The following is a 144179-nucleotide window of genomic DNA, read 5'->3' as shown; positions in this document are numbered from 1 at the left end:
AGCTATGAAGGAGTGCACAAGTGCGAAATCTATATTTAAAGAGAGGGGGCGAGAACGGTGTTGTTGCGCGCAGTGGCGGAGCCACGAAAAAAGAATGAGCTAGGGGGCCAAGCATTGCTAATCCTTTACGAGGAGGGCCAATTCATCAACTTAAACCATTTTACCATCAATTGATCTACTGATCGCATTCATATTAGCCTCAATATATAGTGATGTTAGGGGGGGCAGGGCCCTTGCTGCCCCCTGTCTTAGCCACTGTGCGCACGTCTGAGAGATTAAGAAGAAGGCATGGATGATGAGAGAGGGCAATGGATATATAATTAATGTGGGTGTACTAGCTATCTAATCCTATATATAGAGGTAAAGATTGATCGATGTGTACGTGGGAAAGAGGGTGATACCTCACTAGATATATAGATTGATCGGTTTGTGTGGAAAACTGGGAAAGGCCTAGCTATATACACACATAGAGGAATATCGATCGTTGCGCATGCATGTGAGAGATAAATAATGTCTGAGATGATGAAGAGGGTGAGGTGTGTGTGTGTGTGCATGCATGGGAGACCGACCTAAAGAAAAAGATTGCACGTGTGCGATGGATAATGCCGATTGGTAGTGTGTGTGCACGCATGCACGAGAGGAAGTTAGTGGTACAATTATAAAGAGAAGACAACTTTGTGGGTGTAAAAGAGTACGTGAGGTCATAATCAATGTAAAGTTGAATTCAAATAGTTGAATAAGAGATCATGATGTTTGAAACCCATGGATGCATGAATATAACTGAGATATGCGCGGTGTGGTTTGGAAACAAGCATGATATACTGTATACACATTGGACAAGGTCAGACTGATTTGAATTTGAGATACCGATGGCAGACATTGTTTGGCCACATTGCATCTGTGCATGGACACACTATTCTAATTGGATATGATGGGTGGATTTTGCATCACATATCTATATCTATACCCCTATATATATTATATTATATATTTTTTATATAGTATGCGAGTTACTTCAACTTTGAAAGATGGTCGTCGGATGAAGCCAACCCGACAGTGCAGAGATGTCAAATTCGAGCGCTACTGGCCGTTGGATATCATCTACATTCCACCAGATTTTGACACATGCACAATCTAGAAGACTCCATGGTTGAACTTAAGCATAATGCATAAACCTCAAAACACAAGCACTTCTTCTTTGTTATAGAATCTTCCATATCATAATTGCCCAAATGTTTTTCTTCATGATTTTTCATTATTATTTTTTACATTATGCTTTACAATGCACAATCCATGAATCTAAAAATAGATTAGCTTTCTTATAACTAGACAATTTTGAATGAGATGAACTATAAGAATTAAACTAACATCTACATAATGCATATATGACTCAAAGCTTACATGCTATAATCTGGTATTTATTCATAATTTGGCTGCCAAACCTCATGCATGCAATGCAGGTGTACCTTACTAGTTTAGATGGTGTTTGTGTGTGTATTGTGTGTGTTAAACATATTGTACGTAGTATCATACATGGTTTAGATTCCGAACATCTAGCTAGAGTACATGTACTATGATTTGAATTCAACATAAAATGGATATATATATATATATATATTTGAATTTGAGATCATATGTACATGTAGTTCGTATTTATATAGGAATTTAATACTGCTATATTCATGTCATGTGTTGTGAAGATAATTTTTAGATGGTTGTATAACTAACCGAGTACAATCTCATTCAAATAGGGAAAATGCACGCAAATATTGTCCATATGCTAGACAACACGAATTGTTTTTTTATTGTTGAGGGAAGTGGAAATTGATTTGGTACTGTACACGTTATGTTTGTTGTGCCAATTTTTTTAGTTTTGTTGTTGTTGTATTTGAATGCATTTCTAGTAATATAGTAAAACGGGACATGGCTCTCTCTAGTGATGAGGTGCGAATTGTCTTTTTTTACATGTTAAGTTTGTTCTCCCGAAATTTCAAACCGCGCCTTGTTATGCCGAAATTTCAAGCTAGCACCTCTGTCTATCATGCTGCGAAACTCCTGCCTCTTCATTCCGCGCCTTGTTACCCTGAAATATTTAAGATATATCTTTGTCTCATTGTGCTCCGAAAACTCCCTCCATCTCAACCCGCTCCTTGCTATCCCAAAATTACAACGCTCCCGAAAACTCCCACCTCCTGTGAAATGCCGACACGCAAAATGTCCGTGATACCCCTGAACCGAAAGAACCGCCTAGATCAAATCGGTGGGGGTACTTTTGTAACTTACTCCACATTTCTGACAAGTGCGTCCCTAAGCCATGGTTCCCTCCTCCGATCCCATCCGTCAAACCATTCGTACACCGAGGCCGCGAAAACCCCGCGAAGCCCCACACCTTCCTCTGTCCGCCACCCAGCCGGAGCCTCTTCCCCGACGATGTCGTCCACAGAAACACCTTGACATCCCTCATCCACCGCACCGGATGAGGATCCGTCGTCGATCTCGTTGTCCCGCTGGTTTTGCCACCCCGTCCTCCACCGCCAAGGAGCTGACCTGATGTTCTCCTCGTCTTTCGCACCACCTCCATTCCCACACCACCGTCTTCACCTGCAGCACCGGAAGAGCAGCATCGTCACTAATTCCTCGGATGAAGTTGAGGCCTAATCGGCGTCACCAAAGAGGTTCTACACTAATCGCCGCATTTTCTTCTTGATTCGATCTCGTGGTGCTGCGAGCACTCGGTCCCGAGCCGACATGGCGCGGCTCCATCCATGACGGCATCGCTAGTCGCTCCCTCGGCGGCGACGTCCACATCAGTAGGAGTTGATGCTACTTTGGCTCTCGCTCGCACTGCTGCTCTGCTCTTGATCTTGGTCCACTGCCTGGTCTGCTCTTGCTCTTGCTCGCGCTGTTGCTCCCACTCTTGCTCTTGCTTGCGTTGCTGCTCTCGCTCTTACTCTTGCTTGCGCTGCTGCTCTGATTTAGCTACACTTCAATCGACTGAGCCAACTTTTGGGTGTGTCGATTTTCAGGGGTGGGGGGGTCACCGGAGTTAAGGAAGAACTAGCCGCAGCGGGGAGGGGCTCGCTAGAGAGTTACCCCACTATCTATCTTAGAGTTCAGGGAGGCAGCGGTGGTCGTCGACGGTGGTGGGGCGGTGGCGTGGGGATCGCCGGAGCAAAAGCTCGACGCGGGGGGGGGGGGGGGCAAGAGGGATGGCCGAGGTGGTGGCTGACCGGCGGTGGGGAGTGGTTTCGGGCTGGGTGGGGCGGCGAGGCAGTGCGGAAGCGCTGCTGGCTGGCAGTTTGGCCGGTGGTGGCTAGCCGCTCAGGGGGTGGAGGTTGAACATGAACTGCATGCCCTTGATTTTGTATCCAACGGCTAGAAAATCGACTAACTAGAGATGAAGAAGTTAGTCAACTCTGCCTGCTGCTCTAATCTTGCACGCGCTGCTGCTCCACTAGCAGCAGATACTACTATCATGCGAGCCCCTGCTGCTGCTACCCGAGATGCTATTACACGACCAGCTGCCCCGGCTCTCGCATGCGCAGCTACTCCTAGCGCTGCTGCTGCTACTACTGCTTTTCTGCTACTAGTGCGTTCAGTTTCGATAGCAAAATTCTGTTTCGACAGTAAAATTCAGTTTCGACAGTTAAATTCAGTTTCGACAGTTAAGTTCAGAGATGAGCGGCTGATCTATTTTACATCTAGCACTTTGTGGTTATGTGTTTTACGTCATATATTGGAGATGCTATTAGAATTCCACTCAGGTTAATCTTGTCTCTCTTGACCTGCGTCAGCCTCGCCGTCGTACAACTCATCGGAGCTGCTCCAACGATGAAACCTTGCATCATAGCAGAGCAGTACCCCAGGCTCCATCTCCAGACGCCTAAGATCTTCTTCCCCTCCTCCGACAGACAAATCAGCAGGAGCATCCTCACCGACCAACCCAATCACGCTGAGATCGACATGGCTTCACTAAAGAGGTTGTACACTTGTTGCATCTCTTTTTTACTCTACATGTTATATATATTGTCCACTAAGCACACGTAGTAATGTGAAATATGATTAGTTTCTCCTACTATATGACAAGCGGTGATGTACAAGGCAACTTAGCTATCTGTGATGGACTCTCTTGAACGCCATCATTATTTATCGCTGCGCGTTTGAGCTATGCATTTGTAGATGGGCCTGGGAATTGAGCTAGTAGGGAAGTGTCCTGGGTCCAAAGTAGTAGAAGTAGCACAAAAACATTTTTTGAGTGTAGGCTTTTCCCTGCTCAAGCCTGCCTACTAGAATCGCAAGTGCTTGAAAGGAAAAGTAAAGGAAAAACATAGGAATTTCAAAGTTTCCTATGGTATTACGGTTCATGCATTTGGTTCAAAGGAATGGAGAAAAGGAAAACTATAGGACTTGTTCCTTTAGTGTCTCCCTAAAAGAAAAACCATAGGAATTTTAATATCCACTTGTCCTCCTTTGCAAATTCCTATTCCTGAAGCATAAGACTAAGAGATAGTAGCATAATAGCATTATAACCGTACATTTTCTTGTGGTTTGACTTAATCTCCCCATGCTTCTTTGCATCATGTGATCTTCCAATTCTTGTGAACCATACATCCAAATTGGCAGAAATCCCGTGTTTTTAAATTCTCTATTTTGCACGTGCATTCCTATCCTATTCATGTGTATTTCCTATCCCTGCATTGTTAGAATCCTCAAATTCAAACAATCCCTTACACAATTACTTCTATTATAGATATGTGTCAAAGAAAATCTTGTGTGATTTGTTCCGCTCCAGCTGCGTTGTGTTCCACCCCAACTCAGCTACTCCAACAATGAAAGGGTTCACCACAACAAGGATCCGCTCTCCAGACTGTCTTTCACCGCCTCAGATCTTCTTCCCCACCATAGGCAGCCATGACAACATCATTACCATCATCAACTGAGCAGGTGACCTTGAGGACTAGACGGGTCCGCAAGAGGGGTCGCACTCTTCCGTGTCTGCTTACGTTATGCATCGCTTAATATGATGACATGCTACTTTACTGTCCTGTTCACCTATTAGACTCCGAGTCAGGTCTAAACTAATGCTGAAACTTGACGTTTTAAATGGTTGTGGGGTACATATTGGGGCAACAGTCAGTACTATCTATCTACTATTTGGTTAATCTCGGGTGTCTACTATGAGTTTCATGTTGGGTGCAAACAAACAATAAAGGAGCCATTATATGTATTTTTTAACTAAAGCTATTATCTGCCTGCTATCATTGGTTTTGGGTCTATCCACAGTTTGCTACCATCACTCTAGATTTGTGCATGCACTCCTTACATCATCTCACTATGTTTTATTTCTATGCATGTCAGTTATAGTACACAATGGAACTAAACATGTAGAGCAAAATAGACGAGCCTAGCGTGGCAATAAAATTTCATGCAGACGTCACTCCATGGTGGGCGTAAAGGCAGCCCCGTCCACCCATTTCAGATTGTAATCAAGAGGAAGATAAATGTTATGACGGGGATTCAGAAGGAGAAGACCACTCCTATTTACCCCGTGAGGTCTTCGCTCGAACATGGCATGCTGATGTTGGTAATATCATGCATATGGTGCCTTGCATTGCTTACTTTATACATCAAATATAACATCTACTTAGTTTAGACATGCTTTGTGTGAATGCCATTGATACTTCTCCAACACATCTATAATTTTTGATTGTTCCATGCTATTATATTACCTGTTTTGGATGTTTATGGGCTTTACTTTACACTTTTATATCATTTTTGGGACTAACCTACTAACTGGAGGCCCAACCCGTATTGCTGTTTTTTTGCCTATTTCAGTGTTTCGAAAAAAAGGAATATAAAACAGAGTCCAAATGGAATGAAACCTTCGGGAGCATGATTTTTGGAACAAACGTGATCCAGAGGACTTGGAGTGCAAGTCAAGAAACAATCGAGGAAGCCACGAGGGTGGAGGGCACCCCACCTACTAGGTGCGCCCCCTATCTCGTGGGCCCCTCGGGCGCCCACTGACTTACTTCTTCCTCCTATATATACCCATGTACCCCGAAACCATCAGGGGAGCCACCGAAAAACTATTTCCGCCAACGTAACCTTCTATATCCGCAAGATCCCATCTTGGAGCCGTCGCCGGCACTCTGCCGGAGGGGAAATCCACCACGGAGGGCCTCTACATCAACTCCAAGGCCTCTCCGATGAGTTGTGAGTAGTTTAGCACAGACCTTCGGGTCCATAGTTATTAGCTAGATGGCTTATGTTCTCTCTTTGAATCTCAATACCATGTTCTCCTTCCTCTTCTTGGAGATCTATTCGATGTAACTCTTTTTGTAGTGTGCTTGCTGAGATCCGATGAATTATGGGTTTACGATCAAGTTTATCTGTGAGAAATATTTGAATCACCTCTGAATTCTTTTATGTATGATTGAGTTATCATTGCAAGTCTCTTCGAATTATCGGTTTGGTTTGGCCTACTAGATTGATCTTTCTTGCCATGGGAGAAGTGCTTCGCTTTGGGTTCAATCTTGCGGCATCCTTTCCTAGTGATAGCAGGGGCAGCAAGGCACGTATTGTATTGTTGCCATCGAGGATAATAAGATGGGGTTTATATCATATTGCATGAGTTTATCCCTCTTAAAGCGTTACTCTATTCTTATGAACTTAATACTCTAGATGCATGCTGGATAGCGGCCGATGTGTGAAGTAATAGTAGTAGATGCAGGCAGGGGTCGGTCTACTTGTCACGGACGTGATTCCTATATACATGATCATGCCTAGATAATCTCATAATTATTCGCTTTTCTATCTATTGCTCGACAGTAATTTGTTCACCCACCGTAATACTTATGCTATGTTGAGAGAAGCCTCTAGTGAAACCTATGGCCCCCGGGTCTATCTTTTATCATATAAGCTTTCAATCTACTTTTATTTGCATCTTTACTTTTCCAATCTATATCATAAAATACCAAAAATATATTTATCTTATCATATTATCTCTATCAGATCTCACTTTCGCAAGTGGCCGCGAAGGGATTGACAACCCCTTTATCGCGTTGGTTGTGAGTTCTTTGTTTGTTTGTGTAGGTGTGTGGGACTTGTGAGGAGCCTCCTACTGGATTGATACCTTGGTTCTCAAAACCTCAGGGAAATACTTACCCTACTGTGCTGCATCACCCTTTCCTCTTCAAGGAAAACCAACGCAAGCTCAAGACGTAGCAAGAAGGATTTCTAGCACCGTTGTCGGGGAGGTCTTCTCTCAAGTCAAGACATACCAAGTACCCATCACAAACTCATCTCCCTCGCATTTATATTATTTGCCATTTGCCTCTCGTTTTCCTCTCCCCCACTTCACCATTGTCGTTTTATTCGCCCTCTCTTTCCCAATCTCCTCTCTTTTCTGCTTGCCTTCTTCTTCCTCTCTCTTTCGCTTGCCTTTTTCTGTTTGCTTGTGTGTTGGATTACTTGTCGTCATGGCGCAAGATAATACCAAATTGTGTGATTTCTCCAATACCAATAATAATGATTTCCTTAGTAGTCCGATTTCTCCTCTTAATGATGTTGAGTCTTGTGAAATCAATGATGCTTTTCTGAATCTTGTTATGAAAGGTGATTTCTCCGGCCTTCCTAGTGAAGATGCCGCTACCCATCTAAACAACTTTGTTGATTTGTGTGAGATGCAAAAGAAAAAATATACGGATAATCATTTTGTTAAATTGAAGTTATTTCCGTTTTCACTTAGAGATCGTGCTAAAGTTTGGTTTCGTCTTTGCCTAAAAATAGTATTGATTCTTGGAACAAGTGGATGGCACTACTTAGATCTATCTTCGCTTTTATGCCTAGCTAGGGCGTTAAACGATAGCGCTAGTTGGGAGGCAACCCAATTTTATTTGTGTTCTTTGTTTTGTTCCTGTTTAGTAATAAATTTTGCATCTACTTTCTGTTTAGATGTGTTTTCATGTTTTATTTAGTGTTTGTGCCAAGTAGAACCTATAGGATAACCTATGCTATGAGTTAATTTGATTCTGCTGAAAAACTGAAACTTTGTGCTCACGAGAAAAAATTCAATAAATCACAGAAACGTGATTTTGCATTGATTGTTTTTGCTGTAGATCAATAGAAAAATTTCCTAGGAGATCCTATTTTTTTAAGATATTTGGAGTTCCAGAAGTAACCGAAACTTACAGATTGCTACAGACTGTTCTGTTTTTGACAGATTCTGCCTTTCGTGTGTTGTTTGCTTATTTTGATGCATCTATGGCTATTATGTAAGGGTATTAACCATAGAGAACCTGGAATACAGTAGGCTTAAAACCAATATAAACAAATAATGAGTTCATTATAGTACCTTATGTGGTGGTTTTTCTTTCTTGCACTAACGGAGCTTATGAGATTTCCTGTTGAGTTTTGTGTTGTGAAGTTTTCAAGTTTTGGGTAAAGATTTGATGGACTATGGAATAAGGAGTGGCAAGAGCCTACTTGGGGATGCCCATGGCACCCCAAGATATTCAATAATAGCCAAAAGCCTAAGCTTGGGATGCCCCGGGAAGGCATCCCCTCTTTCGTCTTCGTTTCAATGGTAACATTACTTGGAGTTATATTTTCATTCGCCACATGATATGTGTTTTTCATGGAGCGTCGTGTATGATATTAGTCTTGCTTTTTAGTTTACCACAATCATCCTTGTTGTACACATCTTTTGGGAGAAGCCCACTTGATTGGAATTTATTAGAATACTCTATGTGCTTCACTTATATCTTTTGAGCTAGATAATTTTTGCTGTAGTGCTTCACTTATATCTTTTAAAGCACGGCGGTGGATTAATTTTGAAGAAATTGTTAATCTGTCATGCTTCACTTATATTATTTTGAGAGTCTCTTAGAACAACATTGTATTTGCTATGGTTATAAAATTGGTCCTAGAATGATGGGCATCCAAGTTGGGTATAAACAAAACTATCATAGAAAGTAAATTGGATACTATGATCAATTTGATACTTGATAATTGTTTTGAGATATAAAGATGGTGATATCAGAGTCCTGCTAGTTGGGTAATTTTGAATTTAATGAATACTTGTGTTGAAGTTTGTGATTCCCGTAGCATGCACGTATGGTGAACCGCTTTGTGATGAAGTTGGAGCACAATTTTATTTATTGATTGTCTTCCTTATGAGTGGCGGTCGGGGACGAGCGATGGTCTTTTCCTACAAATCTATCGCCCTAGGAGCATCCGTGTAGTACATTGTTTTCAATGGCTTGTAGATTTTTGCAATAAGTATATGAGTTATTTATGACTACTAATGAGTCCATGGATTATACGCACTCTCACCCTTCCACTATTGCTAGCCTCTCTTGTGCCACACAACTTTCGCCGGTACCATACACCCACCATAATCCACCCTCAAAGCAGCCACCATACCTACCTATTATGGCATTTCCATAGCCATTTCGAGATATATTGACATGCAACTTTCCACCATTCCGTTTATTATGACACGCATCATCATTGTCATATTGCTCTTTGCATGATCATGTAGTTGACATCGTATTTGTGGCAAGGCCACCTCATAATTTTTCATACATGTCACTCTTGAATCGTTGCATTTCCCGGTACACCGCCGGAGGCATCTATATAGAGTCATATCTTGTTCTAAGTATCGAGTTGTAATCTTGAGTTGTAAATAAATAGAAGTGTGATGATCTTCATTATTAGAGCATTGTCCCAGCGAGGAAAGGATGATGAAGACTATGATTCCCCCACAAGTCGGGATGAGGCTTCGGACTTTATAAAAATAAAAGAGGCCAAATAAGCCCATGAAAAAAGAGTCCAAAGAAGCCCAACAAAAAGAAAAAAAGAAAAAAAAGAAAGAAAGAAAAAAAAGAGAAAGAAAAAACAATGAGAGAAAGAGAGAGAAGGGACAATGCTACTATCTCTTTTTCCACACTTGTGCTTCAAAATAGCACCATGGTCTTCATGATAGAGAGTCTCTTATGTTGTCACTTTCATATACTATTGGGAATTTTTCATTATAGAACTTGGCTTGTATATTCCAATGATGGGCTTCCTCAAAATGCCCTAGGTCTTCGTGAACAAGCAAGTTGGATGCACACCCGCTTAGTTTCTTTTGTTGAGCTTTCATACATTTATAGCTCTGGTGCATCTGTTAAATGGCAATCCCTACTCACTCACATTGATATCTATTAATGGGCATCTCCATAGCCCGTTGATACGCCTAGTTGATGTGAGACTATCTTCTCCTTTTTTGTCTTCTCCACAACCACCCTTCTATTCCACATATAGTTCTATGTCCATGGCTCACGCTCATGTATTGCGTGAAAAATTGAAAAACTTTGAGATTACTAAAGTATGAAACAATTGCTTGGCTTGTCATCGGGGTTGTGCATGATTAAATACTTTGTGTGATGAAGATAGAGCAAAAGCCAGACTATATGATTTTGTAGGGATAACTTTCTTTAGCCATGTTATTTTGAGAAGACATGATTGCTTTATTAGTATGCTTGAAGTATTACTATTTCTTATGTCAATATGAACTTTTATTTTGAATTATTTGGATCTGAACATTCATGCCACAATAAAGAGAAATACATTGAGAATTATGTTAGGTAGCATTCCACATCAAAAATTCTGTTTTTATCAGTTACCTACTCGAGGACGATAATGAATTAAGCTTGGGGATGCTTGATACGTCTCCAACGTATCTATAATTTTTGATTGTTCCATGCTATTATATTACTTGTTTTGGATGTTTATGGGCTTTACTTTACACTTTTATATCATTTTTGGGACTAACCTACTAACCGGAGGCCCAGCCCGTATTGCTGTTTTTTTGCCTATTTCAGTGTGTCCAAGAAAAGGAATATCAAATGGAGTCCAAATGGAATGAAACCTTCGGGAGCATGATTTTTGGAACAAACGTGATCCAGAGGACTTGGAGTGCAAGTCAAGAAACAATCGAGGAAGCCACGAGGGTGGAGGGCACACGCCCCACCTACTGGGCACGCCCCTATCTCATGGGCCCCTCGGGCTTCCACCGACGTACTTCTTCCTCCTATATATACCCATGTACCCCGAAACCATCAGGGGAGCCACCGAAAAACTATTTCCGCCATCGTAACCTTCTGTATCCGCGAGATCCCATCTTGGAGCCGTCGTCGGCACTCTGCCGGAGGGGGAATCCACCGCGGAGGGCCTCTACATCAACTCCAAGGCCTCTCCGATGAGTTGTGAGCAGTTTACCACAGACCTTTGGGTCCATAGTTATTAGCTAGATGCCTTCTTCTCTCTCTTTGAATCTCAATACAATGTTCTCCTTCCTCTTCTTGGAGATCTATTCGATGTAACTCTTTTTGCGATGTGTTTGTCTAGATCCGATTAATTGTTGGTTTATGATCCAGTTTATCTATGAGAAATATTTGATTCTCCTCTAAATTCTTTTATGTATGATTGAGTTATCTTTGCAAGTCTCTTCGAATTATCGGTTTGGTTTGGCCTACTAGATTGATGTTCCTTGCCATGGGAGAGTTGCTTAGCTTTGGGTTCAATCTTGCGGTGTCCTTTCCTATTGGTAGCAGGGACAGCAAGGCACGTATTATATTGTTGCCATCGAGGATAAAAAGATGGGGTTTATATCATATTGCATGATTTTATCCCTCTACATCATGTCATCTTTCTTAAAGCGTTACTCTGTTCTTATGAACTTAATAATCTAGATGCATGCTGGATAGCGGTCGATGTGTGGAGTAATAGTAGTAGATGCAGGCAGGAGTCGGTCTACTTGTCACGGACGTGATGCCTATATACATGATCATGCCTAGATAATCTCATAATTATTCGATTTTCTATCAATTGCTCGACAGTAATTTGTTCACCCATCGTAATACTTATGCTATCCTGAGAGAAGCCTCTAGTGAAACCTATGGCCCCCGAGTCTATCTTTTATCATATAAGCTTTCAATATACTTTTATTTGCATCTTTACTTTTCCAATCTATATCATAAAATACCAAAAATATATTTATCTTATCATATTATCTCTATCAGATCTCACTTTCACAAGTGGCCGTGAAGGGATTGACAACCCCTTTATCGCGTTGGTTGCGAGTTCTTTGTTTGTTTGTGTAGGTGCGTGGGACTTGTGAGGAGCCTCCTAATGGATTGATGCCTTGGTTCTCAAAACTGAGGGAAATACTTACGCTACTGTGCTACATCACCCTTTCCTCTTCAAGGAAAACCAACGCAAGCTCAACACGTAGCAGCCATCTGTTTAGTTTCTTTATTGTATATGTGAATCATGCAGTGTCATCTTGTTTAGCCAGGCATCATGTATGTGAATTTTGCAATGCCACGCTGGTTAGCCTGTCATCTTATATGTGAATTATATCATGCCATAATTTTTTTATTACGTATTAGATTTGTCAACAATTTTAGTACATTCAATTACTCTTCCTATGCATCAGCCATTCGACACGGTCATGGAAAAATCTGGAGTGGAAACAAGGTATTCAAAGCAGACAATGCTATCTGACGAAGCGCATGTCTTACTGTTTATGGATAGCTCCTCAAAGGAAGATTCAAAGACAGATGATCAGTCCTATCCCCCCCCCCCCGAGGTGCATGCTCTAACTTGGCAGTGTTATGTTGCTCATATCGTTCATATGGTGTCTTGCATTGCTATGTCATTTCCTTAGTTTAGACATGCTTTTTGTGAATGCCACCTGTTTAGTGTCTAATTACCATATATGTTAATTATGCAATGACATCTTGTTGCAAGACATTATATACGTGAATTATGCAATGCTATCTTGTTGCAAGGCATTATATATGTGAATTATGCAATGCCATGTTGCTTAGCCAAGCGTCATATATGTGAATTATACCATGCCGTCTTTTTTGTATTTCTCGTTGAATTTGTCAACAATGTTTGTATATTCAACTACTCTTCCTGTGCATCAGCCATTTGAATTGGTGATGGAGAAATCTGGAGTGAAAACAAGGTCTTTAGAGCAGACTATGCTACCCGCTGAAGCAGATATCTTGCTAGTTACAGATAGCTCCCCATAGGAGGATTCAGAGGCAAATGACCAGTCCTATATTACCCCCCTAAGGTGTATGCTCAAACTTGGCAGGGTTATATTACTCATATCATGCATATGTTGTATTGCAATGCTTAGTTTTTACATCATATACACAATATTGAATGCCATCTCCTTAGTTGACACATCATATATGTGATTGCCCTCTGCTCACTTGCTTAGTATATAAATCATATATTTGAATTATATCATGCCATGATGTTTACATAGACAGCATATATCTAAATTATGGCATGCCAACCCATTTTCTAAAGACATAATATAATTATATCATCTCATCATGTTTACATAGTCATCATGTTTTGAATTATGTCATTCCATCCGTGAATTATATCATGCCATCATGTTTCCATCAACGGCATGTTTGTGAATTACGATATGCCAACCACTTTAATAGACACATTGTATAGTTATACCATGTCATCCTATTTACATAGTCATCATATTTTGAAGTATGCCATTCTATCATTTTTAGTTAGCTAGCATACGTGTGAAATTGTTTCATGCTATCCTGTTTAATTAGCCATCATATATGTGAAATTAGGTCATGCTATTCTGTTTGGTTAGACAACACAAATGTGAATTATTCCATGCCATGTTTTCTTCCCTACTATCCATTGCACCTGTCTATCTTACAATGTCTGTACATTCAATTACTTTTCTTGTTTATCAACCATTTGAATTGGAGGGGTGATGGCATTATCTGTGGGAGTAAAAACATGGTCATCGGAAAAGATCGTGCTACTAGTTGATGCAGATGGAACCATGGTTGTACTTGCCCAAGAACCAGCCCCACCACACATAACCCAGACTCAAGCAGATTGTACCCCTACCAAGTTGGCCAGAGAACTAGCTACACCCCTTCTAACCCCAACCCCAGCAGATAGTAACCCAGTTCTAGTTGACACAACATAGTCTCCACCATAGAGCACCCTAACACGAGCAGTTAGTAAGGCAACTTGAGTGCCGAAAGCACAAGGACCACCACTCCAAACTCCAAGTCAACGCTTAAAGCAAAATAAGAATTGTTCTCAGGTCAGGTTCCGTAGCTATGGTTCATACTCCTTTGCTCTTGCATCACCGTATTAACTCATACCAACTAATTTCAAATTTGAAGGATGCAATTGAAACTCCAATGGCGCAACAGGTATGTTTTAAATCTATTTCAATAACGTGTTTGCTGTTGTAATTTGCTCTATGTTGATTTCAGTTTCAATTGAATAAACAGTTATGTTCTCATGCCATGCACATTACAAGTGTTGTTATTGTTGTGTAGTTTCCCACACTTATATTCTGTCTATGCTGCTTTGTCTTAAATAGATATGATTTGAACTATCTCTATCTTGATTTGGGAACATAAACTAGAATGATATAGTTCATACAGTCACCATACTACATAAACATATGTTTGTTTCATGTTGTTATCCTGTACACCTTACACTGAACTAGTTTACCAAAATGAGTTTCATATACAACATGGTAGACCTGTGATGTGCCTGTTTGTTTCTCTTTAGAATGCGGATAAAATGTTGAAGAAGAGTACCCCATTATGCAATGGTAAAGGAAGTAATCAGATAAGGTTCAAGATAGTGAGACATCCTTGTTGGTCTCTAAGAAAGCTGATAAAAATATATTGAAGATAAAGACTATATTGAAGACACTGAGACAACCCCAAAGTCCTTTATTGATGTAGTGTTCGAGTTACTGGCTACTACTGTTGGCACTAGATCTTCGAACTCGCTGCCTAAATCAGTTTGGCTTCTTGACTCTCAACTTCAAGTTGAAAGACATCGATCATATGTTATGCGATAGGAAGTCGAAGGACTGAATTTAGATGCATACTTTCTGGTGCAACAGCAAGTGCTGGAGGATTTAAGAGCCAAACAAGAGAAAGTTAATAAGCTTGCTAAGCATCTTGCCAGCATTATAGGTACCCAGGATATTGTTCCTTGAGCTCTTCTGAACTTGTTTCAGTTCTGGACTAGTTTTGCTGCGACGTTTATTTGCACTGGTCGCCAACTTTGACAACCAGTGTATGTGATATGCTGCTTTGTTCCCTATATTTGCATTTGTGACTAACTTTGATGCCCAGTGGATGTAATATGTGTAATAGTCGTGATAGCATAGCGTGAGTTGCTTGCTTATTTATTTCCTTGTTGTCTTGTTTATTTGTTTGCTTGTAGTCAGTGCAGTTCTTTTTTCGTGGTTTGCTAGTGGCGCAATAACCTATTTTTAAAAATTAAGCGACAATAACCATGGGCTACATATTTACTGTAGTGACCCTGGGCCACCTACGGGATGTACAAAGAATGGGCCTTCTACAGGTCGCATCATCAATGGGCCTTCTATGGGTTGTATGACTGATTGGCCAAACATGGGTCAATACTAGACTGCATTATGGGCTGTAAATGGGCTAGAGTTGGAATCGTCCGTTCATGGTCCGGCCATAATGGGCCGTCATTAATCGGCCATATTTGATGATGCTATGAAAACGACCCAATGGATTAATGGGCCACAAACGGGCCGACTGTAACCACGGGCTGAATTTGACCCACAAGCAGCAAGGCACAGTAATGGGTCGTAAGTAACCGAATGCTAGAAATGAGCCCAAGAATAACTGGGTGCTGAGAAGGCCGAAAAGTAACATGGGTTGGAAATGGCCCAATGGAATAATGGGCCGTTAATGGGTATAAAGTGATACAATGTTCATTACGGTCCAGTTTCACCATGGGCCATTAATGGGCCAAGAGTTACAAAGGGTCTCATATGAGCTGAAACACGTCATGGGCCATACATGGGCCGGAATTTAAAATGGGCTGAAATCATATTGGATGGCCCATATGACGCTACTGGGCCTAATTCAGATAGTTCGTAATGGGCCCTTGGTTAGCGGGTTGTAAATGGGATATATGCGAACAGGCCATTAACAGGCTTTCCGTGGGCCGACCCGCTACCTTTTTACCAAGTCAAACGGGCCGGCCTTTTCACAGGAATGGGCCTCTGTTGGGCCGTGCCACATGTCGACGAATCATAGGCACCTTCGGTCCAATGAGTGGATGAAATTTGTCCCAACGGTGAGTCGACACGTGGTTCCTCCGGCCAATGAGAAATTTACATGTGGAAAATCCCCATTGGTTGTGGCTGTTAGCGGGTTATCGGATCCAAAACCGAACCTGATAGCTTAACGGCGACCTGTTATGGTGGATGCCACGTGTTAGTCACCCTTGACGAAAGCACTTCCATGACACGTGATTTATCGTCCTGGAAGTGGACACTTCCGTGATGATAATTTTTGTAACTAATTGACACCCCGCGCGTTGCTGCAGGACTCTTAGCTAACTTTTGAAGGTTTGGTAACAAATAGAATTGTCAGGACCCCGACTCAATGCCACACCGATCTAGCATGTAACACATCATATCACTTTGCGGCCTCATGCACGGTATTCCCACGGGTGCCACCTTACCTTTGCCCGGGACCGTTTGTGCCTTTTGGCTCACGTATATGATAGTGCCGCTAGCATCCATATGACAAAGAACCCGGGCTGACATGGCTAGTCGTGAACCCAAAGTGGCACTAACTTACAGGGACAGACATACATGACCCAACAACGAACGTGTCGGTTATCAGCGAGTGAATCCAGGCTGTAGCACTGGGCTAGCAGGACTCCGGAATTCATCGCGTGACATTTCCCCGAGGGGACAGACACAGGAACAAAGAAGGAAACATGCCGGCCAGCCTAAGTGTTCCAGAGCAGTAGCAAGCTACCAAGGCTCAGTGGAAACACTAGGAGACATTTCCCGGTAAGAGAGGCTACTAAGGATAAACAACTAGATAGTCAGATCCCACACATACCAAGCATTTCAATAACATACACACAATATGCTCGATATGTGCAAATACAACATGGCATCACAACATGACTCTACAACTCAAGCATTTTATTCAATAGGCTCCGAGGAGCGAGATATTACAATCATGGGTCTCATGACCAGACATTCAGAGCAAACAAGTCAAAGCACAAGCGGAAGCTAACATGTCTGAGTACAGACATCTATAAATGAAAAAGGCTGAGAAGCCTGACTATCTACCAGATCCTGCCGAAGGCACAAGATCGTAGCTGAGGTAACAAGCTAAACGTTGAAGTCCACGCGGAACTACTAGCGAGACCGAAGTCTCTTTGCAAAAACATAAAATAGGCAAACGTGAGTACAAATGTACCCAGCAAGACTTACATCAGAACTAACTACATATGCATCATTATCAACAAAGGGGATGGTGGGGTTTAACTGCAGCAAGCCAGCTTTGACTCGGTGGCTATCCTAAACTACGACTGCAAGCAACTCTTTTGAGGTGGCGCACACGAGTCCACATATTCACCATATCAATACACCACTATGGATCCACTCCCATCTCCTTACGAGAACGCCATCCATAGCACTCACGCTTATCTTGCGTATTTTAGAGTATCCACTTTCACTTGTCTATGAACTGTACAGGCAACCCAGAAGTCCATTTCCGCGGACACGGCTATTCGAATAGATGATGTTAACCCTGCAGGGGTGTACTTCTTCACACACGCTCTCACCACTTACCGCCGTTTACACGACATGTACACGGCAACCTTCAAGCGGAAGCCCAACGTGGGTGTCGGCCATGGCCTACCTAAACACTCAAGTCTCTAGTCCAGGTTTATCGCCTATTCGGGTTCCATCCGTGAGGAGATCCGGCCGGGGTTTCGCTCACAGCCCCAAACGATGTGAACAGGGTTCCCGAGATGCCTAACGGGCATTCGGTACACCATGCCACGTACCTACCGCATCACAGCCCACCCCTACGGTCAGCGCTGTCCACGGCCTCCAGTAGGCTACAAACACCATAAACTACTTCCAACTCCTGGACAGAGGACTAGGGTGAATAAGAAGCCGAGAGGGTCCATTGGTTTCGGGCCCAATGCGTGGTAGTAGTTGAATCATGGATCACAAACACAGAACTCAGTTCTTGAGGACGGCTGCAATGAGACAACCCACCATGTACTCCTACATGGCCTCTCACCGCTACCTTTACCAAATCATATTCACACACTTAGCTCACACACAGTAGGACATGTTCACACACCTCTGATTCATTCCCGATGAATTAGGCCTGACTCAACTCTAAGCAATAGCAGGCATGACAAACAAACATGAATGAGTAGGCACAACAGGGCTCAAACAACTCCTACTCATGCTAGTGGGTTTCATCTATTTACTGTGGCAATGACAGGTCATGCAGAGGATAAAGGGGTTCAGCTACCGCAGCAAGTAACAGTTGAATCATTGTTGTCCTAATGCAATAAAAGAGAGCAGGAGCAAGAGAGTAGGATTGTATCGGAATGAACAAGGGGGTTTTGCTTGCCTGTCACTTCTGAAGATAACATTCAGTCTTCATCAGTGTCAACGATCACATCATAGGTACAGCGTCTACCGAGGGGGAACAACACCAGCAAACACAGAAGAAACACGATCAATGCAACGCATAGTATGATGCATGCTATGACATGGCAATATGAATGTGTTTTGGGCTAATGCACCTAGCTATGATTTAAATGAAGTTGGTTTGAATACACGATTCAAATTCCAACTCCATATATGATTATTTAAATGCCCTTTATTTGTTTTGTCCAAACAGAGGACAAACATTGTTCAAACATGCATGAAAATGGTACAGATGGATTCCTTGAATTTTTTTGATAATTTTTTATATATAATTTATTTCATTCTGAGCTACGGTTGATTTTATATGAATTTTAGATGTTTTTGCTATTTTCTGGAATTTCCTGAATTATTAATAATTCCAGTAATTCATTATTGCGTCAGCCTGACGTTAGTGTGACGTCAGCAGGTCAACCGGTCACTGTCCAGTCAAACCTGACAGTGGGTCCCGCATGTCAGTGTAACTAGCTTAACTAAATAAATTAATATTAGATTAACTCCTAATCTAGGTTTGACCAGGGGCGGGGCCCACATGGTCAAATGGGTCAACCCCACCGGCGACATGACGCCGGCGAGGCCCGAGACGGCTGCGCGGTCCGGAAACGCAGCACGGGCCACGGTTCGGGGCGCGGATGGCACCGTTGGGACCCTGGGCCTCGTCCGCGTCGGCTGGTGCTAGAGGGGTCGCTGGAGACGACCTAAATCGACGGCGGTGTCCGCTTCCGCGGCGGCCGGAGTTCGGGCGCCGACCGATTCGACGCTATGGTGCACTACGGGAGGAACTGGTGGGTGCTGCGGGCTCCTGAGGTTGCGGTGAGCACGACGGTGGGCTCGGGAACTAGCTGCGGTGGCTGTGGCCACGACCACGCCATGGCCGGCGGCGAGAAGCTCTCGGCCGCGGTGGCGCTAGTCCTAGAGGGCAAGTTAGACTACGGGGAGAGAGGGGAAAGGCGTAGGAGCTCACAAGGGGTCGGGAGTAGAGCTCGGTGGGTTCGGGGAGGCTTCGGAGGTGGCGAGCGGGCACCGGCGATCTCGGGCGGCCGGAGATGGGGAGGATGGCGTGGGCGGCGATGCAGGGCATCCGGCGGGGCATGGGTTGGTGGAGAGGAAGAGGGGGTCGAGGCGGAGCCTCTGGGCGCAACGACGAGGCGAGGCAGTGGCTGTGGCCACGGCGACGCTCGTCGGCGGCGACGGACGCGTTCGGTGGCGGAAAGAACAGAGGAGGGAGAGCGTTTGGGGGAGAGAGCGATGGGGTCCAGGGGGTCGGGGTGGCGCCGAGGAGATGACGCGCGGCGTCGCGGTGGCCAGGCGACGTAGGCATGCAGCCTGGTGGTGTGGCAAGCTCGGGCGCATGCGCCGTGTCCCTCCTCTGGCTACTGGCACAAGGAGGAAGGCGACAGGGAGGAGGAGGTTGGCTGGGCTGCTGGAGGAGCTAGGCCAGGTAAGTGGCCCAGGTGGGCTTCCTCTCTCTCTCTCTCTTTTCTTGTTTCAGTTTTCTATTTTTTTCTGTTTTGTTTTGATTTAGTAAAAATACTAAACCATTTGAATAAATGCTGAAAATAATTGTGGGCACTTATGAAATTATTTCTAACAGCCCTCAACCATTATCAATATTGTTTGGGCAATTAAAATATTTATAGGAATTAAATGCCCAAATGCAAATACTTAATGGATTAATTGAAAAATCCAGAGTGACCTAGAAAATGTGCACCATTTTTGGCAGAGGTTCTGGACCAAAACAAAAATGATGAACATTTATGAAGGGCATTTTGGGTTCATTGAAAAAGATTTTAGTAAACCCTAGTTGCTAAGGAGGGGGGTGCTGGGGGTTCTGTCATCCCCAATTCAACTTAAATAAAATTTAAACATGATGCAACAAAATGCAAACACTAGACAACTCCAGAAGCTAGGGATGTGACAACTCACCCCCACTAAACAAGAATCTCGACCCGAGATTCAAGCGTAGGGTAAGACGAAGGGAAAATGCCAACTAACATAATCTTCACGATCCAGGGTGCACTCCATAAGAGTGTTGATTTGATCACCATCATTGTCTCGAAGTCTTGCTCTGAGAACTCCAACTATCATGACAACGAGAGGAAGGAAAGACCCCAAAGGAATCGTTCTTCTCGAAGGTCGAACAACTCAGGATTAACTCACGGAATGAGACATAGCAACATCTCTTGAGCTGAGAGACAAAGCACACCTCTAGCGGAAAGGAGTGGAACAAATGACGGAGGTTTACCAGGTAGACTACAATTCCACACTTAAAAAGGTGGTAAACGATTGTCAACGTAGTGAGGAGTTGAGTTGCCATGATACCACAACGAGGCACCTTAGGGATGGTGACTCGTAGATATATCCCCTTAAGTGGCAAAAAGAATTACCTTTGATTCAGAGATCATTGAAACTCTTTAAACCAGCCTAAGGCAATTCTCGAGCGATCGTTTGGAGGGGGTCGGTAGAATGGCATACTCGGACTTGGACGATGTGGATTACCTTGTTGAAGACAACGTAATGGATGAATTTGCTTACCACCGGAAATGGAAGAGACCCATGGTAGAATGGCACATTGGCGGTGCAAGCTGGGAACAAAATGCAAATGCTGGGAATGATTCTGGTAACTGGGGAAGAACCCAACAATAGAGAGTGAATTCACTGTTTGAAAGGTCATAGCATTGCCGAGGAAACTAAGAGCAATCCCAATTAGTGCCGATGATCAAACCTAGCACTTGCGCGTGCTCTCAAGAACTTGGGCATTTCCATAATCATCAAGATTTTACCAATATCCGTGTCAAGGATCCTGGCAACACAACTTGCTACCATGATGAATGATGATGGATGATGCAGATGCAAAGGAAGATAACACTTTCTCAGATTTCACCCTTGGCGGGGCCAAGGAAATAAAATCTGGATGATCGACCGAGAGACATTTAGCACTCCGCTTCTAATGCTCTCCTTAATGTGCTAGCGCAACCCATTTATCAAACTGGGTTGATATCTAGGACATCAAGTAAAGGTCGGACTTCGCGAACACAAAAATCATAAGGAACAACTAGGGAGTAGATCCTACGAAATCCTTATGGGGAGGTGGCCAACTTCCTCAATCAGGATATTATAATAACAGGTCTTCCGGCTGGGTGTGTTGGCCACGACATCCACTTTACCGGTTTCCGAGGGACCGATATTATAGTTCTTGGGAAATGTTCCAAACCATCATATCTGCCTGAGATTCAGATCTGGTTGGTGTCAGGATATTCCAGACTCATCGAGTCTAGGAAGAAAAACGAAAGTTTGCAACACAAATCGACGAGATGACCTTGCGAGATTCTCGGGGAATGAACTACAATAGTAAGCTCCAAAACATGAGCTGGTTCTGCTACAAACATGTGAACACGTTGTCCCAGACAAGCATGACCACAAAGTAGTCTTATAATAAAACACTACCGAGTTCAGGAGGGGGAACCATCTGCGAGGATATCGAAGTTTTGTACAAATCCGTCTGGTACCTTTGGGACTAGCACTTAGAACATATTAACCTTGAACAAATCAATCAGTGGCTTGGTGTGCTAGGGACACATATAGAATGGAGGTTGCAAGTCTCCGAACCACAGAATACTTCGCACGTATGCATGACTGATTTGGGATGATTCCAAAGGAAACAACATTGACTTTCTCGAATCCACGGCGGCAACTTGCATCAAATGCACATGAACTGGAGGAAGTCACTTCTTACATCCGAACATATGCTTCATGAGCGGAACACGAAGATAATGCTTACACAAGTTTCCAACACTAGCCTGATGTTCATCATGAATTATGGAGGAGATAAAATGTTGCTGATGGGCTCAACAACAACTCATCAGAATTTCCATATCACTGGAATTCCGCCATTATGTGAACAAGGTGATAGTATTGGTCAGACCAAAAGATGGAATGGTGTATGCTCGAGGGATCAACCACGAGTAAGACAACATTACGAACATCGTTGGTTTCTGATTTGATTTGAGGATAGCCCACACCCAAATCAAAGGTTGGACAAGATGATAGGTCCATTAACTGATCACGAGGGTCAGTCGATGAAGATATCATCCTTCTTCAACACACACACACACAAGAAGATATCCCTTAACATGAACTAAGTCAGACAAGCTTTTATCTCCCAACTCTCCAAGTTGTTGTCTAGCTCAACCAACTAGCTCAGGAATATCCAACACAGATTCTTGGAGAAGGAGTGATTTATAAGAAAACCAACTTGGTCACGAACTCAACATAGCGGTCAGGTGACAACGTGGTGATACTTTCGAGAAGATATTCGGAAAATCACGAACCACCGATATGTTACTAAGATCGAGAACAATCTTGCTTTTCAGGGCAAGACGATATGATCAAATGAGCGTGGACTTGACAAAATCCTAACTCATCAATCGAAATGTGCACCAGGAAGATGGACAAGGTAGCACGATCAATCTTAGAATGATGATTCAAGAACCAACACGTTAAGAATGAGGTTATTGTCCATTTAACTACCAAGAAACGGAGTTGCTAGCAGTATTGATTTCACACACCACGATTCACTTGTCGGCATTCCGGTTACAATAACACAGGAACCGAGGAATGAACAATGATGGCAAGAAGTATCACTGTACCAAGAGTTCATAGGATGGTGTGCAATTCCTACAATAGTCCCGATATAAAAGATGGTAATACTCCAAGGTAGAACAGAGCAAAAGCTGGATTGGCATTTTGATCCGCGGAGTACAATTGTTTTGACCCAATCCTAGATATGGATGAGGTACTGGAGTTTGTTTCTCCTAGTCATTCCGGAATAGAATGGCTTGACGGACCACAAGAGTAATAGGTATCGATGAACGAATGCACGCATACTCTTGACTATCAAATGATAGACAGGGGTCAGAATACAACTAAGAGGGACAACTCAAAGAACATATAATTTTCTGAGTTATGTATGCATAGATTAGTATGTCGAACCAAGTTCAACATGTTTCTTCCGGATAAGCCATGCAGAGAGGTAGGACTGGCAGAGTCACGATTTATGAATGGAGAACTCCTCAAGAGTACTCTAATTGTGATCTATTGATCCAACAAACTACTGCCATAAGTGGTTCATAGTATTTGGAAGAAGGAAAATACCACGGACCTCGAGGACTATCGCAAAGTTACTAATATCCTAAAGGAACTAGCAAACACTATCAACATGAAGTAAGTAGAGTGAATCTCGGGTTCAAGAACCCAGGAATAGAATACCTACTACTAAGTAGCATCACGGGATGCTTTCGAGAATAAAGGCCAGAAGCATCACAGTGGGACGCAAATCATGGCTAGATTACTAGATGATCTCCTAGGACACCTATGGTCATAATAACAATTCCAACATATATGTCGAGGCAATAAATTACCTCAACGCACCGGTTAGTGTGCTTATTCTGACCATAAAGGACATCAGGAACGGAAAGAAAGGATTTGCAAATGGATCAGACTATTTAGAAACCTGGGATGACTCGGACGGCATAACGGCTGTAAATGCTCAGAAAAGATTTGAGACATTCACAAAAATGGTGGCATAACCACTTGGAAGCACAATATCAAGGTTTTGAGATCAACAGTTAACGTACGGGAGTAGTAGAAACTGAACAGAGGCTTAAGTCCAACAATTCTATAAGTCTACGGATTAGTAACACGTGATCCTGATAGAAAGAAGAGAAAGCCTAGTTTCTTAACCCCGTAGGAAAGATAAGATGACTCAGATCAGAAGGCCATGAGGTATAAGGAGTAAAAAGAGCCTTACGTTCCATCCCACAATCAATTCCCTTACATAACTAAAGCATTTCTAGACTCGACTTTGACCAGTTTGGCTTGGTAATCCTATAGGCAGGCAAGCTCTGATACCAACGCTGTCAGTACCCCGACTCAATGCCACACCGGTCTAGCATGTAACACATCATATCACTTTGCAGCCTCACGCACGGTATTCCCACGGGTGCCACCTTATGTTTGCCCGGGACCGTTTGCGCCTTTTGGCTCACGTATATGATAGTGCCGCTAGCATCCATATGACAAAGAACCCGGGCTGACATGGCTAGTCGTGAACCCAAAGTGGCACTAACTTACAGGGACAGACATACATGACCCAACAACGAACGTGTCGGTCATCAGCGAGTGAATCCAGGCTGTAGCACTGGGCTAGCAGGACTCCGGAATTCATCGCGTGACATTTCCCCGAGGGGACAGACACAGGAACGAAGAAGGAAACATGCCGGCCAGCCTAAGTGTTCCAGAGCAGTAGCAAGCTACCAAGGCTCAGTGGAAACACTAGGAGACATTTCCCGGTAAGAGAGGCTACTAAGGATAAACAACTAGATAGTCAGATCCCACACATACCAAGCATTTCAATAACATACACACAATATGCTCGATATGTGCAAATACAACATGGCATCACAACATGACTCTACAACTCAAGCATTTTATTCAATAGGCTCCGAGGAGCGAGATATTACAATCATGGGTCTCATGACCCAACATTCAGAGCAAACAAGTCAAAGCACAAGCGGAAGCTAACATGTCTGAGTACAGACATCTATAAATGAAAAAGGCTGAGAAGCCTGACTATCTACCAGATCCTGCCGAAGGCACAAGATCGTAGCTGAGGTAACAAGCTAAACGTTGAAGTCCATGCGGAACTACTAGTGAGACCGAAGTCTCTTTGCAAAAACATAAAATAGGCAAACGTGAGTACAAATGTACCCAGCAAGACTTACATCATAACTAACTACATGTGCATCATTATCAACAAAGGGGATGGTGGGGTTTAACTGCAGCAAGCCAGCTTTGACTCGGTGGCTATCCTAAACTACGACTGCAAGCAACTCTTTTGAGGTGGCGCACATGAGTCCACATATTCACCATATCAATACACCACTATGGATCCACTCCCGTCTCCCTACGAGAACGCCATCCATAGCACTCACGCTTATCTTGTGTATTTTAGAGTATCCACTTTCACTTGTCTATGAACTGTACAGGCAACCCAGAAGTCCTTTTCCGCGGACACGGCTATTCGAATAGATGATGTTAACCCTGCAGGGGTGTACTTCTTCACACACGCTCTCACCACTTACCGCCGTTTACACGACATGTACTCGGCAACCTTCAAGCGGAAGCCCAACGTGGGTGTCGGCCACGGCCTACCTAAACACTCAAGTCTCTAGTCCAGGTTTATCGCCTATTCGGGTTCCATCCGTGAGGAGATCCGGCCGGGGTTTCGCTCACAGCCCCAAACGATGTGAACAGGGTTCCCGAGATGCCTAACGGGCATTCGGTACACCGTGCCACGTACCTACCGCGTCACAGCCCACCCCTACGGTCAGCGCTGTCCATGGCCTCCAGTAGGCTACAAACATCAGAAACTACTTGCAACTCCTGGACAGAGGACTAGGGTGAATAAGAAGCCGAGAGGGTCCATTGGTTTCGGGCCCAATGCGTGGTAGTAGCTGAATCATGGATCACAAACACAGAACTCAGTTCCTGAGGACGGCTGCAATGAGACAACCCACCATGTACTCCTACGTGGCCTCTCACTGCTACCTTTACCAAATCATATTCACACACTTAGCTCACACATAGTAGGACATGTTCACACACCTCTGATTCATTCCCGATGAATCAGACCTGACTCAACTCTAAGCAATAGCAGGCATGACAAACAAACATGAACGAGTAGGCACAACAGGGCTCAAACAACTCCTACTCATGCTAGTGGGTTTCATCTATTTACTGTGGCAATGACAGGTCATGAAGAGGATAAAGGGGTTCAGCTACCGCAGCAAGTAACAGTTGAATCATTGTTGTCCTAATGCAATAAAAGAGAGCAGGAGCGAGAGAGTAGGATTGTATCGGAATGAACAAGGGGGTTTTGCTTGCCTGGCACTTCTGAAGATAACATTCAGTCTTCATCAGTGTCAACGATCACATCATAGGTACAACGTCTACCGAGGGGGAACAACACCGGCAAACACAGAAGAAACACGATCAATGCAATGCACAGTATGATGCATGCTATGACATGGCAATATGAATGTGTTTTGGGCTAATGCACCTAGCTATGATTTAAATGAAGTTGGTTTGAATACACGATTCAAATTCCAACTCCATATATGATTATTTAAATGCCCTTTATTTGTTTTGTCCAAACAGAGGACAAACATTGTTCAAACATGCATGAAAATGGTACAGATGGATTCCTTGAATTTTTCTGATAATTTTTTATATATAATTTATTTCATTCTGAGCTACGGTTGATTTTATATGAATTTTAGAAGTTTTTGCTATTTTCTGGAATTTCCTGAATTATTAATAATTCCAGTAATTCATTATTGCGTCAGCCTGACGTCAGTGTGACGTCAGCAGGTCAACAGGCCACTGTCCAGTCAAACCTGACAGTGGGCCCCGCATGTTAGTGTAATTAGCTTAACTAAATAAATTAATATTAGATTAACTCCTAATCTAGGTTTGACCAGGGGCGGGGCCCACATGGTCAAATGGGTCAACCCCACCGGCGACATGACGCCGGCGAGGCCCAAGAGGGCGGCGCGGTCCGGAAACGCAGCACGGGCCACGGCTCGGGGCGCGGATGGCACCGTTGGGACCCTGGGCCTCGTCCGCGTCGGCTGGTGCTAGAGGGGTCGCCGGGGATGACCTAAATCAACGGCGGTGTCCGCTTCCGCGGCGGCCGGAGTACGGGCGCCGACCGATTCGACGCTATGGTGCACTACGGGAGGAACTGGTGGGTGCTGCGGGCTCCTGAGGTTGCGGTGAGCATGACGGTGGGCTCTGCGGTGGCTGTGGCCACGGCCACGCCATGGCCGGCGGCGAGAAGCTCTCGGCCGCGCTGGCGCTAGTGCTAGGGGGCAAGTTAGACTGCGGGGAGAGAGGGGAAAGGCGTAGGAGCTCACAAGGGGTCGGGAGTAGAGCTCGGTGGGCTCGGGGAGGCTTCGGAGGTGGCGAGCAGGCACCGGCGATCTCGGGCGGCCAGAGATGGGGAAGATGGCGTGGGCGGCGATGCAGGGCATCTGGCGGGGCATGGGTTGGTGGAGAGGAAGAGGGGGTCGAGGCGGAGCCTCTGGGCGCAACGACGAGGCGAGGCAGTGGCTGTGGCCACGGCGATGCTCGTCATCGGCGACGGACGCGTTCGGTGGCGGAAAGAACAGAGGAGGGGAGAGTGTTTGGGGGAGAGAGCGAGGGGGTCCAGGGGGTCGGGGCGGCGCCGAGGAGATGACGCGCGGCATCGCGGTGGCCAGGCGATGCAGGCAGGCAGCCTGGTGGCGTGGCGAGCTCGGGCGCGTGCGCCGTGTCCCTCCTCTGCCTACTGGCACGAGGAGGAAGGCGACAGGGAGGAGGAGGTGGGCTGGGCTGCTGGAGGAGCTGGGCCAGGTAAGTGGCCCAGGTGGGCTTCCTCTCTCTCTCTCTTTTCTTGTTTCAGTTTTCTATTTTTTCTGTTTTGTTTTGATTTAGTAAAAATACTAAACCATTTGAATAAATGCTGAAAATAATTGTGGGCACTTATGAATTTATTTCTAACAGCCCTCAACCATTATCAATATTGTTTGGGCAATTAAAATATTTATAGGAATTAAATGCCCAAATGCAAATACTTAATTGATTAATTCAAAAATCCAGAGTGACCTAGAAAATGTGCACCATTTTTGGCAGAGGTTCTGGACCAAAACAAAATGATGAACATTTATGAAGGGCATTTTGGGTTCATTGAAAAAGATTTTAGTAAACCCTAGTTGCTAAGGAGGGGGGTGCTGGGGGTTCTGTCATCGCCAATTCAACTTAAATAAAATTTAAACATGATGCAACAAAATGCAAACACTAGACAGCACCAGAAGCTAGGGATGTGACAAGAATAGAGTGCTAAATTAGCACGGACAATTCTAAGAACAACAATTGATAATAGAGAGTATTTAACCCACTGGTTGTACAGTAGGTTTTGTATATTGTTAATGTTCAATCCTATTGTACTACCAATGGTTGACTACCCAGGTTAGCTTGATTATCTAAGAGTAGAATTTTATTTCCTGACGGTGCACTGTGTAGATTTATGTTAGAGGGTAAAAAGGGGGAGAGATAGTGCCATTTATAAAGGCACGGATTTGATGAACATCGGTGTGCACACACCCTTTATGAATAGTAAATTCAAAAAAATGCTAGAAAAAATAAAAAAAATCTGAATTTATTTTTTAAATATACATAGTCGACCCGTATACTCGCATATGAAGTTTCAAGAAATCACATCCATGGTAACCTGGGCAAAATTTACAAAATCAAGGCTATATTAAAAACATTGTTTAATGAATAGTATGATCGCATTTGTATTTTCATCACTAAGAATACCATGGGTGTTAATACATCATGAAACTTCATACGTGAGTAGAATGATCGAGTAATATTCATACTGCGAAATTTCAGAAAATTTTAAATTTTTATATTATTTTTTTATGAATTTACTATTCACATGGGTGCGCGCACACCCATTTTCACCTTTATATTTTTGCATTTATAAGGCATAAACTAAGAAAGATGTACTCTACCATATTTCCATTCAAAAGGCTATGAGAGCCAGGCTTGCTATTTTCATTGATAAAAGAAAAAAGGTTAGCTTGTTAATATCATACATTTTCATAGTACCAATTCAAGAAAAGCAGTTTAACTTTTTCTCTAAATTCATCCACAAAACATTGAACCAAGGAATAACGATGAAAATATATAGCAATTTTTCGTTTATTATGTTTGCACACTTAGAAATATATTCAGATAAAAAGTGCACTAGTAGAAAACGGAGCTTTAAAACCGGTTTGTAAGGGACTTTAGTGCCGGTTATGGAACCGGCACTAAAGTGTGGGCACTAAAGACCCCCCCCCCTAGTACCGGTTCGGCACGAACCGGCGCTAAAGTGCCACCACGTGGCGTGAGCTCGCGCCCTAGTATTGGGGACCTTTAGTACCGGTTGGTGTTACCAACCGGTACTAAAGGGTTTTTTTTATTTTTTTTCCATTTTTAATTTTTTCTGAATTATTTGATGATTTAGTCTCTAATCACCTCTCTTAACTGCTCAAGGGTGGATCACTCATTTCAAATCATCTAACTTCCCGACCGGTCACCCATCCCTCTCACTACTCCAGCCCGAGCACGCTTAACTTTCGGGTACTATTCTCCTTCGTTTTCGAGTATGCACTTATTGTTTTCCTGACAATAGTAATATGTCAATCCTATTAACCCTCAGGAGTTTAGCTTGAGCATGAAGACACACATTTCACCGTTTGAGTTTGAAACTATTATTCTAAAAAAACAGCAATTATTTAGTAACGCTAATATTTCTTGAATAAGTTTGACCATAGTTTGACCATAGTTTGACCATAGTTTGACCATAGTTTGACCAAAATTCAAAAAATTGAAATAATTATTTAGTAACACTAATATTCTTGAATAATTATGTAGTAACATTAATACTTCTTGAATAAGTAGTTTGACCAAATTTAACCATTTTTTTTTTAAAAACTGAAATTTGACCATATCTTTTTTTCCTTTTCGAATTTGAGGATTCTAAAAAATTCCAAACAGGTCGTAGGTTGTCTCCATCGGATGCGGATTTTCGTGCTGAATTTTTTGATATATTATACGTTTTTTTCCGACATCGTATGCACAAGTTATAGCCGTTTTACATTTTCCCTACACTTTTTGCAAAACATGTCCAAATTTAAGTTTTCAAATTTTCCTAACTAGTAGATATAGTAATATAACTACATCTCGAAGGATTTTATTTTTTGAAGTTTTTATCATTTTCTTTTGATTTTTTCAAAACTGAAATGGCGATACACTGGGGGTGGGGGTAGAGTTTGAAAATTGGCCCCTTTAGTACCGGTTCGTGGCACGAACCGGTACTAAAGGCTTGTCCCCTTTAGTACCGGTTCGTGGCACGAACCGGTACTATAGGTTAGACCTTTAGTACCGGTTGGTAACACAAACGGGTACTAAAGGGGCTCGTGGGGACCCGGCCTGACGCCAGCCTGCCACTACCCCTTTAGTACCGGTTCGTGGCACGAACCGGTACTAAAGGCCCAACACGAACCGGTACTATAGATCGCAGCCACGAACCAGCACTATTGATCACATTAGTGCCGGTTTTTTTACAAACCGGCACTAATGTGCTTCACATTTGACCCTTTTTCTACTGGTGGTGGTTAATTAAGGTCAGTCACATAGCAGTTTCAAATTTAATAATCCTAGCTGACACAGACCTATATGGAGATTAAAAAGTGTTAATAAAGCGAGTCACTAAAATTCTAAAGACATTTGAAAAAAAACTAAAAAATGGTGTCACACCTACTAGATGTCAGACTGCATCCATGTTTTGTCCATCAAACACAATGGTCACTTTTTAGGGTAAAACAGAACAATTCTCTGAATGAGGAAAGTAAAATGTTGCATTGGTTCAGAACAGAACTAAGACCAACAATTAAATATTTTACATCTTTGCAAAAATAAGGAAGAAACTCTTACCGGACAATCAAATATAGTTATTATCTATTTCTTCAATTGGGTTGCACGACTTGTACAACACATCCTGCACCATGATATTAATTTGGGAAAACCCAGTATCAGCTAGCTCCAGCTAGCCCATAAGACATAATCCATGAAAGAAATACCATCCCCATCTTCCTAGAAGTGGATTGTGTTGAGGCAAACTGCTTGAGGCCAACTTTGAGGATAGGTTTAGGCATATGCATCTCATTCGACAGTTGAAGTTGACAAATCTGCAAGAAAGGGAAACTCGTAATGTAAACATTAGTCGTAATTAATTCTTTGATGGCTGAGTAGTATATCCCTATTTTTTCCACAAAAACAGTAGCACATAAGTACGTTTGTACAATTTATATCTGCAAGTGAAGCATGTGTACAAACTATTTGCGAGAGAGAGAAAAAGATGCCTGTCTGCAAATAACCCAATCTCATTGTAAGCATATATATGATCGAACAGATGAAAATAAATTGTATGCTCCGGAACCATATGGCATCAGACCATTAGACGAAGATGTACGAGAACATACATGGCAATTTAACTCGTCTGCATCTGTAGTGATTGCCTTCCGATCCTGGAAACAAAATTGAGATGGCAGATCAACATGGGCTAGAGGATTGGCTCAAGCATCATTTTATCGTTCAGTTTCAAGGAGAAAACAGTAGTACATCCTGCAACTTGTAGTTTGTTGCAAAAGGAAAATCAAGTATTCTTCGATCGATATTCCAAGATGATAACAGTGGATGAGAAAACGCTGACCGCTTCCTGTAATGAAAGAAAGGAATAGATCTAAGAAAACATGGGAGATTTAAAACAAAAATTACAGTATGTTGGCGAGGAATCATTGTTTGTGGACAGATCACTTGACGGGCGTTACATCTGGGGGGAACTGACTGTTGGAGACAAATCAACATTTGTGAACAAATCACCGCAAGTACATACGGGGATCATACTGTTGGAGACAATTCATCATTTGTGGACAGATCACCCGACAAACATGGCAGGAGGAGTGCTACAGCCGGTGAAAACACTGGTAGAAAAAGAGGCTTCCGTCCAGCCCCATTAGTCGCGAAACTGTAGGAACCGCGACTAATGAAGTCTTTATTCGCGGTTCGGCAGATGAACCGCGACCAAAGGCCTGGGCCCAGGGCGCTCGGTGGCCAGCTGGTGCACGTGAGGGGCTTTAGTCGCGGTTGGCCAGGCCAACCGCGACTAAAGGTGCGCAAAGGCCTTTAGTCGCGGTTGGCCAGGCCAACCGCGACTAAAGCTCCTCCCCTATATATACCAGTTCAGCACGCTCACTTAGCCATTTGGTGCCACTTCTCTTCACAAGCTTCACAAGGGGGTGTAGGTTTGCTTTTGGTTCCTCTTATGCACACAAGGTGTTTGATGAAATGCCCTAAGAGGGTGAAACAAACATGATATGAAGTGTTGGAGCCACACTTGAGGTTCCTCATTTATTTTTTCCTCCTCGATCGCGGTTAGCAACTTGAACCTTTCATGCATGTGTGTCATTGATAAAATATGCATGTGTGCAGTTCATTGTTTAATTTATATTGTTTGTAGCTAGTTAGTTTAACAAATGCATGATGGTTAATTATATATTTTATATTATAATAATGCAGATGAATCGGCAATGGATGTACGGTAACCGACTCTCCGACGAGTTCACTACGGGTTTGAAAGATTTCCTCGTAGTGGCTAATGCGAACAAGCAGGGGGGTTTTGTTATCTGTCCATGTGTTATCTGTAAGAATCAGAAGGGTTACTCTTCCTCAAGAGATGTTCACATGCATCTGCTTCGGCACGGTTTCATGCCAAGCTATAATTGTTGGACCAAGCATGGAGAAAGAGGGGTTATAATGGAAGAAGATGAAGAAGGGGATGATTTCATCGATGAAAGCTATCTTGCTCATTTCGGTGATACTTTCATGGAGGATGCTGAAGGTGAAGGGGAAGGTGAAGAAGAGGCACGTGATGATCCCGTTGATGATCTTGGTCGGACCATTGCTGATGCACGGAGACGCTGCGAAACTGAAAAGGAGAGGGAGAATTTGGATCGCATGTTAGAGGATCACAGAAAGGCGCTGTACCCCGGATGCGATGATGGTCTGAAAAAGCTGGGCTGCACACTGGATTTGCTGAAATGGAAGGTAGAGGCAGGTGTAGCTGACTCGGCATTTGAAAACTTGCTGAAAATGCTGAAGAATATGTTTCCAAAGGATAACGAGTTGCCCGCCAGTACGTATGAAGCAAAGAAGGTTGTCTGCCCTCTAGGTTTAGAGGTTCTGAAGATACATGCATGCATCAACGACTGCATCCTCTACCGCGGTGAATACGAGAATTTGAATGAATTTGAATTTGAATTTGAATGAATGCCGGGTATGCACTGAATTTAAATGAATTAGTTTTATTTTTCTGATTTTAAAAGGAAAAAGGAAGAAGAAGAAAGAAGGAAAAAGGAAGAAAAAAACAGAAGAAAAAAACAGAAGAAAAAAGGAAAAACAGAAGAAAAAAACAAACAGAAGAAAAACATAAGAAAAAAACAGAAGAAAAAAACAGAAGAAAAAAGGAAAAAGGAAAAAAGGAAGAAAAAAAGAAAATATGCCACCTACTGGGCCACCACGGCCTGAATACGACTAGAAACCCATTAAAGGGCCAGGATTCAGGCCCGCAGAAGGCCGAGTAGGCCCACAGGCACATAGTGACAGAATAGGCCCGTAAGCCTGCATTTGAGAGGGGCTCGAAGTGGTGAGCGCAGCCGCGCTTATAAACCACTGTCGAAGCCTCTCGGCTAGCGAGGTGGGACTAAACATCCCACCGCACCGCGCCAGTTCTAGCACAGACCTTTAGTCCCGGTTGGACTTCAAGAGGAGCCGCGCTTAGTCCAGAAGCTCGCTTCCGACCACTTCAAGAGGAACTAGCTGGATGGTTCAGCAGGGAAGTCCTCCATCCTAAAGGAGAACACTATTACGAGGACGTAGAACTTTATATGCATTAAATCATGTATGGAAACTTGTTCAAAATTGTATATGGTCATCCGATGATATTGAATATATATTGTATATTCCTCTTGAATTCTTTTTGGTTCTAATTTCAAATTTATTTGAAATTGTACATTCATATGCATGTATGTAGTACCGTAGAATATATGAAACTCCTTCAAAATTAAAATAAAGCACAAAAGAAATAAAACAATACAAATTAAACAGAAAACAGGTTTAAGGGGGGGGGGCGTAAAACCCTAAACCTGCGGCGGCCTTTAGTCGCGGTTGGCCAGAAGAACCGCGACTAAAGGTCCTCCGCCCCGACGGCCACCTGGCGCCCACGTGGACGGGCCTTTAGTCGCGGTTCTTAAGCAACCGCGACTAAAGGGGGGGGGCCTTTAGTCGCGCCCGTTCGATCGCGGTTGCGCAACCGCGACTAATGGCAGTTGCGAACCGCGACCAAAGGCCCTTTTTCCACCAGTGAGATGGCCAGAGTGTATCTAGCACATCGACCTGCTTCACCATCACTCCATAGATCCGTGCTTCAGACGCCCATCATACTTGTATTCCCGCCCACCACAACCCCATAGAGAAGGGAGGCCTCACCTGCGAGGCAACGATTGATGGCATGCTAATGGAAAACCTTTGTTTTGTTGGAGAAGTAAGCAAAGGCCGGCCGGATGAACAAAAGTACAAACGGGGGATGACTTGTTCACCACGCACATGGGGAACGACCTGGTAAGATGCAAGGAAGTGGAACGACACTTACCCGCGAGCAGGCGAGACCCAAACATGCTGGCTCGAAACAACAGCAAGTCTTCGATTTGGTGCAAGAAGAGGAGAGGGGCGAGAGGAGGAGGAAGAAGGCCCCTCTGCTGCGGTCCCTCCTCGGTCCTGCACCATGACGGCACCGTACGGGAGGCAATTGTTGCGGCCGTCCTCTGTGAGTACTACCCAGCCAAGGACGTGAGATTCATCAACTTCCATGTTTTGTAATTTCTTCCTTTTGTTCTTGGCGGAGTGCAGGTGGGTGGTGGGGATGAAAAACTGCACATGACATCCATCTTCTCCTTCCTGGATTTGGCCAGGAACCTAGGAGTGGATTGGCCATTGAAGGGGCTCACAGGAGGGGATGAAAGTTGTGGAAACTGACGGAGAGGCCGAGAAGAAAGAGCCGAAATAATTGATTATTCTCCTTAGAATGAGCCAGTTGGGCTTTTTTCTGTTAATTACGTATAGAGACCATTGGGCTTGGGTAGTATTTCAAGTCTGCATGCTGAGCAACGACATGCACATCATATGCCAATAAAAATTAGTTAAATATGGAAATAATTGATGATGTGTAGCACTTTGCTGATTGGCTATTTTTGCAAACTGAATGATGATGTGGCACAAAGCTGATGTGGACAGTGTGCATGATGAGAGAATAGGTAGAAGTGAGGAGCAACTTCTTAAGAATGTTAGATGTCATGGAACACTTCTAAGACAACACATGTATGACTATCTTGATTCTGTCATAAAATCTTCATGGATGTACATGCATGAAAAAAAGCGTGACCTACTGTGACAAACACGTATCATCACGAAAGTGTATTTTTTTGATAGTGAACTAACCGAGAGGTCATCCCCGCTTCCATAGACACGAATGGGTTTAACTGCGTTGTCGAAGAGCCGCTAATTGAGCTGCCAGTTTTGGCTCTTGGTGTGCCCTTGCCTAACCTGTTTGGACCTGAACATTGTTATCACCAGGCGGTGGGTTACGACGTGTTTCACTGCTAGAAGCCGCCAGAGACTTATACGCCGGTTATAGCTTTGGTTATTGCGTGGAGTTGAGTGAATGCGATCACACCTATATGAGTAAGTCGCCTGCTAGGCCATTGCTGTTTGAAGAAGCTCCACTGCCTTCCAAGCCTCGACCGCCATAGGAGACTCGCCTTCTACTGGAAGAGCCACCAGCCATGAGGCCACAACAATCATGTTGTCCAACGTGTTAGAGAAATGACCCAGAGGTGTTGACACTCGCTGAGGCGGGATTAAATCTACACGGGGCGGGTCAGCTACACGGGGCTGAGCTGCCACTGCAGTCATTGGCATCTAAGGGGCCCGGGTCATGCCGGGTGGGTTACTTGGTCCTGCGCCAGGCGTAATGAAGATGTTCCTCCCTTTAAATTGCGGAGGAAAATACCTCTGGTGCCTCCTACGTAAGACGGTGTTTGATGCGTTCTGGTCCAGACTTAGATAAAAAGGCTCGGCACGCACACACACTGTGACTCGGCCTCCAAAGCAGTCTGCTCTGTTGCCATTCTAGCATTCTCAGCATTAAGCTCCTCCTTATCTTGAGCTATCTCATCCTGCAATTTAGCAACTTCCACCTTTATGTTGTGCCCGAGTCGCCGGGGTTACTTTTGCAGTGAACAAAGTTGCCAAAGGCTCCAAGAGCTCGGATAAAACCTGAGCCAACGAGCGCACAGGGCCACTTTCCCCGACCGTCATTGCGGCTGTTGAACTAGAGGTCATAGCAGCGGCAGTTGATGAATTCAGCACCTGTTGCGTACCAGCCATGAAGATAGCTACCCTGCTTGGCGGCTCATATAGGAGTTTGGAATACCATCACCATCGGAACAGCAAGCCCGCCGTGTTGCAGTCAGTAGATTGATTTGGTCTCGCCAGTTGAGGACTCATCACCTGAATAGATGGCCGTCTCTCCACCAGATACAAAGTCCTCCTGAAGATCCGCCCCATGGATGAAACCAATGAAGCTACGCTTCCGGGCGAGTTGAATTTTGGCGGGTCTCGCGCGCCGAGTCATTTCAATGGTGTTGGAGCAAACAACTGGCTCAGGATCTGATTCGCTGATCTTGCCGATGAAGACTTGAATTCTGCCAAAGGGGACCCAATACCCATATTCGATTGAATTAGCCTCAGGACCCCAGCCAGAGTCGTCGATGTAGATCTTGCTACGGCGGCTCTTGGCCATCCGGCCCACAACGTATCCCTTGATCCCTGAGAAGCTGCCTTTCAAGAACTCGAAACCACCATGCTCTGGCCCCACGATGGGCGCCAACTGTCGTGGTTTTGTCACGACAAATGTCCTAGTGAAAGGACTTAGGTGTGGAGCCATCGCAACTAGGTTAGCTTGACGGGGTTGAATGGGACAAATGACACAAACAGTTTACCCAGGTTCGGCCCCTCACGGTGGAGGAAAAAGCCTACTCCTGCTTCTAGTTGTTATTGCTTGGGATTCTATTACAAGGGGTGAATACGCTTGACCTAGTTCTCGATTTGCTTGTTTCTCGAGTTAACCTGCCGTCGGGTCTTATCTTTATATACACAAGTTGAGACCTAGCGGCTTACAGAGTCCCCGCCGCATCACACACCGTGACTGGCTCGGTTTGTAACTAATCATTGCCTTACCAGACAAGTTATCATACGGCGGTTCATAGGCCCCAGTTTTGGGCCTTCTCCAGGCCTGCCTCCATGAGCAGCCATCTTCATGCCTTGGGCCTCCTTGGACTTCTTCATACTTAACCGCCAATGGTATAACCCGACCCCTCCTAGACGGGTCATACCTTGGAGTTATTTCCCCAACAGTTTATTTGGTGGAAGATTATATGTTTAGATACATTTTTCTATTTAATACCCCTTTGATCTTGAGCATGATTATAATTTGTGCATAGTTACTTTTGTTCTTGAGGTCAAGGGAGAAATCCTGTTGCAAGTAATCGTGTGAACTTGATATGTGTTCGATATTTTGATGATATGTATCTTGTGATTCCCTTAGTGGTGTCATGTGAACGTCGACTACATGGCACTTCACCATATTTTGGCATAAGGGAATGCATTGCGGAGTAGTTGTTAGATGATGGGTTGCTAGAGTGATAGAAGCTTAAACACTAGTTTATGCGCTACTTCCTAATTAAGGGACCAATTTGGATCCAAATGTTTAATGCTATGGTTAGATTTTATATTAATACATTTCTCGTAGTTGCGGATGCTTGTGAGGGGGTTAATCATAAGTGGGAGGTTTGTTCAAGTAAGAATAGCACCCAAGCACCAGTCCACCCACATGTCAAATTATCAAAGTAGCAAACACAAACCAAACCAACATGATGAAAGTGGCTAGATGAAATTCCCGTGTACCCTCAAGAATGCTTTGCCTATTATAAGAATCTATTTTGGCATGTCCTTTGCCACAAAAGTATTGGGCTACCTTGCTGCATTTTATTTACCGTTACCGTTACTTTCTTGTTATGAATTATCTTGCTATCATACTAGCCGTTACCAACAATTTTAGTGCTTGCAGAAATTACCTTGCTGAAAACCACTTGTCATTTCTTTCTGCTCCTCGCTTCTTTTGACACTCTTACTTATCGAAAGGACTATGATTGATCCCCTATAATTGTTGGAAATATGCCCTAGAGGCAATAATAAATTGGTTATAATCATATTTCCATTTTCATGGTAATCTTTTATTATCCATGCTATAATTGTATTGACCGGAAACTCAAATGCATGTGTGGATACATAGACAAAAACATGTCCCTAGTAAGCCTCTACCGGACTAGCTCGTTGATCAAAGATGGCTATGGTTTCCTAGTCATAGACATGAGTTATCATTTTATAACGGGATCACATCATTAGGAGAGTCATGTGATGGAGAAGACCCAAACTATGAACGTAGCATATGATCGTATCAAGTTTATTGCTATCATTTTCTGCATGTCGAGTATATGTAGCTATGACCATGAGATCATGCAAATCACTAGCACCGGAGGAATACCTTGTGTGTGCCAAACGTTGCAACGTAACTTGGTGACTATAAAGGTGCCCTACAACTATCTCCGAGGGTTTCTGTTGAGTATGCATGGATCAAGACTGGGATATGTCACTCCATGTTACGGAGAGGTATCTTAGGGCCCACTCGGTAATACATCATCACAATGAGCTGGCAAGCAATGTGACTAATGGGTTAGCCACGGGATCTTGTATTATGGAATGAGAAACGAGACTTGCCGATAACGAGATTGAACTAGGTATGGAGATATCCATGATTGAATCTCGGGCAAGTAACATACCGATGGACAAAGGGAACTACATACGGGATTAGCTGAATCCTTGACATCAAGGTTCGACCGATAAGACCTTCGTAGAATATGTTGGAACTAATATGGGCATCCATGTCCCGCTATTGGTTATTGACCGTAGAGGTGTCCCGGTCATGTTTGCATAGTTCTAGAACCCGCAGGGTCTACACACTTAATGTTTGGTGACAATATAAGTATATTTGAGTCATTATGGTTGTTACCGAAGGTTGTTCGGAGTCCCGGATGATATCCCGGACATGACGAGGAACTCTGGAATGGTCTAGTGGTGAAGATTGATATATTGGACAAAGGGTATTGGAGTTCGGAATTGTTCGACGTGTATCGGGTGATGACCAGCATGACAGAAAGGGGTTTCGGGGAGGGCGGGCAAGTATTGGGGGGCCTCATGGGCCAAGGGGAGGGGCACACCAGCCCACTAAGAAGTTGTGCACCCCCTCACCCCATCCCATGTTGCCAAAAGACATGGGGGTGCCTCCCTAGGGTTTGCCTCTACCTGGCTTGGGGGCCAAGTCTCCTAAGGGGGAGAACCCATCTAGGGTTTCCCTCTTGTGGCTGCTGGCCCTAGATGGGATCCCCTAGGGGCGGCCCCTCTCCCCTTCCCCCTATATATAGAGAGTCGGAGAGAGAGCCGCCACACCCTTTAGCACATCTCCATGCTACAGCGCTGCCCTTCCTCTCCCTCGTAGTCCATCTTGTTCTACGCATAGCTTGGCGAAGCCCTGCTAAGGTTCCACCACCATTGCCAACATCACACTATCGTGCTGCCAGAGGACTCGAGCTACTACTTCACCATTGCTCGCTTGATCAAGGAGGTGAAGGCATCATCAAGCCGTACGTGTGTTGAACGCGGAGGTGCCGTCCGTTCGGCACTTGGAATGGGAGTTCGCGGGACAGATCATGATTGGATCGCGAAGATGTCCGACTACATCAACCGCGTTTCCTAACGCTTCTGCTTAGCGATCTACAAGGGTATGTATATCCAATTGCTCCTCTTGTAGATGGTCATGTCCTAGATTGATCTTGGTGAGCGTAGGAAAATTTGTGTTCCCCATGCAACGTTCCCCAATAGTGGCATCATGAGCTTGGTCTATGCGTAGATGATATCACCAGTAGAACAGAAAGGAGTTTGTGGGCGTTGATATTAAGATTGCTTCCTTCCTTGTTCTTTTCTTGATTCAGCAGTATTGTGGGATGAGGCGGCCCGGGCCAACCTTACATGTCCACGTACATGAGATCGATTCCATCGACAGACATGCAACTTATTCCATAAAGATGACTGGCGGATGTCTGTCTCTCCCACCTTAGTTGAATCAGATTCGACAAAGGCGGTCTTTGTAGAAGGTTAAATAGAAACTTGCATATCACTGTTGTGGCTTTGCGTAGGTAAGAATCGTTCTTACTAGATACTCATAGCAGCCACATAAAACAGGCAACAATAGTTAGAGGACGTCTAACTTGTTTTTGCATGGTATGTTGTGATATGATATGGCCAAAGACATGATGAGATATATTTGATGTATGAGATGATCATGTTTTGTAATAGTTTATCATGCCTTGCATGTCGATGAATACAGCAACTCGCAAGAGCCATAGGGTTGTCTTTAATTATTGTAGGACCTGTGTGTCAATCATTAAACACTATGTAATGCTTTACTTTATCACTAAGAGGTAGGAATAGCACTAGAAGCATGGTTCGCGTGACAACCCCGATGGCGACACGATGATGGAGATCAGGATGATGGAGATCATGGTGTTATGACGGTGACGATGAAGATCATGTCGGTGCTTTGTAGATGGAGATCAAAAGCACATGATGATGGCCATATCATGTCACTTATGATTTGCATGTGATGTTAATCATTTTATGCATCTTGTTTTTCTTAGGACGACGGTAGCATTATAACGTGATCCCTCACTAAAATTTCAAGATTAAATTGTCTTCTCCCCAAGTGTGCTCCGTTGCGAAAGTTCGTCGCTTTGAAGCACCACGTGATGATCGGGTGTGATAGCCTCTACGTTCGCATACAACGGGTGCAAGCCAACTTTGGACATGCGGAACACTTGGGTTAAACTTGATGAGCCTAACATATATAGACATGGCCATGGAACACAAGAGACTGAAAGGTCAAACACGAGTCATATAGTAGATATGATCAACATGGAGATCTTCACCATTGAAACCACCTCATCTCACGTAATGATGGGACTTGGGTTGGTGAATTTGGATCATGTTACACTCAGACAACCGGAGGGATGTTGATTTGAGTGGGAGTTCTTAGGTAATATGATTAACTGAACTCATTTATCATGAACAATAGTCTAAACTATCTTTGCAAATTATGTTGTAGATCAATAGCTCGTGCTATAGCTCCATGTTTTAATACGCTCCTAGAGAAGGATTAAGTTGAAATATATTCTAAGAAATTATGCGTACTAGGGCCGTAGTCTGAGGATTGTCCTCACTGCTACACAGAAGGCTCATGTCCTCGATGCACCGCTCGTTGTACCAACCCCTCTAGCATTGTATGTGGATGTTATGAACAACTGGCAGACACGTTCTGATGAGTACTTGACAGTTCAGTGGGCCATGCTTTATGGCTTAGAATAGAGGCTCCAAAGGCGTTTTGAACGCCATGGAACATATGAGATGTTCTGAGGCCTGAAATTGGTATTTCAGGCTCATACCCATGTTGAGAGGTATGAGACCTATGACAAGTTCTTTGCCTACAAGATGGAGGAAAATAGATTAGCTAGTGAGCATGTGCTCAGAATGTTTGGGTGCTACAATCGCTTGAATCAAGTGGGTGTTAATCTTCCAGATAAGATAGTGATTGACAGAGTTCTCCAGTCACTATTACGAAGCCACTAGAGCTTCGTGATGAACTATAACATGCAAGGTATGGACATGATCCGGAGCTACTCGCGGTGCTTAAGGCCGCGAAGGTAGAAATCAAGAAGGAGCATCAAGGGTTGACTGTTAACAAGACCACTGGTTTCAATAAGGGCAAGGGGAAGAAGTGAAACTTCATGAATGGCAAGCCAGTTGCCGCTCCAGTGAATAAACTGAAGGAAATATGCCCTAGAGGCAATAATAAAGTTGTTATTTTATATTTCCTTATTCATGATAAATGTTTATTATTCATGCTAGAATTGTATTAACCGGAAACTTGATACATGTGTGGATACATAGACAAAACAACATGTCCCTACAATACTAGGGAAAATCCTATACACAGAATCTTAGCAGCAGCGCGGCTCAAAAAGGAGCGCTGCTGCTAATTAGCAGTAGAGCGGGTGTGTAAAACCCCCCACTGACAAGAGTTTAGAAGTAGCACGCTTGGTGTTACCCGCGCTGCTACAAATATCGACCGACAGTGCCCCCCAAACTCCATTTAGTACCAGCGCGGTTCCGTGAGCCGCGCTACTCCTATGGATGTAGTAGTAGCGCGCTTTTTCTGAGGTCGTTGCTGCTAATTTTCAAATGGGACACACTTTTCGTCCTGGTTAGTAGTAGCGCTTCTGCCGAAAGCACGCTGCTGCTACTTTCTTATCAGCAGCGTGTTTTACGTCTCGCGCTACCGCTAATCCGCACCAACCCACCCCATTTTCCCCACCCGTCCCCTCCCCTCCCCCTCCTCTCTTCCCTTTCCCCTACCTCCCACTCTCACTCTTCTTCTTCCTCTACACTTCTCGCCCATTACTCTCCCTCTTCTACCTACCTTTCTCTCTCTTCATTACTCCTACCTAACTACACCATCTCCATTAATGCATCTCCTTTCTCTTTTTACTTCCCCCTCCACTAGTTGAAGTTGTCTCCTCCCAAATTAGGTAGCTAGGTAGATGTAGCATTTAGTTAAGTGACCTATTTGCCCCCTAACTAGATCTATCTTTGTCAAGAAGAGCTTTGGGCACTTTTGATCTCCCTACATCATCATCTCATCACCGTGTGCTCGATCTCGAGATAGAGGTGATGAAAATTTCATGCTTTTGCAAAATGGAAATATGTTTATGTGTGTGTGATATGTTTGTGGAAATTGTGTGTCTGGCATGAGTTGACGCCAAATTGTGCTTTTGAGTTGCCTATGTTTTGCCGAAATGTCGATTTATTTCTGTTTCGGCGAATTCCGGGCAAAGTCTAGATCCATATATGTCCTATTTTTAGGGAAGGTCATGCCGAATTTTTATATGACTTTGATGCATGCACGCATTTTTATAATCAATTTGTTTTATTATAACCGTGCAGACGTTCATGATGGTCAGTGGAACGATGGTGGACAGGTGGTTGCGGTCGGCGGTGCAGGACATGAAAGAAAATAACCTGACAAAGGTTTTATGTCTGTGTTGAAAATGCAAAGGAATAGTTTGGCTCGATCCCTATGACGATGGTCGTGTCGAAGCGCACCTGCTCATGACTGGTTTTATGGATGGCTATACTCGGTGGATAACTGAAGATGAGGATGACGATGTTGAGGATGCCGATGGGGCAGGCAATGATGACACGGGGCAAGACGAAGAGATGATTGATAATGGCGGCAGGGAAGAGGCCGGACATGGCGGCGGAGAAGGGGCCTGACATGGCGGAGGAGAAGAGGTCGGACATGGCGGCGGAGAGAACGACATGGACTCCACGCAGCAGAGTTCGTCAGTACTAAGTTCAATCGTGCGCGACTCTCATGTTCAAGCATTGCTTCGCAAGGATACGAGTACTGAGAGAGATGCTTCTAGAGAGGAGGCTAAGCTGGAGCAACTGGTGGTAGACTCTAACACTCCATTGTATGATGGTTGCAATCCTGAGGTGACCCGCTTGAGTTTCACGCTCCAACTCCTGAAGACGAAGGCTAAAAACAAATGGACCGACACAAGCCTCGATGAGCATCTCAAGTACCTAAAGGATGTTCTTCCCGCGGGTAATCTTTGTCCTACTAGTGTTGATGAGGCCAAGAAGATCGTGTGCCCTCTTGATGTGCCACACGTTAGATACCATGCATGAATCAACGATTGCATAATTTATCAGAAGGAGCACGAGGAAAAAACAAGCTGTCCGGTGTGCAATGCTTCTCGATACAAGAAGGTCGGGAAGAAATGTCCCCAGAAAGTTGTATGGTACTTACCGATCACTCCCCGTCTCCAGAGGTATTTTGTAGATCCCAAGGAAGCAAAGCTAATGCGCTGGCATGCGGAGAGGAAGAAGCTCGACGATGGAGATGATCCGAAGCTGAGACACATGAAGGATGGAAGCCAGTGGAGAGCGTTGAACAGCTTCTATCGGTATTTTGAATGTGATGCAAGGAACATCGTGCTCGGCGCGTGTACCCATGGCATGAATCCGTTTGGCAACCAGAACACCAACCATAGCACATGGCCTGTGTTTGTATGGATGTACAACCTCCCCCTGGTTGTGCATGAAATCAAAGTACATTCACATGAGCATGCTTATTCAAGGGCCGAAACAACCAGGAAATAATATTAATTTGTATCTGGGGCTACTTCAAGAGGAGTTAGACACGTCATGGAAAACACCGGCCAAGACATGGGACGCCAGCAAAGGCGAGTATTTCAACATGAGAGCCGCGCTGATCACGGCAGTGCAGGACTATCTCGGTTACGGATATGTGGCAGGCCAGGTGTGCCATGGATATTGCGGATGCATGCAGTGCATGGATGATATGACGTCTCAGCAGCTAACGTCAAGGAAAGATGGCGGGTCTGGGAAAATCGTGTGCATGGGGCATCGAAGATGGCTTGAATAGGACGACCCATGGAGAAACCGTGGAGATCTATTCAATGGTCACGCTGAGCAACAGGACCTCCACGTAAGCGGAGCGGTGCCGAAATCAATGAGCTGTTGAAAAACTGGAAGGAGTGCCCCACGCCGAGAAAGACGATGAGAATGGCGCCGAAGCCGCTGCTGAAGGTATGGAAGACGAGGTCTGTGTTTTGGGACTTGGAGTACTGGCACAAACTCGATACACCTCATTGCCTTGATCAAATGCATATCTGTAAGAATGTCCTTGAGAGCTTGCTCGCAACACTGATGAACATGTCGGATAAGACCAAGGATGGGCTGAAGGCAAGAAAAGACTTGCAAGATTTGAAAATCAGGGAAGATCTGCACATGCCGCCCCATAAAATGTCAGACGAGACAAAGACGGAGACAGAGGCACGGGAGAAGAAGGGCAAGAAAATAAAGAAAGAGGATTATTGCCCCCCTTCTTGCTTCACCTTAAGTCAGGATGAGATCAATCAATTCTTTAAGTGCCTTACCGGAGTCAAAGTTAGTTCCGGTTACTGTGGCAAGATAAGCAGATATCTAGACACGGACAAGAAAAGGTTCAGCGGGATGAAGTCTCATGACTGTCATGTGATGATGACGCAGATACTACCTATTGCCCTTAGAGGGATAATGAACAAGCACGTCCATGACACGCTTATTGGTCTCTGCAACTTTTTCGATGTCATCTCTCGAAAGTTGATCAGTGTGAAGCAGCTCCGAAGGATACAGGAAGAGATCGTTGTGATACTGAATGAGCTTGAGATGTACTTCCCGCCCGCGTTCTTTGACGTGATGGTGCATCTGTGTGTCCATATTGTGGATGACATAATAGACCTTGGGCCGTCATTCCTGCACAACATGATGCCGTTTGAGAGGATGAATGGGATCATCAAAGGATTCGTTCGTAACATGTCCCGTCCGGATGGAAGCATCGTCCAGGGCTATTTGACACAAGAGTGCATCTCTTTCTGTGAGAATTTTCTATATGGCGCAGACCAGCAGCCTGGTGTTAGTGTGTGTTTCCCCGTTAACAAGCACGATGGGAGGCTCGAAGGAGATGGTCACTGCAACGGTCGCAGGGAACTACACGTGGCATACTCTGATCGACGCAACGACTTTGACAGAGCAAACTTGGTAGTGCTACAACACCTAGACGAGGTAGATCCTTTCGTGGCACTGCACAAAGAAATTATCACAAAGAAGTATCGTGACCGGGGGTATGCAGGACGGACGCCGAAGTTACTAGAGAGCACAACTCCACTTTCCTGCATTGGTTCAAAGAGCATATTATTGCTAATCCCCTGGAGGAGGGATCTAAGGATAGATTTCTCATATCCGCCTTAGCACATGGCCCCTCGCCCAACCTCGTAATCTATCAGGCATATGATATCAACAGATACACGTTCTACACAGAGGCCAAAGATATGGACAGTGATGATCAGAACTCAGGGGTGACGATGGAATGCATGACCGGCAGCGACAACGGCGCAACTGAACGATTTTATTGAAGGGTCGAGGAGATCTGGGAGCTTGACTACTCTGGACTGCACAACACGATGATGTTCCGTGTCAGATGGGCTAAGAATGTCGAAAGAGAAAGCCGGATTTTCACTACCATGACTATACCCAACGCCAAGAGCGCTGCCGTGAACGCTATCACAAAAAATGAGCCATGGGTACACGCTAAGCACGTGACACAATGCTTCTACATAACCGACCCGCGCAATCCCAGCCGTGTTGTTGTGAGGAGAGGCAAAAGGAACATCATTGGAATGGATGGAGTCACCAACGAGGAAGACTATGATCAGTACGGCAACCCAATGAGGGAAGATGACGACGATGATGAAGTATACGTCAAAATAAGAATCAATACTACATTACCTCAGAAAAATCGTACTCCATGGAAAAGGCAAAATCACAATGAGGGGCTCAATTATTCTTCGACGAACAAGAAGGGAAAGAAGCTGACTCAAAAACAAAAACATCAGCGCTGAGGAACCGTATGTTATCAGTCAAATGATGTAATATATATATATATATATATATATATATATATATATATATATATATATATATATATATATATATATATATATATGTTCCTATTTTGTATACACACTTAGCCATTATTATGCATGGGTCCAATGATGTAATATATATGTTCCTATTTTGCATACATATTTAACCGTCAAATGATGCAATATATATCGCCCTCCCTTCGTTCACTGCTCTCGAGAAATAAAAGTGGGAGAAAATAAAGGAAAAGAAAAGGGAAAACTGGCAGTAGTAGTAGCGCATTTCGTATAAACCGCTACAGCTACTGAAGTAGTAGTAGCGCATTTCGTATAAACCGCTACAGCTTCTGAAGGTAGTAGCAGCGTGTTTTGTCCAAACGCGTTGGTGCTACGTCCACTTAACCCAAAATTCTCACTATGCCTGCTTCATCCCGCCTTTTGCCCCCAAATCCCCACTCTCTCTTCCCCCGTCGCTCGCCCCCGACCCCGGCGCCGGCGCTCGCCCCTGACCCTGATGCTCGCCCCCGACCCCGACCCCGGCTCTCGCCCCCGACCCGGCCGTCGCCCCCGACCCCGGTGCCGGCGCTCGCCCCCGACCCAGGCGCTCACCCCCGACCCCGGCGCGCTCTCCCCCGACCCGTCGCCCCTCGCCTTCCTCCTCTGCTTCCTCCCCTCCCAACCTCGGCCGTCATCGGGCCTGCCTCCTCGCCCCTGCACCCTCTGTAAACCCCCCTCTCTCTGCTAGGGTTCTTTGGTTAATTTACTTAGGTTTTAGTTAGGGCAGTATGTTAATTAGGTTATCTATTTAGTTATGAATTTAGCTAGGTTTCAAAATTAGCTGAATTTATATGCAAATTTGAACTGGACATGTGATATGTGGATATGTCATGTTTTGGACTTGTCATGTTTGGAAAATGAACCGAGTGGCCTATGTTAAGCCGGAATGTTGATTCATTTCCGTTCCGGTGATTTTCAGGCGCTCGATATGTCCATTTTTTAGCAAAGGTCACGCTGAAATTTCCCGTGAATAAAGCCATGATTTGTGCTACATAGTTTGCATATCGAGTGCTGGCACATAGATTTCTTTTTATGTCATTTATCATTTATTCATACTTTTAGAAATAAACGAGGATACTTAATCATAGGAAACATGTCGAACAATGAATAATTTGGGCCTTCTGACCATGATGCAGACGAGATGGATTATGAGGGTGAACAAGAGCACCTTGACTATTTGACTGCTAAGAAAGGTTTGCAGGTCGGCCTCGATGATGGTACTGACGCCGACATCGACACCGACGGCGCCGGCACCGATGGCGGTGCCGAGACCGGTGGGGAAGGTATCGGCGGGGAAGATACCGGCGGGGAAGGTACCGCCCCCGATGCCGCTACCGAAAAGAGGAAGCATAAGAAGAAGAGCATACGAAAACATAAGAAACTAGGGATTGGACGACTTGTGATCACAAAGATGGCACCTGGCAAGTTTGAGCCGTTAGAGCCGGAAGAACCTCGCAAGTGCTATGGGAACCAAGTAGGATGCATCCTACGGGAATGCGCGAGCATCAACGACGATGACTTAAGGAGTAAAGAACATTTGACGTAGTTGCTCCTAATGAAGTTGCACAAGAGATTCAAGTTCCCCGACCAGGATGATAACATAGAACAACCGTGGGATAATCCAAGATGAAAAAGATTAACAATCACTCCATGGGCATGTTCAGCAATGTTTTGGCCTCCTGGAAAGGGAGGGTGAAACGAGCTATTGAGGCTGATGAACCCCTGTCCAAGATTCTGGAGGAAAATTCGACACTTATGGAAGAGGAGTTCAAAAAGTTCAAGGACACATGCGCTACCGTGGCAGCCAAGGCTAAGGCTGCGAAATTCAAGAGCCTTCAGCAAAGGAACACGGGGAAGCATCGCCTCGGAAGCCGTGGCTACCTCGGTAAAAGGCCCATATGGGATAAGGAGGAGGCGGAACGTGAAGCTGCGGGTCTCCCAAACCCCTTCGCGAAGTTCACCAACCACTTGGAGCATGACTTCATCAAGCCCCGCTACAAGTGGGACAAGGAGAAAAAGGTTTTTTACATGGACAAGATCACAAGGAAATTGATTAGACTACTGGAGAAGCAACACCAGCTTGCAGCCGAAAGCCCTACTTCTCCGATGAGGCCCAAGTGGGACACCCCTCTCAACCGGGCCTTGAACGAACTTAAGGGACTCCCTTTGGGCCAGCGGCCGCAATATGGTCGTGTGCACGGCGCTGGAGACGGTGCCACATGGAAGGTGTTTTACAAATAGGGCCCGGAGGCCAAGAAGCAGAAAAAGAAGTTTAGTCAGGCGGACATCGACGCGAAGGTGAAGCTTGCGGTCGAGAAAAAAGCAACTGAGGACGCGGAAAAAATAGCCGAGGAGAAAAATGAGTTGCTACAGCAGGCAGTCAATGCAACTATAACTGCCTGCAGAAATAATTTTGCTACTAACTTGGTTCCAGCTATCATCAACTGGACGAAGGAAAATCCAGACAAGACGGTACATGATTTCCCGATGCCCAGTTTCGTCGGGAGCAACTCCATGAACAACAACACCATCGCACCATCACTTGCTCACGCAACCGGGCCTCCTCTCGCAGCCGCTCCCGCTCATAGCAGCCCGTCCTCAGTCTCAGGCGCGCTAGGTGGGCCTTTGTCTTTGGCTGAGCTCGACGCCGTCACGGTAATTACATGTCGCACCAACATATATATATATATAATATTCCATTTTTGTTGCCTTTCGGTTGTTTTATGCCACAGACATATGTGTTTGCAGGCGAAAGAAACCTCGTGCACCATACTCTACTTGATCAATGTCCAGAAGGTGGACGTGGGAAAGGGGATGATAATGGACCTCCTCGCAACCCACGTTCCACAACCATCCAATCCCTGCTGGGCACTTCAGGGTTAGCTTGAGCAGTGTGAAATCGGGGCACAAGGATTTGCCTCCTCTAGTAAAGCATGCGGGAGCGAACGATGAGACCCCGCCGTGGATTGGAAGCTGCAAGGGTTGGGTGCTGCTATGGCCGAAGAATCTTATTCGTTTGGAGCCGGCCGAGAGCACACCAATAACCACATATCAACAAGCATGTGCGGAGACCACCACCCCGCCTACGCAATTACTAGCTCCTGTAGTGCCGGGTGAGAGCGGCTTACGACATGATGAAGGGGGTGCAATAGTACTGGCTGATGTAATTTCTCCTGTAGAACAGAGAACGGATGATGAGACGGAGGTCAACCCTATGGATTTCCTCAATACAAACGCGTATGACTGTGACATAGATATGATGAGTCAACCATATGACGAATCGGGCTATCAGCTTGTTAATGAGGATATGGATGATATGCCCGGGCAGGGTCGTAGCACGAATTGCAAAAAGTCTCTCTTCATGAAATCCTCACAGGACACACCTGAAGATGTTGCCTCAACACAAGCTCAACTAGCCGGGCGCGAGGGTCGTACAGTACTTATCCTGGGAACACTTGGGCAGGGGTTAAGGAAGGGTCTGTAAGGTGTGCCCAAGAAAAAGGAGAGGAAGAGATCGGGGAAGATAACTGCCTCCAAACAAGCCAGAGCACATAGCAGCCAGACGATGCATTCTAAAGAACGTGTACCCGTGAAAGGTCCGGTCATGTTCCATCTCACAGGAGAGCCGATGCTACCACCGAAATCGCTGGAGGCACTATCAGGGGATCTCAGGAGACTGCACGACCATGTGCTCTCGACTGAGAAAAGCCTACTAGCCTCAAAGGATCTAGGATATCTGACATGCGCGGCTCGTGTGCCTGAGGGGAAGTGCTACATCGAGACACGGCCCGCGGAGGTGTTCTTCCTGTGGTTTGACCATATCTTTGAGATGTTTCTAACAAGGCGGCTCGATTTTACAATCGTCCGCCTTTTTGCGCTACATATGAGCTCCATCGTGAAGAGTGAAGAAGTCTCGCAAATCTATGTGGCGGATCCGTACTACATGCACGAGTCTTTCTTGAGTCTTGGTGACTTTGAGCGTGAAACTGCTAGGGAGTACCTCCAAAACTTCATGGTATAGAATAAGGACCGAGAAATTGTCCTCGTGCCTTATCATCCAAAGTACGTCAGTTCCGGACAACCCTTTCGTACATTTTAATCATTCCTTCTCTCTCATATGGGGAATAATTTGAGGTGTCTTTTCCCCGCATTAACGGGCGCGCCGTCCTTATTGTTCTTTACCCACAAGCCTCCCACGCCGTGTATTTTGACCCTTCCAGAGACTACGAGAAAAAAGACTACACCCACATAATGAATATTCTGGATGATGCTCTCCAAGGCTTCAGGTTTAGAGGTGGCCACGTGCAGATCAGGAAACGAAGGAACAAGAAGATGGGTTTCGCGCATAAAACTAACTTCTCCTGCATCCATGTCCCAAAACCAAGCAAGAAGGATGGAATCCACATCGTCCATCTCATGATTCAGTTCAACACGGATCACCAAAAGCTTCGCATGAGAAGCAAAAATGATGATCGTATCCACAAGTGGCTAGAATCTCATGGAGAAGCGGATTATAAACATAGAGATGACTTCTTTCACATCCAAAGGGACATTGCGACGATCATCATGAAAGAAGTCATCGATGAGAAGTGGATGTTCCACCACGGCCCTATATCGTGAGATGACGTTCGAACTCGCATAGACATGCAACGTCTAGACCTCACGCCGTTCAAGAAGCTAGGGTTCATCCTCGATGATATGGAAGGATGGAACTTCTAGTGATTTATGATGCCGATGATGAATATATGTGTCAGTTGAACTTGTATACTTTTTGTAGCGATGAAACTTTGTGATGTCCACGGTCCCTGCCGAACTTGCGTAATGCTACTTTGTTACTTTGCGTACGATGACCTGCGTACCTCTAGTTAATTAATTTGCGTACTGTATGTTGCATCTAGTTGCTAACCCTTTCTTTTTCAGTGTTGCTCTAGTATATTTTGTTCCATCTATATGATTGTACATCCTCTTCATGAACATGCATCTCTAACAGGTACCTAGTTTATTGATGGCGAGATGGAATTGCTATGTTGTGTACAAAGGGAAGGTTCCGGGGGTGTACAACGAGTGGCATAAGTGTCAGGCACAAGTGAATGGGTTCACGGGCGCCAGCCATAAAGGCTTCAAAAGCAGACAAGAAGGAGAAGCTAGTTACTTGAGGTTCACGCTAGCACGAGAGAGGACTCGTAACCACCACCTCATGTACTGCTTAGTTCCGCTCTCACTCATAGTGATAGCTCTTCTTGCGGATACCTTTGTTTAGATGGATGACCTTGTTGTAGTTGCAAGTATTCGAGACTTGCATGTATCGCTATTTTCAAGATGATGACAAGATACCACTTTGTGTTGGATGATGATTATGATGTGACTATTTGTATGTATATGCTGTTATTACATTTGTGGTCTCGCAGGCATTTGTATGTTTATCATGATGACATTTCTATGTGCTAAAGATTCTTCTATAAAGCCTGTTCAAATACAAAACCAATATGCCGAACAAAAAAAACAAAAAACTACTTAAATTAGCAGTAGCGAGTGTATAAAAGTTAGCAGCAGCGCCGCGATAGCAGTAGCCCATCCAGGCAAAGCGCGCTAGAGCTACTAGCAGTAGCGAGCTTCCACTAACCGCTGGTGCTACACTTGTGTAGCATTAGCGGCGGTGAGCACGCGCTACTGCTATGTGTTAGCTGTAGGGCCTTATTAGTAGCGCCTCCCCCCGCGCTACTGATACACGTAAAACCCGCGCTGCTGCTAGCCTTTCTCTAGTAGTGCTAGTATGCCTCTACTAGACTAGCTCGTTGATCAAAAGATTATTAACTTTCCTAGCCATGGACATGAGTTGTCATTTGATAACGAGATCACATCATTAGTAGAATGATGTGTTGGACAAGACCGATCTGTTAGCTTAGCATAATGATTGTTAAGTTTTATTGCTACTGCTTTCTTTGTGTCAAATATATATTCCTCCGACTATGATATTATGCAACACCCGGGCACTAGAGGAATGCCTTGTGTGCTATCAAATGTCACAACATAACTGGGTGATTATAAAAATGCTCCACAGGTATCTCCGAAGGTGTTTGTTGGGTTGGCATAGATCGGGATTAGGATTTGTCCTCGGAGAAGTATCTCTGGGCCCTCTCGGTAATGCACATAATGAGATTGAACTACGTATGAAGATACCGACAATCGAATCTCGGGCAAGTAACCTACCAATGACAAAGGGAATAACTATATTGACATTGCGGTTCGATGATAAAGATCTCCGTAAAATATGTGGGAACCAATATGAGCATCCAGGTTCCGGTATTGGTTATTGACCGGAAAGGTGTCTCGGTCATGTCTACATAGTTCTCGAACCTGTAGGGTACGCATGTTTAACATTCTATGACAATTGGTATTATATGAGTTATGTGTTTTGGGGACCGAATGTTTTTCGGAGTCCGGGATGACATCACAGACATGACGAGGAGTCTCGAAATGGTCGAGAGGTAAAGATTGATATATTGGAAGGTTACATATGGACACCAGAATGGTTTCGTGAAGTTTCGGATGTTTTTGGAGTACCACGAGGTTATCGGAGCCCCCCCGAGAAATAATGGGCCAACATGGGCCATAGGAGAGAGGGGAGCCAGCCCACATGGGGTGGCCGCTCCCCCCTCCCATAGAGAGTCCGAATTGGACTAGGGGAGGGGGCGCGCCGCCCTTTTCTTCTCTGATTCCCTCTCCCTTCCCCTTTCCCCCTCCGGGAAGAAGGAAAAAGGGGGAGGCGAATCCTACTAGAAATGGAGTCCTAGTAGGACTTCCCCCCATGGCGTGCGCCCCTGGTGGCCGGCCTCCTCCCCCTCCTTTATATATAGGGGAAGGGGGGCACCCCAAAGGCACATCTTAGCCGTGTGCGGTGCCCCCCTCCAATGTTTACTACTCCAATAGTATCATCGTAGTGCTTAGGCGAAGCCCTGCGCGGATCACATCACTTATATGTCTCCAACGTATCTATAATTTTTGTTTGTTCCATGCTAATATATTACCTATTTTGGATGATTATGGGCTTTACTATACACTTTTGTATCATTTTTGGGACTAACCTACTAACCGGGGGCCCAACCGAAATTGCTATTTTTTGCCTATTTCAGTGCTTCGCAGAAAAGGAATATCAAGCGGAGTCCAAACGGAATGAAACCTTCAAGAGCGACCTTTTTGGAACAAACGCAATCCAGGAGACTTGGAGTGGACGTCAAGAAGCAGCCGAGGCGGCCACGAGGGTGCTTGGCACACCCTAGGGGGGCGCCCCCTGCCTCATGGGCCCCTCGTGGCTCCCCTGACCTACCTCCTTCGCCTATATATTTATCTACGTACCCCGAAACCATCCGAGAGCACCACAAAAAATTATTTCCACCACCGCAATGTTCTGTATGTGAGAGATCCCATCTTGGAGCCTTTGCTGGTGCTCCTCCGGAGGGGGAATTGACCATGGAGGGCCTCTCCATCATAACCATAGACCTTCGGGTCCATAGTTATTAGCTAGATGGCTTCTTCTCTCTCTTTGAATCTCAACACAAAGTTCTCCTTGATCTTCATGGAGATCTATTCGATGTAACTCTTTTTGTGGTGTGTTTGTCGAGATCCGATCAATTGGGGGTTTATGATCAAGTTTATCTATGAGAAATATTTGAATCTTCTCTGAATTCTTTTATGTATGATTGGTTATCTTTGCAAGTCTCTTCGAATTATCAGTTCGGTTTGGCCTACTAGATTGATCTTTTTTACAATGCTAGAAGTGCGTAGCATTGGGTTTAATCTTGTATTGTTGCCATCGAGGACAAAAATATGGGGTTTATATCAAGGAACATATTGTTTCTTAGCTCTCCGAGTGACTGCAGGGGCAACAAGGCACGTATTGTATTGTTGCCAACGATGATAAAAAGATGGGGTTTATATCATATTTCCTGAGTTTATCCCTCTACATCATGTCATCTTGCTTAATGTGTTACTCTATTCTTATGAACTTAATACTCTAGATGCATGCTGGATAGCGGTCGATGTGTGGAGTAATAGTAGTAGATGCAGGCAGGAGTCGATCTACTTGTTGCAGACGTGATGCCTATATACATGATCATGCCTAGATATTCTCATAACTATGCACATTTCTATCAATTTCTCGACAGTAATTTGTTCACCCACCGTAATAATTATGCTATCTTGAGTGAAGCCACTAGTGAAACCTATGGCCCCTGGGTCTATTCTCTATCATATAAGTTTCCAATTTACTTTATTTTGCAATCTTTAATTTTCAATCTATATCATAAAAATACCAAAAATATTTATCTTATCATATTATCTCTATCAGATCTCACTTTTGCAAGTGGCCGTGAAGGGATTGACAACCCTGCGAGGTTCTCGTTTGTTTGTGTAGGCACGTGGGACTTGTGAGGAGCCTCCTAATGGATTGATACCTTGGTTCTCAAAAACTGAGGGAAATACTTACGCTACTTTGCTGCATCACCCTTTCCTCTTCAAGGTAAAAACCAATGCATGCTCAAGAGGTAGCAAGAAGGATTTATGGCGCCGTTACCGGGGAGGTTTTCACTCAAGTCAAGACATACCAAGTACCCATCACAAACTCATCTCCCTCGCATTACATTATTTGCCATTTGCCCATCGTTTTCCTCTCCCCCACTTCACCCTTGCCGTTTTATTCGCCCTTCTTCTGTTCATCTTTTCGTTTGCTTTGATGTCTTACTTGGCTCATTTGCTTGTTCGGTTGGAATAGTTGTTTATTTATTGCTAAATAGAGAAGCTAAGATCTATGGATCCTCATCCGCTTGCTAATCTTTTTAAGATATCCAATTATGATGAACCAATTGCTATTGAGTTCTGTGCACTAGATTATGTTTATGAAGCTTTGCTTGAAATTCGTGAATCTAAAAATTGTGATGAAGAAATTTATGAAGAGATTCACGATAACTCCTTGAATAATAAGCATGATTGCAACGATTTTACTATAAATTCTCTTGATGTCAATTGTGCTAAAAATATGCAAGACCCTAAGCTTGGGGATGTTAGTTTTGATATGTCTACTACTTGTTGCAATGATCATGATTGGGGTGATTCTTCATTTGATCTTGAAAATTTATTTAACCCCCATGATGAATATGGGATTGATAATAGTGTTTGCAATATTAATGAAAGTGGGTTTGGAAGAGTAACTTTATATCCCACATATTTGGATTTCGATCAACCTCATGAAACTTTTGATAAAAGTGCGTTTGGAGAGGTCATGACTTTAGTTAATGTTAGTCCCACTATTTTGGAAGAGTGTCAACTTCGCATGCATGAGGACCGTGTTGAAAATATTTTATGTGGTAGCTATTCTTTTGAATTTGCGTATGATCCTACATGTAATTATTATGAGAGAGGAAAATATGGTTGTAGAAATTTTCGTGTTACTAAATTACCTCTCTTCATGTTGAGATTGCTATTGTCTTCTTCCTTGCATATTCTAGTTTTTGCTTGCCTTGATAATTTGTTTATTTATAAAAAAACCTATGCATAGGAAGTATGTTAGACATAAGTGTGTTTGTCACATGTTTTATGATGATCTCTTTATGCTTCAATTCTTGTCTTTCATGTTAGCATCATTGAAATCTCAATGCCTAGCTAAAAAGGCTTTAAAGAAAAGCGCTTGTTGGGAGACAACCCAATATTTTTCCTTGCTTTATTAAATAAATAATTCATCTAGCCTCTGTGTTCGCATACGAACACGTCACCGTGTACCTCCAACACTGAGGGTGACGCACCGTAGCTCACGTCGAAGGAGACACGTCCGGAAGCGCAGTACGCAAGCAATCTTGCGGGTGCTTTTCAGGACCCGAAACCCCAAGCGCCCCGGATGGAGCCCGTCTGGACGCGCGGTGGCTATGGGCTGCCCTAGGTCGATTCGCTCACCCCTAGAGCCTTGAGGATCGCTTCCCTTCAACCCGAAGAACGAACGAAGAACGAGAGAGAAAGAACAAGGGAGAGATGTAAAAACTAGGATAAAAAGTAGTATATTGATTTGTCGATTGTGTGTTGTTCAATCGGCCGTCACCTCTCATCTATTTATGAGGCGGCTGGACTTCCGGTACAAGAAAAGGACTAAAAAGTCTATCCCAAACGTCAAAAACCCTAACCTAACTCGGATAGGAATCTTTGGCAATTTTCCGGATCAACTCGGTCTCACTGATTGATTTGCTTCGGTCCCACCGAGTGAACGTGGCCAACTCTCTGTAAATTTCAGTAATTTCCTGGATCAACCCGGTCTCACCGATTAGTTTGCTTCGGTCCCACCGAGTGAGTGCTGCCAACTTTCTATAATTTATCGGATCTACTCAGTCTCACCGAGTCAACCAACTCGGTCCGTCCGAAATGACTCTGCAGCTTCTGTTTCTATCCTTGTTTTGCCTCCACAAGTTGCATACGACCTCTGATTAAGATGACTTTTATATCAAAATCGACCGTTTCGACGAGACGAAGACAACTTATGTATAAATTTTTTCCATTTGAGGTCATCTTGGGGGCTTAATCCGCCAAACTGTACTCTGAATATAAGACCTTAGTACTTTGAGCATAGTTTCGGCCTTCGAGATGAAATTGGACGGCGATGGCCCAAACTTCAAAGATGTTCATATCAACAATACGGAACTCTCTCATGTAGATATTCTCCATTTGATGTCATTTTAAATAAGGTCTTGACCGTGCCAAAATCTGGTGTCAACACATGTCCCCCTGTTTTTCGGCAAACTTGTGAGCCGACAAATAACTTGCACAATGCTTTTACTAAGGACGATGTCAACACTCTATTGGCCATTTATTTTTCTCAAGATGATAATTATGTATCGGCTATGTTTATGCTTAGGGCGATAATTTTATATCGGCCATTGATTTTAACTTCTGGTTCACATCATACCTTGTAACCGACTACCACCAATCGGCTTTAAAGAGATGGCAATGAAGCCGTTCCTTGTAACACTAAGGAAATCAAACTCCGAGAGGTCACGCCCTGTTAAGCAAGTAACATCGGGATGATCCCAATCCACCGAGGCATCGGCCAAAGCAACACAAGGAGAATTATCCGTGTGAATGATTTCTACCTCATCATCGATCCATTGTATTAAAAATTGATGCATGGTAGATGGCACACATTGGTTAGCATGAACCCAATCGCGACCTAATATAACATTATAGTTACCTTGCACCTCGGCGATGAATAATGTGGTGGCCAAAGTTTTGCTTCCCGCGGTGAGTTCCATGCACATCACACCTTTGGCCTCTGTCTTTTCTTTACCCACGAATCCATTAAGTACCATATTGGTCTTCATCAACGCATCATCATCTAACGCCAACTTTTTGAAGACCGAGTAGGGCATAAGATTTACCACAGCACCACCATCAACGAGCATCCTAGCAACCAGCGATCCTTTAATATGACCTTTGAGGTACAATGACTTCAAGTGTTTCACCGGTTCTCTTGGCTTCTCTAAGATAGCATTCTTAGGACCAAAATCCAGCTTGGCTACCTCCCCTTCTTCACTTGTAGCACGACACTCGGCAGGTAAGTAATATACCATATTAATATCGATACCTTCCTGAACCGGCGTAGATTCATAATGCACCATCTCATCTTCATCTCACAATGTGTATATTGGGCTTAAAGTTTCCTGAATTGAAGGGGATGTTTCAGGTGGTGTGGATAATGTAATAGGGGTCGCATCATCCTCTTTCAGTGGTGAAGGTATTGCTGTAGCTAATGTAGAAGCATTAGTGTTTTGTTTTTGTTTAGGCCTCCACACTTGTTTTGTGAGTGCCATTGACCGAATTTTACTGAAAAATTTGTCCCTTTGCCTCTCCTCGTTATGCTCTACCTTCTCGTGGTTCCTCATGCGTTCTAATCTCCTTTTCATGGTCTTAGTTAAACCGGGAGGACACCACTTAGGTTGACTATATTTGGGATCCCTTGGTTTGGTCTTGCTTGTGCTCGCCTCACGATCATTAACCATGGAACCCTGCTGAACAATAACAATATCACCATTAGAAGTAACCAGATTACCAACAACCGGCTTTCCGATCTCCATTTTCTTGTCACATTCTGCAATTTCCGCATTAGGTGACTTAACACGCCACACTTTTTTGTTGGCCTTACTTGGAGAAATTTTTGTTGACCGATTAGCACCATAGCTCAAACGGCCTTGTGTGGGATAATAAAGCCTCTCGCAAGCAGGCCTTCTAGGTGCTGCCCGCCGCATATGAAAAGCATAAGGAGCCATTGGGGTCTGCCCCCATCCTCCACTGAAGCCTCTCATGTAATATGGCGCATAGCAGGGTTGTGACATCCATGGTGTCGGTGCCCATGACCCATATAGCCTTGCATAGTGTCGAAACGCTTGCTCTAGAGGCAATCTTGAACCCTTCCAAGTCCATGGTGTGTATCGGGAAGGGTTGTTTATCAACTTGCATCTCAGCAAAATTCAATCGTCCGTCATTAATGGCCGATTGTATCTGTCGTCGAAAAACATTGCAATCATTAGTAGCATGAGAAAATGAATTATGGTACTTGCACTAAGCACTCCGTTTTAGCTCCTCAAACGGCGTTATGATGTGTGATATTCTAATCATCTTGTCTTGCAAGAGAGCATCAAATATTTTATCACACTTTGATATATCAAAAGTAAACCTCATATCCTCATCACGATTCTTGCGAATCGGCTCAAGAACATTGCACATATAGGGTTTGGCCTTTGAGGACCAAACAAATTCAGTAGTATAGACATCAACCTCATCGTCCGAATTATCATCATTGTGTTCAATCATATGCATTATAGGATGATCGGTTGTAGACCTATGAACCTCTTTACTTCGACTCTTTTGAGCCAACGCCTTTTGCAAGACTTGGTTAATATTCAAAAACTCATAACTTTCTAACCTATCTTTAATGTGAGTTTTTAAACCATTAAGAACAAGATCCGCCAAGTCTCTCTCAGTTATCACTAAGGTATAACATCGGTTCGTTATATCTCTAAATCTCTTGACGTAATCGGTGACCGATTCATCATGTTTCTGCCTAACCGATGTAAGATGTGACAACTTTAGCTCATTATCGCCGCTATAAAAGTGATCATGAAACTTTTGCTCTAATTGCGACCATAAGAGAATTGAGCCATGTGGTAAAGCAGCAAACCATGAAAATGCGGTGCTAGTTAAAGACAAGGGAAATAAACGCACTTTCAACTCTTCTATGGAACCTGCTTCACCCAACTATGCTAGATACTGACTCACATGCTCCCAAGTTGTTTTCATACCCTCACCACTAAATTTAACAAAATCAGGAACCTTATAACCTTGAGGGTAAGAAATTGCATCGAAGTGTTCAGGATAAGGCTTGTGATCCACACGACTCTTTACTTTCGGCTCGTTTCTGAAAGTTTCTAGAAACATCTTATGCAAATCCTTCCTTAATTTAGCTAATATTGGATCCGGGGTAGATAAAGAAGTTTGTGGCAATGACATAGGAGCAGCCTGAATACTAGCTATTGGTGCAACTTGTGGGATGGGCGCCGAACCATAATTCAGCGGAAGACCAAACATACTTGCGCCTATGGGTGGTGTGACAAAATGATTCGGCGTTGACGCCGAATTGGGCACACTCATAATAGCATTAGGGTATGTAGGTGTAGTCACAAGCTGGTTGGTTTGACTAGGGTAAAAATTCAACGGCATACAATGTTGTTGTTGTATAGGAGGTGCCGATGAAATAGGTAAAGTTGGACTAGCGTTTTCAGATACACCAACAGTACCACTAGATGACGGAGGCATATTTTTTTGAGCATTAGCACAAGCCACAAAAGAATTATATGTCATCACATTACCCTTACTAACAAGACTTTCAATCACAGCCACTTGCTCTAGAGAAAAAACTTTACTCATAGTGATGACATCTTGTTCGTCGATGAGGGAAGGAAAATTGACGTTTCCAACCGGAGTGATGTTGCCCTGACGGTCCTTCTTGAAACTTGAAAGAAACGCTTTCCAATCCTCCTCCTCGCGCTTCTTCTTGAGCGCCTCAAAAGCATCTTCACGCCGCTTCTTGCGCACTTCATAGGCTTGGCGATGTTCATCCGATAGCTCATCAAGGATGGGCTTAATGATGTTATCAGCGTCAACTTTTGAGGGCTTGGGGAGATTAGACATGGTTGATGATGATTCTTGATCTTTCTTCCCCAGCGGAGTCGCCAAAAAGTGCGTTCGCACACGAACACGTCACCGTGTACCTCCAACGCCGAGGGTGATGCACCGCAGCTCACGTCGAGGAGACCCGTCCGGAAGCGCGGTACGCAAGCAATCCGGCGGGTGCTTTCCAGGACCCGAAACCCCAAGCGCCCGGGAGGGACCCCGTCTGGACGCGCGGCAGCTATGGGCTGCCCTAGGTCGGTTCGCTCGCCCCTAGAGCCTCGAGGATCGCTTCCCTTCAACATGGAGAACTAGAGAGAAAGAACAAGCGAGAGATGTGAAAACTAGGATAAAAAGTAGTATATTGATTTGTCAATTGTGTGTTGTTCAATCGGCCGTCACCTCTCATCTATTTATGAGGCGACTGGACTTCCCGTACAAGAAAAGGACTAAAAAGTCCATCCAAAACGTCAAAAACCCTAACCTAACTCGGATAGGAATCTTTGGCAATTTTTTGGATCAACTCGGTCTCACCGATTGGATTGCTTCGGTCCCACCGAGTGAACGTGGCCAACTCTCTGTAAATTTCTGTAATTTCTCGGATCAACTCGGTCTCACCGAGTCAACCAACTCGGTCCATCTGAAATGACTCTGCAGCTTGTGTTTCTGTCCTTGTTTTGCCTCCACATGTTGCATACGACCTCTGATTAGGACGATTTTTATATCAAAATCAACCGTTTCGACGAGAAGAAGACAACTTATGTAGAGAGTTTTTCCATTTGAGGTCGTCTTGGGGGCTTATTCCGCCAAACTGTAGTCTGAATATAAGATCTTAGTACTTGGAGCATAGTTTCGGCCTTCGAGATGAAATTGGACGGCGATGGCCCAAACTTCAAAGACGTTCATATCAACAATACGTAACTCTCTCATGTAGATCTTCTCCATTTGATGTCATTTTAAATAAGGTCTTGATCATGCCAAAATCTGGTGTCAACACTCTGTTTAGATGTGGTTTAATTTTTAATTAGTGTTTGTGCCAAGTAGAACCTATAGGATCATCTTGGGTGAAAGTTAATTTGATCTTGCTGAAAAACAGAAATTTTGCGCTCACGAGAACATATCTAATAAATCACAGAAACGTGATTTTGAGTTGATTCTCTTTGCAGTAGATAAATAAAGAAATTGCTAATGACTTACTATTTTTATAGGATTTTAAGGGCTCCAGAAGTATTCAAAAGTTACAGATTGCTACAAACTGTTCTGTTTTTGACAGATTTTGTTTTTCGTGTGTTGTTCGCTTATTTTGATGAATCTATGGCGAGTATCGGGGGGTATGAACCATAGAGAAGTTAGAATACAGTAGGTTTAACACCAATTTAAATAAAGAATGAGTTCATTACAGTACCTTAAGTGGTGGTTTTTTTGCACTAACAGAGCTCATGAGATTTCCTGTTGAGTTTTGTGTTGTGAAGTTTTCAAGTTTTGGGTAAAGATTTGATGGACAATGGAATAAGGAGTGGCAAGAGCCTAAGCTTGGGGATGCCCATGGAACCCCAATATAACTCAAGGACAACCAAAATCCTAAGCTTGGGGATGCCCCGGAAGGCATCCCCTCTTTCGTCTTCGTCTATCGGTAACTTTACTTGGAGCTATATTTTTATTTACCACATGATATGTGTTTTGCTTGGAGCATATTGTATGATATTAGTCTTTGATTTTTAGTTTACCATAATCATCCTTGCTGTACACACCTTCTGGGAGAGACACACATGATTCGGAATTTATTAGAATACTCTATGTGCTTCACTTATATCCTTTGAGTTATACAGTTTTGCTCTAGTGCTTCACTTGTATCTTTTTAGAGCACGGTGGTGGTTTTGTTTTGTAGAAGTTATTGATCTCTCATGCTTCACTTATATTATTTTGAGAGACTCTTAGAACAGCATGGTATTTGCTATGGTTATAAAATTGGTCCTAGAATGGTGGGCATCCAAGTTGGGTATAATAAAAACTACCATAAGAAGTGAATTGAATACTATGATCAACTTGATGCTTAATAATTGTTTTGAGATATGAAGGTGGTAATATTAGAGTCATGCTAGTTGATGTAATTGTGAATTTAAGAAATACTTGTGTTGAGGTTTGCAAGTCCCAAAGCATGCACATATGGTAACCGTTGTGTGACAAATTTGAAGCATGAGGTGTTCTTTGATTGTCATCCTTATGAGTGGCGGTCGGGGACGAGCGATGGTATTTTCCTACCAATCTATCCCCTAGGAGCAAGCGCGTAGTGTTTGGTTTTTCATGACTTGTAGATTTTCTCAATAAGTATGTGAGTTCTTTATGACTAATGTTGAGTTCATGGATTATACGCACTTTTACCTTACCATCATTGCTAGCCTCTACGGTACCGTGCATTGCCCTTTCTCACCTTGAGAGTTGGTCCAAACTTCGGTGGTGCATCCAAACCCCGTGATACGATACTATCTATCACACATATACCTCCTTATATCTTCCTCAAAACAGCCACCATACCTACCTATTATGGCATTTCCATAGCCATTCCAAGATATATTTCCATGCAAATTTCCACCGTTCCGTTTATTATGACACGCTTCATCATTGTCATATTGCTTTTGCATGATCATGTAGTTGACATCGTACTTGTGGCAAAGCCACCATGTATAATTTTTTATACATGTCGATCTTGAGTCATCGCATATCCCGGTACACCACTGGAGGCATTCATATAGATTCTTATTTTGTTCTAGTATCAAGTTGTAATTCATGAGTTGTAAATAAATAGAACTGTGATGATAATCATTTTTAGAGCATTGTCCCTAATAAAAAAAGAAAGGCCAAATAAAAAAATAAAAAAAAGAAAGGCTAAATAAAAAAAGGGCCCAAAAAAAGAAGGGGGGACAATGCTACTATCTTTTTCCACACTTGTGCTGATAGTAGCACCATAGTCTTCATGATAGAGAGTCTTCTATGTTGTCACTTTTATTTACTAAGTGGGAATCTTTCATTATTGAACATGGCTTGTATATTCCAACGATGGGGCTTCCTTAAAATACCTTAGGTCTTCATGAGCAAGAAAGTTGGATGCACACCTAGTTAGTTTCTTTTGTTGAGCTTTCATACATTTATAGCTCTAGTGCATCCGTTGCATGGAAATCCATACTCCTTGCATTGACATCAATTGCTCCCTAGCCCGTTGATTAGCCGCGTCGATGTGAGACTTTATTCTTTTTTGTCTTCTCCACATAACCCATACCATTATCCTATTCCACCCATAGTGTTATATCCATGGCTCACATCATGTATTGCGTGAAGGTTGAAAAAAGTTTGAGATTACTAAAGTATGAAACAATTGCTTGGCTTGTCATCGGGGTTGTGCATGATGACAGCATTCTTGTGTAACAAAAATGGAGCATGACCAAACTATATGATTTTTTAGGGATGAACTTTCCTTTTCCATGTTATTTTGAGAAGACATGATTGCTTATTTAGTATGCTTGAAGTATTATTATTCTTTTATCAATATGAACTTTTATTTTGAATCATTTGGATCTGAACATTCCTGCCACAAAAGAGAAATACATTGAGAAATATGCTAGGTAGCATTCCACATCAAAAATTCTGTTTTTATCATTTACCTACTCGAGGACGAGCAGGAATCAAGCTTGGGGATGCTTGATAAGTCTCCAACGTATCTATAATTTTTGATTGTTCCATGCTATTATACTTCCTGTTTTGGATGATTATGGGCTTTACTATACACTTTTATATCATTTTTGGGACTAACCTACTAACCGAAGGCCCAGCCCAAATTGCTGTTTTTTCCCTATTTCAGTGTTTCGCAGAAAAGGAATATCAAACGGAGTCCAAACGGAATGAAACCTTCGGGAGCGATCTTTTTGGAACAAATGCAATACAGGAGACTTGGAGTGGACATCAAGAAGCAGCCGAGGCGGCCACGAGGGTGCTTGTCGCGCCCAAGGGGGGGCGCCCCTGCCTCATGGGCACCTCATGGCTCCCCTGACCTACCTCCTTCACCTATATATATCTACGTACCCCGAAACCATCGAAGAGCACCACGAAAAACTATTTCCACCGCCGCAACCTTCTGTATCCGCGAGATCCCATCTTGGAGCCTTCGTCGGCGCTCCGCTAGAGGGGGAATCGACCATGGAGGCCTCTCCATCATCACCAAGGTCTCTTCGATGACTTGTGAGTAGTTTACCACAGACCTTCGTGTCCAAAGTTATTAGCTAGATGGCTTCTTCTCTCTCTTTGAATCTCAATACAAAGTTCTCCTTGATCTTCTTGGAGATCTATTCGATGTAACTCTTTTTGCGGTGTGTTTGTCGAGATCCGATGAATTGTGGGTTTATGATCAAGTTTATCTATGAGAAATATTTCAATCTCCTCTGAATTATTTTATGTATGATTGGTTATCTTTGCAAGTCTCTTCGAATTATCAGTTTGGTTTGGCCTACTAGATTGATCTTTCTTGCAATGGGAGAAGTGCTTAGCTTTGGGTTCAATCTTGCGGTGTCCTTTCCCAGTGACAGTAGGGGCAGCAAGGCATGTAGTGTATTGTTGCCATCGAGGATAAAAAGATGGGGTTTATATCATATTACTTGAGTTTATCCCTCTACATCATGTCATCTTGCTTAATGCGTTACTTTGTTCTTATGAAGTTAATACTCTAGATGCATGCTGGATAGCGGTCGATGTGTGGAGTAATAGTAGTAGATGCAGGTAGTAGTCGATCTACTTGTTGCGGACGTGATGCCTATATACATGATCATGCCTAGATATTCTCATAACTATGCACTTTTCTATCAATTGCTTGACAGTAATTTGTTCACCCACTGTAATAAGTATGCTATCTTGAGAGAAGGCACTATTGAAATCTATGGCCCCCAGGTCTATTCTCTATCATATAATTTTCTAATTTTACTTTATTTTGCAATCTTTACTTTTCAATCTATATCATAAAAATACCAAAAATATTTATCTTATCATATTATCTCTATCAAATCTCACTTTCGCAAGTGGCCGTGAAGGGATTAACAACCCCTTTATCGTGTTGGTTGCGAGGTTCTTGTTTGTTTGTGTAGGCGTGTGGGACTTGTGAGGAGCCTCCTACTGGATTGATACCTTGGTTCTCAAAAACTGAGGGAAATACTTATGCTACTTTACAGCATCACCCTTTCCTCTTCAAGGGAAAAACCAACGCATGCTCAAGAGGTAGCAATCACCAACACCGTCATCACGCCGTCGTGCTGATGGAACTCGTCGACTCCATCGACACTCAGCTGCATCAAGAGTTCCAGGGACGTCATTGAGCTGAACGTGTGCAAAAATCGGAGGTGTCGTCCGTTCGGTACTTGAACGGTTGATTCGAGAAGACATTGGACTACACCAACCACGTTAAATTAACACTTCTGCTTTCGGTCTACGAGGGTATATGGACACACACTCCCCCTCTCGTTGCTATGCATCTCCTATATAGATCTTGCATGAGCGTAGGAAATTTTTTGAAATTGCATGCTACATTTCCCAACAGTAGTATCAGAGCCAGGTCTATGACACTACAAAAAAAATACACTTCCGTGATGATACGTGTTTGTCACAGTAGGTCGCGTTTTCTGTCATGCATGTACATCCATGACAAATTTATGACAGAATCAAGATAGGCATACCTGTGCTGTCGTAGAAGTGTTCCATGACATTACCAAAATTATCATCACGGAAGTGTCCACTTCCATGACAATCAATCACGCGTCACAGAAGTGCTTTCGTCAAGGGTGACCGACACGTGGCATCCACCGTAACGGAATGCCGTTAAGCTATCGGGTCCGGTTTTGGATCCGATAACCCGTTAACAGCCCGGGCCAATGGGGATTTTCCACGTGTAAAATCATCATTGGCCGCAGTAAACACGTGTTGCCTCACCGTTGGGACAGATGTCATCCACTCATTGGACAGGAGGCACCTATGATAGGTCGACACATGGCATGGCCCAACAGTGGCCAATTCCGGTGAAAAAGGCCGACCCAGTAAAAATTAGCAGGCCGGCCCATATAAGGCCTACTTGTGTCAGGTCCATTTAAGCCCACGACCCATACGAGATGTGTCAATTCGGCCCGTCAATGGCCCGTTAAAGATTTGACACCATTGCAACCCATCGTCAGTTCGAGCCCGTTAACAGCCCGCTATATATTTGGGCTCAATATCCGCCCGATGAGATTTCGGCCTGTTAACGGCCCATTTAATGGATGGGCCAATTTTCAGGATGTACATCTTTCGGCCTTTTAGCCACCCATTTAAATGTTGGGCTAATTTCTGGCCCGGTGTGTCTTTCAGCCTGTTGATGACCCATAAATCTGATTGGCCATTTGTAGTCGGACCTGAGCTTTGGCCTTTTAGCGGCCCATTTAACTGGTGGGCCAATTTCTGGCCTGGTGTCACTTTCAGCCTGTTGACGGCCCATAAATCAGTTGAGCCATTTGTAGTCGGACCTGAGTTTTGGCCTTTTAGCAACCCATTTAAGTGTTGGGATAATTCCCGGTCATGTCTGCCTTTCGGCCTGTTAACGGACCATAAATGAGTTGGGCCATTTGTAGTTGGACCTTAGTTTTGGCCTTTTAATGGCCCATGGCCGTCATGGTCCAATACCAGCCCGGTTTATCTTTTGGTCTGTTAAAGGCCCACAACACAGTTAGGCCATTTACAATACGACCTGACTTTCGGCCTCTTAGCGGCCCATGCTCTTTTTGGTCTAGTACAAGCCCGCTATCTCTTTCGGCCTGTTAAATGCCTACAGTATAGTTGGGCCATATGTAGCCCAAACTTAGTAACGGCCTGTTAACGGCCCCTGAAATAAATTGGGGCCACCTGTTGCCCGCTTCGATGTCGGCCTGTTAACGACCCGGGAGGTAAGAGGGCCGACCATTAACATTCGGCCTAGTAACGGCCCATTAACTTAATAGGCCCACTAAAGTTCGTACATGTCTTTAGGCCAAATTAGATAAGCAATTATGATGAGCCATTATGATGAGCAATTATGCACAGGACCAAAACCGATCAAGCAAAGGTACGGCATATAGGGAATAACGTTGCACATCCAGCATATATTACAGGAAATTACATCCACTAGGCAATCAAAGATTGATGCCATTGCAAATAAATGAGCAGAACCTAACCATCTACAACGTCAGAATCTGCAACCTCAGCATAGATGACTCCCATAAGCATGTGGGCAAGTTCTTGCTGCTTTCCTACACTGTCTCTGAAAACATTGATCAATTGTTGTGTCGCACGACTCTGCACCTCTGATTGATCCACCATTTCCATCATTGCTTCAGCCATTAATTGATTCACAAACATACATTTATTCCGTCGCATTCGAGACAGAGGATACTGAACAGATTCAGATGGCAATTTTGGCAGGCTTGCATTATTGATAGTGGAGAGTGTCTCGACCACTGCATCATAACATAAATTAGGACGGGAACGAAACATATTAATCATGAGTAATTGCCATATTGCCTGGCCTAGATTTACTGGAAAGAAACAATGGGGTTGCCTTGCTGTTTTTAGAGTTTGTCTTCTTATCTTCAGCAGCCTGCAAAAAATTAACACACTAGCATTGCTATCATTGGCCAAGTCAGATAATAGGAAAGCAACATTGACACAACGAACGTTTGGGCAACTAGCCTACACCAAATTAACACAATATGGCACAGCTATCATCAGCCAGGTAAGGTAGTACGAAAGCAACATTGACAAAATGAATGAATGGGCAACCAGAGAAGCACTACAATTTAGTAATGTGTGTGATATGAGATAGTACATTCATGCAGCTCAGTATGCAAAACTACCAGGCAGTTTTCCTTATAAAAATCAACATTGGCGCCTTTAACATTTTGCTACAACTAATTTTAGCTCAGATAAAGGTTAGATTCACACCGATTAACAAAATACATGTTGATGTAAAAATATAGTGATATACAACAGTTACTTACATCAGTATTAGAGCACAGAGAATTCCCGCAAGATATTTTCCTCGAATACGATCCCAATGGAGGAAGTCTTCTATCGTTTAACCTTATTTTCTAAAAGAGAGATGGGTAAGAATCATGTAGAAAATATGATCAGAATGCTATAAAATTTCATGATGCGAGGATATGCACACGCTTCCTAGAATGGAGTTGACATTCTTTTGCTGGACAGGAGCGGACTAGTTCTTTGGCCACTGGAATATGTTATTATTAGTGGGAGTAGGGTTTCTCTGTGCTGGAGCAGTATCTATGAAAAATGGAGTTGGTTTATTATCTCCTGGCATTTGGATCTTTTTCAAAGACCTGGTTTGTAACCCTTCAGATTCTAACATAGCCGTCTTCCCCTTGCATGCCTCATATAGAAGAATGGTGATTCAGTTATAAAACATGCTACAACAGAGATGGAATAGGTACTGAAGAATAGAAAGGCATGACATATTGACATGTAATCCGTCCATCCAGAAATAAATGGATGGGTCTAGGCGTATTTCAGCATTATCCATTTCTGTGACATTTAATCCGGGCGGAGGGAGTATGATGTAAGAGCTAGGGATACGACAGGACAACACAGAAAAGAAAAACACTGTAAAACCCACTGCAGAACCAAAGTATTCGAACCCACTGATATGAGATAGTACACTCATGCATCTCAGGATGCAAAACTACCAGGCAGTTTTCCTTAAAAAATCAACATTGTGGCCTTTAATCATACATTTTGCTACAACTAAATTTAGATCAGATAAAGGTTGGATTCACGCTGATTAACAAAATACATGCTGATGTAAAAATATAGTGATATACAACAGGTACTTACATCTACATTGGAGCATAGAGAATTCCTGCAAGAATCTTTCCTCATAAACGATACCATTGCAGAAATTCTTCTATCTGTTAAGCTTATTTTCTAAAAGAGAGATGGGTAAGAAACATGTAGAAAATATGATCAGCATGCTATAAAATTTCATGATGCAAGGATACGCACACGCTTCTTAGAATTGATTTGACATATTTTTGCTGGAATGGAGCGGACTAGTTCTTTGGCCACTAGAACTGGTTATTATCAATAGGAGTTGCGTTTCTCTGTGCTGGAGCAGTATCTATAAAAACTGGAGTTGGTTTATTATCTCCTGGCGTTTGGATCTTTTGCAAAGGCCTTGTTTGTAACCCTTCAGATTCTAACATAGTCGTCTTCCCCTTGCATGCGTTGTATAGAAGAATGGTGCTTTAATTAGAAAACATGCGACAGCAAAGTGATGGAATAGGTACTGAAGAATAGAAAGGCATGACATATTGACATGTGTTCCCTCCATCCAGAAAAAATGGATGGGTCTAGGCGTATTTCAGTTCTAGATACATCCTTTTTATCCATTTAGGCAACATGTAATCCGGACGAAGGGAGTATGGTGTAAGAGTTAGGGATACGACAGGACAACACAACAAAAAACACTAGTTGAATGTAAAACTATATGCTAGCGGAATACATACAGAGATAACTAAGACAACATACACGTGTATGATTTGGAAAATAATATGGCATTGCAACAGAGCACTTGAACAACACTTCAATGTAAAAAACCATGGTATGGAAGACAGATGAAGTACATACTGATAAATAACAATGCATAAGATATTCAGAAGTGTGACGCCCTCGATTCAATCATACACTAATCATACACGCAAATGTGTACGATCAAGATCAAGGACTCACGGGAAGATATCATAACACAACTCTAGACACAAATTAAAATAATACAAGCTTTATATTACAAGCCAGGGGCCTCGAGGGCCCAAATACATCAGCTCGAATACTCAAGAGTCAGTGGAAGCAACAATATCTGAGTACAGACATAAGTTAGACAAGTTGGCCTTAAGAAGGCTAGCACAAAAGCAACATTGATCGAAAAGGCAAGGCCTCCTGTCTGGGAGCCTCCTAACTACTCCTGGTCGTCGGTGTCCGTCACGTGGTAGTAGGCACCCTTGGGGTAGTAGCAGTCGCCGGTGGTGTCGCCTGGCTCCTGGGCTCCACCATCTGGTTGCAACATCCGAGAAGAATGGAAAGAGGTGGAAAAAAGGAGCAAAGCAACCGTGAGTACTCATCCAAAGTACTCGCAAGCAAGGAACTACACTACATATGCAACATTATCAAAAGAAGGCTGTATATGTGGACTGGGCTGCAGAAATTCCAGAATCGAGAGAAGGCCTAGTCCTATCGAAGACTAGCATCTTCTGGAAACCACCATCTTGCAGCAAACAGGAGGGAGTAGAGTAGCATAAAGTAAAGTAGTAGTAGTGTTATCAACCTCGGCCAGAGATCCTTTCTCGACTCCCTGCAAGAAAGCAATCCCAGAGCCATACTATCCAATTGTCATCACAATCCAATTCTCATCACAAGTATCCAGTTCTAGTTGTATCGATCGGGATACAACTCCGAGTGTCCGTTACCGTAGGACAAGCTATCGATAGATGTTTTCTTCCCTGCAGGGGTGCACCAACTTACCCACCACGCTTGATTAACTCCGGCCGGACACACTTTCCTGGGTCATGCCCGGCCTCGGCCAAACAATACGCCGCAACCCGACCTAGACTTAACAGAGAGGTCAACACGCCGGACTAAACCTATGCCCCTAGGGGTCATGGGCCATCTCCCCGGAAACTCCTGCACGTTGCGTACGCGGCCGGTGAGCAGACCTAGCCTCCCTTATACAAGTGAAGGCATAACCAGTCCAACCCGGCGCGCGCCGCTAAGTCGCTGACGTCTATTATGCTTCGGCTGATGCATACGACGCAGAACGCCCATACTATGCCCACGTGATGGTTAGTGCTATCAGGCCAGAGGCCCCTCGGATCAAATATCCAAATCTTAGTGGATTAGGAATGCGCGGTAACAAGCAGAGACTCAGGAAAGATGTGACCCCGTTGCCCCGTCTCGAGGACTTGCGGCAAGGGCTAAGAATGCCCGGCCACGCCTCGTAATTATCTCACGGGCACCTTCCAGGTCAACCCGACTCCTCATCACTCGCAATTATGCTCGCGCGGGCACCCCTCAGGGTCGACCCGTCTTTAACATGGTTCAGTGTAAAGTCATAGTAACCATAGTAACCGTGTGTCCAAACATCAAGGGGAAAAACTGAGGAATCACCCCCGGTGAACTCCACTCGATGTAATCATCAAGGTGAACGTAAGAGGAATCACCCCCGAGGTTCACACTTGAGGGGTTGCACGACAGAGTCGTATTGGAAGTGGTTAAGGCGGAATCACCCTCGATGACGACGACCGAATAGCTACACTACAGGGTTAACATCAGAAGTGATGTAGAGGTCTCACCTTCGGCACTCGATAGTAACCCAGCAGTGTCGAGCAACTAAGGGGAAGGTGATGTGCGGTGCTGGGGCCTGGTCTTCGATCCCGTTGATCGGGTCTTCAATGATGAAGTAGGGGCAACAAGGACAAGGTGGGGGTCACTGATGGATCACTAACTAACCTATACTAAGCAGTTTAGGAACACCAGGTAAGGTACAACAGCGGATACAAAAGCAGGCTATGCATCAGAATAGGAACAATCAATAACAGTAGAAAAATCTAATGCAAGCATAAGAGAATGGAATGGGCGATATCGGGATGATCAAAGGGGGGGCTTGCCTGGTTGCTCTAGCAAGGAGGGGTCGTCGTCGACATAGTCGATCACAGGGGCAACATCGGTCTCGGGGTCTACCGAAGAGAAGAGAGGGGAGAAACAGTAAATACAAAGCAAACATAGCATCACAAAGCGTAAATTGGCAATATGTTGTGCCGGGTGTGACCTAGCGTATGGCTACACGATATAGGTGATGGAGGAATTCAACCGGAAATGTTTTCCCGGTTCCGGACGTCTGTCAGACAGATGAACCGAAGGGGAAATGTTCGAGGTTTGCTAAGCTAGGGACATGTGGCGGACGAACGAACCGCGTATTCGGATTCGTCTCGTCGTTCTGAGCAACTTTCATGTATAAAGTTTTTGGATCCAAGCTACGGTTTATTTTATATGAATTTTCAAAGCTTTAAACATTTTTTAAATGTATTAATTCGAAATATAAACAGCAAAAAGTTTGTCACCTAGTACTACTCTAGCCAGAGTGTATTACAGGTGGGGCCAGTGCGTTTAGTCAACAGTTGACCAGTCAAGATTGACTGGTCAACAGGGTCAAAGCAGGGTCCATCTGTCATTGACTTTAATTTAATAAAATGGTAATTAACAGGGATGATCCCACATGTCATTTACTTAGGCTAAATTAGCACTAAAAATACTAATTAATCCTAAACCTAAATCTAAACAAGGGCCGGCCTCAACACAGCCAGCCATCTGGTTGGCTCACACACACACACGCACCTAGTACACACAGTTCTGTTTTCTTAACAAAAGATAGCCTTTTGTGATTTTCATAGGATTTATTCCATGCATCAAATGGATTTGGTCCAGTGGGGTAAAATGGAGTTTGTCAAGTAGACTACCTACTCATATTATTTTTACCACTCTTAGCAGTTGTTTAACTGCTGATTAGAGGCTACCAAGGGAGCTAGTCCGTGTAATATTCGCAAAGCTAGCCATATAGCTACACTAATTAGCGGCAGCAGTAGATTCAGCAGAGCAGCATCGGCATGCACATGAGTTGGGCGCAGGGCGCGGCGCTGCACGGCGTGAGCCTGGGCCGCTGAGCGACGCAGGGTGAGGGGCTGATGCAGGCCGCGGTTGCAGGGCGGCTGGATGCAGGGCCGGACGCGGCGGCTCACAGGGGCGTCCAGGAGCGCGACAACACCGGGGCGGACGCGTGCGTCGAGGTGCAGCCGGACGCAAAGCAGGCCTCGACCAAGAGCGGCTGCGGGCGCGCTACGAGGAGCAGGGGCACGGGGATGGGCAGGCAAGCCTGCGCTCGGACGCAAAGCGTCGGCCATGGCGGCCAGGCTCATGAGGATGACGATACGGCGACGAATCGAGCAAGGAAAAGAGGGGGATGGGGAAAGGATCTCACAACGGGGCGGATGGAGTTCTCGGGGAGGCCGTGGAGGACGGGACGACGTAGATCGACAGCGAGGACGCGGCGGCCGTAGTTGAGGAAGAAGGTGCATACGACGTGGTGGCGACCTCCCAGCTCCGATCCGGAGTTGTAGTCGATGAAGGCAGCTCCCGCGGGGCTTCTGGACATGGAGAGGTGGCTCTGGGCACACGGTGGCCACGGTGGTCGTCGACAACGGCGACGACGGCGCTGGGGGCGAGTGGATCTGAAGGGGGAGCGAGGTGGATCTGAGGGGCGAGGGAGAGCGAGGTGAGTGGGAGAGGGAACCGAGGAGGCGTGGGCGTGGCGGCCTTATCCTCCCCGCGGCGCCTGTAGCGGCGTGGCCGACGAGGTGGGTTTGGCGGCGACACCCCTGTTGCGGTCTGAGACCGAGGAACAGGGCGGGGGAGAGACCGGTGTGAGCGGGGCAACTGGGCTGGCTCGGGTGTGTCAGGTGGGCCGGCCCAGATGGGTTCGGTCCAGGGAGGGGGTTGCTCTCTCTCTCCTCTGACTTTTCCCCTGTTCCTTTTTTTAGTTTCTTTTATTTTCTCTGTTTTGCATTTTTCTTTTAGTACCAAATGAGTTTTGTTTTGAACAAAACTTGGCACATAAAACTAACACAATACCTTAAGATGGAACAAAAAGTTTGGGGTCAAAAGGAGTTGCCTAATCAATTTTAGAAATTGAAAAAGGCCAATTTAAATGCTGTTGGAGCACTGAATTAATTCCCATGGGCATTTTGGGAATTCAGAAGAGGTTGGTTTAAACATGACAGTGATCAGGGAAATTTATAGGATAAGGTGAACATTTTAGTTTTACTGCTCAAAGAAAATAATTTATTCGGCTTATTTTAATTGTTGAAGAAGGCTTTGATTTTTACCGGGTGGCAACTTGGCTTAACTAACATGATGACATGGCACCACTAAGAGGAGTTTACTGTAGCATGACACCCGGGGTGTTACAAATCTCCTCCACTACAAGAAATCTCGTCCCGAGATTTAAGAGGTGGAGTAAGGGGAAAGACTCGGGAAGGACAGATCTCAACACAAGATAGGTATGTGAGGACTATGTCAGTGAACGTGGCATAGAGGCATCTCTCGAGTTGAAATTCAAGAAAGTCATCGAGAGCAAGGTGAGGTGCAATAAGAAGCTTCAACCTGGTAGACAATCGTTTGTTGCCTGAAACAAGGGGTGAAAGGGGTTCAGAGCAATGGGAATAAGTATTACGTCTGATACCAGAATAGATCGCCTCTCGAAAGGTGGCTCGTGATTTTCATAAGAAGCCAAGCGTGAGAAATAACCTTAGAACAAGGGTGTACAGGAAAGTCAGGTTTCAATAATACATTTAAAAAATGTTTAAAGCTTTGAAAATTCATATAAAATAAACTGTAGCTTGATCCAAAAACTTTATACATGAAAGTTGCTCAGAACGATGAGACAAATCCGAATACACGGTTCGTTCGTCCGCCACATGTCCCTAGATTAGCAAACCTCGAACCTTTCCCCTCCGGTTCATCTGTCTGACAGAGGTCCGGAACCGGGAAACCATTCCCGGTTGAATTCCTCCTTCACCTATACCGTGTAGCCATATGTTAGGTCACACCCGGCACAACATATTGCCATGTTACGCTTTGTGATGCTATGTTTGCTTTGTATTTACTGTTTCTCCCCTCTTCTCTTCGGTAGACCTCGAGACCGATGCTGCCCCTGTGATCGACTACGTCGACAACGACCCCTCCTTGCTAGAGCAACCAGGCAAGCCCCCCCTTTGATCATCCCGATATCGCCCATTCCATTCTCTTATGCTTGCATTAGATTTTGCTACTGTTATTGATTGATCCTATTCTGATGCATAGCCTGCTTTTGTATCTGCTGTTGTACCTTACCTGGTGTTCCTAAACTGCTTAGTATAGGTTGGGTAGTGATCCATCAGTGACCCCCACCTTGTCCTTGTTGCCCTGCTTCATCATTGAAGACCCGATCAACGGGATCGAAGACCAGGCCCCGGCACCACACATCACCTTCCCCTTAGTTGCTCGACACTACTGGGTTACTATCGAGTGCCGAGGGTGAGACCTCTACATCACTTCTGATGTTAACCCTGTAGAGTAGCTATTCGGTCGTGGTCATCTAAGGTGATTCCGCCTTAACCACTTCCGATACGACTCTGTCGTGCAACCCCTCGAGTGTGAACCTCGGGGGTGATTCCTCTTACGTTCACCTTGATGATTACATCGAGTGGAGTTCACCGGGGGTGATTCCTCAGTTTTTCCCCTTGATGTTTGGACACACGGTTACTATGGTTACTATGACTTTACACTGAACCATGTTACTAAAGACGGGTCGACCCTGAGGGGTGCCCGCGCGAGCATAATTGCGAGTGATGAGGAGTCGGGTTGACCTGGAAGGTGCCCGTGAGATAATTACGAGGCGTGGCTGGGCATTCTTAGCCCTCGCCGCAAGTCCTCGAGACGGGGCAACGGGGTCACATCTTTCGTGAGTCTCTGCTTGTTACCGCGCGTTCCTAATCCACTACGATTTGGATATTTGTTCCGAGGGGCCTCTAGCCTTATAGCACTAACCATCACGTGGACATAGTATGGGCGTTCTGCGTCGTATGCATCAGCCGAAGCTTAATAGACGTCAGCGACTGAGTGACGCGTGCCGGGTTGGACTGGTTACGCCTTCACTTGTATAAGGGAGGCTAGGTCTGCTCACCGGCCGCGTACGCAACGTGCAGGAGTTTCCGTGGAGATGCCCCATGACCCCTGGGGGCATAGGTTTAGTCTGGCGTGCTGACCTCTCTGTTAAGTCTAGGTCGGGTTGCGGCGTACTGTTTGGCTGAGGCCGGGCATGACCCAGGAAAGTGTGTCCGGCCGGAGTTAATCAAGCATGGTGGGTAAGTTGGTGCACCCTTGCAGGGAAGAAAACATCTATCGATAGCCTTTCCTACGGTAACGGACACTCGGAGTTGTATCCCGATCGATACAACTAGAACTGGATACTTGTGATGAGAATTGGATTGTGATGACAATATGAATTGGATTGTGATGACAATTGCGATTGCTTTCTTGCAGGGAGTCGAGAAAGGATCTCTGGCCGAGGTTGATAACACTACTACTACTTTACTTTATGCTACTCTACTCCCTCATGTTTGCTGCAAGATGGTGGTTTCCAGAAGATGCTAGTCTTCGATAGGACTAGGCCTTCTCTCGATTCTGGCATTTCTCCAGCCCAGTCCACATATACAGCCTTCCTTTGATAATGTTGCATATCTAGTGTAGTTCCTTGCTTGTGAGTACTTTGGATGAGTACTCACGGTTGCTTTGCTCCTTTTTTCCACCTCTTTCCATTCTTCTCGGATGTTGCAACCAGATGGTGGAGCCCAGGAGCCAGGCGACACCACCGACGACTGCTACTACCCCGAGGGTGCCTACTACCACGTGATGGACGCCGACGACCAGGAGTAGTTAGGAGGCTCCCAGGCACGAGGCCTTGCCTTTTCGACCAATGTTGCTTTTGTGCTAGCCTTCTTAAGGCCAACTTGTCTAACTTATGTCTATACTCAGATATTGTTGCTTCTGCTGACTCTTGTGTATTCGAGCTTATGTATTCGAGCCCTCGAGGCCCCTGGCTTGTAATATAAAGCTTGTATTATTTTAATTTGTGTCTAGAGTTGTGTTGTGATATCTTCCCGTGAGTCCTTGATTTTGATCGTACACATTTGCGTGTATGATTAGTGTACGATTGAATCGAGGGTGTCACAAGTTGGTATCAGAGCCTCTGCTTTAGATCTTCTGATTTGAAAATCGTAATTCCTTTGTATTCAAGCTTTGAAGTTATATAATTATATCTATAATCCGATGCCTTTGCATTCTTTCTTCTTCTGGTTGAGTACCGATACTCACATCAGATCCTATGTGGACCGCCAGATCCTTTGTTGGATTTTATCCGACAGTGCCCTTCACATCCAAAATTCTTGTGAGTTGTTTCCCTGATATATAATGCATTTGGTAAAATTGTATCCTCTCCTTTTGTCAACCATGCTCTGTTGTTGAGCTTGTGTTAATTACTCCTGAAGTTTGTGGTATATGTTCCTTAGATGCCCCGATGGGTTGAACCTATGCCTTCCATAATTCGTGTGAACTCGAGCGTTTTCACGATTCATACTCTTCTATTGTTTTGCCTTATAACATTTCAACACTAAAACTTCATCGAAAGCGAGATATGAATGAAAGGTTATGCATTGAAGAAGTGGGAGTCGACCTTGAACCTTGTGTTCATGCCCATGGACTCGATGTAGAACTTATCATGGATGCTGCTCATAAAAATAATTCCCCTTGGTATAAGTTCATCTTGTACCTATATTTGGTCCTTTGCAATCGTTGTCCCGACCATGATTGTTCTTCTTTGACCCCATTTCGCGGGCAAGTTAAAGCACTTGTTCTGCAAATCGATATGCTTGTACAACCCCTATACCGAACTATCTCGAGTATTACCTCTACTGTCTCGAGGATATCATCCTATTGTACTATGTCCTATGAACTTTTCAATGGGGTGGTAATTTTTCCCTGTCTTAGTAACTCCACGGCATCTGGGTTGTCATCAACCGAGACCACCGAACAATGAATCGATTTCGCTCGGTGATACATCACTCTTAGTACTTTGTTGCTGTGGAGTTAGATACCACCTCACGTCATTCATAGCCTGATTGGCTTTATCACTATCATGCTAATTTTAACTATGCTACCTGGTCCTTATGCCTGGAGCAACTTCCGAAGACGAGCAAAGCTTGCGTCGATCTTCCACATCCTATCATTCTCGAACAACAAGTTTGATTTTGAGCTTGTGTTGAATCCGTGGTTCTCATGGTCTTTCACTTCATCTTTCCTTTTGTACGTTGCCATCGCTGCTCGATGGCATCTTCCTAGAATCTCCTGACAAAATTTGTTGTGATCACCGTCAACACTTTGATTTCTTCAGAGATGCCAATCGAATTCATGTTGAGAAATACCATCCTTGCTCTTCGATGATTTGTGATATCATTGATGATATCCTTGACTTTCTACCAACACAGATCTGGTTGTGTTTGGTTATTCCTTACGATCCGAGATAATCTTGGAAATGTTCCTTTGTATCTCTTGTGATCTTTAGATCCAATCTTACATGAAACACCATATCAATGCTACCACGAAGCATGACTGTGGTATTCCGAATATTGACAAGAACATTGGTAGCACATTACCAAAGGTTTTGGATCTACCTTCCGGACACCGTTGCATGGATAACATCATGAATTTCCTTGCCCTTTATCTAAATGGTGATGTACTTGTTGTTGTAACATGTATATCATGCTCTACTTTCCCTTGGGAAGGATATACTCACAATTCTGGTGTGTAAACACATTTTCCTTTCCATTGGTCTGATTAATCTGATAATTTCATTTTCCTTTCCATTGGTTTGTTTAACCTTCCTGTGATCTATATGATATAAGGAGAAATAATTTCCTGCTTATGAAAACACCTCGAGGTACAATTCGGTCAGAACGACCCTGTTACTAATGTTGTTGACATTCCAGTAACCACCGACGGACGAGAACTTTGCCTAATGGTCCGCCTTGTTGAACGAGTAGGAAAATGGTTCTCTTCGCCCCTCGTCCTTGGTACCTATGTTGTCGTCGACATAATTGACCGGCTATCCTCTGACCTGCCTAGCCATCATGACCGTGCAAAATGTTAATGCCTTCCTGCTTTTAACCCCACATGGTGGGCCCATAACCCATAGGTCCCAGGATTGAAACCTGGCTCTGATACCAACTTGTGACGCCCTCGATTCAATCGTACACTAATCGTACACGCAAATGTGTATGATCAAGATCAAGTACTCACGGTTTCTTTGCTACCCCTTTTCCCCTTTTCTTCTTCTTTCCGGTTGATGCAACCAGATGTCGGAGCCCAGGATCAGACGCCACCTTTGACGACAACTACTGCTACCACGAGGGTGCCTACTACTACGTGAAGACCGCCGACGACCAGGAGTAGTTAGGAGGCTCCCAGGCAGGAGGCCTTGCCTTTTCGATCGATGTTGCTTTTGTGCTAGCCTTCTTAAGGCAAACTTGTTTAACTTATGTCTGTACTCAGATATTGTTGCTTCTGCTGACTTGTTTGTATTCAAGCTGATGTATTCGAGGCCTCGAGGCCCCTGGCTTGTAATATAAAGCTTTTATTATTTTAATTTGTGTCTAGAGTTGTGTTGTGATATCCTCCCGTGAGTCCTTGATCTTGATCGTATATATTTGCGTTTATGATTAGTGTACGATTGAATTGAGGGCGTCACAAGAAGCATGATGTCCAAATTAAGCAGATGACATTGCGATAGAGTAGAATGACAATACTTGAATTTGAAAACATGTTATCATGAATGGAATAGGTACTGAAAAACAGGAAGGCATGAAATATTTACATGCATTATCAGCATGCTATGCACATGGCATTGCAACAGAGTAGATACACTCCAGGACATTATATGCATGTTGTACCCATATGACAGGCCAAGTTAGAGCAATGACCTTGTGGGGTGAAGAGGATTCATCATCTTTCTACAACTCTTCTGAAGAACTGCCTTTACATGTTCCATCATATTGGGTATCATTCACATCAAGTTTATTGGCCTTTACATTGCTCCCTGAGGTTCTTGTGGATATATCAGTGTGTGCAATTATATCTGATATGCATGGAAGACAACTAGTAGTTAAACTTATGTAATGAGTGCCAGTAGGAGACGACATAAATAGTAGGACTGGGGTTAATTAGCAGCAACAGGTCTCATAAACTAAAGGGAGAACACAGTTGAAAGCTACAGAATATGTATCATTTCTACTCAAGATTAACTAGATGGCACACAAAAGTATTAAAGAACAACATAGGTAATACTAGAAGTGGTATAATACTATAATCACTAGCCTGTGGGATAGCATTGGCTGATGGATAATAACTATGGAATAGCGTTACCTAAAGAACAAGTATCTTAGCTGAACTATGGAACATCGTGAACTCCTGAACAAGACCCGTAAGAGATCAGCATGAATATACAGTGAAATGTGATGATCTATTTTCCATGCTTAGATGAATAAAAACACCATAAATGTTGCACACAAGTAAGATGAGGGTACAACCTATCTGGCTGCCATCCATAGGAGTGAGCATCATGTGCTGACTTGTCGATGGCCCTGCAGTTGTTGTGGCTGTCCATGTCGGGCACGCGCATTCGATGTAGGGAACTGTAGAGTGGGGACTATAGCTCCCTTCTGGTGTATGCTTCCCTTGTTGGAGCAGCTGCGATGAGTCGGAAGACGGTGTGACTGAAGATGCAGATAACGCATAATGTTAAGAATGACATATCGCTTTGATCTGAAGAAATACACTAAGAGATCAACAACAAGGTACGAGACCGGTCACACGCCTGTTGACTGAAGACTAAATTGGGGTCACACGATTTTATTTTATGTTGGTACTATCCGATCTATGCCGGATGGCTTGATGGCCGTCTTGTGCCTCCCGACTGACACTGTTCAGAATCTTCCCCGAAGAGCCAACGACCAACGGCAGAGCAGATTGCCTCCGCCGTCCATGACCCCGGACAAAACCCCGCTCCCCGCCCCACCGCACTGCCGTGGTTGCGCTGCCCCGGGCCAATCCACAAAGACTCCCCGTCATCCAGATCCGGCGGTGGCAGTACCTTCAACCCACGCAACTCTAAAAGATAGCCATCTAAGCGATGCTTCCACAGCGAACTTGCGGCCCCGCACCCTTACATTAGACACCGGCCAACCGGCAGCCTAGGAGCTCCGCCGCCTCGAGGGGTGCTGCTTCCCATTGGGAATCGATTGGCCCAGAATAAAAATTCAGACAACTGACGCCTAAATAAAGTGATTTAAGATGAGGGTGCGAACTATCTGGCGGCATGGTGAAGTAGGCAGGTCCAGCTGCCGAGTCGGTGAGGCCGGCGCGGTTGCGGTGGCGACCGGCGACAGGGAAAGAGCAATGTCGCGACGGTCAACGGCTACACGGAAGCAGCGCCAGGACTCTGGATGGATCCGAAGTTGTAGCCGCTCCGGCACTGTGAACAACGGCGGGGGTGAATCGGGCTCTGGTACGGTTCACGCGGCCATCATCGAGGCAGCACCAGTAGCACGGAGTAAGAGGCACATGACCCAGTGCACGGCGGCAAATGGAAAGCGTCTCCGGCATTAGGGAGGATGGAGGATGTGAAATTTGTGCGGTGGGGGCGCCATGGAGGTGGGGTTGAGGTTTCGCGGCTCGGGAGAAGGGAGCTTCCTGGGGAGAAGGTGATTTGGCGCCCACGAGGTATGAATGGGGGCGGGCGGGGCGGGGGGGAATTGGGAAGGGAGTGGAACCATGTCTTACGGATGCATTTGTCTGAAATGTGAGGGGGAGTTATAGTTCTACCCTTGCCTATAGGCTTCTCGGCTTGGGTCTGTGTACTGAGGGTCGGGGATAGTAGAGTAACTTTGCTTCTCCCGAAATAGTGGGCGGGAGCGATTTCGGGCGAGGAGGGCGTGTTTTGAACTATAGTGGGCGCGAGCAATTTCGGGCGAGGAGAGCGTGTTTTGAAATAGTGGGCGCGAGCTATTTCGGGCGAGGAGAGCGTGTTTTGCCGACCATGGTTTATGAATTATTTCGGCACATGTCATTTCGGCCAAGGAGAAGGTGCACTTGGCTGAAGTTACGAACCTACCCTCGATGTACAACGGGCCAATTGATGTGTGTCCCACATAGGACGGTAATTTCGCATCTCCCATTTATTTGCTCGGGCGAATTCCACCTAGCATAGAGGATGTTTAACGGTTCATTCAAATTTTGGGAGAACGAGCATCCATGTCTACCTTACGAAGTCGACTCCAATCAAATTTTGAAATATTAGCTTGCCACTTCTTTTTTAGATGGAGAGATGATGCTCGGGAGTAATGTGTTTTTACATGCTCGTTGCTAGCGATTTACTATATGACAAATAGTTGACCCACTCAAAAACGCGAATCAAACCCAAAATGAAATATCTCGATTCAATGAAATAGCTCGTTCAGTGGGTCACAATAGTGAACTAAATCCAAAATTGAGCACCTCAATCGAGTAGCATGTTGTACAGTATTATAGTACTCCATGAACATGTTGAAAGTCAAATTAATGAACTTGTTTGATATACGCATATATCCGTTCATGTGTGGATTGCAGACAACATGTTCTCCAATTTAAATATTTGAATGCAAGTTTATATCGAAAAATGGTTTATATCAGTCTTTGATGCATAAAACGCGACCTCCCCCTCTCCCGGACTCTTGTTCTCTCTCTCTCGCCGACAATCTTCAATTCTGTCGCACGCATCCGACACAAAAACCTTGTTGCTCCCTCTCCCTTTCTATCCATCTCTCTCTCTCTCTCCCTCTCCCTCTCTCTCTTTGTGTGTGTGTGGGGGGGTCTTTCTAGTTCGCATGCATATATACACCATCTATAGGTCTCTCTCGCACACTATGTATGATACTCTAGCTAGTCCAAGCTAGATATCTTGGGTGCACTCATCGTACGCACACAAATTCCTTGGCTCTTTGCTCGTAAGTCTCTCACACACCACTATGTCGTCTCGGAGCTCTCCCCCCCTCTCTTAAACTCTCCATCCACCTAGGTCACACATACACATGCATATCTCACTCGCACTCGATAGGCCCATCTAAAACTCTATCTCTCTCCCTCGTTCTCTCTCCATCTCACACGCACACACACACACAATCTCATGCCCAGCTAGCCAAGTATGATGGTCTCTCACTCAATTGTAGGCACACGCAGTCCCCCCCTATATGTATATGACTAGATAATCTTAGTCTCCATCACAAACATGTGCATGGTCTATCTCGATTTCTTTCGAGGCATCTTTCTATCGCGCACACACTCCCTTGATCTCCCACCCATATAGTCCCCTCACGACCTCGAGGGGGTCTCTCTATCACAAAAACACCCTCTCTCCCTCCCCATGCGTCCATGCCATCCATGTGTCCCTCTCGACCTTTTTTTCTTGTTGGCCAGACCTCTATTGGACATGTGCTACAGGGGTGTCTCTCTCCGTTGCAAACAATCACACACTAGCTATCTTCGTGTATCTCCTCGCCTCGCTTTTCCATCCCAGAGAAGCATGCGTGATATGTTCGCATAAGAAATGAAAAAACACACACACTCTCTCTAATTTATCGTTTGTTGTCACTTTCTATTTCACACACACATACTCTTTTTTTGCACACTTACTCATTCTCCTTCACACGCACTTGATCTGTCTCGACTGAGGCACTCTCGGTCCATAGCATATAGATTAATTGAAAAGTCAAACATCACAAAGTTTGACCATGTACATGGAGAAAAAGAATTACATCTAGTATGGCAAACATATACCATTAGATTCACCATGAGATGTAGTTTTGTATGATGTATCTTTGGTGTTGTAGATATAAATAACACTTGCGTAAACCTGATTGAGGTTTCGAAAGTTTGACTGCTAAAAAATTTACATGCACTGCATTATCGAGCGGATGGAATATCTCTTTCCCCCTCTCAGCTATCTGACGCACCACTCAGCCTTATCGGGGCTCCTCAATCTCTCTCAAACTTTATTGGTCAGTTTGGACCTGACCCTCATGCCTTGATGGCCGGTACTGCCTGGTGTGGACGTGAGATGTAAAATATTTGTGCCTGGCCAAGCTTGTGTGGTGCTGAAGCGTTTGGTTCATGCCTGGTCCAGGAAAAGCATCAACGTCCCATCAATTAATTCATGCATCAATTATTTAATGCTAATATCCATCCATGTTGATGTTACCTCTTGGCCACAAAAGCGTGCATGAAATCCAGCCACAACCCCAGGCCAGGCAAAAGATGCTCAGGACGCAAGCCAAACTGGCCTTGTATCTCCCTGGTTCACACATACACATGTCTCGCTCGCGCTATACATATAGACCCATCCAACACTCTCCGCCCTTGTTCTCTGTCCATGTGACACGCACCCCCCTAAGTACCATAATCCCTCACTCCATGATAGGTGCAAGCACTCCCCCCTCCTAAGTATGACTATCTCTTACTAGCCATCAGGAACACATGTATTGTGTCCTTCCATCCATACGTCTATCTCGATATCTCTCGGGGCATCTTCTGTCACACACACACCATGTCACTCGATCTCCCACCCTTGTAGTCCCATCACGATCTCCAGGGGATCTCTCTAAGACAAACATACACTCTCTCCTCCCCATGTCTGCAATTTCTCCGTAACGTCTTTCTCGCCATCTCTACCTTGTTTGCCAGACCCCTCTTGGCCACGTGCTAGGGGTCTTGCTCTCTCAGTTCCAAACAACCACACACTATCTCCTCACCTTGCCTCCTTTGTCGAAGATGCATGTGTGATATGTTTGCATAAGACATGCATGCTTTTTCTCTACTTTTATCGTGTGTTGTCCATGTCTCTTTCACACACGCTGTTGGTGTCAAAACTAGTGGCTCTCGGGTAGGGGGTCCCGATCTGTGCGTCTTAAGCTGATGGTAACAGGAAGCAAGGGACACAATGTTTACCCAGGTTCAGGCCTCTCAATGGAGGTAAAACCCTACTTCCTGCTTGATTAATATTGAAGATATGAGTAGTACAAGAGTAGATCTACCACGAGATCATAGAGGCTAAACCCTAAGAGCTAGCCTATGATGGTATGATTGAAATTGTGATCGGCCTTCTAAGGACCATGCTCTCCGGTTTATATAGACACCGGAGAGCTAGGGTTTACATGGAGTCGGTTACAAGGAAGGAAACATAATATCCGGATCGCCAAGCTTGTCTTCCACGCAAAGGAGAGTCCCATCCGGACACGAGCCGAAGTCTTGAGTCTTGTATCTTGACGCTTCTATAGTCCGGACGATGAATATAGTCTGGCTGTCCGGATACCCCCTTATCCAGGACTCCCTTACTAGCCCCTGAACAAGGCTTCAATGACGATGAGTCCAGCGCGCAGTCTTGTCTTCGGCATTGCAAGGCGGTTTCCTCCTCCGAATACTCCAAGATGGTTATCGAACACGTAGATCGTGTCCGGATCTGCAAGATGATGTTCACATACACTATCATAAATCCGTTCTGCTGGCAATTTTTGCATGTCATGCCCTCGCATCGTGGCCTTGTCCAACATGAACCAGCGTCTCCTGCTCCACCTCGACTCGCGTCATGAGGCGGTTTTATTGGCACGTCCTGCCAAAACAGAGATCGTGTCCCCCTTAATACAGGCTCTTTTATCAATATGGACATATGTGACCCCACGGTGACCATTGGTATGATTTCGTGTATTTTAGATAAGTCTCAAGCGGTCATGCTGAGGACTGTTGGTGTTCATCCCTCTTATAAAGGGGTCAAGGCCTACGCCTTTTTACCACCTCTCTTGCTCTTCCTTGCTCCTCGAGCTCTGGCACTCAAAACCCAAGCTCCAACACCCCAGATCCTCCAACATGTCCGGATCCGATGCAACAGGCCGGTGAGTGGCCTCCTTGATTCAAGAGGAGGACATTGTGAAGCTTAGGGAGGTCGGATACCTGACCGCCGATATCCAGCACAGGCTTCCTACTCCGAGGAAAGTTATCCCCACGCCGGAGCCCAACGAGAGCGTCGTGTTTATCGCTCACTTCCTCTGAGGCCTAGGCCTCACCCTCGACCCCTTTGTGAGGGGGCTCATGTTATACTATGGGTTGGATTTCCATGATCTGGCTCCATACGCCATCCTCCACATCTCGTCTTTCATTATTGTGTGCAAGGCTTTTCTCCATGTCAACCCACACTTCGGCTTATGGCTGAAGACCTTCAATGTGAAGCCGAAGATGGTCGAGAGGCGACATGCGGAGTGCGGAGGCGCTATAATAAGTAGAAAAACCAAAGCCCCATGGCGAGAGGGTTCTTTTCCGGAAGTATCCGACGTATGGAAACGGAGATGGTTCTATGTCACTGCTCCCAGAGGCACAATGTGGGTGGCTGCCCCCGAGTTCCGCTCGGGCCCTCCTTCACAGTTGGCGTCTTGGACCGATGTGGGATGGAACTATGGGCCTGCTGGCGATGTACCAGAACTGCAGAATCGCATCCGGGAGCTTATTGAGAGGGACATAAATCTTGTCAACATAATGCAAGTGATGCTAATCCGGCGGATGTTGCCGTGCAAACGTCGGCCTTGCCGGATGTGGGAATTTAATCCGAAGGGTCCGCAGACTATTAAGCACTTATTTGGCTTGAATCTCAAAGGAATATGTAAATTATTCTTCGGACCTCAAGTAAAGTGTCCGAACACCATCGAGGATGCGGGCCTAAGCTGCAATCGCCTAGATGCCCAATTAAGTAACGTCAAAGCCGGACACTTTGTTTATATTTATCATAACCATTATTCTAAATATCCTGCCGTGGCCAGGAATGGCTTAACAAGGCGGAGAGAATCAGGTGTCCGGCGCCACTTCCTGAAGGCTCACCTGGTCACACTATTGCAAAGATGCTGGGCCGGGCGCTCAGCAAAATCCCTTCAGGGAAAGGCGAAGGAAAGGGCAGTGAAGCCGAACTTCATGCGCTACGCATCCAGACCGGGGAAATCGCTACCCATCCTATGGAGGATAGCCGGAAAGGGGAGGCCAAAGCCTCCTCCCCACGCGGGAAGAAGAGGTCTGCCTCCGAAGATTTGGAGGCGGAGACGCCCAAGCAAGGGAAGAAAACATCACCAGAGGACTTTGCCGCGATGGGCACCCTCACAACATCATGCCCACCAAGGGGCCATCCCTCCAACGAGTCGTAAGTTATTCATTAATTCGAAGGTATGATGTTATTCCGAGATCCATAATCAGGAATTCGTCTTTTGTAGTCCGGCGAGCAGCTCTTCTCAACAGAGTACGTCTTCAAGGGACCTTCATCCAGAGATGATGGAGAGTGAGACTCCACCCACCTCTCCGCCTCATGAAGCGGGCGACACGGAGGTGTCTTCATGGATGAGTCCGGATCTGCTGAAGCCGGAGGCTAATACGTCAGCCGCCCTGATCCCGGAGCGTTTGGCTCCCACGGGGGGCGATGAGAAGGGTTCGGCATAGTTTAGTGTCCGGCCGGACATACTGACGGGCCGTTTGGAGCGAGCCACGCTCTAGGAGGAGCACCGCTCTTTAATGAGCACGGTGCTCACGAAGATTTCATCCGCTACCAGCGGTTTAATGAGGCATTTACAAGCCTGCTCAAAGTCTTTCAGGTATGTAGTGAAAAATACGCAATTTTTGATTATGAAGCGCGCGCTAGGAGTGCTCCCTATAGATAGTAGCCCCTGAGACTCTGGTTGCCCGCCGTAGGCGGTAAATGGGGGATCATATACTAACGGCAGGTATACAATGATCCGGCAGCCGACCAGTCTGTTCAAGCTGCCGAACTAAGGAGGCAAATTGGATCAATTGATGGCGATATCACGCTGGTGAAGAAGCGGCTGGAGGAGTCACAGGGTATGTGCTCGGCTTCCCTTAATATGATGTATAGGGAAGTGCAAGAGGGGCAGAATATGAATGCCATGTGTTTGCACTGCAGATGGTGCTGCTGCCGTGGAGGCCCTGAGGGCGGAACTTGCTCAAGCCAAGGAACAAGCTCGGGCTAGCAATGCGGCTGTCCTAAAGGCGGCCGAAGAATTGAGAGCCAAACAGGCTGCTCATCGCCGAAGCGAGGAAAAGATAGCCAAAATGGGTGGGGAGTTAAAGAATTTTGCCGACCGGTACGCACTCCTCGAAAAGGAAAATAAGGCTAGTTCGGCCGAGCTAGACAAGGCACTTAATGCTGCCAAGGAGATGTGGACCGAGATCGGCAGTATGCGGCAGGAGCTCCAACAGGCCGACAAAATCATGGCTGGGGGCTCATACCTACTGCGGACGAAGTTCTTGGATCCGAAGTATGCACCCCTGGCGCGGCACTTGAGTCCTGCAGACACATATGCGGACTTGGCGAATAGTACAGCCGACGTTGTCAAGTCCTTCGAGGGTCAAGGCGATGAAGAAGTGGAAAAGATTTTCCGGTTACAGTTCAATGCTCCCACTCGCCCGCTGCCACTGAACGAGAAGGTGGCTGCTATGGCGGAGCTCCACAGGTTATCCGGCCTTGCAATGCGGTCTGTAGTAGACCATCTTTGGCCTAAGGGATCTAAGTTGGACAGCTATTTTGGTTTTGTGCGGCAATTCCTTGGAGACGTGTCTCGGATTGATGCCATGAGAAGGTCGGCGTGCATAGAGGGTGCACAGATGGCTCTAGCCTGCGTTAAAGCCTATTGGACGGATATGGAGGCCACTGTAATAGCGACCCAGGATCCGGCAGGAGGCCAATATCCGGCCGAGCACTAGTTGGCGCAAGTCACAGAAGGTGCCCGCCTAATAGAGGCGCAATGCTCGAAGAATGTTTTATACGAGTGATAAGTCGAATCATTGTAGAAAACAATGTTTTAGGTCAATTATGAGGCTATGTTTATATTTTTGCCTAGAAGTATGATTGTATCCCCTTTGCGGCCATTTTTATATGTATAAGTAGTCCGAAAGATAGCAGTCGTTGGCTTCAGCCCCCACGCATATAATGCGGGGGTGTTTGCAAAAAATATGCTTAGTCACACTTGATCCAACGTCTTGGTCCGTTAAGGAGGTGATCACGCGTCGAACTAGGCAACCGGACTATATAGCTATAACACTTTCGCTTAGCCATGGGAGTATAATGGTGGGGCTACTATGTAGCCCCTGGTACCTTCGCGTGCATCCGAATACGGGCGCGTGTGTACATGGCCGGGAACGACCCTTCGTTAATGCAGAGGAATCTTTAGGGATTCCGGTGAGTCCTTGAGTGGTTGAATAGTCTCTCGATGTATCACGACAATTAGTTTTCGGCTTTCTCTACTGAGGCGCTCATCCGGAATAACTAGGGCACAATCGCAGTAGTTCTCCTTTGGCCTGCCTTAGCCGGATGATAACGGAACGTAAGGCGACAAACCCAGGAGCCGCGCAAACCCAACATTTGACCAAAGACATGATTCGGAGCTGATGCATATACGGCCAAACTCGTGACGCCAAACACTCCCGAGGGTAGTCGGTCTTTGTAAAGCAAAAGAGGCTTGACGAGAGCCTATTATAAGCCCTTGATTCCTAGGTACGTGCAATTTAGTCTGCCATGGCCAAATACTAATAACGGCAGTATCCTCTGTGGGTATAGAACCCATGGGATGGTTAAACAACAAGAGGTAGTAGAAAAGGTTTACACATGGGCTTAATCTAAAAAGAAACCTGTGGAACGGGGCCCTGCTGCACGTCTGCGCCTTTGTCTCCGTTGTGCCGTATCCTGGAAGGGTCTCGCGCGAACGTTGTCTGTAAAAGAAAAACTCGTAGGAGAGTGCAACGTAGGAGAGCGCGATTAATAATAAAGTGTAAGATGTTGGCCTGCCAATAAGGTCGAGCCAAGTGTGGGGATGTATTCAAAATTTATAGCCCCTGGTTTCCACTATGGGGGTACATATACGGTGCCCTGGTTGAACCGGGCTACCTGACTCGTCTAACCGTGTCTGTGGTCTTAATGACCAGGCATGTATGTGATATTTCGAGGCCGCTTACAGTCCGGTCGCCAGGGCCGTCGCGTGTTCCTCTGCGTGCAAAGAGCGCTCCGTTATTCCGCTAATGGTGATGATGCCACGGGGACCGGGCATCTTGAGTGTAAGGTAGCCATAATGCGGCAATGCGTTGAAGCGGGCGAAGGCCGGTCTTCCAAGCAATGCACGATAGTAGCTTTGGAAGGGTGCGATGGTGAAGAGCAGTTTTTCGCTTCTGGAGTTGCCTGGGGAGCCGAATGTTACTTCCAGCACGATGGAGCCCCTGCCGTAGGTTTCAACGCCTGGTATCACCCCTTCAAAGGTGGTGTTTCTTAGGCTAATTCTGGATGGGTTTATCCCCATTCTGCAGACAGTGTCCTCGTATATTAAATTGAGACTACTGCCACCATCCATGAGGACACAAGAGAGACTGTATCCGTCTATTATTGGGTCGAGCACCAAGGCCTGTGATCCCCCGCGCCGAATATTAGTTCGGCCGTCCATGTGATCGAAAGTGATCGGACAAGACATCCAGTAATGAGATGTAGGTACGATGGGCTCTACATCGTGCACGTCTATGGGCGCACATCCATGCCTTCTTGTGGATGTCTGAGTCGCGTGGATCATGTTTACTGTTTTAACCTCTGGCGGGAATTTTTTCTGTCCCCCAGTGTTCGGCTGGCAGGGTTTGTCCTCGTCTTCACTTGGTGTTTCTCTCCCTTTGTGTTCGGCATTTAATTTCCCGGCGTGCTTGAAGACCCAACACTCTCTATGGGTGTGGTTCGCAGGTTTCTCCGGGGTGCCATGACTTTGGCATAGTCTGTCCAGGACTGTATTCAGACTGGACGGTCCCTCTTTACCGCCTTTGAATGGCTTCTTTTGCTGATCAGGTCGAGAGCCCCTGAATCCAGCGTTGACCGTCGTGTTATCTGGGCTCTCTTCCTTGTTTTGGCATTTGTTTTTATTACACCGTGGCTTCCCGTTGCCATCCCTTATTTCGGATGTGGTGGGGTCGCTAGTGCCTTTACGGGCCAGCCAGCTATCTTCACCCGCGCAAAAGCGGGGCATAAGGTTTGTTAAGGCTGCCATTGTCCTTGTCTTTTCTTGGCCGAGGTGTCTGGTGAGCCTCTCGTCGCGGATGCTGTGTTTGAATGCCGCTAAGGCTTCGGCGTCCGGACAATCGACAATTTGATTCTTCTTAGTGAGGAATCTATTCCAAAGCTTGCGGGCGGACTCTCCGGGCTGCTGGATTATGTGACTTAGATCGTCTGCATCCGGAGGCCGGACATAGGTCCCTTGAAAATTGGCCCTGAAAGCGTCTTCGAGTTCCTCCCAACTCCGAATTGAGTTTTTGGGGAGGCTTTTCAACCAGTGTCGGGCTGGTCCTTTCAACTTGAGGGGAAGGTATTTGATGGCGTGGAGGTCATCCCCACGAGCCATGTGAATATGCAGGATAAAATCCTCGATCCAGACCCCTGGGTCTGTGGTGCCATCCTATGCTTATATGTTAACAGGTTTGAAGCCTTGTGGGAATTCATGGTCCAGTACTTCTTCGGTGAAGCACAGGGGGTGAGCAGCCCCTCTGTATCTGGACGCGTTGTGGCATGTAGTCGGCTGTTGTAGTGTCTGGAGTTTATTCTGGACTGATATCTGGCTTGTGTGAGGGTTTGGGTGACCATATTCCTTCGCCTGGGTGTGTCTTTTAGGTCCATAGATGGACATGGCTGCACCGGCCTTCTTATCTAGATGCTCACGTGGATCGTGCGCAGTGTCCGCAGCCGCTCTGTTATGGTTGTGAAGCGGTATGTCTGGTTTCTTGGTCGAATTTTCTTTTGGTGGAACGGCCGCGTTGTCAAATTCTGGCAGTAGCTTGCGCTTCGGATAGCTTGCTGTATGGCGGTCATCACCATATCTTTCTTCGGTGTCCAGCACTTTATTCCATCTTCGGCTGAGCTTTTCGTGTGCGGCCTTGAGCTGTTGCTTCTACTTTTTTAGACTTCTTGCGGTGGCCATGAGCTTTCTGTGGAGGTTGTCTCGTTCCACTTGTTCGTCCAGGATGATGAATGCATTGTCGTCCGGACTATCTTCCTATTCTGGGGCGGCTTCATGAGCTCATCCCTCCGGATCATTGTGATCAGGTATGTGCTCCGAACTTGATTTGGCGTGACCTGGCTCATCCTGCTCCGTCGCTGGCTCCATGTGGTCGTTGTTGCTTTTTGAGTTTGCGGGTATCTAGACCCTTCTTGCACTCTTGTCGCTATTTTTGCAATTGCTGGACTTTGAGCGGCGTCTACGCCGCCTTTTTGGCTTTTTCCCGGGTGTTTTATCTTCCGGATTATCACTGTCGTCCTTATTGGGCGTATCTACCATGTATATATCATGTGAGAAGGTAGTAGTCTCGCGCCCCAGGGATTCTGGAGCTTCTCCTACATCGTCGTCCATACAGTCGATGTCTTCGGAGTCGAAGTCATGCACGTCGGTTAAATCTTCGATCGTGGCAATGAAGTGGGTGGTGGGTGAGCACCGAATTCCTTCGTCGCCTGCTTCCCACTCGGGCCGGATATAGTTCGACCCAGAGCCTCCTAACAAAGAGAGAGACCTTAATAAGTTCAGCATGTTCCCAAAGGGCTAGTGCTGAAAGATGTCCGTAGCGGTAAACTCCATTACCGGAGCCCAACCTGGCTCGGCTGGCTCAAGGGCAAGCGGACCGGGACCAACAGCCGGATATGAGTCCGGGGGCCCGGGGTAACAGGCCTCCACAGAGGTCAAACCTGTGTTCGGCTCCACCGCCGATGAGTGTGCGGCCTGCGGGGTGGGGTCCAGCCCTCCGTCCATAGGCAACTCAACCTGCCCTGGATGTAGATCCGAGGCTGCTTCGGGGATGATGTCCCGAGCATTGTCCGACTGTAGGTCTAGGCCGTGCTCGTCGTGACTGTCCGACGTTCCTGGCGCATGCTCGAATCCATCGAAGATCAAGTCTCCGCGGATATCTGCCGTGTAGTTCAAGTTTCCAAACCTGATCTGGTGGCCAGTGGCCAAGCTATCGATCTACTCCAACTGGCCAAGCGAATTGGCCCGCAGTGCGAAGCCGCCGAACACAAAGATCTGTCCACGTAGAAATATCTCACCCTGGACTGTGTTGTTGATGGTGGAAGACACCATCAAGCCTCGAAGCGATGACACAGAGGAACTCTCAATGAAAGCACCAATGTCGATGTCAAAACCGGCGGATCTCAGGTAGGGGGGTCCCGATCTGTGCGTCTTAAGCTGATGGTAACAGGAAGCAAGGGACACAATGTTTACCCAGGTTCGGGCCCTCTCGATGGAGGTAAAACCCTACTTCCTACTTGATTAATATTGAAGATATGAGTAGTACAAGAGTATATCTACCATGAGATCGTAGAGGCTAAACCCTAAGAGCTCGACTATGATGGTATGATTGTAATTGTGATCGGCCTTCTAAGGACCATGCTCTCCGGTTTATATAGACACCGAAGAGCTAGGGTTTACATGGAGTCGGTTACAAGGAAGGAAACATAATATCCGGATCGCCAAGCTTGTCTTCCACACACAGGAGAGTCCCATCCGGACACGAGCCAAAGTCTTGAGTCTTGTATCTTGACGCTTATATAGTCCGGACGATGAATATAGTCCGGCTGTCCGGATACCCCCTTATCCAGGACTCTCTCACACGCACACACACACTTTTCTCTCTCTCTCTCTCTCTCTCTCTCTACTTAGGGACTCTGTCATGTCCATAAGCATATGGATGTTTTGAAAAGTCAAACCTCAAAAAAGTTTGACCAGGTATATGTCAAGAAAATCATTTACATCTGGAACGATCATTAGATTCATCACAACATGTACTTACTTCATACTATCATTTATCTTTGGTATTGTAGATATAAGTAATTTCTTTATAAACTTGGTCAAAGTTTCAAAAGTTTAACTTAACAAAAATGTTGGAACTACATTATCGAACGGAGGGAGTAGCTCTTTCTCTCTCTCTGCTATCTCTTATGGGCCTCCCCTCTCACTCGAACTCTCTATACCGACAGATTATACTCTCACTGTGTAAGCGTATAGCTCCGTATATTGTTTAGTTGACCGGTCAACCAATCCACATGCTGCCTTGTCAGCTCGTGTTATGTATCTTCGTGTGCTGGCCCATATGGCAGTGGGTGAAAATAAGTAAACTAGAGGCCCATCTAACACGCGGTGAAGTAAACAAAGTTCAAACCACTTGGGGTAGCACCCCGCACGCTAGTAAATTGAGGGCACATTGACGAAAAACTTCTTGCGTGCAAAGGACACACTCGTGCACAATTCACCACTGCGCGGCGGCATGCACAGAAGGACGCACTCGCGCACAGCCAGCACACAACACACACCAGCACACGTGTACATCGGCGTCGCCGCCCGGTTGAGATGGACGGCGAGGCAGCCAACAAGCGGAGGCGGCTCGAGCCAAAACCGCATCCGGCGAGCCTGGACTTCATCAGCAGCCTCCCCGACGACATGCTGCTCGTCATCATCGGCCTCCTCCCCACCAAATCTGCTATGCGGACCACCCTGCTCTCCCGATGGTGGCGCCCCCTTTGGCGCTGCGTCCCCCTCAACCTCACCGTCAACAACTACCTCTGTACGGGGATTGCAAACACATGGCCGCAGTCTCCAAGATCCTTTCATCGAACCCTGGGCCAGCCAGACACCTTGACATCTGCATGTTCAGTACCAACTGCAAGGTCCAACCCAAGTTCGACGAGTGGTTCTTAATCTCTGCCCTAGATCAGCTCGAGGAGCTCATCTTTGAAGCTGGACGATGTTGCTCTCTGCCACCGTCCGCGCTCCGCCTCACGCCAACGCTGCGCAACGCTAGCTTCAGCTCCTGCTATCTTCCCCAGATTAATGCCGCGCCCGCCCTTCTTCTCCCTCAACTCAAGCAGCTCGACCTCTTCGACATTGTCATCTCGAAGAAGGCTACAGAGCACCTACTCGAAAGCTGTACTGCTCTCAAGTACCTTCGTCTTGAGCAGATCCACGGGTTCATTAGCCTCCACATCGCCTTGAAGAATCTCCGATGGATTTATGTGTCTTGCTGGCCCCACAACAAGACATCAATTAGGAAGAGATCACTCCAGCTGTTCCACATTATGGTCATTGAGAATGTGCCTTTCCTTGAGAGATTGCTTGTATCGGATCTAGAAGGTCCAACAAAAATCAGGGTCATTGACGCGCCAAAATTGACAGCGTTGGTGTACTCATCTGCCAAACTCTCCGAACTCTGTATTGGATCCGTAATCATTCACATTTTTAAATTTCTTCTTGATGTATTTATGACCGTCTTCCAGAAAGTGATTCCCACAAGCTTGACCCAGTCCATGCACACAGTGAAGATCTTAGCACTAAAATCTATCGGCCCCAATCTGGATCAAGTTGTTGGATTCCTTACATGCTTTCCGTGCACGGAGAAGCTACTCATCAAGGTGAAACTTCTTTCCTATAAGTAAACGGTAATCACAACGTAGCTAAATTTTTTCGTAATTTTCCCAAATTACGATGACAAATGTACTTTTCAAAACTGCATCTACGCACTGCACCGAAAGCAATGTTTTTAGTATTTTTTCTCACGTGATCACCTGTATCGTTTTTATGCTGTACTACTATAGTAGCCTAGAATAGTCATAGTGGAAAGTAACTTAGACTACTCCAGTAACTCTATGGTTACCCTAAGAGCAAGTACTACCTCCGTCTTGGTTTACTCTTCCAATTTTGTAGTATCAAAATTTGACTATAGATTTAATTGACAAAATGTTAATGCATGTCACCAAGAACTATATCGTTGGATTCGTATTTGAACATAATTTCAAGTGGTGTAATTTTTAGTGACATGCATTGGCATTTTCTTAGGTAAATCTATGGTCAAAATTTTATACTAAATACGTGGTAGTATTCCCTCTGTCCCAAAATTCTTGTCTTACATTTTTTTAGATACGTATGTATCTAACACTAAAATGTAACTAGGTACATCTATATTTAGACAGATTTAAGACATGAATTTTGGGACGGAGGTGTCAGATTTCGGGTTCCGGCACACCCTCTAGGTTCGAACACTAGGGTGCGTGCGGAGATCAAGCCCTCTACCTACCTGCACCTCGCCGCCTCGCTAGGATCTAAGCTATGAAAGGAACAACACAAGAGACACAGGGTTTATACTAGTTCGGGCCACCATTGTGGTGTAATACCCTACTCTAGTTTGTGCTGTGGTGGATCGCCTCTTCGGCTGATGATGAACAATACAAGGAAGAACATCCTCGCGAGGGTCTGTTCTTGGCTGGTGTGATGAACTGCTAGGTGGAGTTCAGTCACTCTTCCTACTGGTTTCCAGATGACGATCATCCTCCCCCTCTACCTTGTGGGTGGCTAGTCCTATTTATAGGCAAAGGCCCTGGGCCTCTTCCCAAATATTGAGCGGGAAGGGCGCCAACAATTGGCCATTTTGAAGGGGAACATCTAGTACACTTATCCTGACTAAAGTTGGTCCTCGCCTGTCAAAGTCTCTGGTGGTGACGCCGGCTTGGGCTCCACAATGACTTCCTTCCTGCCGTTGCGATGGTCTTGGTCTTGTTGCACCGAAACGAATGCCTTTTCTTGATACTCTCGCCTGCGCTTGCTCCCTTTGCACCAAAGAGGAAAGGAGGACACTGCGCGGGCTGGCGCCCGCCTGGCGCCCTTGGTTAGCATGGCTTGCGTCATGGGCACCTCGTGAGGCACCCCGCCTTGATCCCTTCGCCTCCTCACGAGCCAGCATGACGAGGCCGTGCCTGAGGAAGCTCCCTGTTGTCCACCCCGCGAGGCTTGGCCCCTCGCGAGGGTGTTGAGCTCGTGCTGATGAAGATGGGCCGTGCTGGGCTGCCCCCTGAGACACGCCGCAGGCCGCAGGCAGGCAAGTTTGGGGCCCCCCATTCCTAGAACGCCGACAGTAGCCCCCGGGCCCAAGGCGCGCCCGGACTTGGCTGAGCAGACAAGCGAAGGGGCAAGTGCGAAGCGCCGCGGGCCCTAATAGCCTGCGGCCTCGGGTACCGCGTGGCGGTTGGTTAGTCGTGGGCGGCTTCGCTCCCCACGACATCTCGGCGACTGCACAAATTGACAAGTCCCTGCATGCAAAGCGGGTCATGATTACATGTGATCATGGAGGCCGGCGGTTGGCCTCCTCTTGCAATAAGTACGGGACGGCGCCTGCCCTTCCGGTCTATCCCCTCTTGCTTCTCTTTCTTGTTCATGGCTCCGCCAAAGAGGTTCTCGGCCGCGAAGAAAGGAAAGGCCTGCCAGGTGGAGCCTGACTCTCCCCCAGGTCGAGGCCGTCCCCGCAAACACCCTGCGACTCCCATGGTGGCTTCTCGCGGTCGCGAAGGCGATCTTCCGCGTGGTGACGGGCGGCAGGCCGCCGCTGGGGGACGTGCTATGGCCGCGCGACCCCCTAGGCCGCGCTCCCACTCGGCAGAGGTACTGCCGGAGTTCGTTGTGTGGTCGGCAGAACCGGCCAGCACCCGGCTCCAACTTCCTCGCTTCCTCCTAGGTGAGCTTCCGGCTGGCGCCTCGGGCGGCCTCTGGCTTCAGGCAAACGGTTGCTACAGCCGAGCCTCCTGGGCTTCGCTGGAGGTCTCTGCAGCCGGGAGCATAGCCCTGACCCGCGGCTAGCAAACATTTGCTCGCGCACGTGGTCTGCGCCGGCGGTGCACCCTGCAGTTCAAGTTCGACGGTGATGCCATCCTCTACATGAGGGTGTTCGGGGAAGATGGTCACCGCGCTAGGTGCTTCCCTGGGAATGACAAATGCGGCTGTGGGTCCAGCCCCGACGACGATGAAGACGACAGCGCGCGCATGGTCGCGGCGATCGGGGTTCATCAAGCTTCGACGGCTCTTCTTCGGGCAGCGGCTCCTCCAGCGGTGGCCGCGATCAGCCTCCGCGCTGCCGCGCCTGCCTGGAGGGAGGTAGCAGGTCTGCCCGTCGTCGCGCCTCGGTGAAGCGCGAGATGGAGTCCTCCTGAGCTCCGGAGGCGGTTCGAGTCTCCCCCGCGAGTTGGTGTCGGGCGAGTCGCGCCCGTTTTGTTCTTTTTCCCTTTTCCTGCGCAAAGAGACAGTAGTGTAGGGCCCCGTGGGGGCGTGCTTGGACTATTGCTATTAATTATCGTGCTGCTTCCGCTGTTCCGGTATTGTGCCTTTGTGCCGCACGCCTGCGCGTAGAAATTACTTAGCTCGGGGAGGGGGCCTGTCGTGACCTTTGCTTCCCGAGGCCGAGGCCTCGTCGAACGCTTCACGCCCTGCGAGTGTTAGTCTGGAGAGGTAGTTCCCAGCCTCAGCTATGGAGGCGACCGACCCAGGTCCTGTGTTCGTGTCGCGGTGCCCGTGGGGCACGGACTGGAGGGGTGCTCCTATAGTGGACCCAGTTAGGAAAGCCTTGAACGATAAGGGCAGAAAACACTCACGAGGGTGCCCGCGTTGCTCCCTCGCGAGACTTGCGCGAGAGAAATCGGGGCAGGAGAGCGAAAAAAGGCAAAGAGTCACAAGCCAAAGACGATAACAACTTAAATAAAACCTCGAATGGGGATGAACAAGCCAGCTGCAGAAAGCAAATGAGAAAATCCGCGTCTGGCACTGTCACATCCCTAGCTTCTGGTGCTGTCTGGTGTGTGCATCATGTCTAAATTCAAATGAAATTTGAATTGAGGAATTTTCAAAAGCCTCAGGAAACCTCTAAAAATAACCAACAATTAAATCTTCTCAAATGTGTCCAAGAAAATGTTCCTGTTATCCTCTGGAAATATTGGCAAGAGGTAAAATCCAAACCAATATTTTTGGTGTCTCAGAAACATTTAATTTGGGCATTTGAATTAAATCAATAAATATTTGAATTGGATTTATATCTACTATTAAATAAATATAGGTCCAATAATTCTGAAATATTTTGTGGAGCATTGTTTTAATTCTTTTAGCTCCTAAAAATATTGTCAGAAGAAAAATAAATTGAATTGGTTTCAAAACCGAATTCAAAACAAACCTGCAAAGTAGAAAACTGAAATAATTAGAAAAAGACAGAGAGAGAAGGGAATTACCTGGCGCCACCTACCTGGCCCAGCTGGCCAGCCCATCTGGCCGGCCCAGCCCACCTCCTCCTCCCCCTTGTCCTCTTCCTCCTCTGCCAGGAGGACGGACACCGCACGCACGCGCGCACGCGGAGGCCTCCACCTCCTGCTTCGCCGTGGCAGCCTCCCCGACTCCCTCGCGACCCCACGGAGACGCCCTCGACCCCCTCGACCGCCTCTCTCTCTCTGGACCCCCTCTTTCCCTTCCCTGACTCTCTTCCCCGAGCCACCCGAGAGTCGCCGTCGCCACCGACGCCGTTCGCCGCGGCCACCATCCCCCTCTCGCCTCCCCGACGCCTCCCAGAGCTCCGCAGTGCCTCCCTCGACCTCCTCGACGTCTCACGCGACCAGAAGGGCCCCGAGCAGCCACCATCATCATCATCTCCAAGCTTCGGCCCCGGCGCCGTTCTCCGTCGAATTCGGCCACTCCGGCGCGCCCCCGAGCCCACTGACCCTCCCTACAGCTCCGCGGTGAGCCTCCGTGCAGAACCCCTCTCTCTCCCCTCGCGGTTGCGAGCTCTAGGCCATAGCTCCGTCGCGGCCGAACTCCGGCCGCCGCTGACCATGACGCCGCCGTCACTGCAGCCAGTCAGGCTCGAAACCGAGCACGGCACCGTGCTCCTAGCATCTTCAGGAGCCCGGTGAGCCCCTTAGCCATCCCTCCCGTTCTCTGTGGCCTCGCCCCGCTCGAACCCGTAGCTCCGGCCGCCGCCAAACCCGTCGCCGGCGCCTTTTCCGGCGTCCCCGAACCCAACTACCTGCACCATTCGCCGCGGGCCACTCCCAGCTATCCATAGCGCCCAACGGCGCCCCGAACGGTGCCCTGTACGTGAAACCCGCACCTCCACCGCCGCGTTTAGCCTCGCCGGCGGCTAAACGCCGGCGAGTTGACCCCGCCGACCAGGAGGTTTGACCTTTGACCCCCCCTGGGTCCATGACAGGTGGGCCCCCGCCACCAGGTGATTAGCTTAAGCTAATCACCACCTAATCTAACCCCAGAGCCACTGACATGTGGGCCCTAGTGCCCTAATCTTTAATTAAATTCAACTAACCCCCCCCTGTCTAACCTGGGTCACTGACCAGTGGACCCCACTGGTCAGGTTTGACCTGGACCCGCCTAGTTGACCTGCTGACATCAGCATGACCTAGTGCTGACGCAATAAACCATTTTTTGGATTTATTATAACTCAGGAAATTCCAGAAAATTGTATAAACTTCTAAAATTCATAGAAATTCAACCGTAACTCCAAATTAAATATTTTATATATGAAAAATTATCAGAAAAATTCAAGGAATCCATCTGTACCATTTTCATGCATGTTAGAACAACTTATAGCTGCTGTTTAGCACAAATCATATAAAGGGCATTTATTTAATCACATATGGAGTTTGAATTTGAATCTTGTATTCAAACCAACTTCATTTAATCTGTTGCTAGTTGCATTAGCCAAAACACATTCATTTTGCCATGTCATGATCATGCATCATATTGTGCATTGCATTGATTGTGTTCCCTTCTGTGTTGCCGGTATTTGTCCCCTCCCGATAGACGTGATACCGATGATGTGATCGTTGACACTGATGAAGACTCAATGTTATCTTCAGAAGTGCCAGGCAAGCAAAACCCCCTTGTTCATTCCGATACAATCCTACTCTCTCGCTCCTGCTCTCTTTTACTGCATTAGGACAACAACGATTCATCTGTTACTTGCTGTGGTAGCTGAACCCCTTTATCCTTTGCATGACCTGTCATTCCACAGTAAATAGATGAAACCCACTAGTATGAGTAGGAGTTGTTTGAGCCCTGTTGTGCCTACTCATTCATGTTTGTTTGTCATGCCTGCTACTGCTTAGAGTTGAGTCAGGTCTGATTCATCGGGGATGAATCAGAGGCGTGTGAACATGTCCTACTGTGTGTGAGCTAAGTATGTGAACACGATTTGGTAAAGGTAGCGGTGAGAGGCCATGTAGGAGTACATGGTGGGTTGTCTCATTGCAGCCGTCCTCAGGAACTGAGTTCTGTGTTTGTGATCCATGATTCAGTTACTACCATACATTGGGCCCTGAAATATGACCCCGCTCGACTTCTTATTCACCCTTGTCCTCTGTCCAGGAGTTGCAAGTAGTTTCTGGTGTTTGTAGCTTACTGGAGGCCGTGGACAGCGCTGACCGTAGGGGTGGGCTGTGATGCGGTAGGTACGTGGCACGGTGTACCGGATGCCCGTTTGGTATCTCGGGAACCCTGTTCACATCGTTTGGGGCTGTGAGCGAAACTCCGGCCGGATCTCCTCATGGATGGAACCCGAATAGGCGATAAACCTGGACTAGAGACTTGAGTGTTTAGGTAGGTCGTGGTCTACACCCACGTCGGCTTTCGCTTGAAGTCTGCCGAGCACATGTCGTGTGCAGACGCTAAGTGGTGGAAACATGTATGAAGAAGTACACCCCTGCAGGGTTAACATCATCTATTCGAATAGCCGTGTCCGTGGAAAAGGACTTCTGGGTTGCTTATATCAGTTCATAGACAAGTGAAAGTGGATACTCTAAAATACGCAAGATAAGCGTGAGTGCTATGGATGGTGTTCTCGTAGGGAGACGGGAGCGGATCCATAGTGGTGTATTGATATGGTGAATATGTGGACTCGTGTGCGCCACCTCAAAAGAGTTACTCGCAGTCGTAGTTCAGGATAGCCACCGAGTCAAAGCTGGCTTGCTGCAGTTAAACCCCACCATCCCCTTTGTTGATAATGATGCATATGTAGATAGTTCTGATGTAAGTCTTGCTGGGTACATTTGTACTCACGTTTGCCTATTTATGTTTTTGCAGAGAGACTTCGGTCTCGCTAGTAGTTTCGCGTGGACTTCGACGTTTAGCTTGTTACCTCAGCTACGATCTTGTGCCCTCGGCAGGATCTGGTAGATAGTCAGGCTTCTCAGCCTTTTTCATTTATAGATGTCCGTACTCAGACATGATAGCTTCCGCTTGTGCTTTGATTTGTATGCTCTGATTGTTGGGTCATGAGACCCATGTTTGTAATATCTCGCTCCTCGGAGCCTATTGAATAAATTACTTGAGTCGTAGAGTCATGTTGTGATGCCATGTTGTATTTGCACATATCGAGCATATTGTGTGTATGCTATTGAAATGCTTGGTATGTGTGGGATCTGACCATCTAGTTGTTTATCTTTAGTAGCCTCTCTTACCGGGAAATGTCTTCTAGTGTTTCCACCGAGCCATGGTAGCTTGCTACTGCTCCGGAACACTTAGGCTGGCCGGCATGTGTCCTTCTTCGTTCCTGTGTCTGTCCCTACGGGGAAATGTCACGCGATGAATACCGGAGTCCTGTTAGCCCGCTACAGCCCGGTTCACCGGAGTCCTGCTAGCCCAGTGCTACAGCCTGGATTCACTCGCTGATGACCGACACATTCGATGCTGGGTCATGGATGCCTGTCCCTGTAAGTCTGTGCCGCTTTGGGTTTACGACTAGCCATGTCAGCCCGGGCTCCTTATCATATGGATGCTAGCGACACTGTCATATACGTGTGCCAAAAGGCGCAAACGGTCCCGGGCAAAGGTAAGGCAACACCCGTGGGAATACCGTGCGTGAGGCCGCAAAGTGATATGAGGTGTTACATGCTAGATCGATGTGGCATTGAGTCGGGGTCCTGACAGGCACCTAATCTAGTCTTCGACATCTTCTCACCAGCGCGGAGCTAAGTGCTGCCACTGCACGTGGGAGGGAGCCCCAGGGCCTGAGGCCGGCGCTCCTGAGACTCCGGGGCATGTACAGCCCCAACTCATTATTACATGAGAGTGTCACGGGCGGCGAACTTCACAGGAATTGGCCTTCTTCACAGGCTCCGGGCCTTTCTCGGAAAGATAAACTTCACAGGCGTTCGCCTTCTTCACAGGCACCGGGCCTTTTCCAACACACGACAGCTTCACAGGTGTTCGCCCTCTTCATAGGCTCTGGGCCTTTTCCAAAATGTGACAGCTTCACAGGCGTTCGCCCTCTTCACAGGCTCTGGGCCTTTTGCAAAACATGACAGCTTCACAGGAGTTCACATTCTTCACAGGCTCTGGGCCTTTTCCAAAATGCGACAGCTTCACAGGCGTTCGCCTTCTTCACAGGCTTTGGGCCTTTTCCAAAACGCGACAGCTTCACAGGTGTTCGCCTTCTTCACAGGCTCTGGGCCTTTTCCAAAACGCAACAGCTTCACAGGCGTTCGCCTTCTTCACACGCTCTGGGCCTTTTTCAAACTGCAACAGCTTCACAGGCATTCGCCTTCTTCACAGGCCTTGGGCCTTTTTAGGGGTAAAACCTCCGGAGGTGCTGGATGTTCCACGGGTTCTGGACGGGTACCCCCTCCTGAGTCTCCAAGCGCGCGGAGCCGGGCCTGGAAACATGACCAACCTTGAACGGGCCCTCCCACATGGGAGAGAGCTTATGCAGTCCCTCCCTGGAGAGAACCTGCCTGAGCACGAGGTCCCCAACCTCGAGAGTCCTGGGGCGGATGTTGCGGCAGTGGTATCGCCGCAGCGCTTGTTGGTATCTTGCTGCTCGGAGCGCAGCTTCCCGGTGACGCTCCTCCCCTAGCGCAAGGACCGTCCCCTGCATGGCGTCCTGCTGCGCCTCGTCGAACACCAGGACCCGTGCGGAATGATGTTTGACCTCGTGAGGGAGGACCGCTTCATCTCCATAGACCAGGAAGAATGGGGTCTCGCGAGTTGGCTTGGTCGCGGTTATGCGGATGGACCACAACACGGACTGAAGCTCGTCATAGCAACCTCGGCCGCAGGCCTCCAACTTCTTCTTGAATGTCCTGGTCTTGAGGCCTCTCAGGACTTCCATGTTGGCCCGCTCGGCCTGACCGTTTCTCCGGGGGTGCGCCATTGAACCGTAGCATATCTGCGTTCCAAGGTTAGCACAATATGTTTTGAGGTTACTGGTGAACTGCGAACTGTTGTCGGTGATGATGCGGTTCGGCACCCCGAACCGCCTCACGATGCCCTTGATGAACTTGACCGCAGCACCCGCGGGGATGGTGCGGACGGCTTCGACTTCAGCCCACTTGGTGAACTTGTCCATGGTGACGTAGAGGTAGCGATAGCCCCCTGGCGCCCAAGGAAATGGGCCCAGGATATCCAGCCCCCAGACTGTGAATGGCCACGAGAGGGGTATAGTTTGCAGGCTTCCCGCCGGCTGATGGATCTGCTTGGCATGGAATTGGCAGGCCTCACAAGCCTTCACCATTTCAGCGGCATCATTGAGCGCAGTGGGCCAATAGAATCCGCTGCGGAACGCCTTGCCAACAAGGGTCCGCGACGATGAATGATGCCCACAGTCTCCACCGTGTATATCCGCCAGCAGTTCCTTGCCCTGCTCCCTGGAGATGCAGCGCAGGGACACGTCATTTGGTCGCCTCCAGTAGAGCTCTCCATCCCTGATGCAGTATGTTGTGGCTTGCCGCGCCACATGCTTCGCTTCCTCCTCCTTCTCTGGCAAGGTCCCTTGCGTCAAGTAGCTCCGGAGCTCCATGATCCAGCACCCCTCCTGAGGCTCCATCGTCAAGAGCAGGTGCGCTCCTGAGGCCGGGCCACAGACCGGGGCTCCCGAGGCTGGCGGCTGGGGGAGCTCCTCCCGAGGCTGCACCGCGCTTGACAGTGATGGCGTGGCCGAGGGCTTGAAGAGTCGTTCCTCGAAGACGCCAGACTCCCGAGGTACCCGCCTGGGTGCATGTTTGGCGATGTCGTCGGCCTCCTGATTGGTGCCACGGGGCACATGCTGCAACTCTAGCCACCAGAACTACTTCTCCATCCTGCGGACCTCCGCAAGGTAGGCTTCCATGTGCTCATCCCTTGGCTCGTATACTTTGTTGGAGAAGCTGACGAGGAGTTGTGAATCGCCCTTGACGGTAAGGCGCTTCACTCCTAGGGCAGCCGCGGCCTTCAGGCCTGCTATTAGGCCTTCAAATTCTGCTATGTTGTTGGAGACCTTTTCTCCGTGCTTGAAACAGAGCTGCACGACATAGTAGAGCTTGTCTTGGGTAGGAGATATAAGCACCACACCAGCCCCCGCGCCGAGCCTGGAGAACGCCCCGTCAAAATACATGACCCAACCGTCCGGCGCCTCGCTTTCAGGGGAGAGGGATCGATCCTCATCAGCCTTGAGGCCCGGCGCCTCCGTCCATTCTGCCATGAAATCTGCTAAGGTGGCCCCCTTGATGACTCTAGTTGTGCTGAATTCGAGCTGAAATGCTTGCAGTTCAATGTTCCACTCAGCGACTCTTCCAGCTGAGTTAGGGCTCCTGAGCACCCTTTCCAAAGGGTACGCTGAGACAACCTTGATGGGGTGGCCCTGAAAATAATGCCACAGCTTGCACAAGGCCACCAATAGCACGAGGAGGAGTTTTTGAGGCATGGGGTACCGCGCCCTCGTGTCGCGCAACACTGTGCTGACGAAGTACACAGGGTGTTCAACGAGGTTGGGAGTGCTAGTGTTGATGGCGCCCTCCAGAGACCGTGGCGCCTCACGAGGCAGGGGAGCCTCCAGCGGCTAGTCGCTAGGGGGAGGGGTCTCTGCTGCCCTGAGTGTGTTCCCCTGCGGTGGCTAATCCTTCTTGGCTGTGGTAGTGGCCTCTGTGGGTCTTCCTTGATCATGCTTCGCCTCGACCCAGGCAGCCGCCGCGGCTTTGGTCCGACGCTCCTCTCTAACCGCCACCAGGGCTGCGCTGGCGGAGTAGGGAGTGGCTGCGAGGTAGAGCACCAGGGGTTCCTGAGGGTGCGGGGCCACCATTACCGGAGGGCTGGTTAGGTACCTCTTGAGATCTTGGAACGCCTTGTCGGGCTCTTCCGTCCGTTCAAAGGGTCCCTTTTTCTTCATCAACTGGAAGAAAGGCAGTGCTCGCTCCCCCAACTTGGAGATGAAGCTCCCTAGTGTTGTCACACGCCCAGTGAGCTTCTGCATTTCTCTGAGGGTCTTTGGAGGGCTCATGTCCTCGACCGCCTTGACCTTTTCTGGGTTAGCTTCGATGCCTCGATGGAACACGAGGAAGCCCAAGAGCCTGCCTGAGGGGACCCCAAACACACACTTCTTTGGGTTGAGCCGCAGGCTTACAGCGTTGAGGCGCACGAAGGTTTCCTCCAGGTCTTGTATCAGGGTCTTGGCCTCGCGAGACATCACCACAATATCATCGACATAAGCCTCAACATTCTTTCCGAGTTGCGGGCCCAAGGTGATGTGCATCAGCCGCTGAAAGGTCGCCCCTGCGTTGCGCAGCCCGAACGGCATGCATCTGTAGCAGTACACCCCACACGGGGTTAGGAAAGCCGTTTTTTCCACATCTTCTACCGCCATCTTGATCTGGTGATACCCAGAGAAGGCAACCAAGAAACATAACAGGTCGCACTCGGCAGTGGAATCAATGATCTGATCGATGCGGGGGAGCGGAAACGGATCTTGCGGGCAGGCTTTGTTGAAGTTGGTGAAGTCGACACACATACGTTCCTTCCCCCTTTCTTTGGCACAACGACTGGGTTGGCCAACCAATCCGGGTATCAGACCTCGCGAATGACCCCTGCAGCTTCCAACTTGCGATTCTCTTGGATGATGAAAGCCTGCTTTTCCGTGGACTGCCGCCTTGCCTTTTGCTTCACGGGGCGGACATTGGGGCACACGTTGAGGTGATTCTCGATTACGCCTCTAGGGATCCCCGCCAGCTGATCTGGCTCCCATGCGAATACCTTCTTGTTCGCGCGCAGGAACCTGACCAGGGCCTCCTCCTGCTCGGGCTCGAGGTTTTCGCCTATGGTGAAGGTGGCATCGGTGGATCCGTCCTCGTCGACCAGTATCTGCTTAGTTTCTGCCTTGTCCTGGGTGAACAACTACTTCTTCTTGGCTGGCGCAGCCCCCTTGGGCTCAGGGGCGTCCGAGTCGGTAGGCTGCTCCGACACCGCCGCCTTGAAGGCGAGCTTGAGCACTTGCAATGCATCCCCGATGTCTCCGGACACGGTGAGGACACCGCTGCTCCCGGGCATTTTCATGAGGTTGTACGCTGGGTGAGTCGCAGCCATGAATCGGGCCAGCGCTGGGTAGCCGAGGATGGCGTTGTATGGGAGGCTGATGGGGGCGATGTCGAAGTCGATTAGCTCCGTGCGGAAGTTGTCGTAGGTGCCGAAGGTTACAGGGAAACGGATCTGCCCCAGGGAGCTGGATGACCCGCCCCCGACGCCCAAGAAGGGCCGGCTGGGCTGAAGCCGCTCCTGTGGTATGTGAAGGAGGCTGCAGGCGTCAATCGAGAGCACGTTGAGGCCCGCGCCACCGTCGACGAGGGTCCTGGTGACGGTCACCTGGCAGATGGTGGGGGTGCACATCATCGGGAGCGCACCCGAGCAGGCTCAAGTACCTTCGTCTTGAGCAGATCCACGGGTTCATTAGCCTCCACATCGCCTCGACGAATCTCCGATGGATTTATGTGTCTTGCTGGCCCCACAACAAGACATCAATTAGGAAGAGATCACTCCAGCTGTTCCACATTATGGTCATTGAGAATGCGCCTTTCCTTGAGAGATTGCTTGTATCGGATCTAGAAGGTCCAACAAAAATCAGGGTCATTGACGCGCCAAAATTGACAGCGTTGGTGTACTCATCTGCCAAACTCTCCGAACTCTGTATTGGATCCGTAATCATTCACATTTTTAAATTTCTTCTTGATGTATTTATGACCGTCTTCCAGAAAGTGATTCCCACAAGCTTGACCCAGTCCATGCACACAGTGAAGATCTTAGCACTAAAATCTATCGGCCCCAATCTGGATCAAGTTGTTGGATTCCTTACATGCTTTCCGTGCACGGAGAAGCTACTCATCGAGGTGAAACTTCTTTCCTATAAGTAAACGGTAATCAGAACGTAGCTAAATTTTTTCGTAATTTTCCAAAATTACGATGACAAATGTACTTTTCAAAACTGCATCTACGCACTGCACCGAAAGCAATGTTTTTAGTATTTTTTCTCACGTGATCACCTGTATCGTTTTTATGCTGTACTACTATAGTAGCCTAGAATAGTCATAGTGGAAAGTAACTTAGACTACTCCAGTAACTCTATGGTTACCCTAAGAGCAAGTACTACCTCCGTCTTGGTTTACTCTTCCAATTTTGTAGTATCAAAATTTGACTATAGATTTAATTGACAAAATGTTAATGCATGTCACCAAGAACTATATCGTTGGATTCGTATTTGAACATAATTTCAAGTGGTGTAATTTTTAGTGACATGCATTGGCATTTTCTTAGGTAAATCTATGGTCAAAATTTTATACTAAATACGTGGTAGTATTCCCTCTGTCCCAAAATTCTTGTCTTACATTTTTTTAGATACGTACGTATCTAACACTAAAATGTAACTAGATACATCTATATTTAGACAGATTTAAGACATGAATTTTGGGACGGAGGTGTCAGATTTCGGGTTCCGGCACACCCTCTAGGTTCGAACACTGGGGTGCGTGCGGAGATCAAGCCCTCTACCTACCTGCACCTCGCCGCCTCGCTAGGATCTAAGCTATGAAAGGAACAACACAAGAGACACAGGGTTTATACTAGTTCGGGCCACCATTGTGGTGTAATACCCTACTCTAGTTTGTGCTGTGGTGGATTGCCTCTTCGGCTGATGATGAACAATACAAGGAAGAACATCCTCGCGAGGGTCTGTTCTTGGCTGGTGTGATGAACTGCTAGGTGGAGTTCAGTCACTCTTCCTACTGGTTTCCAGATGACGATCATCCTCCCCCTCTACCTTGTGGGTGGCTAGTCCTATTTATAGGCAAAGGCCCTGGGCCTCTTCCCAAATATTGAGCGGGAAGGGCGCCAACAATTGGCCATTTTGAAGGGGAACATCTAGTACACTTATCCTGACTAAAGTTGGTCCTCGCCTGTCAAAGTCTCTGGTGGTGACGCCGGCTTGGGCTCCACAATGACTTCCTTCCTGCCGTTGCGATGGTCTTGGTCTTGTTGCACCGAAACGAATGCCTTTTCTTGATGCTCTCGCCTGCGCTTGCTCCCTTTGCACCAAAGAGGAAAGGAGGACACTGCGCGGGCTGGCGCCCGCCTGGCGCCCTTGGTTAGCATGGCTTGCGTCATTGGCACCTTGTGAGGCACCCCGCCTTGATCCCTTCGCCTCCTCGCGAGCCAGCATGACGAGGCCGTGCCTGAGGAAGCTCCCTGTTGTCCACCCCGCGAGGCTTGGCACCTCGCGAGGGTCTTGAGCTCGTGCTGATGAAGATGGGCCGTGCTGGGCTGCCCCCTGAGACACGCCGCAGGCCGCAGGCAGGCAAGTTTGGGGCCCCCCATTCCTAGAACGCCGACAGTAGCCCCCGGGCCCAAGGCGCGCCCGGACTTGGCTGAGCATACAAGCGAAGGGGCAAGTGCGAAGCGCCGCGGGCCCTAACAGCCTGCGGCCTCGGGTACCGCGTGGCGGTTGGTTGGTCGTGGGCGGCTTCGCTCCCCACGACATCTCGGCGACTGCACAGATTGACAAGTCCCTGCATGCAAAGTGGGTCATGATTACATGTGATCATGGAGGCCGGCGGTTGGCCTCCTCTTGCAATAAGTACGGGACGGCGCCTGCCCTTCCGGTCTATCCCCTCTTGCTTCTCTTTCTTGTTCATGGCTCCGCCAAAGAGGTTCTCGGCCGCGGAGAAAGGAAAGGCCTGCCAGGTGGAGCCTGACTCTCCCCCAGGTCGAGGCCGTCCCCGCAAACACCCTGCGACTCCCATGGTGGCTTCTCGCGGTCGCGAAGGCGATCTTCCGCGTGGTGACGGGCGGCAGGCCGCCGCTGGGGGACGTGCTATGGCCGCGCGACCCCCTAGGCCGCGCTCCCACTCGGCAGAGGTACTGACGGAGTTCGTTGTGTGGTCGGCAGAACCGGCCAGCAGTCGGCTCCAACTTCCTCGCTTCCTCCTAGGTGAGCTTCCGGCTGGCGCCTCGGGCGGCCTCTGGCTTCAGGCAAACGGTTTCTGCAGCCGAGCCTCCTGGGCTTCGCTGGAGGTCTCTGCAGCCGGGAGCCTAGCCCTGACCCGCGGCTAGCAAACATTTGCTCGCGCACGTGGTCTGCGCCGGCGGTGCACCCTGCAGTTCAAGTTCAACGGTGATGCCACCCTCTACATGAGGGTGTTCGGGGAAGATGGTCACCGCGCTGGGTGCTTCCCTGGGAATGACAAATGCGGCTGTGGGTCCAGCCCCGACGACGATGAAGACGACAGCGCGCGCATGGTCGCGGCGATCGGGGTTCATCAAGCTTCGACGGCTCTTCTTCGGGCAGCGGCTCCTCCAGCGGTGGCCGCGATCAGCCTCTGCGCTGCCGCGCCTGCCTGGAGGGAGGTAGCGGGTCTGCTCGTCGTCGCGCCTCGGTGAAGCGCGAGATGGAGTCCTCCTGAGCTCCGGAGGCGGTTCGAGTCTCCCCCGCGAGTTGGTGTCGGGCGAGTCGCGCCCGTTTTGTTCTTTTTCCCTTTTCCTGCGCAAAGAGACAGTAGTGTAGGGCCCCGCGGGGGCGTGCTTGGACTATTGCTATTAATTATCGTGCTGCTTCCGCTGTTCCGGTATTGTGCCTTTGTGCCGCACGCCTGCGCGTAGAAATTACTTAGCTCGGGGAGGGGGCCTGTCGTGACCTTTGCTTCCCGAGGCCGAGGCCTCGTCGAACGCTTCACGCCCTGCGAGTGTTAGTCTGGAGAGGTAGTTCCCAGCCTCAGGTATGGAGGCGACCGACCCAGGTCCTGTGTTCGTGTTGCGGTGCCCGTGGGGCACGGACTGGAGGGGTGCTCCTATAGTGGACCCAGTTAGGAAAGCCTTGAACGATAAGGGCAGAAAACACTCACGAGGGTGCCCGCGTTGCTCCCTCGCGAGACTTGCGCGAGAGAAATCGGGGCAGGAGAGCGAAAAAAGGCAAAGAGTCACAAGCCAAAGACGATAACAACTTAAATAAAACCTCGAATGGGGATGAACAAGCCAGCTGCAGAAAGCAAATGAGAAAATCCGCGTCTGGCACCTAATCTAGTCTTCGACGTCTTCTCACCAGCGCGGAGCTAAGTGCTGCCACTGCAGGTGGGAGGGAGCCCCAGGGCCTAAGGCCGGCGCTCCTAAGACTCCGGGGCATGTACAGCCCCAACTCATTATTACATGAGAGTGTCACGGGCGGCGAACTTCACAGGAATTGGCCTTCTTCACAGGCTCCGGGCCTTTCTCGGAAAGATAAACTTCACAGGTGTTCGCCTTCTTCACAGGCACCGGGCCTTTTCCAACACACGACAGCTTCACAGGCGTTCGCCCTCTTCATAGGCTCTGGGCCTTTTCCAAAATGTGACAGCTTCACAGGCGTTCGCCCTCTTCACAGGCTCTGGGCCTTTTGCAAAACACGACAGCTTCACAGGCGTTCGCCTTCTTCACAGGCTCTGGGCCTTTTCCAAAATGCGACAGCTTCACAGGCGTTCGCCTTCTTCACAGGCTCTGGGCCTTTTCCAAAACGCGACAGCTTCACAGGTGTTCGCCTTCTTCACAGGCTCTGGGCCTTTTCCAAAACGCAACAGCTTCACAGGCGTTCGCCTTCTTCACACGCTCTGGGCCTTTTTCAAAATGCAACAGCTTCACAGGCATTCGCCTTCTTCACAGGCCCTGGGCCTTTTTAGGGGTAAAACCTCCGGAGGTGCTGGATGTTCCACGGGTTCTGGACGGGTACCCCCTCCTGAGTCTCCAAGCGCGCGGAGCCGGGCCTGGAAACATGAACAACCTTGAACGGGCCCTCCCACATGGGAGAGAGCTTATGCAGTCCCTCCCTGGAGAGAACCTTCCTGAGCACGAGGTCCCCTACCTCGAGAGTCCTGGGGCGGATGTTGTGGCAGTGGTATCGCCGCAGCGCTTGTTGGTATCTTGCTGCTCGGAGCGCAGCTTCCCAGTGACGCTCCTCCCCTAGCACAAGGACCGTCCCCTGCATGGCGTCCTGCTGCGCCTCGTCGAACACCAGGACCCGTGCGGAATGATGTTTGACCTCGTGAGGGAGGACCGCTTCAGCTCCATAGACCAGGAAGAATGGGGTCTCGCGAGTTGGCTTGGTCGCGGTTATGCGGATGGACCACAACACGGACTGAAGCTCGTCATAGCAACCTCGGCCGCAGGCCTCCAACTTCTTCTTGAATGTCCTGGTCTTGAGGCCTCTCAGGACTTCCATGTTGGCCCGCTCGGCCTGACCGTTTCTCCGGGGGTGCGCCATTGAACCGTAGCATATCTGCGTTCCAAGGTTAGCACAGTATGTTTTGAGGTTACTGGTGAACTGCGAACTGTTGTCGGTGATGATGCGGTTCGGCACCCCGAACCGGCTCACGATGCCCTTGATGAACTTGACCGCAGAACCCGTGGGGATGGTGCGGACGGCTTCGACTTCAGCCCACTTGGTGAACTTGTCCATGGTGACGTAGAGGTAGCGATAGCCCCCTGGCGCCCGAGGAAATGGGCCCAGGATATCCAGCCCCCAGATTGTGAATGGCCACGAGAGGGGTATAGTTTGCAGGCTTCCCGCTGGCTGATGGATCTGCTTGGCATGGAATTGGCAGGCCTCACAAGCCTTCACCATTTCAGCGGCATCATTGAGCGCAGTGGGCCAATAGAATCCGCTGCGGAACGCCTTGCCAACAAGGGTCCGCGACGATGAATGATGCCCACAGTCTCCACCGTGTATATCCGCCAGCAGTTCCTTGCCCTGCTCCCTGGAGATGCAGCGCAGGGACACGTCATTTGGTCGCCTCCAGTAGAGCTCTCCATCCCTAATGCAGTATGTTGTGGCTTGCCGCGCCACATGCTTCGCTTCCTCCTCTTTCTCTGGCAAGGTTCCTTGCGTCAAGTAGCTCCGGAGCTCCATGATCCAGCACCCCTCCTGAGGCTCCATCGTCAAGAGCAGGCGCGCTTCTGAGGCCGGGCCACAGACCGGGGCTCCCGAGGCTGGCGGCTGGGGGAGCTCCTCCCGAGGCTGCACCGCGCTTGACAGTGATGGCGTGGCCGAGGGCTTGAAGAGTCGTTCCTCGAAGACGCCAGACTCCTGAGGTACCCACCTGGGTGCGTGTTTGGCAATGTCGTCGGCCTCCTGATTGGTGCCACGGGGCACATGCTGCAACTCTAGCCACCAGAACTACTTCTCCATCCTGCGGACCTCCGCAAGGTAGGCTTCCATGTGCTCATCCCTTGGCTCGTATACTTTGTTGGAGAAGCTGACGAGGAGTTGTGAATCGCCCTTGACGGTAAGGCGCTTCACTCCTAGGGCAGCCGCGGCCTTCAGGCCTGCTATTAGGCCTTCAAATTCTGCTATGTTGTTGGAGACCTTTTCTCCGTGCTTGAAACAGAGCTGCACGGCATAGTGGAGCTTGTCTTGGGTAGGAGATATAAGCACCACATGAGCCCCCGCGCCGAGCCTGGAGAACGCCCCGTCAAAATACATGACCCAACCGTCCGGCGCCTCGCTTTCAGGGGAGAGGGATCGATCCTCATCAGCCTTGAGGCCCGGCGCCTCCGTCCATTCTGCCATGAAATCTGCTAAGGCGGCCCCCTTGATGACTCTAGTTGTGCTGAATTCGAGCTGAAATGCTTGCAGTTCAATGTTCCACTCAGCGACTCTTCCAGCTGAGTTAGGGCTCCTGAGCACCCTTTCCAAAGGGTACGCTGAGACAACCTTATTGGGGTGGCCCTGAAAATAATGCCACAGCTTGCACAAGGCCACCAATAGCACGAGGAGGAGTTTTTGAGGCATGGGGTACCGCGCCCTCGTGTCGCGCAACACTGTGCTGACGAAGTACACAGGGTGTTCAACGAGGTTGGGAGTGCTAGTGTTGATGGCGCCCTCCAGAGACTGTGGCGCCTCACGAGGCAGGGGAGCCTCCAGCGGCTGGTCGCTAGGGGGAGGGGTCTCTGCTGCCCTGAGTGTGTTCCCCTGCGGCGGCTGATCCTTCTTGGCTGTGGTAGTGGCCTCTGTGGGTCTTCCTTGATCATGCTTCGCCTCGACCCGGGCAGCCGCCGCGGCTTTGGTCCGACGCTCCTCTCTAACCGCCACCAGGGCTGCGCTGGCGGAGTAGGGAGTGGCTGCGAGGTAGAGCACCAGGGGTTCCTGAGGGCGCGGGGCCACCATTACCGGAGGGCTGGTTAGGTACATCTTGAGATCTTGGAACGCCTTGTCGGGCTCTTCAGTCCGTTCAAAGGGTCCCTTTTTCTTCATCAGCTGGAAGAAAGGCAGTGCTCGCTCCCCCAACTTGGAGATGAAGCTCCCTAGTGCTGTCACGCGCCCAGTGAGCTTCTGCATTTCTCTGAGGGTCTTTGGAGGGCTCATGTCCTCGACCGCCTTGACCTTTTTTGGGTTAGCTTCGATGCCTCGATGGAACACGAGGAAGCCCAGGAGCTTGCCTGAGGGGACCCCAAACACACACTTCTTTGGGTTGAGCCGCAGGCTTACAGCGTTGAGGCGCACGAAGGTTTCCTCCAGGTCTTGTATCAGGGTCTTGGCCTCGCGAGACATCACCACAATATCATCGACATAAGCCTCAACATTCTTTCCGAGCTGCGGGCCCAAGGTGATGTGCATCAGCCGCTGAAAGGTCGCCCCTGCGTTGCACAGCCCGAACGGCATGCATCTGTAGCAGTACACCCCACACGGGGTTAGGAAAGCCGTTTTTTCCACATCTTCTACTGCCATCTTGATCTGGTGATACCCAGAGAAGGCATCCAAGAAACATAACAGGTCGCACTCGGCAGTGGAATCAATGATCTGATCGATGCGGGGGAGCGGAAATGGATCTTGCCGGTAGGCTTTGTTGAAGTTGGTGAAGTCGACACACATACGTTCCTTCCCCCTTTCTTTGGCACAACGACTGGGTTGGCCAACCAATCCGGGTATCAGACCTCGCGAATGACCCCTGCAGCTTCCAACTTGCGGTTCTCTTGGACGATGAAAGCCTGCTTTTCCGTGGACTGCCGCCTTGCCTTTTGCTTCACGGGGCGAACATTGGGGCACACGTTGAGGTGATTCTCGATTACGCCTCTAGGGATCCCCGCCAGCTGATCTGGCTCCCATGCGAATACCTTCTTGTTCGCGCGCAGGAACCTGACCAGGGTCTCCTCCTGCTCGGGCTCGAGGTTGGCGCCTATGGTGAAGGTGGCATCAGTGGATCCGTCCTCGTCGACCAGTATCTGCTTAGTTTATGCCTTGTCCTGGGTGAACAACTGCTTCTTCTTGGCTGGCGCAGCCCCCTTGGGCTCAGGGGCGTCCGAGTCGGCAGGCTGCTCCGACACCGCCGCCTTGAAGGCGAGCTTGAGCACTTGCAATGCATCCCCGGTGTCTCCGGACACGGTGAGGACACCGCTGCTCCCGGGCATTTTCATGAGGTTGTACGCTGGGTGAGTCGCAGCCATGAATCGGGCCAGCGCTGGGTAGCCGAGGATGGCGTTGTATGGGAGGCTGATGGGGGCGATGTCGAAGTCGATTAGCTCCGTGCGGAAGTTCTCGTAGGTGCCGAAGGTTACAGGGAAACGGATCTGCCCCAGGGAGCTGGATGACCCGCCCCCGACGCCCAAGAAGGGCCGGCTGGGCTGAAGCCGCTCCTGTGGTATGTGAAGGAGGCTGCAGGCGTCAATCGAGAGCACGCTGAGGCCCGCGCCGCCGTCGATGAGGGTCCTGGTGACGGTCACCTGGCAGATGGTGGGGGTGCACATCATCGGGAGCGCACCCGAGCAGGCTAAGTTGGAGGGGTGGTCCTCCGAGTTGAAGGCTAGATTGGCCTTGGGCGCCGACCGACCTGAGGGAGCCCCTGCCGCCCGAAGGCAGCGCCGACCTGGCGGACGAATGGCTTGATGCGGCGGCCCGAAGGTGGCGCCCGCGAGCCGCCCAGGAGGGCCGCGATGATCGGGGGCGCCGGCGCGGTGTGCTGGGCGAGGAAGAGGTTGCGCAGCTCTTCCCAAGCGGCCATAGAAGCCGCCGGCAGGTGGAGCAGCCACATGCGCGGGGCGTCGGTGAGGGCCATGGGAAGCCTGTTAGCCATCGCCCCGTCGTCGCCTCCTGCTTCGAGGATGGCCTCCACGTACACCAGCAGGAAGGCCAGTGGATCAGTTGTGCTGTTGTAGCGCGGCGGCGCCGTTGACTTGAACTTGTCCGGCCACCGCACTTGTCGCAAGGCTGGGGCCAAGTCTCGGAGCCCCCTGGCCCCCGCGCTAGCGCTGGCGACCGGAGCGGGCGGCGCGCTGCTCATCGTAGGGCGAGTCGCGGTGTCGGCGGAGAGCGGGTCGGCGGAAAGGAAAGCTTCGGCGCACCCCTACCTGGCGCGCCAAATGTCGGATTTCGGGTTCTGGCAGGCCCTCTAGGTTCGAACACTGGGGTGCGCACGGACATCTCGCCCTCTACCTACCTGCACCTCGCCGCCTCGCTAGGATCTAAGCTATGAAAGGAACAACACAAGAGACACAGGGTTTATACTAGTTCGGGCCACCATTGTGGTGTAATACCCTACTCTAGTTTGTGGTGTGGTGGATTGCCTCTTGGGCTGATGATGAACAATACAAGGAAGAACAGCCTCGCGAGGGTCTGTTCTTGGCTGGTGTGATGAACTTCTAGGGGGAGTTTAGTCGCTCTTCCTACTGGTTTCCAGATCACGATCATTCTCCCCCTCTACCTTGTGGGTGGCTAGTCCTATTTATAGGCAAAGGCCCTGGGCTTCTTCTCAAATATTGAGCGGGAAGGGCGCCAACAATTGGCCATTTTGAAGGGGCACATCTAGTACACTTATCCTGACTAAAGTTGGTCCTCGCCTGTCAAAGGCTTTGTTGGTGACGCGGGCTTGGGCTCAACGATGACTTCCTTCCTGCCGTTGCGATGGTCTTGGTCTTGTTGCACCGAAACGGATGCCTTTGCTTGATGCTCTCGCCTACGCTTGCTCCCTTTGCACCAAAGAGGAAAGAAGGACACTGCGCGGGCTGGCGCCCACTTGGCACCCTTGGTCGTCATGGCTTGCGTCATGGGCACCTCGTGAGGTACCCCACCTTGATCCCTCCGCCTCCTCGCGAGCCAGCCTGACGAGGCCATGCCTGAGGAAGCTCTCTGTTGTCCACACTGCGAGGCTTGGCCCCTCGCGAGGGTCTTGAGCTCGTGCTGATGAAGATGGGCCGTGCTGGGCCGCCACCTGAGCCACACCGTAGGCCACGGGCAAGCAAGTTTGGGGACCCCCGTTCCCAGAACGCCGACAGGAGGTAGTACAAAAATGGGCTATGTAGGCCAAAACATGTGCCAAATTCACTTGTGATGCATTTGGCATCGATGCCCCTCCACTGCTCACCTAGTGCCCCAATCTGGATCACCTACTTTGCTCTGGTGCCAAATTAACTCACACAATGAAAAAACACTACGTGGGAGAGAGAGAGGACTGAGGCAATAAAAAAACACTTGTTTGGGAGAGTGAGAGGCTGGTGTAGTTGGTTTGATTGATTTGTTTATACATGTGGGTCTGTGTGCACAACGGTGCCAACTCTCTAACATCGCGAGAGCGGTGCCAAAATCTTTTGATTTGACATCGATGCGTATTATGTGGCATACTTTTGCGAAATATGGCACCGGCCACATAGTGGAAGGCAACAAATGCCCAAGCTCTTCACGTGCTCCTAGTTAAATGAGAGGAAACAGAAAGAGAAAGAGAAAGATAGAGACAGAGAGTGAAAAAATATCACTAGCCAGCCAACCCTATCGTATGAGCGAATGATATTGGTACCTCTTGATGACACGACAATCTTAGGCTGCTGCCAATGCTTGGGTGCTTAGATGAGGTGCTATGGACATTAAATAGCCTAGAAACTATACTCCCCAATGCATAGGTGCTTAGCTTATGGTTTCTAAGCTTGCTTCATTTAATTATTTAGCAACTAAAGCTCTTCATGTATTGGTGGGCTTCCTTCCTTTAAATATTTTGCCTAGGTTCACGCGCTTAGCATTGTTTCTTCCTGGGGTCACCAGACTCATATCTCTCCTCTTAAATAACTTGCGACATCATATTTTTTGCCTACGTGGAAGGCTTAGCACCTGTACAAGGTGTAGCATTGGGAGGGGCCTTATGCAGCCAGCTGCTCTAATATGTTCTCTTCTTTTGCAGATAAAAAAAGAACCAAAAGTGAAAAATGTGTTGCACTACAACAATCTCATCGAATGCCTTGATCTCCATCTTACAGAAATTGATTTGATCGACTACCGAGGGAGCACATCTGAGATTAAATTGGCCAGGTTCTTTGTTCTGGAGGCAAGTGTGCTCAAGGTAATGAGGTTTGGTGTTCTCCGGCGCACCAATGAATGGCGTGCTGATCACCGCAAGCGTCTAAGCCTAAATGACAAAGTCTCCGCAGAAGCTGAATTTGTTTTTGAAACATTAGGTGGCCAGAGACTCGAAAACTTATTTGCCCATTAGTGACTTGTCAGGGCGGTGGATTTTAGTTTGTATGATAATGTTGCATCCACCTAAAGTAACGAAAGTTCTTACGTAAACTTCCTAGTAATTTCCTCTTCGTAGGTGCAGCATTACTCCTAACATTTGTAATATCAGTTTGAAACTTGTAATATTTCCATGCCCTATTCCTGCGTTTTCAAAATCCTGCGAATCAAACAGGTCCTGAGTTGGTGATGATGTTGTGCCTCCCATCTTTCACCAATAGCCGCCGGATCTAGATCTAACACATACAGACCATGCTTCTCCATTTTGGCAAAAAGATGCCCGCACTTGTTCCCTATTTACAAACAACTTCTTGTCTCTCACAATCAGCCTTATCTCCTCCCCACCACATCTAGAAGGCCGTGGAAAAATCTGGCGCAATGACCGCTGCCGGAGCTGTCCACCCACAATCTTGGTGTTCCATGCAATGCACGGGCATCTACACACGGAAAATTATGTCGAATAGGGCTAGTTGTAAGCAGGCTAGCTCTACAGCCATGATGATAGTGACTGCAGATGGTGAGGCTGACTATGGTATGCCGAACACGGCGCCTATACTTAGGTGTCATCTCCGGCACAAGGTCTTGTCACTTCACTATGAGGACCAACACGTAATAATTTGACCAACGGGTAGTACAGTGCTAGTACTCCTACTACTACATTGGTAGTACTACTACTAGTACTAGTAGCACCACCATCTGGATTTAGGAGTACTACCACGTCCATCTGGATTTTAGTATTTGACTAGCAATATCTAGTAATGCATGTCACAAAAAATGTACTACTCCCTCTGTAAATGAATACATGGTGTTTTATTCCTATCGGCGAGAGAACTTAATGTTTTTTTGCTAACTAGAGTACTAATAGGATTACATGCAGTGAACTAAACACTGCATATCATGTTTGGTAGTCTCAAGTCATTGAAAGCAAGCACGACCCACATCTCTCATTGGTTGATATGTCATGAAATAAGAAACAAGGAGGGAGTTAATGCATCGTGCCTAAGTGTTTTGGGATTATTTGGTTTTCATCAGGTGACTTACATAACATTTTTGTTTACATGCGTTAACATTTTATTAGTTAAATCAAAGGTCAAAACTTGGTGCAAAATGCAAAGGGGACCAATAAACCAGTAAACATCAAACTTCTCTCGTTTGGCCCCAACTAGAGGTCCGGTGAGATGACTGACTATACTGCACCGGCACGGAGGGGGATGCAGCTTCATTGACTTACGGCAACTGCCTTTGGGTGAATGACACGTGGGCCCAGGGGGTGGCTGGCCCACCTATCTTACAGCCAAAGGCAGGTGCAGTAGAGGGCCGAGGAGTAGTACTAAATCCTACGCACCTATGCACGCTAACCAAGGGCAAGAGTGATCTCTCAAATCGCAAGATCAGTTGACTAGATGCTAAGCTAGACTCATGGAGGCTGTGCTAGATGGTCCACGACGCAGGCCCGCAGCCCGGCACCAAGGAACGTCTCCAGGTAGTATTACTTGAGGCCGCCAGGGTGAGGGGCCGCTTGGACGACAGCTTCGTCTCCTTGTTCGACAAGGTCCTCGTCGGTTTCCTCGACAAGTTCACCGTCGTCAAGAAGCTCGCGGACGACTTTGACGTAAGCTTCCAGCTGACGCGCCCAGGCTCTGCGATGCCCGCCACCCTCAACGGCCACTATGGTGACAACCTCTTCGACGCACTGGTGGCCCTGCGACTGCCCGCCGTCGCGCCAGAGAATGTCCAGGTCGAGGTCGCGCTCGCCGCGCAGCGCCTGGTGCAGCAAGACACCATCGACATAATCACCCACGTCTACGCGCAAATCGTCCACAAGGACTACTACATGCAAGAGGAGGACGATAGGACGCTGGTCTTCTTGGACCGCAGGGCAACCTTGGACGGCACTGTTCAAAAGCACGTTGAGCTCGCCGCCAACGCCGGTACTCCTCACACGTCGGTTGGTGACCCGGCGCACTAGGGCGTGAGGATGTCATTGATGGATCCGTATGTATTTTCATCTTTCCGTCAAATCCATGTAGTAGTATATGATACTACAGTAATTATCTTACCTTTCGCATCAACTTCCTAATTTTCGTACGTACTCCATGCATGAACGGCGCCAGAACCTAATTTCTCATTACTCTAGGCATAATTGTTATTTTCTATCTATCGTTTGCGCCATGGAGCATAACCAAATTTTACAAGTTACGAGTTCAAAAGTAAAAGCCTGCCGTGTTCGCGTCGCACCCCCACACGGTTGGTCCGGCACGCCGCTCAAGTGGGAATGCGTGCAGTGTTGCATTCTCACTTACAAGTGGGACTGCAGTTGAGCAAACCGACTATCGGCAAACCCCCACCCTACCCACCACGCGATGGCTGAGAAAACAGGAGGGACAAGAGATGGTTGTAGCACGGACTCAAAGCAAATTGGTGTCGGATGGGACTCGTGTGGGTGGCATGTGCCGTACTGCTAGACGTGAATGCTAATTATGGCCCATGCCACACCACTATATCGAGCCTATATCGAGGTACGTAGAACAAATTTCCTGCAATCCGTGCTCAGCCCTCCTCTATCTCTCTACTCAGCCAGCCAGCGGACGCACGGATCCCATCATCTATTTGCTCACATGCGGCCCCACATGTCAGTGAAAACGCAAGAGGACCCACTGAACCTGCACATCTTTCAGTTCGACGTGCTGGTGATGAAAAACAAATCCAATAAAGATCTTCGGTGGCTGCTTTTGGAGTTACTACTCAAGAGTAGTAAGACTCTATTTACAGTTTAACCCAAGATGCACATCTTGTGGCTTCAACTACCACTCTATTTTCTTTCATGACACGACCTGGATGCTGGATGTTGAACATTTCGGCAAAAGGAGGAACAACCCGACCAAATCTTCGGTTGTGATCTCGGATTAGACTAGTTGTGCTAACTTAAAAAAATTATTGTGTACTCCCACCGTTCCAAAATACTTGACTTCCATTTGTCCAAAAATGGATGTACCTATATACTAAAACATGTCTAGATACATATATATTTTGACAAATAGAAGGCATGTATTGTGCAATGGAGGGAGTAGAATGGATGCAAGTTTTTGTATTGGGAAGAAGAGTACATCCATGTATTGATAGAGAGCAATTTAGTAGATGATCTATCACTTTTAGCTAGCACAGAGGCTAGAGATGAGATTAGTGCAATTGTTGATACTCCTACTAGAATAGAGGCTAGAAATGAGACTAGATGCGAGGAAGCAACGTCTACTTCTTTACACTCGAAGAAGAAAGAAGCACGCAAGATCGAGCCTCCGCAGATCAATAATGAATGCATCGAGAAGGCACTAATCCAACTTACAATAGTAGTAAAATGTATTCTTGTGGTTCTTGTTTTCTTTGGTCTTGCTTTTCTAGTCAAAATTATCGTTGGAGTTCGTGCAAAACGGAGGTCCGTTTGGGGTCGTGCGCTGGAGTTGTCCTTACAAGTGGGACCGCAGTTAAGGAAACGGACTATCGACAAACCCCCACCTCGCCCGCTGCGCGATGGCTGAAGTTAGAGAAACGACGAGGTTGAATAGATTGCTCTAGCACGGACTCCAAGAAATAATATGGTGTCAGATGGATGTCGTGGTAGTGGCGTGTGTCGTAGTCCTGGACGTGAATGCTTGTTCTGGCCCATGCCACCTTACTACTCCTACTACTTACTCCTACTATATAGTACTAGTATCGAGGATTCGAGGTGCTGGTTACGTACAATGAGCACATTAACATATGGCTACAGTAAAAACACCCGCCCGACGCACGAAGCATGTGAAGCTAGTACAAATAGTGTACTAGTACTACTATTGTTGATTGGCCTCATCCGATAACTTGTTGCAATGCACGTACAATTATGTATTCGGAAAATAATTTTTTGCTTCGTCACACCACTCACTTAGAGAAGTGACTCGAAAGCCATTCATAAATGTAGTAAGTTTATCACAGGCATATCATTTTATTACATACAACAGGTCATCAACCCACATCGACAACGAGGATACATTATAAATACTAAAGTTTTCACCACACAACAAATAACAAGCAATGAAATGAACTTCAACTCAACCATTCCTCGGTGTTGGAAACGCTTGCTTTGAACCACAAGTGATTCTCTGGGACGGGCCATCCATTGTCGATCTGGAGACCAACGCAGGACTGATCATCCAGGCTGAAGCGGCCTACTATATCAGTACCGGGGTAGGGAACCACCCAAATGTCTGAGGTATAGACACAGTTGCTTCTCATAAATGGTAGTAATGTTGTGTCAACAGCAGTTGGATCGCCTTTCACCATCATTGGATAGTTTTGTCCAAGGAAGAGCGAGTTTGCTCCAAGACTATCAATTTTGTACCAGGGAGAAGGAGTTGGCGCTAGCACACTAGTATCCATCCCGAATACCATGCAACGGGTGTTGGAATAGATCCGGAGAGTGCGACCATGGGAGACTACACTTTCTTCCTTAGCAGTAACATCATAAGTGGGCTGTATACACACAAGAAGAGGTGATTGATACGTCTCCAATGTATCTATAATTTTTGATTGTTCCATGCTATTATATTACCCTTTTTGGATGTTTATGGGCTTTATTCTACACATTTATATCATTTTTGGGACTAACCTACTAACCGGAGGCCGAGCCCATATTGCAGTTTTTTTTGCCGGTTTCAGTATTTCAAAGAAAAGGAATATCAAACGGAGTCCAAACGGAATGAAACCTTCGGGAGCGTTATTTTTGGAACTAATCTGATCCGGAGAGCCCGGATTGCAAGTCAAGAAAGCTCAGAGGGCCCCACGAGATAGGAGGGCCCCCCCCCCCTGTAGGGTGCACCCCCTGTCTCGTGGGCCCCTCGGCTGTCCACCGACGTACTTCTTCCTCCTATATATATCCATGGACCCCGAAAACATCCAGGAGCACCACCAAACACAATTTCCACCACCGTAACCTTCAGTATCCGCGAGATCCCATCTCGGAGCCTTCGCAGGCACTCTGCCGGAGGGGGAATCGACCATGGAGGTCTTCTACATCAACACCATAGCCTCTCCGATGAGTTGTGAGTAGTTTACCACAGACCTACGGGTCCATAGTTATTAGCTAGATGGCTTCTTCTCTCTTTTTGGATCTCAATACAATGTTCTCCCCCTCTCTTGTGGAGATCTATTCGATGTAATCTCTTTTTGCGGTGTGTTTGTTGAGATCTGATGAATTGTGGGTTTATGATCAAGTTTATCAACGAATAATATTTGAATCTTCTCTGAATTATTTTATGTATGATTGAGTTATCTTTGCAAGTCTCTTCAAATTATCGGTTTGGTTTGGCTTACTAGATTGATCTTTCTTGCCATGGGAGAAGTGCTTAGCTTTGTGTTCAATCTTGCGGTGTTCTTACCCAGCGATAGAAAGGGTTGCAAGACACGTATTGTATTGTTGCCATCAAGGATAACGAGATGGGGTTTATATCATATTGCATGTGTTTATCCCTCTACATCATGTCATCTTGCTTAAGGCATTACTTTGTTCTTATGAACTTAATACTCTAGATGCAGGCAGGAGTCGGTCGATGTGTGGAGTAATAGTACTGGATGCAGGCAGGAGTAGGTCTACTTGTTTTGGACATGATGCCTATATACATGATCATGCCTAGATAATCTCATAACTATGCGCTTTTCTATCAATTGCTCGATAGTAATTTGTTCACCCACCATAATACTTATGCTCTCGAGAGAAGCCTCTAGTGAAACCTATGGCCCCCGAGTCTATCTCTTATCATATTTGCTTTCAATCTACTTTTATTTGCATCTTTATTTTCTGCATCTATATTATAAAATACCAAAAATATATTTATCTTATCATACTATCTCTATCAGATCTCACGTTCGTAAGTGACCGTGAAGGGATTAACAACGCCTTTATTGCGTTGGTTGTGAGTTCTCAGTTTGTTTGTGTAGTTGCGTGGGACTTTTGAGGAGCCTCCTACTGGATTGATACCTTGGTTCTCAAAACTGAGGGAAATACTTACACTATACTTTGCTGCATCACCCTCTCCTCTTTGGGGAAAACCAACGCTAGCTCAAGACATAGCAGTGATCCATCGGATTTAATTGCCAGGCGCTACAAAGTATATGGGCGCTGCTTGTCCTCATGCTCGTGAACATCGCCATCCTCATCTCCCCCTTGGTTATAAATTTTTTCAAGTATGGGTGGTGGAATGTTCACAGGACCTTGGAAACACAAGAAGAAGGTTAATTAGTAAAGGGAAACTTGCTAACCCGCATGCATGTGGATGAAACAATTATAATTACGGTGGAAGACAAACGTACCGAAACTACGAGGATTCCATGCAAACATAGTGCCACGAGTGGTGGCAGCAAACACAAGGCCCTTGTATTGAATTGCATCACAGTAGTCATCCGTGTACAGAAACTGATTTTTGAGCAATATCCATCGAGTCAAACCACCAAGGACGGCAACAAGCTTGTCGAAGATAGCAACAACTTCATAGTTGTTGTAATTCCAAGAGCGGTTGGGAACTCGACAAATTGCTATCTTCCGTAGAAGACATTCACCATGATCGTATTTGAACATGCGTACAATACTGGTGTGCTCAACCTCTAGGCAGTCTGCTAAGATTTTTGGAAGTGGAACCCAGTCACGAGTGTACACATTCACAAGTTCCCACTCGCAGTTGGACCCAATGTAAACAACCCAATCTCCATTTGCGCCTGCCCAAGCCTTTCCCTCAAGCGATGGCATCTTAACATCATACGTATCATTATCAAGCGGCATCAATTTGCACAGGGTGAGGCCTCCGTCGTGCCGGCGCCAGTCATCAGGGTCACAGCGAAGAAGATAGGGGAGATCAAACCGCTCCTTGACTCTTGGGTTCCTTGTAATGATGTTATTAGTTGAGTTGAGAATGGGCTTGAACGAACCTGCCATGCTAGCTGAGGTGATGACGTCGCACCGATCAATGAGTTCCTCCACCACGTCATCTTTCAGATCTGGGCAAGAATAACGGGGTCGTTTCCGGCCTGTTCCCTCCATGGAGAAGACGATCGAACAATGGCAGAAGAAAGGGTGAAGGGCTAAAGGAAAATGGAGGAGGGAGAGGAAGAGCGTGCGACAGGAGTTCCAAATCGAGAGGGAAAGACGAAGAGTCGTGGACGGTTGCCAGTTTGCCACGGTTCACGAAGAGGCGCCCCGGCCTACACGTCCGTTTGGAAATACTCCTACTACTCGCTGTCGTCTCACTGATATGTTGAAACGGGACCACATGTCAACGAAACATGGTGTGTAATTTCTCGTACAAAATGCGATCTGGGCGCGTTGGCCCAAGGTGCCGCATTAGTTATTGACCTTTATTTTTTTAATGGCGTGCTGTTCAGTTTTGAAGCACGACTAACTGGTACTGTACGCAGAGAAAATATAAAATACTCTACCACTACTCCACCTCCAATACTAGTAGTATAAAAAAGATATATAGGCTGGAGCTTCAGCGCTTTCTTGCCAAGGGCTGCCCACTTACTTCTCACACTACCACCCTCTCTCCAGATCTAAAAAAGATGGCCCCTCTCTCCCTCCTCACCGGTGGTCACAGATCCACAGGGGAAGAAAAGGACGTACAGCGTTGACGCACTCGTCCTCGGCGAGCGAGGTAATGCACTAACAACAAGGCCGTCCTCTCAGACCTAGCGCCCGCACGGGATGGCCTCCGTCCCCAAGCTCGCTACCGTAGTGTGTGCGGAGAATGATGACCACGAGTGAAGCCACTTCCCGCCGACCCTCAGGTATGCTACCTATTTCCGAACCATACCCTTGTTCTATTGCCCCATCTGCCACGTCCTTGCATGTGGATCTTTTTCCACTCCGCCATCTTCCCAATTTGCTATCCTTTGCTCTGCTGGCCACGCAGACAAAAACCATAATTTGCACTATTAAAGGAAACCCTACTTCATCCAGACTAATCCATGTCTGGGTTGAATAAGGAAAGGAAGGGAGACTATACTGTCCAAGAAATTAGGCATCGAACCTGCATCTAGGTTGAAAAGGGGAGAATCAGTAGCTAAGGAACGAGTCTCGTGTCTCTTGGTTGAAGAAGGGTAGAAAGGCATGACAACGCAATAGAGAATGAACAGGTCGATCGGTTTGTTGTCTTCACATAGGAAAAAGGTGGCTAAAAAGAACAAAAATGGGACGTAATCCACATATGCTGCCTGGATATTTGTTGCTCTGGGCAACCATACCTCCCTCACCACTCTGCGTCCGTGGAGGTACATCGTACTGGTGGCTAAAGAGAACAAAAATGGGACGTAATCCACATATGCTGCCTGGATATTTGTTGCTCTGGGCAACCATACCTCCCTCACCACTCTGCGTCTGTGGAGGTACATCATACTGGTGGCTAAAGAGAACAAAAATGGGACGTAATCCACATATGCTGCCTGGATATTTGTTGCTCTGGGCAACCATACCTCCCTCACAATTCTGCGTCCGTGGAGGTACATCGTACTGGTGTGCCCACTATCCGAATGGGCCTCCATGCTCTTAATACCACTTTTTTGTTGTTAGTATAACGCCAGCAGTCAAGTCAAGCAATGCTACTGCTAAAGTGAAGCCACATTTAACAAATGCCACTAATAAATTTAAGCAATGCCATTTAATTCACTAGATTATTTCAGGGTTAGCTGTTGATTGTGGATGTATTAAAGATTTGTAGCTAAGACATTCTAATGCTATTGCATAGCCAGTATACCAACGACGAAACTTGTTACTACCTTCAGATTTTTGCACTGTTAATGCTTATAGATTACATACCTCACTTTCATGAGATACGTTAATTTTTTTGTACAGTGTCACCAAAATGCCAAGGCGCTGATGTCATTTTATTTTGGTTAAACTGCACAAACAATTATGTAGAGAAGAGGAAAGGTCAAGAGTGGGCACTCGCTCCTCCGGCTGTTCTCTTGATTCGTTCGATCAATTTTTTATGTTTGATCGATTATCAAGATTGGGATAGCAATTTTTAAGGTCCCCCCGAGTTCGAAATGATATTTACCTTGGAGGTACATGGTTTGCAATTTTTTTATACTGTCATTAGTTAATAATGCTAGTTACCTTCAGACTGTTGTATTTGGTTTAATGCTCATGCACAGCTAGTATACCAATGATGAAACTTGTTACCTTTACATTTTGTATTGTTAATTCTTATAGAAACCTTCCAGTGCTAGAGTTTATTGAAATTTGTTCAGTAAAACCATTGTATTAAACTAAATACTCTATTGTTGCACTAGCCACTGGATTAGTGTATATTTGTAGTATTCGAATGGTGTTGCATTGGCATATGGACATAAATAAAGTGTGGCAAGCTTTCGTAGATATGTGCTCAAGAAAACTACTACCTGTTTTTTCAAATACTAGACGTTTGAGTACTTTAAGTTGAACCGCGAAAATGTCTTATATTAAGGAACAGAGGGTGTAGAGTTCACTCAAATTATCCCGGTAAATCTAGTCACACCTTTGTTAAAATTAATGTTCATTATGTTATCGGAGGAGGTCTGTATGTTTGTCTCTAATGCCTGTCGACTACATACTTGACATCATGATGTAATGTTAAGTCATTTCCTTTTGTACAGTGTAACTGAATTGTCAAGGCGGAGATGACATTTTATTTTAGTAGAACTGCACAAATTTTGCTTAAAAGAAGAGGAAAGGTCAGGAATGGCTCAGTTTTTCAGAAAAAACTATGTATGCCTTCTGACATCAGCCGTTGTTGCTTTATTTATTCCTTCAAACAGATGGTTAGAAAAAGTCTTGCTACCTTTTCCCATTAAGAAATTGGAATTCTTATATTTGTGAGTCTATGCTTCAACTAGTGCCAGTTTTATAGTAATCACACTTTCAATATCTATGCAAACAGGGATGCTCAATTTTAGTGGAACTGCACAAAAAGTCCAACTGGTTCAACATTAGGAGCATGTTTTTTTCCAAACCTTTATATCCAATTGGTGGCACTATGAGCTGTTCATTATGAAGGTACATGGTTTTCTACTATCTTGCTACTCTTTTTGTACTGTCATTAGATAGTAATACTAGTGGTTTGCATGTGAATTTATTTGCAGGGTGGACCTACATTGGATGTGCAGGACATGATTCAATGATTGGATGCTCAATTTCGGATGTATCGATTTCACCTCTTCCATCACTGCGAACATGGATATCCTTGGTCTGATGAAGAATAGGCGCTATATTTCTGCTCTGAACCAGCAAATCAATTTAGTATGAAATTGTCCAGGGCAAAACATAACTGTATCAGATTGTCCAGTGCGGGACATGACAGATGCTAAGCGGAAGAGACATGTTTAAACCGAAAATACATGGTGTGGTATATGTTTACTAGCTGCTTGATATTTGTGCAGACAGAGATGTCTGCCCGTTGCTATTTGGCAAACAAAGAAAGTGTCCTCAATTTTGGTTGAACTGCACAAGAGAATAGTATAGTCAGTGCATGTAGTGCCATTTGAAAATAGACACAAAGATTGGATAGTCACTTCATGGATGGCAGAAAAGTAGTACTGTACTATTTACTTGCCAACACTAGGTGCTTCATTGCTTTGGTCTAATTAAGCAATGGGCATCACTTTGGCTAAGTTAAAGTTTGTATTCCGAAAATAGTCTCGCGGTGTGATCGAGAGAAGAACAAATCATATTGTAGTGGATGTTCCTCCATCATGGTTCCAGCTGTTGGTGAAACCACTTACATTTGCAAGCGGAATTGTAGACTTCACAAACAAATTTGTCTTCCAGTCTGTACTGAATGTTGGCCAAGAGAAGCATCCATGTTAGTAGGAAGAACAGATGTTTTTTCTAGATCTTTTATTTTGGAGCTACATATTTGTATATGATCTGTGAATCGTTGAGATGCATTAACATGTTGATCTTATGTATGGGAATCGTACTAGTTAGTTTTAGTTGCGACGCAAGATCCGAAGTGGCTGATCTTTGCTTTTGGAGCTACATATTTGAATATGATCTGTGAATCATTGAGATGCATTAACATTTACTTATTTCTGTTCGCTCAGTGTTTACAAGTTACTGATCGATCACTAGCTATCCTACAAATGCGATCCTGGTAGTTTTATTTGCGACGCAAGATGCGAAGTGGCAGTTTTTTGAATAAAAATGCCTACCTCTAAAGAAACTGACAAGCTACACTAGTGATCCTACACGGATAAAAATTCCTACCTCTGAAGAAACTGACAAGCTACACTATTGATCCTACACGGATAAATAGCGGATCACGCACGTATTACCTCCTTTCCGGTTTGCAGGGCTCAATTCAAGAAACGACCTTCTCGATCCTACACGAATAATTAGCGGATCACACACGTACTAGTACCTCCTTTCCGGTTTGCAGGGCTTAATTCAAACCTCTCACCAACCCAAGGTACTCCCTCCATCCGGGTTTATTAGTCCCGTGAGCAAAGCAACAAGACCAAGGCATGGCAATAATTAACGGCATGTAGAAGTTTAAGCCTAATTAATTCCAGCGATTTAAGTGGATGCATGCATGCCCTCGGATGCGACTCCTTGAATGATGCTTCGCGTACTGCCTGCGAGCGATTCTGAGTGCCTGCATGCAACCGGCCGTAATTAAGGCAGCTAACTGATGCGAAAAAATACGCTTTAATTGTTGCAGGCTTTTTAAATCCGTGGAATCATTATTGACAAGGAGGGAGATGATTCAAGTCCACACGTTTGACCACCATGCCGGCTTGCGACCCAGACGGGACGGGACGACACAATCATAATTTCAGTTTCTCTAGTTTTCCACGGAAAGCTGGCACGCTAAGCCATTATGCATTGAATTCCGATGACCGTCGCGCTACCTTCCCCCTATAAGTACTGTTTCCCAGCCTTCTGTGGTGCCACCGTGACGCAACTCGCCATATCCTCATAAGCCCCCACTGGCCCGACATCGCTCTCCATGTCCGCCATGCCCCCGCCTGTCCACGGTAGGCAACGCCGGAGGCGGTCACCGCCGGAACTAGTGTTCGGTTTTTCACCGGAAGGCAGACGGAGGGAGGAGGCATTCTATCTGTCTTTAGATGGCAATACAGAGATCGAGGAGTTGTTGGAGCGCAACCGCATGGAGGAGGAGCAGGAGTTGTTGGAGCGCGACTGCCTGGCGGAGGAGCAGCGTATCACCGATTTGTGCCACCAGCGGGACATGGAGCAGCAGCGCGCCGACGCTCTGAGTCGCGAGCAGAGCGCCCGCAACTGGGGCGACTACGTGGAGGGCGGCGCCCGGCAAATAGCCCTGGAGGCTGTCGGGCACGCACGCGTTCGTGACGCCGATTTTTACTACCAGCTCGTCAAGTGGGTTTCCCGCTTGGAAGCCGAAGCTTCGGCGGACCACGCCGGCATGGAAAGGGCCAACGCGCGCGAGCAACGTGCCCTATCGCACCTCTTGCAAGTCCGAGTCGAGGCGCAGGACGCCGGTGCTGGCGTTTAGCGTGTACCACAGATGGTGGCCGACATCATCTAGTTAGCTAAGAGTAAGTTAGTACTTGTACGCTACGAGAGTATTAGGGGGAGTAGATAGTGAACTTGGCTATGATGGTTTTCAACATGGAAGTTCAGTACTCTATATGTGGATCAGACCTGTTACTTTGCTCTGAATGTTGAACTTTTCGTTTGAACGTATGGAATGGGCTGTTATTTTTTAATGGGTTGTATTTGTCCTCCATGGGTTTAGAGGCTGACTTGTGGGCCTAGCAAGTTGATGCGTACACAATCAGGAGATGATTGTACGTTGAGAGGATGATAGCAAGGACCCGCCAAGGTCATGGCAGTACGCAAGCAAGTGCCTCCTTATTTCAAGCCAATAAAAAAATGGCTCCTCCTAGTGGATTTCTGACATCTGGGTCCCATACCATTATCAACGTAGTCAACAAACGAGAGAATTGCACAACGAGCGGCTGACACTAGGGACCCAACAGCTCGCCCAGTTATTTTTGTTTTGGGTTAATTAGATAAATGCCACTCCAAATCTGGTGTATCCGAGAAATTCCACTGAAATTTCCAAACTTTGAAAAATGCCATTTCATGCCACTTCTAGTGGCATTTTTCAAAGTCTGGAGTGGCATTTTTCAAAGTTTGCAAACTGCAGTGGCGTTTTTCAAAGTTTGCAAAAATTAAAGTGGCATTTTTCAAAGTTTGGAAATTGCAGTGGCATTTTTATGAATCGCCATAATTGGAGTGGCATTTATCTAATTTGTTTTTGAGATGGAAGCAGGGTGTCAACTGGGCTGTGCGGGACACTCTGGCCTGTCTAGACAGCATTTTTTTTTATGTTTACCACAGACCAGCCCAGTAGTTTTTTTTTCTTTCTGAAAATGGCTAGCCCAGTTTTTTTGTGATTTGTCATGTAAGTCGCTTTATCAGGCTTGTTGGGCTGCAAATCTTTCAAGACGAGGAGAGCTTCATTCGGCTAGCCGAGAAAATAGCCTATCAGTAATGACAAATGGGATGTACATTTTTAAAACACATCAAACCGGCAATTAGTTTCAAATATCTTTTTTTCATTTTGAGATTTTAAATTGCATTGATTTTTATGCATGGACAATTTATTGGATTTTATATTGATATACATTATTTTTAGAATCAGTCTGAATGTGACTCGAAATTTCAGGATTTAAAACAGTTCAGACCGCACCGACATGTGCAAAATTTCATATAATTTTTTAACCATGGCCATAATATGGGATGTAATGCTAACAAAAAGAATATGGGCTCCAAAAAAACCCGTAAGAATTAGCAAATGGGCTGTAAATTATTTGAAATATTGGCAGATGGGCTGTAAGCTGTTTTCCACAGATTTGAGGCTTTCCACAGATGGCCTGTATACTGTTGGATGTCGATCCAACGGCCGTCGTGCTTCTTCAATCTCTACTCTTCCTGCTCCAGTCGCTCAAACAAGCACCGGCGGGACTGCCTGCTCCCTCCTCCCCGCGGCTGGCTGTGCTGCCGCGGAGGCCTCACCGCGCCACCGTACTCCCATCGCTGGCCTAGCCATCCCTCTACTCACCCACAGTCCCACACCTGCTGTTATTCTCCGGCAATGGCAGATGAACCAGTAAACCCTCGTACAGTCGTACTCCCCTCTGAGTGGGAAACAACTGCCGAGTCTCCCCTGCCTCCGTGTCGTTCCCTTCCTAGGCCTCGCCGTCGTCCATCGCCCTGGTGCTCTCGGCGTGGCATGGTCAACGTGGTAAACGACTGACATGCATCTCACAGTTGGGTCCATGGACGCACTCAAGGAAATGCCTCCTTATTACGCGCAAAATAATGATTCCTCCACCTGACATTTGGGATCCAACGAATGGGCCTCTGTATTTCGCGAAAAAAATGTTAACGCCGCTGACAGCTCGGACCCACCAGCTATATCTTCGCACGTAAGGAAGTGCCTCCTTATTACACACAAAAAAAATGAATACTCCCCCTGCTAGCTGGGACCCAGTATAGTGGGCCTACTAAGTTGACAGGGATGAAGGGCTTTGTCAACTTAGTCAATATGCACGATTCTAGCTCGACTGATCGTACGATGTCCATCCGACGGTCGTAGTGCTTCTTCAACCTCCCGTCTTCTTGCTCCAGCCACCCAAAGCAGCGCTGGTCGTGCCGCATGCTCCTGCCTCCCTTGGCTGGATGTGTTGCCAAGGAGGCCTCACCGCCCCCTACTATTCCCACCGCTGGCCAGGCCCTGTGGCGACGGCGGCCTCACACCACAGCCGAACCAGTGAACCCTCGTACTACTCTCCGCGCAGGCTTCCGCTGCCTCATCTTCCATGGCTCCCCGTTGTCCCCTTCCTAGGCCTCGCCGTCGTCCACCGCCCTGGTGCTCTCGGCGCGGCGTGGTCAACGTGGTCAAGGAAGGACTTCCATCGGACGTGGACTGTACGTGGACAGGCTGAGAGCTGGGTCGACGGTCGCAACAAGGAAGTGCCTCCTTATTACGCGGAAAATAATTATTTCTCCACCTGACAGCGGGGACCCACCGGACGGGCCACCATATTTCGCGAAAAAAAAGTTTCCCCCTGAGTGCTGGGACCCACGAGCTACATCTTCGCACGCAAGGAAGTGCGTCCGAGCAAAAAAAAAACGATTCTCCCCCCTGACTGCTGGGACCCACCAGCTACATCTTCGCACACAAGGAAGTGCCTGACAGTCGGGACCCACCTGGTCGAAGCGTACGTAGCGTTGTCATTCTGGTCGCGAATGTGTACGTACATATATGCTGGTCGATGTAGTGGCACGAACGTGTCATAGTAGAGGCGCGCACGTAGCATGTACACGTACGTACAGAGGCCAGGGAGCAAGAAAGAAAATACGGCCATGTATGTGTATATACGGGCGGGATCTCGAATGCCTACTCACGCATATATACGTACGGCCAGGGCTCGTGTACATTGGCTGGGTCGGAACGGAGAAACAACATCGTCGTCGTGTTCATGGGGAGCCAACTAGCTGGGTCGGAACGGAATGCGTGGTCGTGTTCATCGGGAGGGCTTGGACGGAACAGGCGATGGAAACGAGGCCTGGCGTACCGCAGAACGGAGGAAACGGCCTTGTGTTCGACCGGACACATTCGAAATGGGATCCTGTTCATCGGGAGGGGTCTAGCATACCGCAAAACGGAGGAAACGGACCTCCTACAGTCGACATGGGGGTCCTGTTGATCGGGAGGGGTGTGGCGTACCACAAAATAGAGGAAATGGACCTCCTACGGCCGAAACGGGGGTCCTGTTGATCAGGAGGGGTGTGGCGTACCGCAAAACAGATGAAACGGACCTCCTACGGTCAAAACGGGGGTCCTGTTGATCGGGAGGGGTGTGGCGTACGACAAAACAGACGAAACGGACTTGGGTTGGAGCGCCACGGTCGAAACAGGGGTCCTGTTCATCAGGAGGGGTGTGGCGTACCGCAAAACGGGACTCCATAGGATATTGTTCATCTCCACCATCGACCTCCTCCAGCCTCCACGGGCTACTGTTCATCCACCTTTGACCTCCTCCAGCCTCCACCTGCAACTCTTCATCCATGGGCTCCTATTCATCCAGCCTCCACCGCGTGCTACTCCACCAGCTACTGTTCAACCACCCCTCCACGGGCACCCCTCCACTGTCTACTGTTCATCCAGCCCTCCACGGGGTCGTCCTGTTCATCCAGCCCTCCACGGGGTCCTGTTCATCCAGCCCCAACCGGCTCGATCGATCGGGGCCCTGATCATCCAGAGGCAACGCCATGGGTCCTGTTCATCCACTCCCATGGCTCACTGTTCATCCAACCCCCCCCCCCCCCCGCAACTCTCACTGTTCATCCAGAGAGGCAACATCGATCAGCTTCCGTTAGCAGCATTAGCGAAGGAATCGATCGCTCGGGTTCAGTAACGTGTAGCCTGCAGTGCAATCGCTCGGGTTCAGTTATAGCCCAACGCCTCGCTCGGGTTCAGTTAGAGGCAACACCTCACACACGCGCGCATACATGTATGAGAGGAACGTGCATCGCTCGGCCCCCGACCACCCACCATAACCGGGAACTCCCTGAAATTTTCCTCGCCCTCGCTTCTACCACGGTTTTTTCTGTCATGGACGGCCCAAAGAATGTCATGCAGCTGCGTCTCTGGCCCGCCCAGGACGAAAAGCCCATTTTCTGTGATGATTTTTTGTCATAGAAGTAGGAGCCCACCACATGTATGATGATACCGGGTTTTGTCACAATTATCGTCATAGAAGTGTCATATGTATGACAGAAAAAATTTCGTTTGGCCCAAAATGTCACGGATGTGTCTTTATTTTGTAGTGTGAGTAGATGATATGCATAAGTAGAACACAAAGAGTTGTGGGCGGTGATCGTTATACTGCTTACCACCAATGTCTTATTTTGATTCGGCGGCATTGTTGGATGAAGCGGCCGGACCAACCTTACATGACCACATTCATGAGACTGGTTCCACCGACCGACATGCAACTAGTTTTGCATAAAGGTGACTGGCGGGTGTCTGTTTCTCCAACTTTAGCTGACTCGAATTTGATTGTGGCCGGTCCTTGAGAAGGTTAAAAAAACAAACTTGATAAATCACCGTGGTGGTTTTTGTGCCATAGGTATGTATGGTTCATGCTAGCAGCCACGTAAAACATGCAACAAACAAAGTAGAGGACGTCTAACTTGTTTTTGCAGGGCATGTTGTGATGTGATATGTTAAAGACATGATGTGATATAAAGATTGTTGTATGAGATGATCATGTTTTGTAAACGTTATCGGCAACTGGCAAGAACCATATTGTTGTCGCTTTATTGTATGAAATATAAGCTCTATGTAATTGCTTTACTTTATCACTAAGTGGTAGCAATAGTCATAGAGGCAATGGTTGGCGAGACGACCACGACGCTACGATGGAGATCAAGGTGCAAGCCGGTGACGATGGAGATCATGACGTTGCTTCGGTGATGGAGATCCTGAGCACAAAATGATGATGGCCATATCATGTCACATATTTTTGATTGCATGTGATGTTTATCTTTTATGCATCTTATTTTACTTAGTACGGCGGAAGCATTATAAGATGATCCCTCACTAAAACATCAAGGTATAAGTGTTCTCCCCGAGTATGCACCGTTGCGAAAGTTCTTCGTGCTGAGACACCACGTGATGATCCGACCTCAAACGGTCAAGTCCCTGTGTATCAGTGTCATCCCTGGATCGGTAATGCTGACACGCACAGTACTCGAAGGATTTATAACAGAGTAGCAATCACACACTTATTACATCGAATGTCTCAAAAGAGAACTTATTACAATAATATGGCTTAAGGCCATCTAATGCGATAATAGCGGAAGGCTTCGAAGATAAAGTGAGTCCATCAACTCCAACGGCATAGCTGAGCTGCACGGCAACGACCTAACGAACCTTACTCCTCGTCTGAAAAGTCTACAACATAATATGTTGCAGCCCGAAAACGGGTCAGCACATGGAATATGCTAGCAATATAACACAGTAGAGCATGAACAGAATAATGCTATCACTACATGCATGTTTGGTTGGTGGAAAGCTCTATGGTTATAGTTTTGCGAAAAGCCAATTTTTCCCTACAACAAAGGGATAATTTTTTTATTTAACTATCATGGTAGTTGAAACATCGAGAAGGTATAACCCGAACTCAATCCCAAATTAAAGTAATTATCAACGCAACAATATTAATTTATGAGTGATGAGATACATGTGATAACCCAAGTACTAGATACTCAAAATTGTCCATAACCTGGGACACGGCTAACCATGATTAGATTGTACACTCAACAGAGGTTTTCGCACTTTTCCCCGCAAGACTCGATCGCTTCCGTTGGATTTCTCGCACTGCATGGTGTTTGAGAAACGGATGACCGAGACATAGTCTTTCAGAAACATTAACTCCCTACTCCGAGTAGACCATACCAAACTTACAAAACCCACTACCTGCTAATCTACCTCTTCAAGAGCTTCCCGTAACTTACTCAGCTATGCTAGAGCCCATAATAGCTTGTGGCTGCACATGGAAGTTTCTAGCATGAATCATCTCAGTTCCCTTTAAGCCTGGGTGGCGGTCCATAGGAAGATCACTGTCACATCCCTAGTTCTGGTATGCTCGAGGCTAGCTAGTCATTTGTGCATCATGTTTAAATTCCATTTAAACTTGAAATGGGGATTTGTGAAACCCTCAGAATCATTTTTGGAAATGACCCCAATAAAAATTGCTCCAAAAAGGTCGAAGAAAATGCTCATATTGCTCTCTGAAAATATTGGACAGAGATAAAAATCAAACCAATATTTTTAGGGGCTCATATGTATTTATTTTGGGCATTTGGAATTAATGCATAATTATTTGCATTGGATATATATTTGTTATATATATATAATATATGTCCAAAAATTATGCCATTTGTTGAGGAGCTCTGGAATAATACCACTAGTTCCTACAAAAATTGGCATAAGTAAATAAAATGATTTATTATTTTTATTAAATCAAAACAAATGTCAGAAAATAGAAAAAGGAATAGGAAAAGGGAACCTACCTAGCGCTTACCTCCCTGTGCAGCCCGTTACTGTGCAGCCCAGCAGCAGCCCAGCCCGCCTCCTCCTCTGTCTTCTTCCTCGTGCCTACTGGCACTGTGCGTGTCGCGCGCTCGCTCGCCCGCGGCCACGTCTCCCGCCACCTCCTGCTTCTCCCTCTCGCCGCCCTGGACGCCCTGCATGTCGCCACGCGCCCCCGACCCTCTCACTCTCCACAGTCCTCTCCTCTCCTCTCCCTCGCTCTCTCTCTCTCATGGCCGAGCGCCACCGCCACCACCGGCCACTGTTGCCGCGCCCTCGACCACTGCCGCACCTCCCCGACGCGCTCGACAGCTCCACTGCGACCCCCTCTCCCTCCTCACGGAGCCAAGCAACCCGGGAGAGCTCTGCTTCGTCCTCGGCGCCGTCGTCTTCATCTCTAGCCGCCGGAGATCGTCCTCGCCGCCACGCCTCCGTCTGGTCTCCCCCGAGCCCGCTGAAGACGACACCAGAACCGTAGTGAGCTCCTGCCCCGTTCCCCTCTCTCCGTTTAGCCGCCCGCATGCCGTAGCCCCTTTTCCCCACCATGGACGAAGCCTCTTGCCGTCGTACATGTAGCCGCCGTCGCCCTGGCCACCGCAGCCGGCAACCGAGCTCGTCACCGTGCTCCTGGTGCCACGAGGGTGCCGCAGAGCCCCTCGAGTGGCCTCCCCGTGCCCCACAGCCCGCTCCCGCTCGGCGCCCGTGCTCCGGCCGCCGCCGTGAGCTTCGCTCCGGCGAGCTCCGGCCCCCAGATCCTCCCACCTGCCCCACTAGATGCGCGAGAGCCCGGGCTACGCCCCGGTGCTCTCAGACGCCGCCCCCGTGGCCTGTGGCACGGACTTCGCCGCGTCCAGAGGTCGCCGGCGGCGAGCCCCGTCGCCTGAGCCCTGCCATGTGGGCCCGGCCTATCAGGTGATTAGCTTAGTGCTAATCACCGCTTATTTAACCACCTGACAATAACCAGTGGGCCCAGTGCCACTAATCCTTTAATTAGGATAAAACTAACCCCGTGTTTAACACGTGTCACTGACGTGTGGACCCCACACGTCAGGTTTGACCAGTCAGCGCTGTTGACTTGCTGACGCAAGCATGACCCAGTGCTGACGCAATTATTTATTTTCTGGATTTAAATTAAATCAGGAATTCCAAAAAATTAGCAAAACTTCAAAAAATCATAGAAATTCAACCGTAACTCAGATTGAAATAATTTATATATGAAAAATTATCAGAAAAATGCAATCTATCCATTTGTACTAGTTTCATGCATGACAAACCAACTTATACCTACTGTATAAGTGAAACACTAAAATGGCATTTATAAAGGGCCTAACTTGGAGTTGCATTTGAATTCTTGGTTCTAATGGACTTCAACCAAATGAATGCTAATAGCATTAGCACAAACAGCATCACATCTTCATGCCATGTTCATGCATCATATTGTTGCATATGATTGTGTATTGATTGTAGACACCGTTCCTTTTCGATAGGTCCTGCTCCGGAGACCGTTCCAGAGTACCTGTCTGAGGAGCAGTGCCTTCCTTGTTGATATACCAGGCAAGCAAACCCCCTTGTTCATTCCGATAAAATCCTACTCTCTTGCTCCTACTCTTTGTTATTGCATTAGGACAACAACGATTCAACAGCTACTTTGTGCTGCGGTAGTTGAACCCATTCCTCTACATGACCTGTCATTGCCATCGTAAATAGTTGAAACCCACTAGCATGTGTAGGAGTTGATTGAAGCCATTGTTGTGTTCCTACCATGCTATGCCTGCTATTGCTTAGAGTTGTGTCAGGTCTGATTCATTGGGAATGAATTGGAGTGTTATGATATGTTCTGGTGCTGAGAGTTAAGTGTGTGAACACGACTTGGTAAAGGTAGCGGTGAGAGGCCATGTAGGAGTACATGGTGGGTTGTCTCACTGGATTTCTAAGTTCTATGTATGTTGTCCAATGACTCGATACTACCACACATTGGGCTCCGGGCGCTCCAAGCCCTCTCGACTTATTAACCAACTTGATCTCTGTCCAGGAGTCGCAACTAGTTTCTGGTGTTTGTAGGTAGTGTTAGTAGTCTACCAAGTGGCACCCGGCCAGGTGGGCTTGGGACAGACTAGGCACAAGTGGCACGGTGTACCAAGCGTAGATCCATCCGGCGAGGTGGGCTTGGGAACCCTGCACACATCATTTGGGGCCGTGAGCGACACCCCGGCCGGATCTCCTTGCGGATGGAACCCGAATAGGCGATAAACCTGGATTAGAGTCTTGTGTGGTTAGTCAGGTCGTGCCCGACACCCTCGCCAGGCTTCCGCTTGAAGGTTGCCGAGATACATGACGTGTACATGGCGGTAAGTGGCGAGAGCTTGTGTGAAGAAGTACACCCCTGCAGGGTTAACATGATCTATTCGAATAGCCGGGTCCGCGGTTATGGACTTCTTGGATGCTTACATGGTACATAGACAACTTGAAGTTGATACTATAAAATGCTCAAGACAAGTGTGAGTGCTATGGATGGACTTCTCGTAGGGAGACGGGGATGAATCCATAGTATTGTATTGTGTGGTGATTAGTGGACTCATGTGCGCCATATCACCTCAAAGAAGTTCTGGTAGTCGTAGAACAGGATAGCCACAGAGTCAAAGCTGGCTTGCTGCAACTAAACCCCACATTACCCTCTTGATACAAATGCATGTATGATAGGATCTGATGTAAGTCTTGCTGAGTACCTTTGTACTCATGTTGCTTTATTTATGTTTTTGCAGCAGAGACTTCGGTCTTTCTAGTGTTCTCGTGGACTTCGACGAGTAGCTTGTACCTCAGCTACAATCTTGATCGGATGTGGTAGATAGTCAGGCTCTTCAGCCTTTTTCTTTTGTAGATGTCTGTACTTAGACATGTAATGCTTCCGCTTGTTGCTTTTATGCTCTGTATGATGGGTCCTTTGACCCCTGTTTGCAATAAATGCTATGTTGGCTCTTCTGAGCCTTTATCTATATGAGTTGTTGACTTATGCTGTGATGCCATGTTGTACAGCACATACTTGCATGTTATGCGTACGTGTAATGTGTATTGCTATGTGTGGGATCTGACTATCTAGTTGTTTATCCTTAGTAGCCTCTCTTACCGGGAAATGTCTCCTAGTGCTTCCGCTGATCCCTGGTAGCTTGTTGCTGCTCCGGAACACTTAGGCTGGCCGGCATGTGTCCTTCTTCGTTCCTGTGTCTGTCCCTTCGGGGAAATGTCACGCGGTGTCCACCGGAGTCCTGTTAGCCTGCTACAGCCCGGTTTACCGGAGTCCTGCTAGCCCAGTTGCTACAGCCCGGATTCACTCGCTGATGACCGACACGTTCGTTGCTGGGTCATGTATGCCTGTCCCTGTAAGTTAGTGCCACTTTGGGTTCATGACTAGCCATGTCAGTCCGGGTTCTTTGTCATATGGATGCTAGCGACACTATCATATACGTGTGCCAAAAGGCGCAAACGGTCCAGGGCATGGCAAGGCGACACCCGTGGGAATACCATGCGTGAGGCCGCAAAGTGATATGAGGTGTTACATGCTAGATCGGTGTGGCATAGAATCGGGGTCCTGACAATCACACGGTAACCCTGGGATTTCCAAAAAAAATACAGACAACATTGGGATCCCCAGGTGCCTCAATCCACCCAGATGTGTATTGAAGTTGCCACCTTAAGTTGAACCATTCATTAACAATCTCACATCTATCATGGAAACTCTCAAACCCAATCCATGTCTACGAGCATGGCATGGCAATATAAGCATAATGTAGAAGTAACTCCCAGGGTTTGATAATAACGGGGCAATAGGTTCTACCTCATCAACTACTTCCCAATACCCTCAAGTTAAAGACATCCTAATCATGCAATGTTTGAGGATGGAACTAATGCAATAAAGCTGGGTATGAAAAGAGTATGATCAATGTGTTACTTGCCTTGCTGACGATCCGTGAATCCTAGAGACTCGTAGTAACACGCTTCACACTCTGGGAATTCTATCACAAACAAACAATAACATACATAAGCAACTAGCAAAGATACACGAGCAAAACTTCAAATAAGAGAGATTGACCAGACAGTTCAACTTAAGAACTCCGGTTTACAAAAAGAATCAAATCAAACGGAGCAACAAAACTCAAACGGTGAAAGAAACAAGATCCATTTATTAATCTGAACTAAAGTCAAATTGTACAGTATCGAAATCTTGTTTAAGTGGATTAAACTGAAAGAGGATCTCGAGACGAAACTCTAGGCGTTTGAATCACCTGATTCCGACTAACGAGCGCGAAGAAAGACAGAAACTAAGATCGGATCAGAAATCGCGACTGAAAATAATCGTAGATAAATCCGATAAAAGAAAACTGACGAACAGGCTAACGAACGAGCGTTATTTATCTATAACTAACGGAAGAAAACCATTCGTTTAAACGAACGTACGGACGAACATCCGCTAAATAGAGGAACCGCGAAAAATCGGTGAACCGATCTAAAAAGACGAACTAGGGTTTCTAAAAAAACCGAACGGTTTTTTAAAAAAAAAACGGCGGCTTGGATCCGGCCCGGTACCTCTGGCGAGGGGATCCAGCGAGGGGCTCCGGAGAGGCGAGGTGGGGCGGCGGGGCGGCGGCTCCGGTGGCGGGGATCGGTGGCGGCGCGGCAAGCGGCGGCGGCGAGTGAGGGCGGCGGTGGCTGCGGCTCGGGGCGGCGGGGCTGGCGGTGGTGGCGGTTTGGGGCGGGGTGGTGACATATATAAAGAGGGGGGCTGCTTGGAGGAGGGGCCAAGGCGTCGGCGGCGATGGAGTCCGGCTCGGACTCCTCGTCCGAGCGGCGGCGGGAGCTAGCGCGCGTGCGGGGGCGGCGGCACGGCAGTTGGGCCAGCGGCCCGGCTGGGTTTCGGCCCAGTCGGCGGAGCTTTTTTTTAAAAAAATTTCGCCGGCAGAAATAAAATCCTAGAAAATAAAATAAAGACCTAAAAATGCCAAAACAAATTTTCACTGTCTAAATGATATATTTGGAACAGGATGAACATTTTCTTGGCCCTAAAATGCAATTTTGAAAACGTGCAATTTTTTCTATTGCAAATAAAATCCGAATAAAAAAAACAACTAAAATTAAATGAATGACTTTAATGTTTTTCCTCCAATATTTCAATTATTTTGGAGAAGTCATATTATCTCCTCTCATTTATTTCGGAGAGAAAAATAATTAAAATCAAAAATCCTCGTTTCATTATTTGGTGGGAAATCCAATATGAAACCGGGAAAATCCCCAACTTTCTCCGAGGGT

Source organism: Triticum aestivum, chromosome 7B, assembly GCF_018294505.1.
Source record: "Triticum aestivum cultivar Chinese Spring chromosome 7B, IWGSC CS RefSeq v2.1, whole genome shotgun sequence".
Taxonomy (NCBI): Eukaryota; Viridiplantae; Streptophyta; class Magnoliopsida; order Poales; family Poaceae; genus Triticum; species Triticum aestivum.
This window is presented reverse-complemented; position numbering follows the sequence as displayed.